Source organism: Lutra lutra, chromosome 2 (genome assembly GCF_902655055.1).
Source record: "Lutra lutra chromosome 2, mLutLut1.2, whole genome shotgun sequence".
Lineage (NCBI taxonomy): Eukaryota > Metazoa > Chordata > Mammalia > Carnivora > Mustelidae > Lutra > Lutra lutra.
In genome coordinates this window covers 162,316,120-162,460,298 of record NC_062279.1, presented here as the reverse complement: position 1 = coordinate 162,460,298, position 144,179 = coordinate 162,316,120, and the positions used below count along the sequence as shown (strand labels likewise).

At 39.1% G+C, this 144,179-nt stretch overlaps 1 protein-coding gene across 4 annotated transcripts; it reads right to left on the bottom strand.

Moving 5' to 3' along the window:
- Positions 1-25,183: 25,183 nt before the first annotated feature.
- RBPJ (recombination signal binding protein for immunoglobulin kappa J region) lies at positions 25,184-133,576 on the bottom strand. Of its 4 annotated transcripts, none has more exons than XM_047719051.1 (12): positions 133,325-133,546; positions 96,025-96,207; positions 69,329-69,367; positions 52,016-52,111; positions 43,827-43,992; positions 39,132-39,306; positions 36,386-36,523; positions 36,119-36,231; positions 31,564-31,704; positions 30,400-30,555; positions 29,719-29,822; positions 25,184-29,565 (listed from the first exon to the last, which is right to left on the bottom strand). In XM_047719051.1, exons 2-12 carry the CDS (start codon positions 96,039-96,041, stop codon positions 29,250-29,252), a joined length of 1,461 nt encoding a protein of 486 aa, XP_047575007.1. In that variant the 5' UTR covers positions 96,042-96,207; positions 133,325-133,546; the 3' UTR covers positions 25,184-29,249. The 4 variants fall into 4 exon arrangements, with proteins under 4 accessions (XP_047575007.1, XP_047575009.1, XP_047575005.1 ...); XM_047719053.1 differs by lacking the exon at positions 133,325-133,546 and adding an exon at positions 97,449-97,465; XM_047719049.1 differs by lacking the exons at positions 96,025-96,207; positions 133,325-133,546 and adding an exon at positions 133,558-133,576.
- Between the last annotated feature and the right edge of the window lie 10,603 nt (positions 133,577-144,179).

Below are 144,179 nucleotides of genomic sequence, written 5' to 3'. Positions count from 1 at the left end.
TGATACCGGTTGAGACTTGATTTAGGACCAAGAATGTGATCTATTCTGGAGAATGTTCCATGTGCACTAGAGAAGAATGTGTATTCTGTTGCTTTGGGATGAAATGTTCTGAATATATCTGTGATGTCCATCTGGTCCAGTGTGTCATTTAAGGCCTTGATTTCCTTGTTGATCTTTTGCTTGGATGATCTGTCCATTTCAGTGAGGGGAGTGTTAAAGTCCCCTACTATTATTGTATTCTTGTCGATGTGTTTCTTTGATTTTGTTATTAATTGGTTTATATAGTTGGCTGCTCCCACGTGAGGGGCATAGATATTTAAAATTGTTAGATCTTCTTGTTGGACAGTTCCTTTGAGTATGATATAGTGTCCTTCCTCATCTCTTATTATAGTCTTTGGCTTAAAATCTAATTGATCTGATATAAGGATTGCCACTCCTGCTTTCTTCTGATGTCCATTAGCATGGTAAATTCTTTTCCACCCCTTCACTTTCAACCTGGAGGTGTCTTCGGGTTTAAGATGAGTTTCTTGTAGGCAACATATAGATGGGTTTTGTTTTTTTATCCATTCTGATACCCTGTGTCTTTTGATTGGGGCATTTAGCCCATTACCATTCAGGGTAAGTATTGAGAGATATGAATTTAGTGCCATTGTATTGCCTGTAAGGTGACTGTTATTGTATATTGTCTCTGTTTCTTCCTGATCTACTACTTTTAGGGTCTCTCTTTGCTTAGAGGACCCCTTTCAATATTTCCTGTAGAGCTGGTTTGGTATTTGCAAATTCTCTCAGTTTTTGTTTGTCCTGGAAGCTTTTAATCTCTCCTTCTATTTTCAATGATAGCCTAGCTGGATATAGTATTCTTGGCTGCATGTTTTTCTCGTTTAGTACTCTGAATATATCATGCCAGCTCTTTCTGGCCTGCCAGGTCTCTGTGGATAAGTCTGCTGCCAATCTAATATTTTTACCATTGTACGTTACAGACTTCTTTTCCCGGGCTGCTTTCAGGATCTTCTCTTTGTCACTAAGACTTGTAAATTTTACTATTAGGTGACGGGGTGTGGACCTATTCTTATTGATTTTGAGGGGGGGTTCTCTGAACCTCCTGGATTTTGATGCTTGTTCCCTTTGCCATATTGGGGAATTTCTCTCCAATAATTCTCTCCAATATACCTTCTGCTCCCCTCTCTGTTTCCTCTTCTTCTGGAATCCCAATTATTCTAATGTTGTTTCATCTTATGGTGTCACTTATCTCTAGAATTCTCCCCTCGTGGTCCAGTAGCTGTTTGTCCTTCTTTTGCTCAGTTTCTTTATTCTCTGTCATTTTGTCTTCTGTATCACTAATTCTTTCTTCTGCCTCATTTATCCTAGCAGTGAGAGCCTCCATTTTTGATTGCACCTCATTAATAGCTTTTTTGATTTCAACTTGGTTAGATTTTAGTTCTTTTATTTCTCCAGAAAGGGCTTTTATATCTCCCGAGAGGGTTGCTTTAATATCTTCCATGCCTTTTTCAAGCCTGGCTAGAACCTTGAGAATCGTCATTCTGAACTCTAGATCTGACATATTACCAATGTCTGTATTGATTAGGTCCCTAGCCTTTGGTACTGCTTCTTGTTCTTTTTTTTGTTGTGAATTTTTCCACCTTGTCATTTTGTCCAGATAAGAGTATATGAAGGAGCAAGTAAAATACTAAAATGTGGCAACAACCCCAGGAAAATATGCTTTAGCCAAATCAGAAGAGATCCCAAATCGTGAGGAGGGAGAAAGGGGATAAAAAGGGATCAGAAAGAAAAAAAAAAAAAAAAGAAACTATTAAAAAAAGAAAGCCGATAAAAAATATAAAAAAGAAAAAAATATATATATATATTAGATAAACTATTTAAAAAACGTTAAAAAAGAAAACGGTAAAAGTTAAAAAAATTTAGCAGAAGAAGAGAAAAAAAATTGAAAAAGAAAAAAAAATTAAATTAACTGCAAGGCTAAAGAATCATGAGGAGAAAGCCCTGAGTTCCGTGCTTTGCTTTCTTCTCCTCTGGAATTCCGCTGCTCTCCTTGGTATTGAACTGCACTCCTTGGTAGGTGAAATTGGTCCTGGCTGGGTTTCCCGTTGATCTTCTGGGGGAGGGGCCTGTTGTAGTGATTCTCAAGCGTCTTTGCCCCAGGCGGAGTTGCACCGCCCTTACCTGGGGCCAGGCTGAGTAATCTGCTTGGGTTTGCTGGGTTTGCTTTCGGGAGCTTTTGTTCCCTGAGCGCTTTCCGTAGAGTTCCGGAAGACGGGAATGAAATTGGCAACCTCCCGGTCTCCGGCCCGGAGGAGCCGAGAGCCCGGGGCCCCACTCCTCGGTGCGCCCTCAGAGAACAGCGCCCAATGACTCCCGGTCACCCTCCCTCCAGCCGTGCTCCGAGCTGACCGAGCCTGAGACCAGTTCAAGGTAACCCCAAGCTGAGAGTCACTCCTCAGCTCTGTCTCTGTAGCCGGCTTCCCCGTTCTAATACCGGTAAGCTCTGCCACACTCAGACACCCCCGATCCTTCTGCAACCCTGCGGGACCTGAGGCCGCGCTGACCCCACCTGGGCTTCACCCCAGTTAAGCCTCTGGAGCGATGTCCCTCAGTGGAACAGGCTTTTAAAAGTCCCGAATTTGTGCTCCATTGCTCCGCCGCTCGCCGGGAGCCGGCCCCTCCCCCCGCGGTCTATCTTCCCATCGCTTTGGATTCACTTCTCCGCCAGTCCTACCTTTCAGATAGTGGTTGATTTTCTGTTTCTAGAATTGCTGTTCTTCTTCTCTTCAATCTCCCGTTGGATTTGTAGGTGTTTGCAATCTTTACATAAGCTATTTAGCTGATCTCCCGCTACCTGAAGTAGTCTCAGCTTGCTACTTCTCCGCCATCTTGACTCCTCCTCTCACCGAGATGATTTTTATACACCGATCTGGTTACTGATTCTTTAGACTGATCAGAGCTGCCATCACCTCCCAGAACCACAGAAAACCCACTCTGGTCCCAGCGTTCCAGCGGCAGGGAGACCCACTGTATGCTGTAGTCCAGGAAAAATTCCCCTTCCTAAAAATAGATATAAAGTCTCCAAGAATTGAGTGTTTTTCCTTAAGAACAGGCATGTTCTGTGTATGTGTGTTTGATTTAAGAGGTATCTCTTGGACAACTTCTCACTAGCAGGGATTCTCAAATTCCTCCTCCCCCTGTCTCCCAATGACCTGCTGGGTAGTCCCCATATAGTTCATTCATTCTACAAATTCATCCAATAAATATTTATGGACCCATAATAGGCCCTGGGAATACAAAGGTGAATGAGAGTGTCTCCTCTCTAGGGTCGCGGCTTCTAGTGGGAGAGAAAGGCAATACACAAGTTCACAAATGGCAGGAGTGGTAAGCACTACACAGAAAAAAACAAAAACAAAAACCAGGGAATGCAGGGGCACCTGGGGGGCTCAGTTGGTTAAGTGTCTGCCTTCGGTTCAGGTCATGATTTCAGGGGTCTGGGATCAAGGCCAGCATCAGACTCCCTGCTCAGTGTGGACTCTGCTTCTCCCTCTCCCTCTGCCCCTCCCCCTGCTCAAGCATGTGTGCATATTCTCTCTCTCTCAAAAACAAAAACAAAAACAAAAACAAAAAAAACCCATCAGGGAATGCAATAAAGAGTGAATGAACTAGGGGGTTGGGGGAGAGAGATTTATTATGTCGGTCATCTTTGAAAGATGCTATTTGAACAGACACCTGAATGAGGTGAGGGAGACAGCCATGCCAAGATCTAGGAAAGCAAACCAGGTAGAAAGAATCGTATGTGCAAAGGCCTAGAGGTGGGAGCCTCTGGGATGTTTGAGGAACCAACAGAACAAATGTCCCATACATAACCTCAAAATATTGTCACAGAACCCCTAAGAAGTAAATACTATTATTATTCCCATTTTACAGATGAAGAAATTGAGGCTCAGAAAGGTTAAGTAAATTACCCAAGGTCATTCAGCTAGCAAATGACACACGAACCCAGGTAGGCTGACTGCGGAGTCCAGGCTCTTAAAAATTTTGAATTATGTGAGAAGAGGCAACTGGCATGTATTATGTGGAAGAACTGTGTGCGTGGTGGGGGCGGGGTGGGGCAGTAGGGGCAAACTAGTCTTTGTGTATAAAGGGTGGATTTTCCTTCCTCTTTTGGAGACTTTGAAGAGGGCATATGAGCTGACAGGAAAGGAAAATGAGGACCTAGAGTGCGCCAATGTGGGTCCCCAGTATGCCGTGTGTTTTCTCTTGTATGACTGTGGGGACTGGCAACCCCCTCTCCACTTAGATCCATGGGTCCTAATTACCTCCTCCCTCTGTAGAGTCTGATGGCTTTGTGCAGCGCCACGGGACATTGTCATGGAGGAATGGAAACCCTGATGTCTCTGCCTCCCATGAGCAGGTGAGAAAGTGGCAGCAGAGTAGTTCTGGGGTTTCAAAGGATGAACAGAGCCCATAGGCTGCATTGAGTTGGCCACAAATGTAAGACAAAGGCTCTTTCCCCAAATGTTCTGAGAGCGGGTCGCCTTGGGGAATTGGGGGAAGCAGACAGCGCTGAGGTCTCACGGTCTCACCTTAGAACTGGGCACCTAGCACAGGTCCTGGCAGGTAGCAGGCACTCAAAAAAGGGATGCTATATGGATGTGCGAAGGACTATTCAGACCTTCTATCCCAAGAGGCAGAACATTTCCGGTTTGAGCCAAAAGATAATTTCTTGCCTTGGTAATGAAACAGCTGCGGACTAAATTGGGCTTCTCACCCAACGGACATGGAGCGTCTATGGTGAACCCAGAACATTCCCTAGGAAAGGTCAGGCTTTCGTTCTCAAGTAAGATGTGGTGGCCGCAGCTTCAGCCCTGACCCAAATCTCGCCAGAGAAAGCCAGAGGCCTGGGAGTCCCTCCGATTGCAAGAGCGCCCATCACTCTCCCAGCCTGGAGCCGGCAGCTGCGGGCCAGGAAATGCGGTGTTTTCATTGGCTGAGATCTGGGTCATGTGCTCCACCCCAGATTCCTAAATGCAGCCAGGTGCTGACCCCCAAGGACCAGCAGAAAGCTGAGGAGATATCGCTTATGAAATCAAGTGGTGATGCAGCCCTGGTAACAGTCTTATGTGTTGGCAGTATCATGAGTCTATGCACCCCCCATCCAAAAAAAGGCAGAACCAGCAATCAGACCCAGGCAATCAGCTACAAAGCCCATGCCCCTAACCACACCTATGTCGATAATATTGCACCTGCTGACCTGCTGACACCTGCGGCTGGGTGGAGCGCCAACACATAACAGGTGTTCACCGTTTGTCTAAGGAATAAATAAATGGTGCAATGGTTTCACCTACATGTGTTTGATAGCCTCGGACTGCAAAGTGACTTGATTTCTGGGAAAATGCTTTATACTATTTTCATATCCTCCTAAGCTGGAGTTTCGTGGCAGGGGCTGACATTTTTTTAATTTTTAGGAGGAAATGAATAAGTGATCCTGATTTTTAAAAAAAATGCCCTCCTCATGCCACCTTAGATTTTATCCACCTTAAATTTGTACCATAAGCAGCACTTCCGGAAACAACTCTTCTGGGTGATCCCGATAACATTTCCTGGCTCTGATCTTCTGGGAAAGCTTTCTTCAGAGACCTTATCCATGCCACTAGCCAAACACTGGGTGAGGGCTGCCAGGTCCCACATTTTGCAGACTCACAGATCCAAGCCAGGCAGAGCTCCACTGAGGGCTCTGGATCCTGAGGGTTGTAGGGACAGAGAAAACCTGGGGTCTGAAGCTGGTCCCCTTCCTGGTCAGGGTTCTGCGAGGCACCAGGTGGGCATGGCCCACGACTGGAATCAGCAGCTCTGCTGGTTGGTACTTTTCCTCTAAGAAAGCACTGTGCTTGAGTCTACTGGAGGACTAGAGGCTACTGGAGAACTCCATACAAGAGATGGCGGAGGTTTGGACAAGGGCCATGACCTTGGAAAAGAATAGTGTGAAGAAACGTTTAAGACACAAGTCTGCAAGACAGCTCTGTGATCAGAGCAGATTCAGAAATGTACTCTCTAGTCCCACCCCTCCCACCAGGGATAATTATAAGACTTCCTAGGCTTGAGAGCCTCAGTCTTCTTGGAGGCCATCCCCACATTCATATCAAATACCCACATCCCACGTTAAATAAACAAGGTTCTGTAGTTAAAAAAAAAAAAAAAGCTTCTGAAAAGATCCTTATAATTTTGCCTTTTGAATTATTTAGCTACATGTTTAATACATTTAATCAGCAAATGGTCAGTTTCTTGGCAATCATCAGGCATACCTCAAAAACCCTAGTGAAGTGAGAAAAATCTAACCATAAATTATTCCCAAATATAATAAAATATCACACTTCATTATATGTTACATGTATTACACATTATATTTTACTACATAAAATACAATATAATAAATAAAAATATTTGAGTGTTATGTTGGATAATTAATTAAGTTAACAATGTAATATTTTGTATCCATTCTGCACCAGGCTCCACTCAGCCCCTGGTTTAATTTGGCTGTTTCTGCAAGAGCCACCAGGGGCGGAAACCACCTGCCAGCCCCTCACCTGGGTCACAGCTCTGCCTTGCGCCTTCCCTGGCTCCCCTTTCCCTAAAGGAATTACAGAGGACCAAGGTGATCATCTTTTTAAAAAGCTCTCACCATACGTAAGGTGCTCAAAAGGGTTAATTAGAATTATGCACCAATGAGTCTTGTTTGGAAATTTTACAAGGGAACCCCTTGACCCCTTGACCAACGGGGGAGGGATAAATGTCATCCTCTCTCTCCCCACTCCAGCAAGGGAAACATTCTCAGTCATGTTGCACTTGGCCTTCGGGATGGTGGGCAACAGGGTGGACCCTGCTTTTCTGCCGCAGTGACCCCTTTATTGTGCTCGTCTACACGGCTCTCCCCCTTCCTCTGCCTACCGTTCCTAGTCTCCCGTGGCTGTTTCTTGGGATCCTTTCACAAAATAAGCTATCTGCTTGCAAGCTATTGTCTCACGCTCTGGTTTTTGAGGGAACCTAGGCTAAGACAACTGGTACCAAAAGTGGTTCTAAAATACAAACCCTACCATGAGATTAGGGGACATTGGTGACAAATGGATTTCCTCAGATCCCCTTCCTCTGGAAGGAGCAGTAATTGTCCTTTCTGGGTTGATGCTAATGCCAGAGAGAAGTTTGCTTTCCCTGAACGCAGCACCACTGCCGGGACCGCCACCCTGCAGGTCAGAGCTTTGGCTGAAGCAACCAATCCACGGCACAGAGCTGTGGCAGTGGGTGCACACCCCTGAGAGCCACTGGTTCTCCCACATACTGTGTCAGCTGGAAGCAGCCACTGTAGAGAACAACAGAAGGAACTACTAATGTTTCAGCTAAGATAGCAACTCAAAGAAGCACCCAGTGGGGTTGTGGTCCCGTCCTTCAGAATGAAATACATGTGCTGAGTATGGCTCGGTCAGTTGAGCGTCTGACTCTTGATTTTAGCTTGGATCATGATTTCAGGTCATGGGATCAAGCCCCACATCAGGCTTTGTGCTCAGCACAGAGTCTGCTTGAGATTCCTTCTCCTTATCTCTCTCCGCACCTCTCCCAGCTCGTGCTTTCTCTCTCTGAATACACAAATAAAATGTTAAGGAAAAAAGAATATCATATGTGCACTGAATCACAGACCAAAATATGATATTCTCTTCCCAAGAGAAAATACTCAGGTCCAGGAAACAAAGAATGGAAGTGGAATTTTTCCCTTTCCCTATCCTTCCTGGGGGGAACCCCCCTTGTAGATTTTGTTTCTTTTTTTTTTTTTTTAAAAAGATTTTATTTATTTATTTGACAGAGAGAAATCACAAGTAGGCAGAGAGGCAGGCAGAGAGAGAGGAGGAAGCAGGCTCCCTGCTGAGCAGAAAGCCCGATGTGGGGCTCGAACCCAGGACCTGGGATCATGACCTGAGCCGAAGGCAGCGGCTTAACCCACTGAGCCACCCAGGCGCCCCTCCCCTTGTAGATTTTGATTCCTGCTCCTCAAATTGGAGGCTTTGCCCAGTACCTGAAAAGTTTCAGTCACTGGTAAATTGAAAGAACCCACATTCACGTCTTTCTGAAAAGATGGTGGATCTAGGGCTGGCAAAACACATAGGGAGGTGAAGAGGGAGAGAGATGAAGGTATCTCCTGGAAGTATCTGAGAGAGTTGTGGGTCATGGGTACCAGCCGTAGAGATGGAGGTCACCAGCCAGAGACCCAGAGGAAGTGGGCACAGGTGTAAAAGGATTCTGCACCCAATTCTACTGTGTGGGATTTCCCCCCCAACAAGTAATCCTGGGATACGAGGTGTGTGTCCTACAATTTAATTCAATCCTGTCCTGGCGATAGCATCAGATTCAACAGATAAAGGCTCAGACCTACAAGACTGAACCCCTGCCTCCTCACTTCAGAAGTCATTTGAGAATCCAGATCCTCACCTGCACTTCTGTGAGCATAGCAGCCACGAAAGAATTCTTGAGACATTGTGTGGTGCAGCTTGGTGAGTTCACTGAAGTAGCAGGGGAGCAGGACCTGTGGGCAGAAGGAAGTGCACTTCTGCATTGTGGAGCTGGTGGTTATATGCTTAGCAAAGCAGAGGGGACATATAGGGAGTAGTAGATCATCAATGTTTTCTTCAAATTTCTACTAGTAGGAGAACCTGGGTGGCTCTGTCGGTTAAGCATCTGCCTTCAGCTCAAGTCATGATCCCAGGGCCCTGGGGTTGAGCCCTGCATCCCTGCATCAGGCTCCCTGCTCAGCAGGGAGTCTACTTCTCCCTCTGCCCCGCCCCCCTCCTCATGCTTTCTGTCTCTTTTCTCTCTCTGAAATAAATAAAATCTTTAAAAAAATTCTACTAGTAAAACTACTTTTGGAAGACTGGTGTTTATCACTCAGTTCAATATTAACTATTGGTGAGATGTAGAGGCCATCATGAGACCCTTAAAGAATGTAGCAACCAGCACGTATTTGATCCTTATCAGAACTATACAGGTCAGCTTTCTGGGCTAAAGGTGAACACTTTTCTGCTTCCATCCCTCATCACTTCTGGCCGACCAACTGGCTATAGATTGGGGGTTCCAATGACCCCCTCCTTGGGTTTGATTAATTTGCTAGAGCAGCTCACAGAACTCAGAGAAACATTTTACCTACTAGATCACCAGCTTATCATACAAGGATATAGATTGCTAACAGCTACATGGAAGAGATACACAGGGCACAGTGTGGGTAAAGGGTATGGAGCTTCCATGCCCACACCCCCCCCACCCTCTCTCTCTCTTTCTCTCTGCTCTCTGAGTGCACCATTCTCCCTAAATCTCCTGGTATTCACCAAGCCAGAAACTCTCTGAACCCCTACTTTGGTATGTTTATGGAATCTTCATTACATAAGACGACTGATTGAATCATGGACCATTGGTGATTGAACTGAACCTCCAGGCCTCCTTCTCTTCCCTGGTGTTTTAAGGCAGGGGTATGGGGGTGAGAGCAGTTGGCTCAACCTGATGGTTCACAGTCCTGCAGTTGGCTCCTTCAGTGCTTTTGAAAAGTCATCTCACCAACATAACAAAAGAAACATTGATCTCTCTTATCATAGGAAATTCCAAGGCTTTTTAGGAACTCTGCACCAGAAATGAGGACAAAAACTAAATACATATTTCTTTCTTTCTTTTTTTCTTTTTTCTTTTTGAAGATTTATTTATTTATCTTGGTGGAGCGGGAGAGAGAGAGAGAGAGAGAGCAAGAGCAGTGGGGAGGGACAGAGGGAGAGAGAGAATCTTAAGCAGACTCCCCAGTGAGTTCAGAACCCTATGCAGGGCTTGATCCCAGGACCCCGAGAATCATGACCCGAGCCGAAACCAAGAGTCAGTTGCTCAGTTGACTGGGCCACCCAGGCACCTCTTCAAGGATTTATTTATTTTAGGAAGAGCCAAATATATATTTCTTATTATAAATCACAATATCACACATAAGCAAAGGCCACACACAAGCCAGGTCCAAAGTCCAGGGCAAAACTGAGGCATAAAGGAACTTGTTGAGAAGCGATCTGAGCCTGAAGATTCCAGTTAAAGACAACCCAGTAGCTTCCAAAAATCCAGGAGGGGAAGGGCACCCAAGTGCTTCTGCCTCACATCCTAATTGTTAGGGTACCTTCCAGATGAGGCCCCTAATGTTTCACCTGGAGGCTGGTGTTTCTAAGGAAGAGAGCATCCTACGGGAGTCCCTGGCCATGACCCACCAGCCCTCTAGCAGCCCTCAGGCGAAGTCCTGTGACAGAGCAGGGACAACAGAGGCCTTCACCACAGGTCTCACTGCCACAAATTTAGACCTCCCACATGACCTTCACCAAAGACTACATGCAATATTTCCAATGAAATTCAATCTTTTTATATGGGTTTCATGAAGAGTTGTGTACCTGTGACCACAATCAACACGTGCACCATTTCCTTTACCCATCCCAAAGTTCCCTGCACCCCCCCTCTGTTCAGTCATCTCCCTTCCCGCTCAGGCCCCAGCAACCACTGCTTTGATGTCTGTCCCCAAAGTTTTGCCTTTTCTAGGTCGTGCGATGGAATCAGTCTGGAGCCTTTTTTGAGTGGCTTCTTTCACTTGGCAAGGGGACTTTGAGATCAATCCAATTATTTCACATAATCAGTAGTTCATTCTTTTTTGTTGCTAAGTAACATGGCATTGTATGATACGTTACCACAAACTTACTTATTGCTTATACATTTATTTACAGGAATTATTCTTTCACAATTCTGGAGACCAGACGTTCAACATCAAGATGTCTCTGAGAGATTCTATTTCTTACCTCCTCCAACTTCCGGTGGCTCTGGTGCTCCCAGGTTGGGACCTGCATAACTCCAATCTCTACCTCGGTCCTCCCATGGCCTTCTTCTCCTCTTCTCTCTCTGTGTGTCACTTATAAGGACAGTTGTCTTTGCGTTTGGGACTCAGTTTGGATAATCCAGGATGATCTCTTCTCAAGGAGCTTAATTTTTTTTCTTCAAATTTTTATTTAAATTCTAGTTAGTTAACATATAGTGTAATATTGGTTTCAGGAGTAGAATTTAGTGATTCATTACTTATAGACAACACCCAGTGCTCATCATAGGTGCGCTCCTTCATACCCATCACCCATCTAGCCCATCCTCCACCTCCCTCCCTCCATCAACCCTCAGTTTGCCCTCTATTGTTTAGATTCTCTTTTTTCCCCTTCCCATATGTTCATCAGTTTTGTTTCTTAAATTCCACATGAGTAAAATCATATGGTATTTGTCTTTCTCTGACTTATTTGCTTAACATGATATACACTAGCTCCATCCACATCATGGCAAATGGCAAGATTTCATTTTTTGGTGGCTGAGTAATATTCCATTGTATATATCTATACTACCTCTTCTTTATCCATTCATCAGTCGGTGGACATTTGGACTCTTTCCATAGTTTGACTATGGTTGATAATGCTGCTATAAACATTGGGGTGTATATACCTCTTCAAATCAGTATTTTTGTATCCTTTGCATAAATACCTAGTGGTGCAATTGCTGGGTCATAGGGTAGCTCTATTTTTAACTTTCTGAGGAACCTCCATACTGTTTTCCAGAGTGGCTGCAGCAGTTTGCGTTCCCACCGACAGTGTGAGAGGGTTCCCCTTTCTCCACATCCTCGCCAGCACCTGTTGTTTCTGTGTTGTTAATTTTAGCCATTCTGACAGGTGTGAGGTGGTATGTCATGATGGTTTTGATCTGTATTTCCCTGATGATGAGTGACGTTGAGCATCTTTTCCTGTGGCTGTTGGCCCTCTGTATGTCTTTTTTGGAGAAATGTCTATTCATGTCTTCTGCCTATTTCTTAACTAGATTACTTGTTTTTTGACCTCGAGTGTAGCAACTTCCTACTAGAGGGGTTGCCGGAGGCAAGGGAAAAAAAGCAAGAATGAGCTATTGGGACTTCATGAAGGTAAAAAGCTCTTGCACAGTGAAGGAAGCAATCAACAAAACTGAGAAGCAGCATACGGAATGGGAGAAGATATTTGCAAAGGACATATCTGATAAAGGGTTAGTATTCAAAATCTATGAAGATCCTTACTTTAATTACATCTGCAAGGACCCTAAAAAAGGTCCCACTCACAGGTTCCAAGGATTAGTACATGGATCTAACTTTGGGGGGGGCGGCTACCATTCAGCCTAGTCCATTTGGATAGACTAGTTTGTTTCTTCTTTCACCACATGATGAACAACTGGGTTGTTTCTAATTGGGGGACATTATATGCAACTTCTCTAAACATCCACGAGTCTTTGCAAAGACCTGTACTTTCATTCCTTTGAGTGTGGGATTAGAGGGTCGTTCTATCACTTTATAACCTATAAGCTGCTTCAAGAAATGGAAATGGCTGGGCGCCTGGGTGGCTCAGTGGGTTAAAGCCTCTGCCTTCAGCTCAGGTCATGACCCTGGGGTCCTGGGATCAAGCCCTGCATCGGGCTCTCTTCTCCGTGGAGAGCCTGCTTCCCCCCCTCTCTCTGCCTGCCTCTCTGTCTACTTGGGATCTCTGTCTGTCTGTCAAATAAATAAAATAAAATCTTCTTTTAAAAAAAATGGAAATGGCCTATCTCTCTCTGTCCACCTCGTGCCCAGAAGTGCCCAGAAGCCCCAGACCCAGCTCTTACCACTCTTCTCTGCCCTGGCTTCAGGCAAGTTCCAGTTTGGTCTTCCTACCCTGTTCCTTGCCCCCAGGCCCCTGTCCTTCCAGAATCAAGGACATTTATAGAAACCAGTTTTTAGAGAGGAGGAGGCTGAGCAAGGCCCCAGGGCCGAGTCTCATTTCCCCTGGCCCGCTTCTTCAGGCACCAGGCACCAGCCCCCAGGCCCAGACGCGGCAGTGTCTCTGTCACTGTGCCTGGCTCAGTACTATGGAGCAGGCTGGGGAAGCCACAGAGAGATGGGTGGGCTGCGGTGCCCTGCTCAGCCAGCCCACCCTGGGACCACAGCCGGGCGCCCCCAGACAGACCTGCCGAGATGCCATTTCATAATCAATTCTTACTAGTAAGGTAATTGCATTATCTCAAAAAATAAATGAACAGTCATTATGGCTAATCTGCTCAGACTCCCCCACCAAAACAGGAACTCAAACAGCCTGGCCTGTGTTTGGTTACACGTGTCCTCCAGTTGGTTCAAAGGAGTCTTCTGTTTAACGTCAACATTTGCTTTTGAAACTTTTTTGTTGTGCAGTTTTTTTCATTATTTGCTCCTGCTTTGTCCTTGCCAGGCGTGAGAACACCCGGATGCTGGGGCCCTAACCTGCTCATTCGGCATCTGTGAGATCCTGCACACCTGTGTGACCCTCAAACGCTGGCTTATCTCGCCCAGACTAGGAGACCCTCAGACTCCCGGAGCCAGTGGGACTGTTTGGCCACATGGCTCGCTGGTGGCCCACCTGTTCTCCCCTGAAGGCAGCCTCCTCCCCTGCAGGTGAGAAAGCTCTCGCTGGGGACCGAGAGCCCAGACACAGTCTCTACCTCCTGCTTGGAACACTGGCTCAGAGGATCTTCAATGTCTCTGTCCTTGACCTGGCTACACTGGAGCCCTAACTCAGCCTGTTGTTGCTCTGCACGGTGTCATTGGAGGCTCCACGTCATCCCTTACCCTCCAGGATTCATTCCTCTCCACTTAAAAAGCCCCCTGTAACCAACTGTGTGTTGAGATACCTCGGTGTTTGCAGGACTTGGAAATCCTAACAGAGGGTCTGTTTCCACGGCAGGGATGGAGAAACCCGCCTCCTTCCCTCCTAGTTGCGCTGTTATACTCCGAGGGCATCCTGAATCTTGTGCAGCCTAATCTACTGTGACTAACGTGGCTTCTGGGAGGCTGAGAACAGGGAGCATTCGCCCTTCTTACTAGAGAATGCAGGTGGCTGTTCAGACGCAGATGACTCTGCCCCGCCCCCCGCCCCGCCCCCACTCCTCCACCTGCTGAGAAATCTCCGGGGATGAAAAGCCCCTCGGCTTCAAGCATAAGGCGGGGTTGCCTTTTCTCTGCCCAGCAGGCTGCCCTCCACCTAAAAGTGTAGATGAGTTTCCACTTGATCCAAATTCAAATGTAGCGTCCCACGAATGGCTGCTTTACCCATTCGACTGCATTTTTACGTTTATCAACAACCTCTGTGGGGCAGATTTCATCACTCATTTCAGAGATGAGAGGGCTGAGGCTTACAGAAGGAAAGTGAGGTGTCGGAGACCGCAAGCTAGGAGAGACACGGAACCTGACCCCAAAAGCCCAAGTCTGTGCCCCAAATGGCCTTTTCTGTGCAGAGAGGCCTTCCCCAGCTCTGACATAACTGACAATATGCTCTCGCACCAGTTAGTCGCTCTGAGCCTCAGTTGCCTCCTCCATGAAATGGGAATAATTGTGGAGCGTTTTAACACAAGCTCAGCGGGGTAGAGCGGTTAGCTCGGTTTGTGGCATATGGGTACTCAGCAAGTAGTACCGACGTCTGTTCCCTGGTAATAGACTTCCAGCTTTTGAAGAGAGTCAGGCCATGGAATCTGCACCTTCGTGACCATCTATGGCAACCCCCCACGTTACAGATGAGGAGACAGAGGCCAGAGCTTTTAGGGGAACTTCCTGTGGCCAGGCGTTGTGTTCCTGAGAGACTGAGACTGACGCACTTATCTCCTGAATTCACATTCATGCTCTTTTTTTTTTTTTAAGACTTTATTTATTTGACAGAGAGAGACACAGCTAGAGAGAGAGCAGGGAGAGTGGAAGAGGGAGAAGCAGGCTTCCTGCTGAACAAGGAGCCTGATGTGGGTCTCCATCCCAGGACCCTGAGATCATGACCTGAGACAAAGGCAGACGCTTAACGCTTAACGACTGAGCCACCCAGGCGCCCCCCCCCCCATGCTCATGCTCTTTCAACTACAGAATGGAGTTCATCAAAGCTGACTTTGGAAGAAAGGAACGCTTATATCTTGGCCTCTGAGCTTCTCAGCTGCATTCCAAGCCCCTCCTTTACCCAACTTCCTTCCCTCCCTCCCTCCCGCCCTCTTTCCCTCCCTTCCTTTATCTTTTGATAACAAATTGCAATTGAGGAAAAAATTACAAAAGAAAGACAGATGTGGGCGGATAGTTCTTGACCCTTGGTTCCCAATGTGGGGTCCCTGGATCAGTATCAGCATCACCTAGAAACCCATTAGAAGTGCAATTTCTTGGGCTCAACCCAAGCCACCTGAATCAGAAACTCTCTTAAAATGAATCTTATGATAAATACTTCAGAGAGATTAAAATATATATATTGTATCCTTCAAATGAAATAAGAACAGGATATTATGAAAAAACAAGAAAGAACTTTAGAAAATGGAAAAAAAAAAAGCGCGGGGTGGGGCGGTGTCGGAGAAGAACCAAATGAGAAAATAGAGAAGGAGGCTAAAAAAAATAGAGGGATCTCTCTGAAAATGGAATAAAAAGACAAAGAAATTTAAAAAAAGAATAAAAGACAAGAAAATTAAAGAATCCATTGGGGTGGTAGGGTTGGGAAGATTGTCTGACTGGTAGGAATTGTGGAAAGAGAGAACAGAGACAATAGAGGGGAATAAAATTTCAAAGAACAAAGCACCAAAGTTCATAAATCCTACCCACTTCCTTTTACTTAATAATGGAAATTTCATTGAAAAAAAACCCCCAAAACCCAAGACACTAAATTGATTTTTTACCATCCCATATTCTTGGCGGCCAAGAATCCCTTCATTCCTACTGTTGATATTCTTGTCTCTGCATTGTGTCTTTTGTCAAGAGGAGTTCCTGTCACCTCTAGAGTAAGTCATTCTTTACCAAGCTTCTGGATTAAAGCTTAAGCCTGGGTTTTCAAGATAGACTGGACACATCACCCAAACTTGTGACTAAGAACAGTCATCTGTTCAGCAAATATTTACTGAGCACCTACTATGGGCTAGGCACTGTGCCAGGGCCTGGGGACACAGCAAGGAACAAAACAAAGCTCCTGGTCTCAACGAATTCTCATGCTGGTTCGCAGGCAGAAATAAACAAGTTGATGAGTAAATACACAAAGTGTCAGGTGGTGATAAGCATGGTGAATTAAAAAGCAAGTCAAGGGTACAGAGAGCAAAGGGAGTAGAAGTACAATTTTGCATAAGGTGTATAAAGATGGTAACCTGCAGGAAGCAAGGGCATAGATCTTGGGGACATCAGAAGAATGTTCCAGATGGTTCTTGATAATTTCACTGTTAAGCATGTTTGCCACATAACTAATTGGCCATAAGGCAATTTTGCCATAAAAGATAAAACCATGAAAAATCAAAGAGGGACATTCATTAAAAAGAACATAATGAAACATGAAAAATGAGTAATAGAGTTAAAAACTTTATTGCAAAACAAAATATTTTAGTATATTTGAAATGTATGTAGATTCATAGCAATGTGCAAACAATGGCTTATAGCTTGTGGATTCTACCTAAGCACTTGTCTTCCAAGTCTTTCATTACTAGTATTACATTTTTTTGGTGATTGATCTCCTTGTTCAGTATTGTCCTTTTTTTTTTTTCGCTAAAATTTCTTCTTTCATTAAGAGAAATATCAGTTGTTAAATACTAGGATGCACTTTGTACTGCATTCTGAAAGCTCTCTACACTGTTTTGTTCTTGGCATATGTCCCAAAGTTCTCTAGGAAATCTGGGTTCAGAACTGTGCCACTGTATAGACAGACCATTATGAGGGCTAAGATTTATATAATATTGAAATGGGAGTGCTGCATCAATGGGGAAATGAGACCAAACTGTCAAACCAAAGAGTCAACGAGTTATTATTTTTTATTAATTTATGGCAAAATTGCCTTATGGCTAATTAGTTATGCAGCAGAGGTGTCCATGGCAAAGATGGTTGTGGCAAAAATAGTGGGTACTCTTTGAGACCTGGAAACCACCAATGCAAAGGCCCTGAGGTGAGAGCATGTTTGGTGAGATCTGGGAAAGACTAAAGAAGTCAGTGTGTCTGGAATATGGTGGGCCAGGGGAGAGGGTAAAAGATGACCACCAACAGTAGCAAGGCCGGTGACCGTCATGAGGAGAACTTTGGATTTTACAATGAGCAAGATGGGAAGTCAATGGACTGCTTTAAGCAGCAGAGGGACACATTTTCAAAGAATTCCTCTTAAGGGGGCCTGGGGTGAGGGGTGGCGCAGGGCAGGCAGAAGGAGCAGTTAGAAAGTGACTGTAATAACCCACGTGACAGCCAATGGTGGCTTGGCTTACAGTGGTGGTGGTAGAGGAGATGAGAGATGGTCAGAGTTTGAATATATTTTGAAGGAGTTGTTGATTAGCTTTACTGATGGACCACATGTGGGATGTGAGAGGAAGAAATGAATCAAGACTGACTTCAAGTTTCCTCCCTAAGCCATTGGAAGAATGGATGCACTGTTTACCCAAAGGGGAAGATGGGCTGGGGAAGGGGGAGAGGTTGGGACTGGGGAAGGGGGGGAAGGAGGGAAGGGGAAAGGGTTAGCCTTCAGAGATCAAGCAAGCAGTTATATGTACAATTCTGGAGGGCAGGCAAAAGTTTGGGTGAGAAAGAGGATGTGGGTGGTCATCTCCCTCTAGACATGGGATGGGGACAGGTCACTGTGGGGAGGGTGTAGTCGGTGAAGAGGAGGGGACAGGACTTTGCACTGGGGCTGTCCCAGGTTTGCAGGCTGGGGAGATGAGAAGGAGCTAGCGACGCAGACCGACAGAATTGCCAGAAAGCTTGGTGTCTTGGAAGCCAAGTAAAAGAGGGTTTCAGAAATGAGAGAATCATCCCCTGTGGCAAGGAAGTCAGGAAAAGGATGCCCAAAGTCTTAAAGCAACACTATAATAAAGCACCTTCCACCTTGCTCAAAAAAGGTGGGTTTGCAAATATTTTTCTTCAACAGCTCAGAAAACAAAGTGCTCATATGTTTTAACGTGCAGGCTTTGGTCTTTTTAAGTATCCACTTTTGCTGCACAGGTTGGAAAGGGAAACATACAAAAGCATGGTATCAGTATGCCCTGGGCTCCAGTGCCTGCGGTCAAGTCTTTCTCTTCCTGTCCATGGAGAGCCAGACTCCAGATCTGTGCCCAAAGCTCTGCTCTTGACACTCAGCCAGGGTTCAAATCACAGGACAGAAAATGTTAGACATCACATTCCAAAGAGACCCCTGGCGTTGTTAACACATATTCAGAGGATGCTAGTGGCGTTGGATGGTAATGTGTGTGTGTCTACCTTTGGGCTAGTGATGGTTCTGGACCTTCCCTCCTGCCCTCTCTCTGCTTACCTTGCATCTACAATCTTCTTTCCTGGAGGGAACTTGGATACCGTCGATGTCATTTAGATCTAAGATCACAGGGAGGGGAAGAAAACATGGCCTTTCGAGAGCCAGGCCACAGAAAAGTGTCTCTGCAGGGCAGTTTGGCTGCTTTGAGTGAAGATGCCACTCGTGAAGGTTTTTGTCATAATTCAGTCTCTCTGAACTTGCAGAATTGCTCATGAGTAAGGGAGCTTTAAAATGAGGGGTTTGGGTGCTTTTTTTCAAACCAACGATACTTTAAATGCAGAAGTTGTTCAATGTTCCTCTTACTTCTGGGTACGCCGACTTCTTAGATGCTACAAGGCTCTGGGGTTTCTGACACATTGTCAGGTCAGCTCCTGTGTATCTCAACCATAAACTGCATGTGAACCTTTCCATTTTTAGACAGGCCACATGGTCGGCCCTATAAGAAGCATCTGCCTAGCCCATTTGCGGTTCGGTATTGAGGCCTTCTCGAGTATAAAGAGAAATTTTAACTCTGCTTAAAAAACAGTAAGGCTTGGAGCACCTGGCTGGCTCAGTAAAGCATGGGACTCTTGATCTTGGAGTTGAGTTCAATTAAAAAAAAAAACACACAAAACAATAGCACTTCTTCTAAAACCATTATTAGTGAGTTCATAGTGACTTGGAAAATACTGATGTTAAACACGATCCCTTTTATGGAGTAAAGATGCACTTTACTCATTCTGTGAATCATTCCCATTTCTGTCTGGAGATAGAGGAGGCCCTCGATACTCAAAGTGGGGTCTCCAGACAGCAACACCAGAGTCACCTGGGAGTCTGTTAGAAATGCAGGATCTCAGGATTACCTGTTACCCTCCCTCGGTGATCCCATCAGGCCATGGCATTAAATACCATCCACCGGGGAGGGCCTCCCAGATGTGTATCTCTAGCACAGACTGCCCCTAGAACTCCAGACCTGAACACCTAACAGCTCACTTGACATTTTAATGTGAGGCCTAATAGTCATCTCAAAATTAACATACCTAAAATTTACTCTGGGCCTCCCCCTCCCCCCACTCCATCTTCCATCTTCCGAATCTTGCAAATGGCATCTCCTTTCTCCTGACTGCACTGCACTCAGTGTAGGGGAGAGGTCACTCCCAAATCAAACCAGTAGGGGTGGGAGGCCAGCTGCTGTTTGGGCTTCCTGGGTCCACCTGCAGAGCTGCCCGAGTCCCCCCAGTCTTCACCTAGTCCTCAGCCCTGGCCTCATCCCTCCAGCTAGGTTGGCTCTCTGCTCAGGAGGGACTCTCTCTCTCTCTGGAAAGTGGGCAGATGGGAATCTGGAGTCACGGCCGGCCTGCTGATGGAAGATCCTCACACCGAACATAACCCACTAAGTACCTCTCGGATACAACAGTAATCTTCACCCACCTACACCCCAGGTCGCTGCTGGGCTGTTGCGATGGTCAGAGTCCATGATCTCTGCCCTCTAGGTGAGTGACGTTTTCAGGCTGAGCCCTTATTAGGAAAATACATGTGCGCATGTAAATAAACAAGCTTCGTACCCACATCTAGCCCCTCTCTGCTATAAGGAAAGCTCCATGTGAGATCTTTCATTTGTTGCATCTGCAACAGCAAAATTAGCGAATTCCACAAAGTTATTAATACTGAGTGAGGGGCAGAGGCCAAGAATACGAACAGGTACTAATGGAGGGTCACTCCATTCTACAAGGAAAGACAGAAGGCTCAGAGAATGTTTTTCCCCTAACAGGCATGGCTGGAGAGTCTACCCATCTGACCCAGGTAACCTGTCATATTTATAGAATACTATGTAACAACCAACTCCCACGCCCCACTAGAACCCCTGGCCCCATGACACTGAAGAACTTGCCCTTGACCCCGCACACCCAGACTCTCCCAGCTCCTTGGCTTCCATTAGTCCGAACCCCAGCACTACTTACCTGTTGAAATCTTGAACGCCTCGCTCTCTGAGGCTCTGTTCAAATGCTACCTTCTCTCTGCTCTTTTGAGATGTCTTAATAGTGCCCCCAAGTCCTTATCTACCCCCAACAATTACCCAGGACGGGTGGGCCTGGGTTTGAATCTCAGCTTTGCCACTTAAAGTTGTGGAACCCTGCAAATGACCCTTGCCTTTCTCTTTCTTAATTTCTTCATCATTAAAATTAAGGTAACAACAGCAAGACCTACCCATCAGGACACCAATTAGAATAAGAGCCTATTCAGGTTAAGTCAAGCGCTGAAGGGAAATGAAATGGTAAGGATAATGGGTTACCTCTAGGAACTGAAGAGCAGGAACTAGTTAAGTCTCAGTGAGGGGTGAATTGGGACTGCTCCCGGTTCTCTTTGGGTGTCTGCTTCACGTTCCCCATAAACCAGTCATTTTGCATGATAGTTCCTATGTCAAAACAAGGCCCCTGTGATCTCCCCTTTGCTTCCTGCACAACCATCTGCAGAAGCCAAGAAGAAGTTCCTTCAGTGGTCCTGAGTCTACCAGTTACCACGGGGGGTAAAAAAAAAACAACAACAACAACAAAAAAACCACCACAGTTCCCAAGAGCCCATCCTGTGGAAGGAGCTTTATAAAAGAAGGCTAAAAGGCCAGAGGAGATGCTTTTCCTAATGTGGCTCACGATCTGAGCATCCTTCTCAAAACTGCCTATTAAATTGGCTCATAGGAATTGGAGGGATAAGAAATGTTCTCATGTAAAGCCAATAGCAGAGAGAATACACTTAATACATTTAATTACGGAATGTATTGTTTGTAGCCCTCTAGAGTGATTGCCTAGCTCTTCCCCCATCCTAGAAACTTCAGTTTCCTTTGGGGTAATTATCTCTTTCCCTACTGATGGTCAGTCCAGGACTCATCACAGGAACCAAAGAGCCTCTAGAGATTTCTCTTAACTGACCTTTCTTGTAAATGCACAGCGAGTGCCTGTGACCTAGCCTCACATGACCAGTTGCTGTTACCTGCAAAACGGCAAAACGGTTGAGACAGGGAGTGCACAGGGGCAATGGCTCCCAGAGTGCAGATCCCTCTGATGAGGCAGGCTCCTTAGCCCACAGGACTTCTAATTCTAAGCATGACTCAGGGGTCCCTTCAATCCTGTGGGCTTCCGCTCTTCTTACAAAACCCCCTTTCCCTAGTTACCAGTCTTAGCTTCTGACTTTAAAAACTATTTTAATTCAAATAACGGCTATCACAGTGAAGGTGTATATTTTTAAATCTTTGAGGTATTCAATGCAAGAGTCACATCTCTGTTTTCTTGGATGAATAAACAACCGGGCTTGAGGACTAAACTCACACTGATGCTGAAAGTCCCAAGCCAAATGGACTCCTGAATCTGACTGAGGACAACCAAAGCAGGTTTCTGCCCTTTGAGGCTAAAGAGAGCCAGGACCACAGCTAAGGGCTTTTCATTTGTGCCCCTCCTAATAACTATGTGTCACTTCCCCCCCACTTACCATGGGACAAAGGAATATTGGAGAGCTGCAGAATCAACCACCCAGACAAGTCACTGACAGAACGGTGTTGATGATTTGAGCACCAATCCCTCAGGTCACGCTATTCATGCCCTGGTCTCAGCGCTGGTCTTCCTCATGCCAACGCAGCAGGTCCAGAAACATGTGAAGTTAGAATTGACTACTAAACCTTTTAGACATGAAGACCCATTATCTTCACCTGGAAGTTGGAAAAGGTTTTGGAGTGTACAAGCTCATTCTCTCTAGGGTCAAGAAATTCAGCACATTATTTACATGTAAGGCTTGGATAGGGGGACTAGCCAAGAGGTCAGCCAGGAGATATTAACATAGTAATAGTAATAACAATAAAACACCTAGCAACTGAATAGCACTTTTGAGTTTATGAAGCACTTTCAACCTAGAACTACGTTTGGATTTTTTTCAACTTCTCTAGGGCTGTTTTTCTCAACTACAAAATCTGAGGATTGAAATAGAGAACAGCTGTTCCCTATAAAGTTCGTTAAGACAGAACTTGTCACGGAACCACTCCCTAGTAACCTGAGTCCCTCGATCCTTTGGTAACTGGGGCTTGGGAAGTCTAGTGTGGAACTTGGGAGCAGGATCCGGGTCGTTCTCTTCATCTCTAAAACAGGTATGCGCTCACAGGGTTGTGGTGAGGATTACATAGCGGCCATCAAACAGTTTACAAGTGGCCAAAGTGACTTCTCCCAGTCTATTCACCATCTTAGCTATTGAGAAACCCCAACCAGGATTTGAGATGCTGTAAACCCAAACACCGTCATCTAGACAGACATCCGGTATGTCATTTAAACTGTAACCCAGGTTTTTAGGATGAACCTGCTATGGGCTGTATCGTGACCCCGCCTCCACCCATCCATTCATGTTGGAAGGCCTAACTCCCAATAACTCCAGCTGGAGAGAGAGCCCTTGGTAGGTAATTAAGATTAAATGAGGTCCTAAGGGTGAGGCCCTAATCAGATAGGACTGTGGCCTTCAGAAGACATAGAGCTCTCTCTCCCCTAGGAGCTACTGTGAGGGTGCTGGATGTAAGCCATTAAGAGTTGTCATCTGAACCTGACCGTGCTGGCACCCTGATCTGACTTCCAGCCTCCAGAATGGGGAGAAAATCAATTCCTGTTGTTTAAACCACTCAATCCTTGGTATTTTCTTACGGCATCCTGAGCAGACTAAGACAAGTCCTTAGTGGAAATTTTCAGAAATGGCCACACCCTGACTGAGCTCAGAGCCTAGACCGTTACTGGCCATTTAAACATTCCCACTTGTCTTAGCAAAGTCTAACTTCTGGCAATATCCAGAACTAGGGATGGACACATTCGTGTTTCTAAGCGAACAGCTGCAAGTCCCATTATCCTTCAGCTCAAGTTCTTCCCCCAAATCACACCATTTGCACCTCTGGAATCTACCAGCAAATTCTCAAGTTCACGAACTCTCTAGGACATTTAGTGATGACAACACCACTCACTGTCCTCGGAGTCACGATTATTTTTCCCCAAAACTTTTCATATCATCTAAATATCCGAATGCCGTATTAAGAACTTAGTTATCATTACTTCGTGTTGTGTGGTGGGAATAACAGAGAAGAGAGGAAGCTTGCAAGGAGAGAAGTTAGTTCTAGGTAAAAGAACAGCTGTCAAGGACCTCTCCGGAGTCCTCTGTGGAAACCACCTACTTACCGCCTCTTTACTCCTTTATATGATGAAGGCAGGGGTGCTTCCAGATGGGAAGTTCGGGATTTAAATAACTACTAGTGACCCTACTCTGTCCAGCACCAGTAGAAACTGTCAAGCAGATAATGGTGCCAGAAATGACTGACCTACACATCTGTATGAGTAAGTAAGGTGGCAGAATTTAAGAGGTGAAAATCAAGGACTACAATCATGCCAGAAAGAACTTGATACAGATCTCAACTTCATACTTACCTTTAAACATTTTTTCATAGGATACCACAGTATAAAGTGCTAAAAAGCAAAACATACTGTAAATTCCAAAAGTTATATCTATGTTTGGTCCGAACAGTTCTGGTAGTCAAAACCTTCTCCCTTTTATGTATTAGAGGATATTTATCTGCCTTTTTAGTGAACAAGATAAGTCATGATTTCTACATAGTGAGTGTAACACCTTTAATTCAACTATTTATTGACTAGCTCTGTGCCAGGCACATAAACGACTCTATCCTGAACACAAAGAACTGTGTGTACGACTGACTGTCCATTCCTCCAGGAATTTGGCCTCACAGTTTAGGCTCTAACCCTTAGGTCAAGATGAGTCACTTCTTTACATACCTCAGCTTCATCCATCTCCCTCATGATTTCCTAGCACTAAACTTTTTTTAGGGTTTCTTCTTAGTCTTTCTAGATTTTTTTTTTTTTTTTTAAAGAAGACTCCCTTCTGTGATCATGTATCACCAGAACCTGATGTAGCTTGCCCTCTGCATCTTTGTAAATGGCAATCACCTAGGGGTTCAGTGACAAGAAGAAAACAGACTTAATGGATCTTTGGTAAAATTGCTTAGAAAGGGCTCACATACTATTTATAGCAAGGAATATACGCTTATTACTCTCTTCTAAATTCTACATCAAGTAATCACTATCAATCTCCACCTTTAAAGCTTCCAACTAAATTGTCTCTTATTTAAAACAATCACTAATTTTAGAGAAAGAGGTCTTTAGTAAAATTCTGGTAATGTATTTTTTTCCTTTGAGAGAAGTCAGATAAAGAACTTGCTATGATATAAAAAACATGTAACATCCCCCTTTTACTTTGTTTCCCTATTAAAGAATGCTCTCTCTGATTAGGAGCCCCCACTAAAAAGCTTAAATCAGGGGCGCCTGGGTGGCTCAGTGGGTTAAGCCTCTGCCTTTGGCTTAGGTCATGATCTCAGGGTCCTGAGATAAATAAATAAAATAAAATAAATAAAATGTTTTTTAAAAAAGCATAAATCATCACTCTATGTTCTTCTATATAGCAAATCAAATAACAACTTTATAGTGGAAAGCAAGCTGTTGCTAAAATAACACTTTTTAATCTTGTTGAGAGCAAGCAAACAGTTGCAAATCCCATTATCCTTCAGCTGATATAGCTTGATACATTCCTGAACTGGGAGATATTCCTCTTGGGCCCCCTTCCTTATTTACAGGAGGAAAAGCCCTGAAACTCTCTCTCAGAAGCCTGACATAGTTAAAAACACTGAAAAGGAAGGTCAGATCGCTATCAGTCTGATATGATACAGATAGCAAGCTAGATTTTTAATACACAAATTGTGATATGTAATTTAATTGTATATGAAGTGTTCTGAAATCAAGAGGTCATACATGCATCAGGCACATTCGACAGAAGACTTTTACAATGGTTTACATTTCCTTTTTATTTATTCCTTGAAACTGCTGTATTGCAGGTTTCTCATGGATGAAATATGGAACTGAGCAGATTCCTTTTTCTACAAAATTATGGTATAAACTTGCTCAATTTTCTATCTTATTGCTAATAAACCTTACAGGCGCACAGTTTGTAAAATAAACCCCTTAAGGACTGAATGCGTAGAGCATGCTGCAAGGTACAAGAAATAAGCTAAAAATGAGCATATAAACCTACATGTGGACCAACACAGTACTGAATGCTGGCAAACATTTATCACAACACAGGGAAAAATTAATAAAAGGAGATACAGTTCAGTCCTGAAAGGGTTAAATAGAAACCCTAATATATTATTGTTTCTAATCATTCATCCCACATTACAGTGCTTGAAAACAAAGTCAAAAGTCTGGCACAGAAAATACACACATTTGTTCAGTACTCATCAGAAAACACAGCTGCTTTTGAAATCAGAAGTAAGTAACTTGGTTAATAATTGAAGAGCATTTTGTTTAAAAAAGGAACCCCTCCCCCCATGGATTATCTGGTTAAACATGACGAAGCTTAGTTCTCAGAAACTGCATTGGGAATATTCTGTGAGGGCACAGATGGTACCAGTTTTGTTAAAAAAAACACACAAAAACTAACCAGTTATGATCGCAAATAAGTCTGTGCAGAAGAGTGATAAATATTTCACTAACATATAAATGGGGATGCCTTTAGTTGCCAGAGTTGAAGAAAAGTCAGCAGCAGGTTAAATATTATCCTAGTGTTCAATTCTGAAATCATCCAAAATCAAAAGGGCATTCTACATTTAAAAGTCTTTAACTTGCCTTCCCAATCTATGTGATCAATTCAATGGAAATAATGAAAACATACCAGATCACAGACTCAGTTTCTAGCATATTTTTAGAAATTGCATAGCTCATGAGAGCAGAAGACACGCTTCTCAAACAGAATTAAAAAACAAAAACAAAACCCCAAAGTCGACAGTTCTCTACTTTAACTGAAGCGTTCACGTTTCTAAGAGAGTCGTTATGTGGAAAAGGACCAGCATCTCTAATAATGCCATTGGAGGAGGGGCTGAGTTCTTCTATAAACAGAGGACAAGGCTCCTATAAATTACACACTGAATGATTCACAAACCCACGAAGATTTTTTTTTAAAGCAGCTGGCAAAAGAACTACTGATAAAAAAGAAGCTACAACAGACGAATCATTTCAGCCTTTAGTTTGTGGTATGCATAATGGCATAAAACAGCAAGGGAAATGCCTGTGTAAGTACATTCTTGGGCTGTTCAAACAAACAAAAAACAAACAGGAAAAGGCTTTACAGTCTAATATTTCAAAATCATCTTATTAAAAGAAACGACGAGCCAAAATAAGGTATAATTAAATAGTAAAAAAGCGAAGTTCATTTTTAATAAAGCCATAAACTTGAAAAATTAATTTGAGCTGCAAAGGTAGGTAAGGAATCGTTTGTTCTTCCAAAATATCTCATCTGTTACCAGTTAATTTAACACAGTTTCATAACTAAATACCAAATCTGGGAAGAGGAGGAAACTTGTGGCCCATTCAAAGGAAAGCGGCACTGAAAATATTTCCACACTCCGAACAAAAAGCACTGTGTAAAGACTACTTCCGTGACACAACATAGAAGAATAAATACTACTCGGAAATAAGCAAGTTTGCAAGGAGAAGCTAGTAAACAGTTAAAACAAAGAAAGATAAGGCCACAATTCTGCCCTTGATCACTGAAACAGATTTAAAGTGTGAGGCAGGGTTAGCTTACAGGAGAAGCTAGTGACTGGAGCAGATCTGAAGAGAAGGCTATAGAGAGAGAATAATGCAGCCTGTGAGTAATTAAAAAGGCTTGCAGTAAGATAAAACCATAATAACTTTGATTTAACCACTAATGTGTTTTACAAATGACTTCCTCCTTGAAAACTGAGGAAAAAGTGATTTAGAGAGGTTAGGAGTCGTTATTTACAATGACATAGTCTGAGCAAAAGAATGAGTGATGAAGACATCTTGCAAAGCTGGGGTGACTTAAAAAAAGCTACTAATGAAATGTTTAAAAAGTCTTCCAATGAAAATGTTCTCAAAATCGCCCAGGACACCAGAAAAGACAATGTTCTGTCTGGAAACACTGCAGGAAGCTAATCTTGCATTCATAAGGTACTTGTGGCTCCTGTTTCATGGGACAGTAAAAGCTTACCACATTCTAGAGGTAGTTTTTAACTCTAAGAAGGATGATTGTATTACTAGACTGTGTCCTATAAGTTACACACATGGTTCCTGTACTAAATGTAGCCCAATGAGTTGGCTGCAATTTCTAAGAAACTGAACAAAGGCATAACCGAAGCGCAGGAATGGAAGCAATGTGAAACTGGTGAGTCGAGCATATGAGGCCAACACACAACCCTGAATGCTACTAAATCTTAACTGAATGGAAAAGAAATGTTTTGAGTAGGAGACATTTGTGGGGACACTCAGTACTGGGAAAGAGAAGACTAAGAAAGGCAAAGAAATATGGAAAGATAAATTACATTTGCAGTTTTATAATCTCACAACTATCTGTTCTAAAGTACTGTCTTCCAAGCTATTTTAGTTGGTCATCTAATAAAAGCATCTTGTTTTAAGGTTACAATGATGTTTTGACCTAAGCTACAAAAAAAAAAAAAAAAAAAAAGAAAGAAAGAAAGAAAAAGTAAACAAACACATGCTTTTGCTGAGATTTTCCTCGTTATACAATAAGGGCACCATCTACCAACTGGTAGCAAATACATCTCATGATATTTCTTTCTTTTTCTTTTCTTTCTTTCTTTTTTTTTTTGTCATATGCCCACAAGGCAGAAAACACCCTGCTGAATGAAATCACTGGGAACATTCCAAGTTCAAAATAAAATGTTTAACTTACACATAATACAAGTTATGTACAAGATCGGGGAATTGGGGAGGGGGGATGGGGGAAGGGACCTGAACAAAACCTGGAACACGGAGATACATTTATGCATGGGAAAATGGGAGAGAACACTTCAAATACCCAACATGTTCTGTGCCATTAATTCCTTAAGGACTAAATGGCCACATTTAATTCCACATAAATGTCAGACCCTCCTGGAATACCACTATAAATACCTTTAATTAAAAAAAAAAAAAAAAAGGAAAACAAGATCATAACTACGGGACAGCGTCTGTGAACAGAGACGAAGTTCATGTACGTTGCATGTATTGCAGGCAAGGCAGAGGCATTTTTTTTTTTTAAAGCTTTTGCACAGACTTCATATAATCTTAAAAAAATATGTGGCCTTTACAAGATCTGACTTGCTGAAATCAAAACAATTTTGACTCATGAAAAGTCATAAGACATCAGCTTTAAAAAAACAAAAAACAAAAAACAACCAAATAAAAAGAAAAAATAAAGAAAAAAAAAGAATAGTTCCAGCCTTAAATTTAAAAAACAAAACAAAAAAACCTGGAAGAATATGGTAATTAGATTAAACAAGTGTGGTCAGGCTTGGAACTTGAATGTACTGAAGAGTGAAAGCTCAAAAGGAGGCGGGAAGGAGAACAACCTATTTGGTAACAAAGGTGTACTAGATACTGTGATATAAAAAAAAAGGTATGGTGAAAATGTACCTTTTGCTAAAGCTTATAGAAGTTCCTTGGTCCGTAAAAACTATGTTAGATTTGTGTCCTCTAGTTTGATTAACTTTTATTCCAGCCACATCTCTATTTCTTGCCCATTTAAACAAAACCAAACAAAACCCAATCAAACAAAAAGAACAGCTTTAAAAAAAAAAAAATCAACTTCCAACAGTTTGCACATTTCCATGTTTTGCTTGTCTGTTTTACTGTGGCTTCTGCGCTTCCAATCAGCACTTGTAGGTAATGGGGTTTTGGAACAGTATCACCTGGTATGAAAAGTTTTCCCAAGAAACCACAAAAGATTGTTCATTTTTTTCCTTTTTCTTTCTCTCTCTCTCTTTTCTTTTTTTGTCAACATCTTGCGGCACTCCAGTCAGTTTAAGTCCTAGCAAAAAGACGGTAGTTAGGACACCACTGTTGCTGCAGAGGATGTGACACTGGTTGAATTTGTGCTGACATTTGTGTAACTTCCCTCGCTGTTTGTGTTTGATTCATTGGGGGGCACTTGGCTTGAATTGGCTCGAAGGATTGCTCCTGCTGCACTGCAGTGTGGCCGTGGCCCTGGTTCTGGTGTGTAGGTAAAGGTAAGGCTGGTGGAATAAATGATTCCATCATTACGGACCAAAGTTACTGGAACCTGGACTGGCTGTCGGACCCATCTCCAACCTTCTCGGAATGCAGAAATGTCTGGGACGACACAGAGCATACTCTCTCCACATCTGAGGGGGGAAACAGAAATCACTTAGAAGCCATGTATGTTTTAGAACTAGAACTTAAAACAGGTTGCTTGCTACATTACAATCAATATCAAGAAAGAGTCTCATGTATCCACGCCCATCAAAAACTCTAGATGATGTAAGAAGTTTAAGTACCTGTACATAGTTTCAGCTTCTACATCCCCAAACCACACTCGTAAATTTGGAGTGAAATTCTGTCCTGTAAGTTCAAGCATTGCTACGTCCCCACCGCCATTCAACTGAAATTCACAGAAAATGAGAACTGTTGAGAAAATTTTTCATTTTTCATTAAAGTACACAGATTAACTTTTCATTTGACTGTGATTTGTGAAAAAAATCAATTAAACTCTTCTTTTTAAATAACATGAGGGGTGTCTGGGTGGCTTAGTCAGTTAAGATTTGCCTTTGGTTCAGGTCATGATCCCAAGGTCCTGGGGTCAGGCCCCATGTCAGGCTCCCTGCTCAGCGGGGAGCCTGCTTCTCCCTCTCCTTCTGCCCCCTCCCCGCCAGCTCGTGCTCCCTGCTCTTTAACAAATAAAATCTTTAAAAATAGATAAATAACAACATGATTAGAAAGACAAAGTGAGCTAATCACATCTCAATGTAACATTCAAGTAGATCTAAACTTAAATTTTCTTGTATAAAAGTGTGTGTGTGTGTGTTTTTTTTTTTTAAATCAACAAACAATGTATTAACATCCCCAAATCACAAGATTTGGAGAAAAATCAAATTTACTATGAAATAAAAATCACACCTAGTCAGAGCTGGGAGCAGTTACAAAAAGCTAAAAGTCAACTTGTGAGTAAGTGGACTTACCTGAAGACTTTCTACAACAGGCACAGGGGTGACTGGGGCAAGGACAGGGCCCATCCCCTCATAAAATGTATACTCTGCCTTATCTGTACTAATGATTGTCCAGGAAGCTCCATCATTTATCATCTCTTTATTTGGTTCTTTTGGGCATGGAGTGGCCTTATGAAGAAAGGATGTTTAGAAATGGATTTTTATATACATCACAGTATAAGACAATTTTAACAAGGTAGCACTCATATACTGGAATTAACAGGGAGAGAGTTCAGTACAAATGTATGAACTTCCCAAACACGGTGCTTTGACAGTCCCTAAATAAACACAGAATATTTAATATGGCAACCTCACATTCAGCAGTTTTTATTAGAATATGAAATATTTCAATGACATATTATATACCTTTCATAATAACCATTTGAGAGTACACCAATATCTGTATAATTTCTTTAATAAAAGATCAGTATTCGTGATGTAAATAGCTACTTAAAACTCAGATCCCTGAGAGAGAGACTAGGAGGCTCTCAACCTTAAAGAGCAGTTAGAAACTCATGCACTTTCAGCAGGGGGGAACCGAGATGTGAACTGGCATCCCCCTACCCCTACCTTGAAACACCCAGACCAGCCCATCTGCTCTGAGCTGAGAAGAACGGCTGCACATGGCCTCCAGATGTTTACAAATGAGTTTCACATGAAAGATTAACTATCCTATGAAATCATCTGCCCATGTCATAGATGTCCTCATAAAAGACTTCTGAGTGAATGTAGTGAAAAAATCAGCTTTCGAAACATCTTGTCATTAGTATCTAGGAAGACCCCAATGTAAATCGGATAATTCTGAACCCTCCCCCAAAACATGCATGTATCTATCTACAATGTCTTCATGCAGTTTCAGGGGATTTACCAACACCCAAAATCTACCTCTGGAAGATCTAAGGAACTTTTCGATTCCCAAACCTAGATGGTCAAGAACACTTTTATAGTTCCGAGTTCTTCCTTGAGGTATAGTGACTGCCATGTCTCAGAATCATGTAGGTTAAGAACCTTTGGACTTGAGATAAATATCTGAAAACAGCTTCATGTACTTGGGCACAATTAACATTAAACAAGTTTTAGTTCTCTATGCTGCTAACCAAAAGATGGCACATTTTTACCAGTAATTTTAAAACATACCTGAAACTGGATTATTCTTTCTTGAGAAAGGCACAAGTACATTCTTTCTGTATCCTTAAGGTAAAATGCACATTTATGGAGTTGTGACACAGGGTCATCTGCATCCAGTAATGCGGTCTGCTTATCAACCTTCCTAATTATCTGTATTTCAATAATTAGAAAAGAAGAGGTCATCACATGTGGAGAAACATTGAGAAGCAATAAGGCGAGGTGTAAAAATACTTTCAGATCACAAGCCTGGGAGAATGTGGAAGCTGTTACCATCTTCCATGAACACCTGAAAAACAGGGCGGGCAGATACTTGTTTTCCAGATCACTGCTTTTCGAACTCTGATGTGCATACAAATCATCTGGTCTTGTTCGAATACCACAGATCTCATAGGGGCCTAACAGCCTGCATTTCTAACAAACTGACAGCTGATGTTAATCCTACTGGCCAATGGACCCTATTTTGTGCAGCAAATTCAGTTGACTTTTCCAATAATATATAATGACATCAAAGGAAAAACTGTCTCTAAAGACCACTGTGAGTATGCTAGTCAGTGCAGTCCACCAGCTAATGTATCTGTTTTAAAAACCTAAAGTATCATTTTCCAGATTAGGAAGTGGGCTCAGAAAAGTCAGGTAACTTGCTCATATCACCTGGCTAGAAGCTGAAGGACCAGAGTGTGATTCCATGGCTGGTTGGCTGGCACAAAAAGCATGTAGATACCTGGAAGAGAATCCTATCAAGTCCGAGATGCCACTTAGTCCACAGAAGGTAATCACTGTTTGATGATTATGAAGATGATCACTCCCCAAAGCATACAAATACGTTATAGAATTATTTCTCATCTAAAATTGAAAGTAAAGAAAATTCTTCCTTGACTACGTGTCCCTCTCCCCCACTCTCCACTCCATTTCTTAGCTCCCCTTTATGGCAACCTCTTCTTCCTCCTCACGGTCTAATCTCCTGAAGTAAACTCCAGCTTTCTGTCTCAAAGTCCCCACAACTGCCCTTGTCGAGGGCCACCAAGAACTTCTGGAGAGATCAATCTGTGGGCATCAGGAGGCATGTCCTCACATTACTAGCTTTCTCATAAGCACTAACAAAAACATCCTCCTTTTGGGGTCCGACCTACTCTAACTGGCCTTCAGAGTGTACCAGAGCCGAGTCCTCGGACCCCTTCTCCTCTCCAACCTCCTTCCATTCTGTACTATTTAGAGGTTGGCAACTCCTAAAGTTGTATCTCCAGCCCTAACTTCTCTCCTACGGCATTCAACTTGTACATTTAACTACTGACTCAACAGTTCCACTTAAGATGTTCAATAGGCAGGGCGCCTCAGTGGCTCAGGGGATTAAGCCTCTGCCTTTGGCTCAGGTCATGATCTCAGGGTCCTGGGATCAAGCCCTACATGGGACTCTCTGCTCAGCACAGAGCCTGCTTCCCCCACTCTCTCTGCCTACTTGGATCTCTCTCTCTGTCAAGTAAATAAATAAAATCTTAAAAAAAAAAGATGTTTAATAGGCTACCTCAATCTTCATCAAAACCTAGATTTTTGTGACACCTGGGTGGCTCATTCAATTAAGTGTCTGCCTTCAGCTCAGGACATGATCTCAGGGTCCTGGGATCAAGTCCCACATTAGGCTCCTTGCTCAGCAGGGAGCCTGCTTCTCCCTCTCTCTCTGCATGCCACTCCCCCTGCTTGTGCTCTCTTCTACCTGACAAATAAATAAATAAAATCTTAAAAAAAAATAAAGTATCAAACCCAACCCCCCCCCAGATTTTAAATTTCCTTCTACGAGTGATCTTCCTCTAACTCACAGCTCAGTAAACAGCACCACCATTCACTCAATCCCAAAACTCTGGAGTCACCCTTGACTCCTTGTTTTCTCCTACACCCAATCTTCCAATCTGTCAACAAATTCTATTAGGTCTCCTCTCACACAAATCTGTCATCTCTCATCACCTCACCACTACAATCCTGGTCTAAGATGCCACCATCAACCATCAACGCTGGCTTGAGTTACAACAGAAGCCCAAGCTCTGTCTCTCTGCTCCCACTGCTACACCCCATGTTCTCTTCACAGAGCAGCCACAATTACCCTTCTAAACATAAACAGCCATCATGCCCTGTTTAATACCCTCCAGTGTCCTCCTACCATATGTAGACAATATCTTAATTCTTGTCGCTCGCTCCCTCCATTCCTCCCCTGGCTTAGGCTACCATGGCTTCTTTATTACTTCTTTATTATTTGTCTCATATTCTCTCCTAAGCTCTTTCTGTGCTCATGCTGTTTGTCTGAAATGTTCTTCACAGTTCGTAGTTCCCAACTTCATTCTGGTCTCTGTTCAAATATCCCCACTGCAAAGATTTCTCTGACCCCTCAAAGCACTCCCAGTCTCTTTTTATCCTGTTTTAGCTTATTTTCTTATCATCTGTTTTAACCTTTAATATGTTAATATGGGTATTTCTTTAGCTGATTTTTGTCCATCTCCCTAACAAAATGTAAGCTCCATGAGGACAGAAAGCCTATCTTGCTCACCAATGTATCTCTAGCATCTAGACAATGTCTGGTACATGGAAGACTCAGGACTATTTGTAGGATGCATGTATGCACACAGGACTGCAATACTTTGCTTCACAGTGAATATCCTTAAAAGGAACTACTCAGTTTTATTAGGATTAAATCACTACATGTGAAAGTACTTAGAATAGTACTATTAGTATCATGCAATATTGTTGGCTTTACTACCTTACATCTCAGTATTCAAACTTTTCTTTAAGCCACAATTGTATAACAGTTCCAATCTTTCTGAAGTTAACATTTTTTTTAAATTTTATTTATTTTTTTGACAGGGAGAGATCACAAGTAGACAGAGAGGCAGGCAGAGAGAGAGAGGGAAGCAGGCTCCCCGCCGAGCAGAGAGCCCGATGCGGGACTCGATCCCAGGACCCCGAGATCATGACCTGAGCTGAAGGCAGCAGTTTAACCCACTGAGCCACCCAGGCGCCCCTGAAGTTAACATTTTTTGTCATTTACATTTTTTAGCTCTGCTGGTTATTAGAATATTTGCCATTCTACTAACACCACACCAATTTCTGAGTTTAAAGGGAGACAGTACACTTTTAGCAATATAACTTCTAACATAGTCTATGAGACTGACTAATCTCAAGCAAAATGTTTCAATTCAATGCCAAAGTCTTCGAGCTACATTTAAATTTGATGAGGTTTGGATTTTAGAGAAATCAATGATTTTTAAATGATGTAAGTCTAGAGCTTCTTCTAAGTCTACTCGTGCTTCCCCATCATTTAAGAGTCAAAATTTGCCTAGATTACTGTTATTTGTATATTCCACTGTTTCTCCACTAGCTAAGAATAAGCACATTGAGAACATGAGACATGTCTGATTCGATTTTATTCCCCAAACGAGTTCTTTGGAAATAGACACTGCTGAATGACCTCTCACCAGTAAAGAAACCAAAGATGTTCACTAGTATTTGGCATCAAAAACTTGCTCTGGGGGCGCCTGGGTGGCTCGGTGGGTTAAAGCCTCTGCCTTCGGCTCAGGTCATGATCCCAGGGTCCTGGGATCGAGCCCCGCGTCAGGCTCTCTGCTCCTCAGGGAGCCTGCTTCCTCCTCTCTCTCTGCCTGCCTCTCTGCCTACTTCTGATCTCTCTCTGTCAAATAAATAAAATCTTAAAAAAAAAAAAAACAAAAAAAAAACTTGCTCTGGTCACTTCTAATTATTGAGAAAAGGTAAGAAATCTGATAACAGGTAGTGCAAACATTATACCTTAAGGTAGGTGTCTGGTGAATTCTACATTCATAAAACATCAGGGATTACCCCAACTGGTGTTCTCTCCTCTATCCTGGCTTTGTAGCTTGTTGGTACAGTATTTACCATATTTCTGAGATAAACTGGATATACAGACCAACACTATGTCCCCCCAACTTGACCCTGAATCAGGGCTACTCATAAATCCCCTCTATCTTAACTAAATTGTACTCTTGCTTTCATTTTACTAAGAAACCCAATTTTTAGTTTTAAAGTCATCTTAGTGAACAAAAAGCCCTAAACACCATGCCTCTCTCAGAGTATGAAATAACAATTTAATTTTCAATAAATTTATATTCTTGTGGGAAAGTAAACTAATAAAAACTATGCTTGTATTTTTTAAAGAAATAAGAATTTCTATGCTTCTAAAACTTGATCCTGTGGTGAGATACAGCAGGTACCAGAGAAAATGATTAGGGTATCTGTATTAGTTAAGGAAAGAAATCATAATGTAATTATTTAGTGCCCTCTATTGAACATGTTCAGATATACAACCAAAAAGGAAAACTCCACTAACATTTAGAGAGAGTGTAACAGAAAGTCATCAAGAATGCAGTCATAAAAACGGCTAACTGCCTTAAATCAATAAAGTGGGATATAAATAAAGAATAGCAGTGATTATTGATAAATGTTCTTAAATTAAAAAGCATGAACCTGAAAAGTATTTTTACATTTGAATGCTGTATCTTTTATTTTTACTACACATATGACTAAAGCAAAAGTAGAGCCATACCAGTCTTGGGAGTGCCATGCCAGTAACGGAGCACACAAGTTTGACTGTTTGTCCGTAGTGGATGTAGCCATCGCGAACTGTGAATTCTTCTCCTTCTGATTCATCATCATCCACTATGGTGGAGTGAATAAAGAGATTAAATTATTACCTTATAGAATTCATTAATCTACTTAGGAAAACAACAAAACTAATACAGCTGTATGTCTTTTTATCAAAGAATTTAAAAATTTCACACTAAAAATATCAAATACACATTTTTGTACTCACAGAGATGAATGTAAAACGCTCCCCACTGCTGAGAACTGGCATGGAAATTACCTCCTTCTACATGCAAGTATCTGGTACTAACTGTCTGGGATCGAAGTCGATTAAACAGAGCCACCTTTGTTCCTGAGGCGATGCATACTGCAAAGAAAAAAGAGCTTCTATTTAGGTGACTGGGGGGAAGGGACCTGTACTTGGCAAGTTATGATTATTCTTCATTATAACTTAATAATTAACAGATTCTACGAATAAATTGATACCCTAAGGAAAAAAAAAAAGTCAAGGTAACTCTCATTAATAATGTCATGCTAAAGATATAAGATATGTCCATAAATAATTTTTAAATGAGAGCTACACAGTATGTTTCACGCAATGCTGTTCAGCAAAGGGAAGTAATTTTTTAAATAATAAATATCCAATAGTAGGAAATTGAGTAAATAAATTATAATGTCATTTACCTACTTGAATAATGTGTACCTCAATGCACCAATAAAGAAAGTATCTCCCTAGAAGACCAGAGAATGGAAAAGCAGACCATAAAATCCTCTGTATACTGCGATCCCATGACCTGAGCCAAAGACAGATGCTTAACCAACTGACCCACCCAGGTTCCCCAAGATTAAGAAATTTTATTTTTTTATAGTTTTTTATAACATATTTGTTTTTATGTGATCATGGTATTGTAATTATATTAAATAAACAAAAGCCCCTCTCTATCAGAGATACATATTTGCAGATGATGTCTGGATTTGGATCAAACTAAAATGAGGCAGAGGAAAGCAGGGTAGGAGATGGGTACAGGTGAAATAAAACTGGCCTGCAGTTAAGATCATTGCTGAAGTCAGATGATAAACACAAGAGGTTTCATGTAATTATGCAACTGTCTAAGATGTTTGAAAATTTCTGTAATATTAAGTAAATGATTATAGTAATAATGACTGAGAAAATGAAATCCAACCAATACATAAAAACCCATTAAGTTCATAGTAAAACAAAATGAAACAAAACAAAAGCAATCAAACCAAACAAAACTCCTAACACCTCACTGGGCACTTTCAAAGAGTACTATCGTTATTCTGTAAATTAGTAAACAAGCATTTATCCTGCCTTTCCTCTGCAGACTATATTTGAAACAAACTGCTAACAAATTAAGAGTAAAAGAATCAGAAAAAGCCCTTCATAAAATACTGGATTGAAGCAGCCATTATCAATGGTTAAGGTTGCTGGGGAACTCTGTAATAGATGGATTAAGCTAACAGCTTAATTTACTATAAATAATCTTAATAGGACAAGAAGTAGGATGATCAGACATCATAGGACTTCTGATTTGAAGGAACCGAACATATAGAGGACCAGCTAATTCTAAAGTCTTTAAATTTAACCATCAGTTTATTGAAAATATGAAAGAGGCACATGTAATCAGCCAGATTCAGAATATGTAAATTCCGAAGGAAAAATGACCCCATTTCTTCAACAAATGACATGGAAGAAAGGTTGGAGGGGGAGAGAATACACTGTCACACATTAAAATGTATCGATCTTATTTGGATCCAAGTTTGAACAGGCCAAATGCTAAGAAAAAAACCCACAAACACGCAACTGTAATAAATCTGCACATGGACTGGCTTTCAGATGGCATTAAAGAACTACTTCAACTTTTTTAGGCATACTAATGTTTAAAAAGAAAGCTATCTGTTAAGAATCACTACTGCAGAAATGGTGGTTGAAACAACAGGATATCTGAGATTTCCATTAAAATATTCCAGCCATCAATGGAAGGAAGAGGCCATGGAAATAATGAAAGAGAACCGGCAAAACCTGTTGAGGCCAGGTGCATGATCACTTGGTGTAAAAGGGAGAAAGTAGTAGCAATTTGAAAGTTTTCGTCATAAAAAGTTAGAACTAAAAAAAGAAAATGGCATGTAAGGGTTGAAATGCAGAATTTAATCAGACAGCATTTGTATTTGGTAGTCTAAAAATCTGCTCATGAGCAGGAGTCTTTGCCAGAGAACCATGTTAAAAGTTTTGTTTCGGTTTGCAGGATGGCCTTCCAAAGCCGATTTGAGAATAGTGTCTCTCAAAGAGGAGCTTCTGACAGTCTTGGTGGATCAATTCTCCATGGAATGAGAAAGAGAACATTTAGCATCACTGGCCCAACACACCCAGTGCCACCATCAATCACTCCCTGCAGTCACTGACAGCAAAAGGAAAAAAACCCCATTTTTCCCTATGTCTCTGTGGAGCAGTGAAGAACCCAGTCTGGTTGGGGACTATTTCCCTAGACCAGGTCTTGTTCACTTCAATTAAATAAAGAAAAAAGAAAAAACAAACAAAGAAACAAAAAGGAAGTCTATAAAGTAGCAAAAATACACGAGTGTGACAGTTTCTGATAAAGCAAGGGCCACAAAAACATTAGTAAAAATGAACTTGCTCTCGGGGCGCCTGGGTGGCTCAGTGGGTTAAGCCGCTGCCTTCGGCTCAGGTCATGATCTCAGGGTCCTGGGATCCCGCATCGGGCTCTCTGCTCAGCAGGGAGCCTGCTTCCCCCTCTCTCTCTCTCTCTCTGCCTGCCTCTCCATCTACTTGTGATCTCTCTGTCAAATAAATAAATAAAATCTTTAAAAAAAAAAAAAATGAACTTGCTCTCAAAAAGTGATTTTTTTAACTAAAAAAAAAAAAAATAGCTGAATCTGTCTTATTAATTTATGATGGGAATTGGTGGCAAAAAAGAAAACTCAAGCATACATACAGTCAGCATTTTTCAATGACTGCTTCTTTTTGGAAGGTTTGGAAATGACTTTTATCCGCTTGCTGAGGAACACACCGATGTCATCGCTGTTGCCGTAGAACATCTTTACAGACAACATGAAGTGCTTTCTCTTGTCTGAGTCAGATATGTACAATGTTTTGGCTGTGCAATAGTTCTGTGAAAAAAAAAGTAAAGCTTCAATAGCACCAAAACCCTGTTGGTTACATACTTACATCTTAGTATGGCCAAGACTAAGTTTTCAATGAATGAATTCAATGAATAACTGATAAAACCAACTTTAACAATCACTGAAAGACGAAGTACAGTCTGTCGTCTTTATCAAGTCTGTCAAATACTAATGTTGTGATCCATTTTACCCTAAGATTGTTTCAAAACACAGTTTTTTCTTATTTTATATAGCTCTATGCCTTTATCACAGAATTACCAATGCTACAGCAGTAAATATTTAAAATAGAATTTTATAGTTAAAATAGTCCATGACTGTATTTCTGCAAAGAAAACATACAAATAAGGCTATCAGAATTCAACAAAATTCTGTAAAAGATTTTAGCACTGGTCCTTATGAAAACAGCACATACAGTATTTTTCTTTATATAGCTGAACACTAGAGCAACCGCTTTTAAGTCTGACGAAATGTTAGACTAACTGGATAATTATAAAATATTTTATGCCAGAAAGGGATAGAAGCATACTTTAAAGAACTTCTTATTAAAAGAAACGGCTGACTTTGCCTGTGGGGTAATTCATATTACAGCATCAAAATAACTGGACTAAGGGAGTACCCGGCTGGCTCAGTCAGAGGAGTGTGCAACTCCTGATCTCAGGGTTGTGAGATTAACATGAGATCAAGCTCCATACTGGGGGCAGTGTTTACTCAACAGACAAAAACAAAAAAAAAAAAACTGGATTGAAAGTTAACAGAGAAAACAAATGCAGCAAATTATGATGCCAGTTTACCAGAAAATAAATTCTGATAACTGAAAAGACAGAATTATATACAGTTATTATATTATATATATTATATACAGAGGTATAGCACTGGCTAAAGACACTCTCGATGCAACCATCTCAAATATATGTGACAATTCTAAAATCTTTCCTACTCCCCTGATCTGTATGAATTAGGCAAGGAATTAAATTACTGATCTCTTTTTCCAGACTGGGTAAACGATGCTCAAAACACAGCTTAAGTATTTAAAATATCTATTATATTTTTTAAAAGATCAATGCTGTACCTTAAAATTAGGCTAAAGAAGTTTCTTTGACAACGTCTACTCTGTGTTTCTTCTAAAAATCAGGAAAAGTGCCACTCATTTATGAAACAGCTAATGTAGTCTAGCTTTTAAATTTTTTAAAAATTGTAATCACAGGGGCGCCTGGGTGGCTCAGTGGAGTTAAGCCTCTGCCTTCAGCTCAGGTCACGATCTCAGGGTCCTGGGATCGAGCCCCGCGTTGGGCTCTCTGCTCGGCAGGGAGCCTGCTTCCCTTCCTCTCTCTGCCTGCCTCTCTGCCTACTTGTGATCTCTCTCTGTCAAATAAATAAATAAAATCTTAAAAAAAAAAAAAAGTAAAATAAAATTGTAATCACGGGCAATTTTAGTAGCAGAACAAAAATAATACCGCAGTTTATTTCATTTCTCAATAGCAAAGTTACACAAGAAAACGTAGTTGCCATGTGAATATTTTACACTCAAATTAAGTTTTCATAAATTCAGAAGTGTGGTAAAAGCTTTGAGAAGCTTCGTTCTGCAGAAAACAAAATTAAGATAAAGTTAGTAAAAAGAAAAATAAAAACAGTACTTCGCACTCATACAGCGCCTTCTACTCAGGGATCTCTAAGTGCTCGGAGATGCTATGGCAGGACCTACAGGTCTGCCATACAATAAAAGGCACTGAAGGTTAGATTAAGCCTGAACTATGGAATTGTTCTGCACCATAAAAGACAAAGTCTAGGAAAATAGATTATCAACATACTAAAGCAGATAGTTATAGGCAGCAAAAATGAAATGTGCATCTAAATGAAGACAATTAAATTCTCATGGGAAAAAGACTTTCATACAAAAGGTTTTATTTTGTTTGGAAAAAGCGAACACACATATAACCCTTTGAAAAAAAAGAAAACGTATCCCTATTTTTTGCAAAAGTGAGCAGTCTGAATCCACAAAAAAAAAATCATACCTGGGATAACTTTATCAGAACAACTATCTTAAAAAAAAAAACTGTAAGACCACTGCCCACAAACTACTCAAATCCCATTAAAAAGGAGGGAAGGGGAGTAACTCCTCAAAAAAAAGTATTACGGCTTTAGGAAAACAAAGCAAAGTTTAAAGTTACATTTGTCATACTAAAAGGCTAGATTAGTTAACAAAATTCTAGAATAGAAAATGGCATAAAATAAACCTTTCTATAAATAATAAACAATTTAACTTAAGAACAACTGTTGAAAGACAAGATCTTCAGACCATAGTAAAAATATTTGCCCTGAAATGAGAAATACCAGATATAATACTACAAAAGTACTATAGAAATGTATGAATTATACAAACAGTGCTAGTAAGAGAGGTGTAGGGGATGTAATTTTTTGAAAGTAAGAAAAACACAAATGGTCTAAGTAGGGTTGAATTCATGTTGTATAGCTTACCTAGTTCCAACTACGTAAGATAAAAATTGAGGAAATGAACATTTAACAAATTTCAAACATGATTAAGTGAAATCTCGGATCCAAAATATTATCAACAGAGTCAAATGTCATGATCATATTTAATGCTACATATACCAGAACTTTACTATAATGAGTATTAAGTACAAATACCCAATAGTGCAAAACAAATATCCCTTCTTTTTGAATAATGACTAACTGAACCATTCAATGAGCAGACTATTGAAAAGAGAAGGGTACTACCTTAAATGAGTTGAGGTGAAGAGAGACAGCAAGAGCAAAGGGCCTCTCTCTGAAGCTCAGTGTCACACTGTTCAGGCCATCTTTGCCTACCTGGGCCCACACCTACGACGTTCATATACCTTTAGGCTCCAAGCATATAGGATGTTCCTTCCACCTGGAATGCCTTCTGCTGACTCACAACAAGTCTTATTTTATATAAAGTAAGTAAGACTTCTCTAATAGCATTTTTCATTAAAACTAATATTCACAGGTAAATGTGGCTTATAGACATTATGCCACCCCATTAGTAGATGCTTTAAATACTAGTTAATATCAGGCTTTCAGGTATTTTTTCATCTTGTGTGAATTTTTAGGGCTTGGAGAAAGAATATAGTGGTGTAAGTTGAAGAAAGATCTACCGAACCATGATGATGGAAAAGGCAAATGGGGTGTGTTTGTTTGGTATTACCCCCCTAAAATGCTGGAAGCTGACTGGTTAAAGCAGGCAATGAAATTCAGTTAACAGTCATATACACTGGTAGCTACAATCCCTGTCTTCTCACTCCCTGCCTAAGTAGTCACTTCATAGCACCATGTATCTAAATGCACAGCCTGGAGACATGTAACTGAGACTTTCTAAAGAACAGGAAAATAGGTGAGACATAGCTAAGGCCTATCGGATCAGCCTACCACTTAAATACATACTTTGCGGCTCAAGGGTCATAACTTAGAAATATTTCTTATGGCTCTATTTTCTTTTTAAAATGAAACCACCTTTATTGTAATGTTTTACTGCAAACCTAATTAAAAAATACCTAAGTGACAAGGCTTACCGGCAAAAATTATAAAGATACAAATGTCATAAAAATATTTGAAGGTGGTTGTTATTAAGGCTTCCTGGTGCGTGTTCTGCTTTATCTGTAAAATGACTAAAACTGAACTGGAGTGTACAAATCTCCTAGCTCCTCACAATGTTACCCACCAGTCCCATCCATACTGCCAACTGCAACACGGCAAACACTAAGATATTCAGTGAAGACTTACTGAATGCGGAAACAGCTTCCTCCATACTGTTTTAAGACATTCATGTGATCGCTGAGAACTATTTTTCAAATTTTAATATCAAGGGAAAACAAAATAATAGTTAAATGCTAAGTCATTAAAAACTATTTCTGAACACTAAAGGTATAGACTGAAACGATTACTTTCTAATTTCATAAAATATAATTAGTAAAACTAATACATAAATTCCATTCCCTAACAAATTAAAGAAAACCCCTAAAAGTTTGAGTCAAGCTTATTGTGGCTGTTCTTGTCTATTGTAGTTTTGCTCTACACAGAAGCTAAGTAAAACATTTATGATCTTTATAAACACAGATAAATACTTCTAAGAATTAATCTCTATCACTTTGCTTCTCGTATAAGACTAAGAGAGAGTAAAATATTATTGAACTATGTATTTTCACTGTTTGTTGAATATCAGGTCTCCTCCCTGTCAGTCACATGACAGGTAAGCCTCCTTAATTTTTTTATTGGCTTCCAATGGAAACCTGATTTATAGCCTGCTAAAACTGCCCCCAAGCTGTGGAAGCTTACTATGGGCTACCTTCAGATGTCCAGAGCTCACGACTAGCCCACAGCTATTTGAGAAGTTTATCTCTGGTGGGTGGTGTTTCAGAAAATCACTACCGAAAGCCATAAAAGAAAAAAAAATCATCACCACGAAAACAAATAAGGAAACTACACACGCTGGTACCATGGTGCCATTTAAGACAAACGTAGTTTTAATTTACCTTTCCTTCCAAGTTCAGCTGCTGCATTTCTTGGTCACTATTTCCTATTCCAATAAATGCACATGGTTGAGACTCTTGTTCAGAACAACCATCCCGTTCCATTTGTTCTTTTTTTTTCTTCCATCCACTGCCCATAAGATACACACAAGGAGGAGGGCAAAAAAACCTGAACCAATGGAGGAAACACACACATATACATACCACACAAATACAAAAACAATGCTATTAGATTTAAGAAAGCATTTCTTTTCTTTGAACATATGAATACGAAATTATACTGAACTGCGTTAAATAATCTCCTAATGAAACATTCTAGTGAAGCCTTCTGTAATGCAAATAGTCATGTACAGAGCGCAGAAATCAAGGCTTTCACAAAGACTACACTTGTTCAGTGCAGGTCTGTCTATACTCAAATTATGCACTCAATTACAACAGATACTTCTTTGAGCAGGGAGCATTCCTTTCATTTTAATGGAGCTCAGAATTCTGAACTATTGGAATTCAGTAAATCCAACAAAGTCTAAAGGGTTGCAGAAGATGATTACACCACGAAAGAATCTGCAATTATTACTTAAGATCTACTTAAAATGACATATTATTAATTGATGGCATTATAGTTATGGCTATTACACTCAACTTCATTTGGTAATTAACCTGGAAAAAAGAATTAGAGCAACATCCGAAGTAGAAACTTCCAAAATAATAATAAAAGTAGAAGAATTAAAAGGAAAATGGACACTGAATTCCTATGTTTTATGTATTTTATACCTGAACACCTGGTGCAAGTGAATGACTGAAAGAACAATGCACTGTGCCCTTTCACCTCACATTACCAACGGATTTGTTTTGCTAGCTGCCCAAAGCCCGCCTTCAAAAATTCTTCCCACCTAGATTAACTTTCTTGTACAGTTGACCCTTGAACACTCTGGGGATCGGGGTGCCAACTCTGTATGCAGTTAAAAAATCCATGTCTAACTTCTGACTCTCCCCAAACTTTACTAATAGCCTACTGTTGACCAGGAAGCCTTGCCGTTAACATAAAGTCAACACATATTTTGAATGTTATATGTATTGTATACTGTATTCTTACAATAAAGCTAGACCAAAGAAAGTATTACTAAGAGAAATCTTAAGAAAAAAATACATTCGGGGCGCCTGGGTGGCTCAGTGGGTTAAGCCGTTGCCTCCGGCTCAGGTCATTATCCCGGGGTCCTGGGATCGAGCCCCGCACTGGGCTCCTTGCTCAGCGAGGAGCCTGCTTCTCTCGCTGCCTCTGCCTGCCTCTGCCTGCCTGCGTGTACTTTCTCTCTCTCTGGCAAATAAATAAAATCTTAAAAAAAAAAAAAATCATTCGTAAGACTATACCATATTAACTATATTAACTGAAAAAAATCTGCATAGAAGTAGAGCCTGAAGATTGAACCTGTGCCATGCAGGAGACAATGGCGATCTCATTTCTAGCAATTAAGAAAAGTCTATTTCAGAGGCTCGGTCAAGCCCCTTCTTTTACAGTTTAGACTACCAATCCAGTCCTTATGGAGAGCATAACTTGCTTTTGCTCAGTTACACACACTGGTTTATGTACACTTTAAAACATTTACACCATGTCTCATCCAGGGGCTCGAAAACTCAAATATATACTCAAATAGTAGCTAAGTAAACTCAAATAGTAGCCAGGTAAGAAATTTAGTGGGTGAACCAGGTGTACAGTAAGTTGGAATATCATGTAATTACTCAAAGAAGTAGGTTCCCTCCTTTCTTCAAACACACAGCCCTCATGGTAATTCCCACTTGCTGTATAGTTATGAATAAAGGAAAATTTTTCTTAATTCTTTTAAGCCCACTCTAAGAAAAAGAGGATCTTAAACGCAATGACAATCAGCCACTGGTGTGTGACTTGGATGATAGATAATAAGGCACAACAGAGACTAGCAAGCCTATGAGTACACACCCTCTCAATCACTTTGCCAAACTACCTGCATGTGGGCCTAGAGTCGCATCCTCCAACTGTTCAACAGATGCTTGAAATCAAATTTTAGATGAGATTCCCAATTTTAAAAATTTAGTGATGAATTTATGCTTTTTAACACTTTGCAGGCCAACAGCACACAGGCTTAAGAAAACAACAACAAAAAATGTGTACACGTGCCTACTTGTGCATATGTGACACATGGACAACACCAGGCTAGATCTGGCCTCAGCCCTTCCTAAAGGTAGTTAGTATCTCCTTCTTGTTTGCTTTCTCCCCTTAGTACCCACTACAATACTGACTGAATCGAATCAAAATTAAATAATATCCACTTTTTGCTCAACTCTAAAGACTACTTTAGGAGCAATTTATATTAATTTATAAGAAGTGAGCTGGGTTTATGTAACATTCATTAATTCACTAAATTATTACATCCCTGGTCTGTATTCCTACTGTTTCAGGCACTGGGAATATAGTAGGGGGAAAAAAAATTCCTGTCTTGATGGAATTCACACTCATAGGCGTGACAATTAAAAAAAACCTAAATGTGTAAAATGGCTTATATATTCTGTTAGCTGGTGATAAACACTGAGGGAAAAAATTAAGCAGATAAGGGGTACTTAAAATGTAGAAGACCTGGGTGGCCATGGAAAGCTTCCTTAAAAAGGTGACCCTGAGTCACAATCTAAAACCACGGGTAGCTGTGTGGGAGCATTTCAGCTGAGACAACAGCAAGTGGAAAAGCTCTAAAGTAGGAAGGACTAAAATGGACCGTGTCTAAACAAACACAGAGCAGTGTGGCTGTAGCTGAGAAGAGAAGATGAAGCCTGGATAATGGGGAAGTAGACCAAGTAGGGCCTGGAGGTCAAGCTGAGTAAGGAGGGAAGCCTTTCAAGTCTTCCCATATTTATCTAAACCAGTAAAAAGGAAGCAGAGCCGCTTTCATGCCTGCATACTCTCACTGTGGCCATGGACACAGAGGTCACAGCCGAGGTAGTGGGCTCAGCTCCAGGTCACTCCAAGTTTGGAGGGATGCCTGGATTAGCCGACTAGTTCAGGAGTTGGCTCAATTCAAGTCTACACCAGGGATCTTTCTGACCTCTAATGCTGGGAGCCACCCAATGCTTACTATGGCACAGACTCAAATACCTAGCTGGCACACTACCGGGAGTTGAGAAGGAATCAATTTAGGAAACTTGTCTCCTATTAGTGTTTTCTATTGAACACGGATATTAAGACTCCTTAGCAAACTGACCAGCTATAAAATTCAAAGAGCGGTGCTTTAGTAAAGTGTACCAGACGTGGAATTCAAATCTCAAGTTATCATAAAAGATAACTTTTAGGGGCACCTGGGTGGCTCAGTGGGTTAAGCCTCTGGCTTTGGTTCAGGTCGTGATCTCAGGATCCTGGGATTGAGCTCAGCATCTGGCTCTCTGCTGAGTGGGGAGCCTGCTTCCCCCTCCCCCTCTGCCTGCCTCTATGCCTGTGATCTCTGTCAAATAAATAAACAAAATCTTAAAAAAAATTGTTTTAAAGGATACTTTTATTTCATATCTGAAAAATATAAAGAGGGCTAAAACTGTACAAGATTGGGTAGTGCTGGTTTTCTCAAGAGTACTGTGATAAAATGGCATAAACAAGGTATAAAATTAGGATGACAAGCTATTTATCACTTAAAACTCGGACCAAGATTCTATATTGTAAGTGCTTTCCAATCATGTAATAAATCAGAAAAAAAGAAGACTCTTCACAAATGCCTCTAAACTAGCCTTGTTTTTTTTAATCAACTCTATAATTCAAAGAAGTCATGATATAAGAAAACAACAAATCCAATACGATCTAAACAGAGACTATTTCTATATAATGTGTTGATGAAATTATATTTTAAACAGCCCAATATTGCCACCCCTTAGGAAACAGCTAATGAGCCAGGTTGGTATTTCTAGACCTCAGTAGTAATATCATCAAATAGAAGATAAGCATAAACACAACAAAAGAAACAGACAAAAGAAAGGAAATTAAAGGGAGTGAGGATTTAAAAAAAAAAAAGCTACCTAAGGGGCGCCTGGGTGGCTCAGTGGGTTAAGTCGCTGCCTTCGGCTCGGGTCATGATCTCAGGATCCTGGGATCGAGCCCCGCATCGGGCTCTCTGCTCAGTGGGGAGCCTGCTTCCTCCCCTCTCTCTCTCTCTGCCTGCCTCTCTGCCTGCTTGTGATCTCTCTCTGTCAGATAAATAAATAAAATCTTAAAAAAAAAAAAAGCTACCTAATTAACAGAAGAAAAATTAAAATACACCTTATAATGCCGTGTGCGATCAATGATTTTTTGAATTTGGACAACTGGTCAATACATACCAAACACACAGTGAAAAGTTTGACTACCAAGTGGCCAGCTCCCAGAGTTTAGCAGCTGCTATAAAAGATTACGCTATGAAACAATGTGCCTTGATTTTCTAGTATTTCCTATGGCTCTTAACTAGCAACTATGACAAACAATGCTGTTCTTCTGCCACTTGGTGGCAGTACGCACACATTTACAATGTTACTCATTTCCTAGTTTAAACAATCAGTCTTTATTTTCAAAGAATGGTTCAAGAACTTTTTCCTCAAACCCTGAGATGAGGTCTGGAAAATACCTTACAGACTCAAAGAAGCCTTTTTAGTCAGCCCAATATACAAAATAGGTTAGGTTAGACAAAATCCAAACATCATTTACATTATCTGACCTTTGCAGAATCATTATCCTTTGATAATTATTCAATCCAAAAGCACCAAAATAGAAACTTTTTTGCACACCAAAGTTACCTCAATTAACACGCATTCTCAGTATGACTTGAGGAGCATCACTTCATTGTCTACACGGTTTTACTGTCGCCTCAACAGTATCTCTACCACCTCCATTACTGCTTAAAGACTTCCGCTGACACAAAGTTGAAGGAACACTAATACGTCAACTGTAGTTTCCCCACCTTTAATGAAAATTTTCTTCTAGACAAAACCATCTTTTTAAAAGTCCATTTTTTAAAACCTAGAATAACCTTCTTTAATGAAAAAGTAAACTAATCACTAACATCAGTGGGATAAAAAAAATAAAGATTCGTTATTAGGCACCAAAGTTAATATCAAGGACAATTTAAAATTTGAGGATCAATTTTCCTGACCTAGTATTTCTAGCATCATTCTCTGGAGTTATTTTATATGCCAAGAAGACTGTGGTCATGTCCCCAGGTTACCTTGTGCTTAATGCCTTAGTAGCTTTTCAGAAAGGCCTGAATCTGGATCAACAAGAAAGGCGGCAGATCTTACTCTTTCCACCATGTACGCCACCCGTGAGTAAAGGGCCAGACTTCATCCAGGAGGCTGGAACCTCATGAGCAGTCCCTTATTGCTAATCCTTTTTAAAAACCAAGTAATTCTAAGAGGTTTCCATCTTTGTATGTAAAATGAATCCATGTCTACTCTGAAATTTTAATAATAAAAAATTTCATTTAATAATTTAATAATACAAACGTATAAAAAATAAAGGAAAATAGTTACTCTGGCCTTTTCATTATTATGTCTTCAGTCTTTGGAAGCTAGAAGCTTAGACTCTTCAAGCTCTCCTTTATCTCCTGTTTTAGACAGGCCAGACCATACCCAAATAAAGAGGAACTGAAAAGGAAGGCAATCACAACGAAGGGTAACCTTTAAATCACCTACTTGAGGAGCCACTACAGCTTTGTACTCACTTCTTTTCTTTTCTTTTTTAAAGATTTTATTTATTTGACAGAGAGAGAGAGAGAGGGAGAACATGTAGGCTGACTGGCAGGCAGATGGAGAGGGAGAAGCAGACTGTCTGCTGAGCAGGGAGCCTGATGTGGAGCTAAATCCCAAGACCCCTAGGATCATGACCTGAGCTGAAGGCATTGGCTTAACCAACTGAGCCACCCAGGTATCCCTCATTTATTTTCAATAGTAAATAACAAGCAGGAACCTTATTTGGACTTAGGAATAACTGTTTAAGTAGTTGTTCTTTTGTGCTTTCCCCACAGGGCCTCAGTTATCCAGTATTAAATGACATAACAACTTCCCAAATTCCCAGAAAAGATCCTTTTGCACTGTACCTGGCACCTAATTTGCTAACCAAAATAAAGAAAAAAAATGAATGAATGAATGAATCCAGTTGTACCAAAATGCACCTTCAAAATCCCAGAGCAAGAACACCATCGCTGCAGTAAACACACATCTACTCCCATTTCCATCAGATGCAGCCCAGGCTCACTCAGCTGATGGTAAAGGAATGACCTAAGGGAAAGTTCACAAACTTTGTGGGTTTTTTTTTTTTAAGATTTTTTTTATTTATTTGAGAGAGAGATCACAAGTAGGTAGAGAAGCAGGCAGAGTGAGAGGGGAAGCAGGCTCCCTGTGGAGCAGAGAGCCTGCTTCGGGGGCTCGATCCCAGGACCCTGAAACCATGACCCGAGCCGAAGACAGAGGCTTAACCCACTGAGCCACCCAGGTGCCCCAAACTTTGTGTTTTCAAGGCATCTTTACCTCCTCCATCTTCAAGCCTTATTCTGTGTGACCAACACTCAGATACACAATGAAAAGCTATGAAAATTTGGGCAATAAAAAGAATATGAAATTTGGAGTTATAGTCCCAGCATTTCTAATCCTGGCTCCATCGACTCCTAAACTAAGAGGAACCTGGGGATATTCAAAGTTTCTGATCTTTAGTTTCCTCAGTAACAGAATGAGGATTGTAACATGCTGACTTTACAAGATTATTCTGAGGATTAAAATTTTAAAATATCTGTAAGGCATTTCCAGTTTGGTCCAAGTCAGGAACTGAATAAAAGGCAAGTGTTTCTTCTTCTGGTTTATTATGAGGTGCAAGGCTGGCCTACTGGACTCATCAAATACTGAGGGTGTTTACTTGTTCTGTTTCTCCAACAATCTGCTCTACACATGTACACACATTCAATTTCATTATTAAAACAATAAAAAAAGAATATCCAGTATCGACTTCATAAAAAAAAGGAGCCACTATCTTGACTTGACTCTGTCCCAAACTGTAGATACCAACTTCTTCCCATATTTAATTCTAAATCAGATGGCTAAGTTTTATTAGTAAATGAAGATAAAATAATCAGAAGTTTAGTGAGCTTCAATAGGAATAAGAACAAACACTTTGGCAGAAGGAGTCCTAAATCTTGCTTGCATTTGCTCATCCTATTTGAGGATAAAGTTATTAATTAAACAGCTTCACCATGCATCTCAGCTTGGATTGAGAGGACTTTAAGAAAGAGACCTCTAAACTTTCTTCTAGCATAGAAATTAACCGCAGTTATATTTCGCTCCTCTTATGCATTATGTTAAGTTTTCCTTTATCTCATAAACTCTAAAATACCAGTCATCTCTTTCAACCCAACACTCAAGCCTGAATTTTCATTCCTTCTCACACTTCAGTTTGGGGCCTTTCTGCACAATCCAAAAAAATCTTTCATCTTCCCCTGCAAGCAGCCTTTGTCCACGAAATAGTTAATGCAGTCTCAAAGAAGTTTCAAAGACAAGAAAATTCCAGCAACCAAATGAAAAAACAAATAGCTAAAGTCCATAATTATATACCCCAAATGCTGAAATTCATAAGATACTGCAGCAAATACTAAATATGAAGATCACTTTGTTATACTTTAATTCTGTGAATCCAACTTCCAGGTTAGTTCTGTAGTGTGTGAGGACAGACTGAGTACCAACTCAGTGTTGCCATTTTTCTTAACCTGAATAAGCACAGGGTCAAGGTGGAGAGCTTTATAATCACTTTATAATCACTCCATGGTTCAATTCAGGTATTTATTTTAGCCTTCTCCTTTTCAAAAGTACTTGGGGGGGGTCACATGTTTATAAAACTACATTTTCCACCAAAAAGAGAGCTATTTTTTGGATGAGCTAATGCACCACAGAAATACTTAAGGGAATATCATGTAGGCCGTCCCCCATCCCGGCAAACTATGGATTATTTCCTTTCATGACATCAGAGATCTAGCCAGATGATCTTTACTAAATATGCCACAGTTCACTATATTTCTCCCCTTCAATAGAGACAAAGCCCCTATTTTTCACTTTGTACTTGGAAACCAACCCAATAAAAGAAACCACCCTTTAACTTGTATATTAATAATCACTTGCAAAATCATGTGATAGCTACAATTAACTACCCATTAGAAAAACAATAATCTTACCTTTTTTCATTTCCATATGACTTCTGTGCAACTTTTGCATGAAGAATAAGTACTGTTTGATCCCCTCGCTCTTTTAAGTAATTTCGCATAGCTTCCCTAAAATAAAATATAAATATTACTATTACAGGGGTAAGATTTAGAATATTACTATGCTCTGTGATGAAAAGAATGATTAAATATATTTTTAAATAAGCAAATATAAAAATGAAAACAAAAAAGCAGAACAAATCCAATAACTAAATTTAAAGAATATTATACAATGGGACCATAAATACTGTTCATTTTCGACTCCATATTTTAACCTTTAAAAGAAGAAACTGTCAAAAAAAAAGAAGAAGAAGAAGAAGAAGAAACTGTTCCTCATTCCTGGAATTTATGATATAACTGAATTAAATCACAATTACAACTTCTAAAGAATAACTAGAATCATTATATACATTGTTTACTTTACTTTCAACTGTCTGTAAAATGACATGCAACACTTTTATATTTAATAATCTAATTCCCACCACCACCAGTGCCATCTCCCCACCTACTAGGATCAGTACTTTGCAATGAATACAAGGCCTGAAAACCTGCTGGCTGTGAGGCAGGGCTGGTAACACTGAGATCCAATAGCTTGAGAATTAATCCCTACTGCTGACAAGGAGCTTAAAAGTCCAGTGAAGACAAGAGCTTGGAAAACAAATTGTAATAAAATACATGACTCAGTCGTAGGAACAAAAAGCACCACTAAGGGAATATTTGTGTCAAGGAGGGGAAGGGTGACAAAGAACTACAGTTAACTCTTGAATGATGTGAAAGGTGGGAGAGCCAGCACCCTGCACAGTCAGAAATGTGCATGTAATTTTTGACTTCCCCCAAACTTAACTATTAAGAGCCTACTGAGGACTAGAAGCCTTCCCAATACCATAATCAATTAGCATATATTTTGTATATGTATTATATACTGGATTCTTATAATACAGTAAGCTAGAGAAAAGAAAATATTATTAAAATCATAAGGAAAATCCTGTACTGTACTCCATTTATCAGAAAAAAAAATCCACATATTAAGTGGAACCATGCAGTTCAAACCCATGTTGTTGGGCAAGGGTTAACTATATACGCTAGGAAAAATTTCTTAAAAGAGTTAAATTCAAAAGGAAGAGGAGCAGACACAGGAAGTGGGAAGAGGAAAGAAGAAGGCATTCCAGTATCTGGGAGTGGTACATATAAAAACACCAGAGACCCTACACATTCCGGTACATGGAGATTTAGGCTGAGGAATAAGGTAGACGCAACAACAAAACAGCAGCCAATATTTCTCGAGTATTTACTTCATGCCAGAACTAAGCATCTGATGTGCACTGCTTCATTTAATCCTCATAAACCAGAAAGGTAAGAAGATTCTTAAAACCACTGTGAATGTCTTGCCCAGTGTGTAGCAGTTCATGGCAGCTGGGAACTGAAACAATTCTTTAAAATTCAAAAGTGTGCCATGCCAGTGAGGAAAGGGGACACAACTGGTAGAGTCCAGGTGTGAAAGGCTTATCAAACCCCTTGAAAATGTGACATTTGTAAACTTACATACTAATTCCAAAAGTTTAAGTTAATTCAAATATCACTCTGTGATAGATGATAATAAAAGTGGTAGCAAGTAATAAAATTTTTAAGAGACCTGGGGTGGGGGAATTAAATGTAAGTAAATAAATAAATAAATAAAATCCTTCTCTTTGAGAATTGGGAAAAGATCATCATTTAATTTTATCCAAACCCCCTTCTAGAAAAACACAGCGCTACAGAATCTGGATTTTCAATCTAGACAAAAAGGCAATGAGAGATCTTTAGGCTTTTAAAACATTCAATTAATTTCCCTTTTAGTGGTGGAATAGAGAAAGGATTAGAAAGCACTGAGACAAAACAAACTTGAAAAAAAGGCTGACACACTGAAAAGGAGGTAATAGAAGATAGTAGGAAGGAAGATGGAAAGACTTGCTAACTGTATCTTTTGTTCTGGGAGAAGTGGGTGTAGATTAAGATTCTGTTTGATAAATGGGAATTCTGAAGTGTCCCTGGCTCTACGTATTCAATAGGGTGTTAGAAATTCCCATCTGTAGTTCCCGAGACAAATCTGGGGAGCAAGAGTGGGGCCTGCTGATATGTAGTTCACACATGAAGCCACCACAGTGAATACAATCTCCCAGAAAGAAAGTACAGCGACAGGAGAGTCAAGAAGAAAATGTATAAAAGGAAACAGTGAAGAACCAGTAAAGGGTAGAAATGCTATGGAAGGGGACAACCTTGAAAGAGGGTAAGAATCAAAAGGTAAGATGCTGCAGAGGTCAAGGTTACTTTATTTTTAGCAAGAAGTCTAACAGATGCCAGCTAACAGGAAGCCTTAATTTGTAAAATGAAAAGTCACCGTAACATCTTAATGGTAAGAAGAGAGCCATAATTATCTGGCAACACCCTCAAAGAAATGGCACAAAGCAGCCAACTATGGACAAGTAAAATGACAGAAGATCAGCATCAAAGGACCAGCCGTGGTGGAATCCATAAATGATGGTGCCAATTCCCACCAGCATCCAAAGCTGGGAATACAGACAGTATATTCTCAAAACTGCTGAGTACTGGATAAGAGGTACAGCCTGGAAAGGATAATGATGATAAAGTATTTGAGGTGTTGTCAGTAACTAATCATAGAGTTCAGCATGGAGAAGAAACCAAGATCAAAGTCAGAAGGCGAGTATCTTGACAAAACTGGAGAAGTCCAGTTCTTGGCATAGAAACTTGAGAAGTTGCTATGTACTTGGAAAGAAAAATTTTAAGTAGCAATTTTAAGTATATTTCACTCCACTATAATCTATTTACATCTATAATCTCTATTATATCATTCAGCAATTACTTGGCATGTTTGTCTTTCCGAACAGAACACAAATTCTCTAAGACACACTATTAGGCATACTTTAGAACTGGGAGAGAAGTTAAACACCCAGAATTCAAACTTAGGTAGTCCAACTCTCAAGGACAAAATTATACTGTCAGATACTTTGCAACAGTTAAAAGCACAGCTTTGCTGTGAAACATACACGCACAAAAGTCTGAGTCTTAAATCTTGCCCTTTACCAAGCCTGACTTTCCTTGCCTGTAAAATAGATGTGTACATATATATTTAAACTAAGTTATTAGCCCAACTAACTTATATCAAGTGTCAGTAAACTCTTCTATTACTACTATTATCCTCTGAGAAGAGGGTAAGGAGTAGGAGGGCAAGGTGTGGCAGCACTTCCACTGAAGTTTGAGAGCAAACTTGAAAAGGGCCTGGAGGTAAAGGATCAGGCATGTCACCTGACCTACAAGGCGCCCTGTCTGTGGACCTGACAGGGAAACCTTACATTTACCCATCTTTCCCCCATTAAAGATTTACAGAGAACCTATATCCCAGCACTGGCCATCATGCTAGCTGCTCATACTGGAAGTAGCTGTGTATAATTACGATTGTTGACAAAAGATTTCAGGATCTCAAGTTGTTTATGTGAGTGAAAGATGGCAGTTCCAGTTTTAATCTTCTCCCTTCATATTTATAATATGAATTCTTGAAAAAGCAACAAGAACCTTCAGATAACCATTAGTAATAGATGTCTTGTGACTAATTTGCCAAATAGCTTCTTTCAGCAAGGAAAAAAAGCCCTCTGCTTCCTTAATAGAATATCAAACCCACTTTTCTGGTAATTAAAGCTTGATCCTTTCATCCAGCATTCTTTTTTTTTTTTTTTTTTAAGATTTTATTTATTTATTTGACAGAGAGAGATCACAAGTAGACAAAGAGGCAGGCAGAGAGGGAGAGAGGGAAGCAGGCTCCCCGCCGAGCAAAGAGCCCGATGCAGGACTCGATCCCAGGACCCTGAGATCATGACCCGAGCCGAAGGCAGCGGCTCAACCCACTGAGCCACCCAGGCACCCTCATCCAGCATTCTCAAGGAGTCATAACAAACAAAGCCGACATATTCCAAAGAAACACAATTAAATAATAAGGCCCAGAGAATGCCAGTCCAGTCCATGTGCCTTTCATCCAAACAGAGTAGGGTTTCACCAACAGGAGGGGATTTCGGTTTCAGCACCGCTGATAACCTGGGCAAAACAATCCTTTGCTACAAGGAGACTCTTCAATGCACCGGGAGGAGTTCAGCAACATTTCTAGCTTCTACCCATCTGAAGCCAGCAGCACCCTTCCTCAAACTATGAAAACCAAAACTGTCTCCAGATACTGGCAAATGTGAGGGGGCTGCAAAGGGGAGGTCACCTGGGTTGAAAACCACTTGTTTAGAGAAAGTCAAAAGTATTCCAATAAAATGGCAAAATCATCCACTGTCTTTTTAAAAAAGAATAAGGGAAATTTTATCATTGGAAAACATAGTCTAGGTATTGTAAGAATCTTACTAATAAAATTACTATTCTGTATTACTGAATTGTTAAAAAAGAATGACAAAGTTAAAACTCATAATTTCTTGGAAGAGTCACTATTCTAATGAGTTTGTATTCTTTGTTAATTTCATTTAATGATTCCTTAGAACACAAAATATTCATTCTGAATAAAAACCAATTAAAAATTATTTGAAGAACACTGGGTAGAACTACTTTTCAGAGTCTGCTTACTCAAAACACAGAAGCTTAATGTTTAGAAAAGCAGGAAATTTTGTTTTTATCACTATCTTTACTAACATGAAATCATGGCAAGTGCCATGCTAGGTTAGTATGTTCAAACTGCTTGTCATTGTATTTGTCCCTTTTTGGCTGTGTTTTCCTTTATAAATTTGAAACTTTTTTTTTTTTTAAATAAAGTTGTATTTTTTGTTTTGTTTTGTTTTTTGTTTTTTTCTTTTTGGACAGAGAGAGAGAGAGATCACAAGTAGGCAGAGAGGCAGGCAGAGAGAGAGGAGGAAGCAGAATCCCTGCTGAGCAGAGAGCACGATGTGGGGCTTGATCCCAGGACCCTGCGATCATGACCTGAACCCAAGGCAGAAACTTAAACCACTGAGCCACCCAGGCGCCCCAAATTTGAAACTTTTTATACTGCAAACAAAATTCATTTTTTAAAAATGTCCTTATGGTGCTAATTCCCATTCTTCTATAAAAGCCCCTTACTCTACACTCATTTACCTCCATGTTTGCGCCAAGGGACTAATATGTAATTTACACTGTGTGTGTCTGTGTGTGCGTGTTGGTGGGATGGACATATGAATTGGGAGCAATCACAGCTACAGCCCCAACTACTCTAGGAGGGAAGTGACCCACAAGGTAGGGAAGTCTAGTCATCTTACCAACAGGCTCAGTCCCCATATTTCTCAAATTAGATATCTGTCACTTCTAAAATCCAAATAATAGAAGTTCCAACATGAACTATCTTATAGAAAAGAAACCCATTTATACAAGAGCCACAAACATTTTAGAGAGCTGAAGAGCACACTTTGGGAAACACTACTATAGACCAAGGTTTAGAAAACCATGCCAGCAGCCTGTTTCCATAATCCCTAGGAACTAAAAATGCCTTTTATATTTTTAAAGGATTGTGAAAAAGAAAAGGAGACTAATGTCATATGGACCTCAGATCCTAAAATACATGCACTACTTGGCTCTTTACAGAAAGCATTTGCTGACCCCTACATAGGCAATAAAAAACAAAAAGATAATTTTAAAAGAAAAGTTGTAAAACAGAATGAATAATGACATTCTGATTTGTTTAACCAATTAAGTATATCACATGGTTGACATTTAATACAATTATTTTAAAAAACTCTTCCTTGAGGGCGCCTGGGTGGCTCAGTGGGTTAAGCCACTGCCTTCGGCTCAGGTCATGATCTCAGGGTCCTGGGATCGAGGCCCGCATCGGGCTCTCTGCTCAGCAGGGAGCCTGCTTCCCTCTCTCTCTCTCTCTCTGCCTGCCTCTCCATCTACTTGTGATCTCTGTCAAATAAATAAATAAAATCTTTAAAAAAAAAAAAACAAAAAAACTCTTCCTTGAAACTGGACTTGGGGATACTTGATAGCCTGGAATCCTCAACTGGACTCTTCTCACCTCTCCTCTGGACTGTGGCCAGCAGGTGACCAGACTCATGCCTCCAGCCCGCAGGCCCCAACCCCCACTCACAGAGCTGCCCCATTTCTGTCAGATTCCCCAGGTAGTCCGTCACGTCATCACAGACACCACTTTTCAAAGCGAGCTCCACAACAGTTACAATTTGCAATGGAGAGTGCTCTACTCAAAGAAGTTTTAGAGCAACTTGTTCACATAAAGTTAAAACCAATTCTTTCACTGCAGGCTATATTCAGTCTTAAATCTTCAAGAGAGGGTACCTGTAATACAGTACTGATCCAACTATCAAACCAGATCAAAATCTCTCGTTTTTCCCTCAAGTGCCAGTTTTGAAAATGACTATCTAGGGATAGGGCTAACAGTCTGTTCTCATAATACTAAGGAAACATTAAGGATGCTACACTAGGTTTCTGTATCTATTGGTGACCAAGGCCAAACAACAGTATAGGTCATGTTCATAGGAGAACGCTGGCAAATCTCATTCCATTCCATCCTGTAATAAAAAGAAAATGAACAACCCATACGTAATTCTATGAAATTCTATGAAAGTTGATACAGAGATAAACTGCTTTAAGTCCTGTCTCACAGCTATGAGACAAATCCTTTCATAAACTCCTGTTGTTTTTATTCCCCCTCCCAAATAGACAAAGCTATTACATTGTAAGGACTGGGTCATCATCACTAATAGAACAATACTTCTGTGTCCTATTATTTTAAAGTGTCTGTTTATTTAAGTTTATTTTGGAAACACTACTTAAGGCTTTTCCCGTGTAGAGAAAAATCAGACTTGAGGATTTGGATAACATGTAACAGTAGGGCGTACTGAAATTCAAAGGTAGGTCATCATCTTAGTTCTCACATATCTAGGCCTGGTTGATCTAAACTTGGCTCCTCAAATCCTAAGGACCACGTGGACCCTTCCTATTCCAGCTCATTTTCTTTTTCCCCCAAGATGCCCTACAAACACATGACTGGCCTAAGTAAAGTTGGATACTAGTTGCAACCACTTTTATATGAATTATTTACCACTTATAAACTAATTATCTGACTCAAAACTATATAGTGCAAAGGTCACACATTACTATCAATGTATATTTAACTTTATGGTTTTATTTTACTATAAGCCTATATCTGTTTCATTTTGACTTAGTTTATATGGTGTTTGCTACTCATGACTGTCTTATGAAAAAGTAAACAGAAAACCCATAACTGGATTAAAACATGAATACTGTATTCTGTAATATAAAATGTAAAGTAACCTCTGATTTCTAGAAAAGAACCAAAGCAGACATTATTCGGAGCTAAGTCAATAAAACAGAATGGATGATTCTCTTGTCACAAACTGAAGAGGATGGATCATAAAGAGTCATAGTAAATAGCAACTTAAGCTATAAGCCAGGGCAGACAAGGAGAATACATTGCTTTAAGAGTTTCTCATTAGGCACTGGTGAACTGCTTCTCAAAACTGCATGCTATGGACAAGAAAGAAGACATTCACAAAGAAGAAAATAGGGTCTCACTGAAAGACAAAAGAATCCCAAAATTAATACACAAATATTTACAAAATATATATAACCTGTGTTGAAGTAAACAACACATTCGGAGGTTAAATCTTAACTGTGCTCTTAAGAAGTTATGCCTTATTCTGAGACAACCCGAAAATAAGCCAAGGAAGAGCCTGGCAACTATGTTTTTCTATAGTTTGACCAGGAGAGTATTGGAGGTATGTATAAGTACAGTGAGAAGAGAGGTATGGTAGTGAGAGCAAGGAGGATTGGGCTTCAGAAAAAAAACCTTATGAAGGAAACCCCAACAGTATATGAATTCAAGCAAATGCATGAGTTAGTGGATACCAATCTGCAGTATCGCAGAGGGGAAGAAAGTTAAGAGCACATGCCTTTGAAGGCTGTCTTTAAGCACATTTAAAATTCCAGCTCTAACCTTCTGATTATTGACAACACGGTAAAGTCTCTTGGTACAATGGCATCTTAAGTTGAATAACATCTATGTTTTCTAAAAGCATGTGTTACAGGGCCACTCCAAGTCATAATGGCAGAGCTCAGACACACTCTCACATAAGGCACGGGTACGCTCACTATAATCTATTCAGCATTCCTGGAGAATGACACCTAGTTGCACTGCAACTAGTATTTTCACTGATGACCCCAGGTTCTAAATGACAAAATGAGAAGCCTCCACAATAAAAGAACAACTGTTTCTATACATCAATATAAGGTCTGGTTATTCTGTTTTGTGTTTGAATCCACAGTTATACCCGTGAGCCTCATGAAGGGGATTATTTAAAAGAGAGTAGGATGCCCTTGTAAGTTAGCACTCAATTGCTTCTATATATGTGTTTCTGAAAGAAAGTCATATTCAGGGGCGCCTGGGTGGCTCAGTGGGTTAAAGCCTCTGCCTTCGGCTCAGGGTCATGATCCCAGGGTCCTAGGATCGAGCCCCGCATCGGGCTCTCTGCTCAGCGGGGAGCCTGCTTCCTCCTCTCTCTCTCTGCCTGTCTCTCTACCTACTTGTGATCTCTGTCAAATGAATAAATAAAAAAATCTTAAAAAAAATGTCATATTCAAAAGAAAAAAAAGTGAACTGATAATAATGCTGAGTAGTACATGGTTAATTATCCTTATCAAAAATTTACATTTTGTGTAGGTAGAACTATGTTCTAAGCACTACCCAAAACACTGTCCTTTAAATAAAAAGATAATTTTTAAATATTGCTTGATGTGAAAGATGAGGGTAAGGACAGAATAGGGGAGTTCTAAAGATTTTTTTTTTAAGGGACCCTCTCTGAATTAGTTCCCTACCTACCCACATCACAATTAAAAGAGATATAAAATTCCTTTAAAAACATTTAAAAATTTTTTTATTTGAGAGAGAGCAGGAGAGAGAAAGAATGAGGCAGGGGAGGGGTAGAGGGAGAGGAAGAAGCAGGCTCCCCACTGAGCATGGAACCTGACTCAGGGCTCCATCCCAGGATCCTGGGACCATGACCTGAGCAGAAGGCAGATGCTTAAACCAACTGAGCCATCCAGGTGCCCCTAAAAACATTTTTAATAGAATAAAGGACACTAAAGTTTACCTAACAGCGAAAACTCTTTAAAGGAAAAATGGGAAAATATGATTAAAGGAACCAGAGGAAACCTATATTTGCTATACTATCAAAAGGGAAAACTTCCGGCTTCATTTTTAACTTTGGGCTTAAAATTAAATTTTTATTACAGAATTAGACATTGATTTTACATTCCAATTTTCTGTTTGATACAAAATGTTTTACTAAATTTGCTTTATATTAGCTTGGATAATAAAGAATAAGGGGGGCCTGGGTGGCTCAGTCAGTTAAACGTCTGATTCTTGATTTCAGCTCAGGTCATGATCTCAGATTGAGCCCTGTGTTGGGCTCTGTGCTGGCCATTCAGCCTGCTTAAGATTCTCCCTCTCCTTGGGGCACCTGGGTGGCTCAGTGGGTTAAAGCCTCTGCCTTCAGTTCAGGTCATGATCCCAGTGTCCTGGGATTGAGCCCCGCATCGGGCTCTCTGCTCAGCGGGGAGCCTGCTTCCCACTCTCTCTCTGCCTGCCACTCTTGTAATCTCTCTCTGTCAAATAAATAAATTAATTAATTAATTTAAAAAAAAGATTCTCCCTCTCCCTGTGCCCTCTGCCCCTCTCTCTCTCCCTTTCTAAAAAAATAAAAATAAAATAATTTTTTAAAAAGATAGTAAAGGATTACAATCTGTAAGTTCATTCTCTCTTCTTAAAAAAGATTTAAAAAGAAAAGCTTAACTGAATTCTCCCCCTAGAAGATACACTAATTCCTTTTAAGGCATTTTTAAAGGACAAAGCTAATAAAATCTTTTACAACTTTACTGAAATTTAATTGAAACAAAAAACGTATTCATTTTCAAGTATATAGTTGGATAAGTTTTGGCATATGGATAAACCATCAACCACAATCCAGATGAAGATAGTCATCATTCCCAAGTTTCTCTTTTGCCTCTTTGTAATCCCACCTCTTACCCCTCCCTGTCCCCAGGAAACCAATGGTCTGGCTTTGCCATTATTATAGATTAGTTTCCATTTCCTAGAATTTTATACAAGTGGAATCATATAGTAAATATCCTTTTTTTTTTTCGGACTTCTTTTGAAAACTGACCATAATTAGAAGATTTATCTATGTTGTTGCATATCCCAACAGTTCATTCCTTTTACTGCTGAACAGAAATCCATTGTAGTATATGCTACAATTTGTTGATCCACTCACTTACTGGTGGATGTTTGGATTATGCCTGTTTGGCTATTGTAACCAACAATATCATAAACATCTGTGTTCAAGTCTTTGTATTCACATTATGTCTTAATTTTTCCTGACTAAATATGTAAAAATGGAATGGCTGGGCCATTCAGTAGGAATATACTTAACTTTTTAAGAAAGTGTCAGGTTATTTTCCAAAGTTGTTGTACTACTTTACATACCCACCACTAGGGTATAAGAGCGTTAGCTGTTCTAACACCTATCTCTTCATGGTCTTTTAAGGTTTTATTTTTTGTTTTTTTTTTTAAAGACTTTATTTAGTTATTTATTTGACAGAGAGGGGGAGAGACTACAAGCAGGGGGAGCAGCAGAAAAAGGGAGAAGCAGGCTCCCACTGAGCAGAGAGCTCGATCCTGGCTCAATCCCAGGACCCTGGGATCATGACCTGAGCCAAAGGCAGACACTTAACCCACTGAGCCAGCCAGGTGCCCTGCCCTTTCATTGTGGTCTTACTCTGCATTTCTTCAGCTGTTATTTGCCATATATATATATACACTGTCTGGAGTATCTGCTCAAATCATCTTCCCATTTAAAAAAGAGGTTATTTCCTTATTATTGACTTTTTGGAGTTCTTTTCATAATCTGGGTACAAATGCTTTATTCTTAATTTGATGAAGTAAAATTTATCCATTTCTTTCTTTCAGAGATAGTGCTTTTGGTGTTATTTCTAAGAAATCTTTGTCTAACCCAACATCACAAAGATATTCTCCTATATTTTCTTCTAAAAGCTGTATAATTTGAAGTTTTATATTTAGGTATAATTTTAGCTAATTTTTATATATGGTTCTAGACACGGATCATAGTTAGTTTCTGTTTGTGTGTATGTAAATGGTAGGGACGTATGGATATCCAATTGTTCCAGAATCCTTTGTTAAAAACCCTTCAACTAAATTGCTTTTGCACCTTCACTGAAGACTATACATCACAAGAACTGCTTCTAGCTACAATCTGTTACAGTGATCTACCTTGGCTATCTTTCTATCAATACCATCCTTGATTACTGTATATAGCTTTCTACTAATTTTTGAAAACAAGTAGTCTAAGTTCTTACTGATCTTTTTCAAGGTTGTTTTGGGTAGTCTGGTTGTTTGCATTTACATATAAATTTTAGAAACAGCTTGTCAACTGCTACAAAAAGTCCACTGGGATTTGGCTGGTATTATGTTGAATCCATAAGAAGTGGGAAGAAGTGACATCTTACCAATATTGAGTATTCTGTTCCCAGAACATTTATTTAGGACTTCAAGTTCTCTCAACAACATTTTAAGGTTTTAAAGTATACAGTTTTTGTATGTCTTATGTCATATTTTCCCATAAAAATTACTTATTTTTGATGCTATTAAATATAGCATTTTTATTAAATTCTAATTTTCCATTGTTCATATTAAAAATACAATTCATTTTTATATGTTGATCTACCTTGGTAAAACTCACCTATTAGTTTTAGCAGCTTTTTAAAATAGATTCCATAGGATTTTCCATATAGATGATCATGATGTCTGCAAATAAAGACAGTTTTACTTCTTTCTTTCCAATCTGGATGCCTTTCTTCTCTTTCCTGGACTTACTGTACTAACTAAAACCTCATTTACAATGTTAAATGGAAGTGGTAAAAAGAGACAACCTTACATTGTTCCTGATCTTGAGGGAAAACATTCAGTCTTTCACAATTAAGTATCGTGTTAAATTTATTTTTTTCACAGGTATACATTTTCAGAATGAGGAAATACTTCTATTCCTACTTTGATGAGAATTTTGATCACGAATGAGTGTTAAAAGTTTTTCCAAACGTCTTGAGATGACCATATGATTTTTCTTTTTGTTCCATTAATATACAGAATTACACTGATTTCCATTTCTAAGATAAAGCCATATTGTCATTTTCATTGTAAATATAAGACTTTTTGCATCTGTGTTCATAAGCAATACTGGTTTATAGTTTTATTTTCTTAAAATGTCTCTGCCCTGCTTTTAACAGGACAACTCTGTCCTCACAGAATGAACTGGAAAGAATATCCTGCTCTCCAATTTCCTGGAAGAGTATATAAAGAACTGGCATGATTTATTTCTCAAATGTCTGGTAGAATTCAAAAGTAAATTCATCTGAGCCTATAGTTTTCTTTGTGGGAAGGTTTGTAATTACAAATTTGATTTCTTTAGTTAATAGAGCTATTTAGGTTATCTGTTTCTTCTTGAGTAAACTTCAGTAGTTTGCTAGTTTCAAGGAATTTGTGCATTTCTTCAAAAGTTGTTGAATTTATCGGCAGAAACTTATTTATAATATTTGTTATCTCCTTTCTAGATTTTTATGTCTAAAAAGGTCTTTATTCTGTCTTGCCTGGGGATAAAATTCTAGGTTGCTGCATTTTTTTCCCCTCTGAGTACTTTAAAGCTCTTGCTTCATTGTCCTTTCCCTAGCAAGGGAGAAATTCCTTTATATGTATCTTTTTTCTCTGTTGTTTTTAACATTTTCTTTATCACTAACTTTAAGCAATTTGATTACAATATGTTCCAGTGTAGTTTTTTCACTTGGGTTTACTGAATTCTCAGAACTATGGTTTTAACAGTTTTCACCAAACTAAGGAAAATTTCAGCTGTTATTTCTTCATCTCTCCTTTTAGTCATACCTCCCCCTTCGATGACTCCAATTACTTGGATGTTAGCCACTTGAACATAAACCACAGCTCACTTACGATGTTATTTTACCCCCAGACCTTTTCTTTATGTTCACTTTGGCTAGTTTCTATTGGTATGTCTTCAAGTTCATTAGTTTTTCTTTCACCAACATGTACCTGTAATAATCCCCACCAAGTGTATTTCATCTTAAATATTTAATTTTCATCTCTAGAAATCTGATTTAGATACCTTTTTAATCTTCCATATCCTCTATTTAACTTGTTCAATCTTTCCTGTAGCTCAGAGATCACAATACAATTTATAAACCAAATCTGATGCACCCCTCTTTGTGACAGAAAACTGTACTCCAGTGTACACACATGTCCAATGGTTTACATGTGGTCTATGGCTGCTTTCTTACAAGAGTTGAGTAGTTACAGCAGAGGCTACATGGACCACAAAAACTAAAATATTTACCATCTTATCATTTAACGAAAAAAACCAGGCAAACTCCTGATGTTAGCATACTGAACATACAGAAGACAAATATAATAACTGCTATAATGTCTTTGATTCCCATCATGTATGTCACTCCTGGCTTGGTTTTAATTGAGTTTTCTCCTCATATAGATATTTTCCTACTTTTTGTATGACTGGTGTATTTTGATTAGATGTCAAGACTCAATAAATCTTACTTCTGAGTATTTGATATTTTTCTATTCTTAGAAATATTATTGAGCTTTATTCTGGTATACATTCAAGTTACTTGGAAAAAATCCGATCCTTTCAATCTTGTTTTTAAGGTTTCTTAGGTAAAATGCTCTGGTGAGCAGCATTTAATGTTGGCCAAATTTTGCACCACTATTGAAGGGAAACTCTTCTGTGTAGTAGTACTCTAGTAGATGCATCATGAAGTGTAATATTTTTCCACTTTAGCTGCTGGGAAAAGGCAGTTTGTAGTATGAGCTTCAGGAATTTTTTCCTCTAACTCTTCAACTTGATTTTTTTTTTTTAAAGATTTTATTTATTTATTATACAGACAGAAATCACAGGTAGGCAGAGGGGCAGGCAGAGAGAGAGAAGCAGGCTCCCTGCTGAGCAGAGAGCCCGATGCCGGGCTTGATCCCAGGACCCTGGGATCACGACCTGGGCGGAAAGCAGAGGTTCTAACCCACACTAAGCCACCCAGGTGCCCCTTCAACTTGATTTTTATTTTCCAGCCTTAGGCAGTTTCCCAACACACGTGTGCTGATCAATACTCAGCTGAAGATGAGAGGGGACCTTCTGCAGATCTCTGGATCTCTTTCCTCTCCAGCTCTCTGCCCTGGGAACTCTAGCCACCTTGAATCCTCCTCCCTATGTAATGTTCTAGAAAGTCTCTAGGTACTAGGCTGGAGCAACCGTGGAGCTCAACTCACTTGTTTCCTGTCTCTCAAGGATCACTGTCCTTTCTTGCCTGCCATCTAGGATTTTGAAAATCGTTGTTTTTTTATTTTGTCCAGGTCTTTAGCAGTTTCAGTTTGGAGAGTAATTCCAGTCCCTGTTGTTCCATCTTAGCCAAAAGCAGATGACTTAAAAGCTTACTAAAATTTTCCAAACAGGGAAAATTACTTAAAAATCATGATAAAGTAGACAGGACCTAATTATATTACTATATATACTTGAAGAAAGGAAAGGACAATCTCCTTATGATATTTATTATCATCACTCTGTTTGCTGTTTTTATAGAGGTGTCCATTAAAAGCAAGTGATTTATTCATCAAAATATATTTTATGGTTAGGAGTCATTCTGGAATCAATCTAATTCTACTAGTAATAAAATAAAAATATCTACTATTAAATTGTAACTATCAAAACATCTGCACATGTGAATTAAGTTAATTCTGCTTAGAATTTCTTCAAGATATATACAAACATGTATTTAACGTCTCTAGAAATTCTTTAAAATTTAAGTAATTTCAGACTTATAGGAAAAGTGGCAAAAATAGTACAAAGAATTCCTAGTCCCCTTTCCTCCATACTCGCTGAACATCAATATTTTACCATATTTATGGGTTTTTTTTTTAAGGTTTTATTTATTTGACAGAGAGAGACACAGTGAGAGAGGAAACACAAGCAGGAGGAGTGAGAGAGGGAGAAGCAGGCTTTCCACTGAGCAGGGAGCCTGATGCGGGGCTCGATCCCAGCACTCTGGCATCATGACCTGAGCTGAAGGCAGACGCTTAAGGACTGGGCCACCCAGGCGCCCCCATATTTATGTTTTTAAGCCATTAAGAACTCATTGTAGACATAAAGCTCTTATACCCAGAATACTTCAGTGTTAATTTCCTAAAATGAAAGACATGCTTTAAATAAGCATAATGCAATGATCACTGATACAAATACTTGTGTATATGGATTTTATTCAAATGTCGCCAACTGTCCCACAATTGTCCTTTATGTAGGGAATGGGAGGCAGTGTTGAGAAACTAATGCTCTCAGAACAAATAAGGATAGCCCCGGTTTTTGTAAATTAAGTTGAGCTGGAATACAATCATACCATTCACTTATGTATTGATTATCTATGGCTGATTTGGGGATATAAAAACTGAGATGAGAAGTCACAACAACCTCAGTATGGACTAAAAAGTCTAATATGTTTATTATTTGGCCCATTATGGAAAATATTTGCTAACTCCAGCTTTAAAAAAAAAAGAAAAATACTTCTTCCTGGTGACCCAGAATTTAATTGAATTTAGTTGTCATGTCTTTTTGGTCTTCATTAATCTGCTAATCCTCAGTCTTTGTTTTTTATGATCTTGGTTAAGTCTGAAGAATAAATGTTATTTATTTTATGGAATATCCCTCATTTGTGCCTGTCTGTGGCATTTTCTTATGCTTAGACTGAGCTTATGCATTTCTCGCTGGAACATCACAAAAGTGACACTGTGTCATCCTCCTCAGGATGCACATGATGTTTACTTGTCCATTACTAGTGATGTTAATTTAGATCACTTCATTAAGGTAGTGTCTGTTAAGTTTCTTCACGGTTATGTTACTATTGTTTACTTTATAATTAATACATACTTTGTGAGGATATGCTCAGAGTCTAAGTGAATATTTGTTTCTCACCAGACTTTAGACCAATAGTTTAAGCATTCACTGATGATTTTTGCCTGAAACAATTATCACTGTAGTGGTTGCCAAAGTATGATTTCCTAGTTCTATCATTCCCTCTACATTTATTAGGTGGAATTCTGCTATAAGAGAAAGAGTTCCTCTCCTCCACTATAGAATCATTACTTTAACTCAATGTAGACTTTTAAACTGTATTTTATTCTATGGGTTATTATCTATTACTATCATTATTTATTTTGAAGACTGAAGTAGCCATGATTTGACTAAAGGGAACTTCTTCAAACTGGTTCCCTTTCTGTGTCCTTTTGGCATGTCCCTATCATTCTTTGTGTGCAACAGCTTTTTAATAATAACGATAATGTGGACATAACCCAGTGGTGATCAATGTAAAATATTAAATAAGGAGTAGTGTGAAGGCAATGAAAAACTATGGAAACACTAAAGATAACAAAGTAGAAGATGTAGAGTAAGTGGAGTTAAAAGGTCCAGAACAATGGTAGAGCATGATGCCAGACTTAAAATAAAGATAAAACAGACAAGCATATGCTTACATTCGCATGCAATTTTCTAGAAAGACAGTAAGAATGCAGGATTAACATTAAATCTAGGATGTAACTGTGCAACTAGGTATTCTACTTTTTATTTTACAACTGCTAATTATTGAAAAATTTAAAAAGCATTTCAAGACTAATACTTTATATCTAACATTTGGAATTAAAATGTATATTGTAAAATTAATTTACATTATTAGAACACAATGTAATATTTATAGTCTCCTTAAAAGTGAGTAAAATCATATTTTCTTTAAAATTCTTTTCTAAAGCATTTATGAAATATCTTTCAGGTGCCACCTATAATCAATAAATTGTGACTGGCTAAATGCAGCTAGACTGGCTAGATATAAGAAGCTATCTTTATATTGTCATCCTTGTTATGTTAACTATATAATCCTCAAGATTAATTCTTGAAAGGTTTCACTTTCCCCTTTGAACTATATCCTATCATCCTCTTTTTAGTGGGGCAAGGGAGGGAGGATGTAGGGAAGGATGGGAATAAGCTTATGATCTAGATACCACTATCTGAATAACTTCTTTTCAAAAAGCACCTAATACGGTTTTTAAGATAACAGAACCTGCTATTTTCATGAAAGGTTTGGGTGAAAAACTAATATAATGCTTACCTAGTGAGTCGTTTAGGTGGAGGCCGCTCACCAAATTTTCTGGAAAAAATAAGAAAAAAAATAAATACATAGGCTGTATGACACAGTCCACAGTAAGCTTTTTAGGCACCATTTGAAATTCCTTTATGAAATTCCTATATTTCAACTCCACTAAAGAACAGCATAAAGGAAAATCCTCTAATAATCATCCATGCCCAGAAAAAAAAATTCCTTTAAAAATGGTTCCTAAACAAAAATGCACCCTAAATAGGTCTTACACACCCACTCTGAGCTTGTAGCATAATGATGATGGTGACAGGTACCTCCTAGAGATACCTTGCAAAAAAACAAACAAAACCCAACAACGACAATAACTAATCAAAAACCCCCAGTCTCACACAACCTGCAATACTCAGAAAAATTCTCAAACCCCAAGAGGTGGTATAGAGCTCAGTTTGTCATTTGCCAGGCACTTTGCTGTACATTCTTTACACCTTACCCTCTTTAATCATTATAGTACAATTTTGTGAAGTACATATGGATTCATTTTAAAAAGATAGAAAGCAACTTGCCCGCAAAGTAAACTAAGTGGCAGGCAGAGTTGAAATTTAAACCAGATGTTGACAAATATTATAGAATTTTGTATGGACCACTGAAGACCCAGAATAGCCAGTCATCTTGAAAAAGAAGAATAAAGCTGGAGGTATCACAATTCCAGATTTCAAGATATAGTACAAAGCTGTAGTAATCAAAACAGTTGGGCACTAACACAAAAACATAATCATAGATCAATGAAACAGAACAGAAAACACAGAAATAAACCCATGCTTACATGGTCAATTAATCTATGACATAGGAAGCAAGAATATACAATGGAGAAAAGAGTATTTTCAAAAAATAGTGTTGGGAACACTGAACTACTTACATGCAAAAGAATGAAACTGGACTACTTTTTAATACTATAGAAAATACACTCAAAATGGATTAAAGATCTAAATGGGAGACCTGAAACCACAAAAATTCTAGACGAGAACATGGGCAGTAACACCTCTGACACTGGCAAAAACATCCTTCTAGGTAAGTCCTCCAAGACAATGAAAGCAAAAGCAAAAATAAACTATTGTGACCACATCAAAATAAAATGCTTGTGCACAGCAAAGGAAACCAACAACAAAACAAAAAAAGCAACATAATAAATGGAAAAAGATATTTGCAAATAATACATCCAATAAAGATTTAATATCCAGGGATGCCTGGATGGCTCAGTTGGTTAAGCATCTACCTTCGGCTCAGATCACGATCCTGGAGTCCTGGGACCAAGCTCTGCATCGTGCTCCCTGATCAGCACTCTGCTTCTCCCTCTGCCCCTCACCCTGATTGTGCTCGTGTATGCTCTCTCCCTCTCTCTCTCAAATAAATAAAAACTCAGAAAAAAATACAGACTTAATATCCAGAATATATAAAGAACTTCTACAACTTGACGTCGAAACAATATGATTAAAAATGGGCAGAGGACCTGAATGGACATTTTTCCAAAGACGACATACAGATGGCCAACAGACACATAAAAAGATGCTTAACATCACTAATCATCAGGGAAATACAAATCAAAACCAAAATGTGCTATCACCTTACAGCTGTCAAAATGGCTAAAATAAAAAATACGAAATATTACAAGGTTGACAAGGACATAGAGAAAAAGGAACACGTATGCATTGCTAGTAGGAATGTAAACCGGTAAAGCCACTGTGGAAAACAGCACAGAGGTTCCTCAAAAATTAAAAACAGAAAATCCTCATGACCCAATAATTCCACTACTGGGTACCTATCCAAAGAAAATGAAAACACTAATTCAAAATGGTATAAGCACCTCTATGTTTACTGTGGCATTACAATAGCCTACCAAGTAACCTAAGTACTGACAGACGAACAGATAAAGAAAATATGGTGTGTACACACACACACACACACACACACACACACACACACAGAGAGAGAGAGAGAGAGAAATATTACACAGACATAAAAAAGGGAGATCTTGCTATTTGAAAAAACATGGATGAACCTAGAGGGTATTATGCTAACTGAAATAAATCAAACAGAGAAAGACAACAACCTTATGATATCCCTCCTATGTGAAGTCTGAAAACAAAACAAATAAATAAACTAAAAAACAGAATTAGACCTAAAGAGAATAAACTGATGCTTGCCAGAGGAAGGGACATGGGGGAGAAAAGGCAAAACAGGTGAAGGGGAGAGGGAGATACAGGCTTCCATTATAGAATAAGTAAGTCACAGCATATGGAATATAGTCAATCAATGATAATATCATAGTGTTGTGTGCTATGAGAGTGTAGTCACACTTCTGAGTACGACATAACAGAGAAGTTGAATCACTATACCATACACCTGAAACTAGTGTAACCCTGTGTCAACTATATGCAAATATAAAAATGTTTAAAAAATCTTAGATGTTGACTACTTAATTAGCTTACACTATATGGCCCTTCAGAAAGAAATATGCTAAGTGGACAAAAAAACATTTCAGCTGGTTGTTAAGAGGGCAAAGAAAAGCTTGAGCAAGGACAAGAAAGCACAACTCAGGCTAGAGTTAGAATACAGCATGAAGGTTAAGAAAAATGCACCAAGATCAGCTTCCAAATCCATGATTTAGTATTTTCTTGCCGTGTGTCTCTGAAATTACTTGACTCTCTAGACCTCAGCTTCCTCATGAGTAAAATGAGCAGAGTGACTGTGTTTACCTTAAAGAGGTGCTGAAGGGATTAAATGTGTTAATATACAGAAAACACACAGAACAATGCCTGGTATACAGTAAGAGCTCAACAAATATTAGAATTATTACTGTATTTTAGTTATAAATCAGTAAGACAAAATAACGAAATAAAGGAATTAAGTAGGATGCTAACAAGGTTACATAAATATAAAGGAAGAAGAAACTAATTCCTGTGTGATGACCTCTGTCCTCTGAAATAGGAAATGAGGTTTTCTGAGAGATGGTGGAACACAATCCTTGAAAAAGGACCAACAGAATTTTGTTTCCTTTTTTAACCAGATTGTAGTTTTATACATGTTAAATGACTTGCTCATAGTCAGCTACACGTAAAGTCTAACTTAAAATTTCTCCACTGTATTTGATGTCCCACAAAATTATTAGCTTTGATGATAAAAGTCTTAGAATCTGATTCTGTTGTGTAATTTAAGGCTATATGACATTTTTTATGAACTCAAAATTTACAAACCGTGTTATCTACGACTATGAATATTTTTGTTAACCTTGAAATACTGAAAAGTGACTTAAGTGAAACAGCATAAAAATATGAGTAAATAATCCAAGTTTTTGTTAGAAGAATTATTTACTAATTCTTTGATTTTACCTTATCGGATATTCAATTTTAAAAACCAAGAAACAAAACACAATGTGTTGGTAGGAACTTCAGCAAGGCCTCTGAATACCACAGGTTTTAAAACACTGAACTACTGGCAAATCTGTGAAATTCAGTTATGGAATTAAAGGCAAAAATCTTCTGAATCTTTTTCCACAGGAGAGACTTTTCTGAGCCTTTGAAACTAATGAAATGTACCATTATAGCGTGCGATTAAAATGTAACTGCCTCACTAGGTTAGAAATAGTTTGCAAAACCCAAGAAGCTTAAGACAGCCTTTAAAACACCATATCTATCTATCTATCTATCTATATATATATATAGGTAGATATATATATATATGTAACAGCACAGCTATATTTTATAAAAAGGAGCAAAGTGAGATGTGGCCCAGAATCTACTCAAGGGGTTAAAATGGTGAAAATTTCACAGAGACATAGTTGACAAATGAAATAAAACTTGTCAATGAAGATCATGACACGGTACTTTTCATACTAACTACTAATATTCCAGTCATCAAGCACCCTTTGAGATCTAACAGGTTTGTTACAGGACTAGTAAGAGATCTACTGCACTCAACTGAAATGTAAATTTTGTTTCTTGGTGCTCTGAAATGCTTTCAAAATTAGATTAACAACTAAATGTTGATTAAAGTATCTGTCTTTGTTTCTTTGCAGAAAATACCTGTTACAGGAAGTCAACAATTACACCACATGCTCCTGAAGTACAACTCCTATCCCACAGAAAACATACAAGAGAACTCAACAGTGAGCATGCCAAGCTTGAACAGCACTTCAAAATTTAGCATCATTCTAAATTCTAAAGCTAGGTGCCATCCTAAAGCTAGGAATCTTATAAATGTTAGTAAGATTAAACTACTTCTTCAATATATAATAAAGCGTCTCCAATAATTGTTGTGTGCCATCCCAGTCCTTTCTTTAATGATGTGAGATCACATTCCTATTTATCTCATTAAAACTAACGGTTACTATAGCTACTACAATGGGGAAAAATAAGAAAAGGGGTTTTCTGAGAAAAGTCATGCAATGCATTTAGTAGGTTCACAATGCAAAATTCTGAAGGCAGCAATTAAACCTAATTCTAATTATTTAATAAAATTCATAGGTCTACATACTTGAAAATGTTAAGTTATAACAAGGTACTATATGGATCCTGCATTTAACAAGACCCATTTTCACTACTAATCTGATATACAACTAATACATAAAACTTCAGGAATTATTTACTGCAAAAAGGTGGTCCATCTTCAAACATGAATGAATTAAATTCATAATGTAGTATTTATATCATGCATTCAAAATACTCATTTTTCAACAGAAATGACTGTAGTCCATTATCAATTTCTCAGAGATTGAATGTAATTTAAACACTAAGTTCTGTCTCTCTCTCTTATATAATAGGGAATGAGATAGGCAGGCACAAATTTTTATCATTATTTGCAATCTATTTGAAAAACAAGGCGTCTACTGACATGATCTGCATTAACAACTGAACCAGACATAAGTTGGACCAACCAAGTTTTAGACCACTCTTACCTAAGATGCTTTTCATATAAGGTTTATGGTGTATTTAACAATAAAAAATAATCTAAATCTTTAAGTACTCAAAGGATGGCTTTAATTTCACAAAATACTGATTTGATTCTTCGTAACAAAGAATCACTGCTATCCCAATTTATCTTTTTGATAGTTTTGTTAGGTTGGTTAGGTTTGATAGTTTTGTTAGGTTGTTGATCGTTTGATAGTAAAAGTTGTCATCTGCATCAAGCTTCTCATATTTTATGTATGCTATATTATGTGAATTGTCATCTTGCTTAAATATAATAATCAATCCTGTTATATATTTAAGGAAAAAAGTTACAACCCTGGCTTTTTTTTTTTTTAAATAAAAAGGAACAAAATTTAGCTTATATACAGTTGATTATACCCTAACCCATGTCTTTTCCTTCTTGTTCTGTTCTGTATACTTTCCCTTCAGACTGGTATTGGCAATTAAAACAGAAAAATTCATGTGCCATTTACCTAACAATGCTCATATAATACTACAGCTCAGGAAAACTGAAGTGACTTAAAGTATGTATGTCATAAATATAATTTTAAAGTAGCAAATTCATTTTGCTTTAACTTCACTAGCTTTTCCTAAGATAACAATGATCTTTTATTTAAAATAAGCAGAGCTGAAGAAAATGTTAATTACTTTATTTTCATATACCTGAAGTATATAAGGATTCTTAAAAGCTATCATCAACCATTAAACATAGTACTTCCTGCTTATAAATAGCACTGCATGCTGTTCCCAGATATCCTCCAATGATTTAGAATTTCCAAATAAGTAAAAAACCTCTATACACATTACACTTAAATTACACACTTCCTTTTTAAGCTCACAGTGGAGATGCAATACTGTTTTCTCCTGTAACACAGATACATTTCCTTCTATATTTACCAGTCTGTTAAAAAAGTGCATGACCACAAACGTACTGAGGACAAATATGATAAAAATTTTATCAGAACTTCACCATCTTAACACCTTTTCTATCTAACAGATGATTCACGTAAGAAAATCGACCCGAAAATCAAAAAGTGGAGGAGAGGATATAAGAAAAATCTTTTTTGAATATAGAACAATTTGGTAATATGTTGCTAAAAAAGCCCCAAGAACCTGATGTTATCTAGTGTTACCTAGTTAACGATATTAGAATATCAGTTTTAAAAACATAGAGCTCTCTGGAAAAGCAAGCACAGTCATGTGGGAAACTCTTCTGCCCTAGGGCTCTGGAACTAAAAGCAATTTCTATTTTTCTCTATTTCGTTTAAACAGAAATTTCTGTTTAAACAGAAATGCTTAAACAGAAATTTCTGCTTAAACAGAAATGAGGATAATGAGATTGAAATAAATTAAGGCAAGAAGCACTGGTGCTGTATTTGCGGAAATAAGCAGAAAGGAGAGCATGAACAATTCAAACTCATAACTAAACCAAACCTTACACAAAATGTGCTATACACAGTGTATTAATTTTATATGGTTCGAAAGTATTAGGATTCCTATGATTTAAGATAGTGAAATAAAATAGTACTTGATTGAGGAAAGATTAGGAAACTTGATTCATATCCTCAAGGACCCACACCTGGGCATTTCACCAGTAGAAGGAAACAAATAGGTATATGATATGAAAAGTAAAGCAGTGTACTAGAAGTTGTTTAGCAATTTAGTCACAAAAAAATAGGAAAGGCTAATTAGAAAAGGCTATATATAACATTCTGTCCTTGTCTCCAGATTCACTGATTCACCTAGCAGGAACCAGGTATCGGTATTTGGTATACAACAGTGAACACGAGACACAAATCTATGCCTTCATGGAACGTGTATGCTATTAGGACAAATGGACAGTGACATACATTCAAAGATGTTCTTCTACATAATTAATAAAAGCAAAATTTTAAAAAACAAATTAAATATTGTATCTACTGAATATGATTGAAGATTACTATCTGACCAATTGAAAATATTTTTTAAATAAATATGTAATTTATCTCTCCTGTAAAAAGCTTATTCATTCTCCATCCATGGCAGAAAAGAGCCTCTTTTTTTTTTTTTAATATTTTATTTATTCATTTAACAGACAGAGATCACAAGTAGGCAGAGAGGCAGGCAGAGAGAGAGGGGGAAGCAGGCTCCCTGCCCAGCAGAGAGCCCGATGTGGGGCTCGATCCCACGACCCTGGGATCATGACCCGAGCCAAAGGCAGAGGGCTTAACCCAACTGAGCCACCCAGGCGCTCCAGAAAAGAGCCTCTTAAGTCACACAACTTTGAATAAGACATGTCCACCTTTGTTGTACTTTGATTTCTAGTTTTGAGCTTGCTATTTCCTTAAGAACCACATTTGATAACAATATTGCTCAAAACCCATCAAGGGGTAACCAGTGGTCCTTGGCTGCTAAAACAAAAGCAATTAAGCACGACATACTCTCCTGGACTGTCACATTTATTAAACACGTTTCTATTAGAACAGATATTCTACAGGGTAGACTTCAAAGACAAGCCATGCTGGTAGCCCCATCAGGTAGAGAAACATGCTCCCTTTCTTAATTCCATGTACTGGGTAAAACATTTGAAAAGCACTGTGTTCTTTAACTTTTATTTTACCTCTTCTTCACAATAAAAGAAAAACTTGAACTGAACTTTGTAACCATCGGGCAGCAGTTTGTGAAAAGCAGCAGGAGGAGCAGAAAGAAAGGAGGGTGACTGAGACCATCATCTCCAGCTATGCATCTGCCATCTTAGGTATCTCCAAGATTGTTGCCACGTTAAGGATGTCTTCCAAAAAATCTATACCGAGAAAGGACCTTCCCAGGTTAAACCTACAATTGCCATAAGTCCTCCTCTCCAGAGGGCATATCTGAGTTGTGAGAACACTAGCATCCATTAATACTGCATATGAAGATCTCATATGGAAGTATCCATCTTAAAATCTATGGCCTCCACAAGAGGGGGCAATCAGACACTGGGCAAACGAATTTCATGTATCAAAAGACTGAATGGAGCAAATTGACCTCAACGGCTTCCTAGCATAATGTAAAAGAAAAGTACAGTATCACTTTTGTGATATTACTGCCAAAAGATGAAGAACCTGAGTCTAAACATGAAGAAACATAGCAAACCTAAAGCGAGGAATAGTCAACAAAATAACTGAACTATATACTTTTAAAAGCATCAAGGTGATAAAAGACAAAAAACTGAGGAATTGACCCAGATTCAAAGAGGCTAAAGATATATAATAACTGAGTACAACATACTATCCAGCATTTACTTCTGCTTTAAAAGACAATATTTAGACTGACAAAATTTGAATAAAAACTAACAGAGTGGAGAACAGGATTATATTGATTTTAATTTCTTGGTTTTGATAACAGTACAGGGGTTATGTAAGAGACTGTCCTTATATTTAGAAACAATCACTGCAGTACTTAGAGGAAAAAGAGTATGTTGTCTACTTCTTACCTTCAAATCATCTAAAGAAAATAAATATGTTGTGTAGATATATAGACGAATAAAAGAAATGTGGTAAAATGTTAATACTTCAGATATCTGGGTGAGTTTCCTTACAGTTTTTTACAATTTTTCTGTATACTAAAATTATATCAGAGTAAAAAGGCCACACTCAGAGAAATACTAATCTCCTGATCAAGTTGCTGGCCTGACCCTGCTTGCCACAGAAACTGGTGGTGACAAACCTATCAAAAAACATTCATGGGAGGTGTCACATAAGAGACTATGGCCAGCTTCCTGGCACCGCTTTTATGTTCTCACGACAATTATGCAAGGTTCGCTTACTGTAGATGTAAAGTTTGATAATGCTAGTGTACAAGTGGAGAAACAGGAAATCTCATGCACTGTTGGGAGTTTAAAATTGTGCAATCATTTTGGAAGACATTTTAACAATGTCTATTATAATTCTAGATGTCAATTACTTTGAATTCCTAGCCATTTGATTCTGGAAATTTATTATATAGGTAGACAAATATGCATACCAAGATACTGAATAAAGCGTTGTCTGTATAAACAAAAAATTTTTAAATTCCATGTGTAAAATCAGGAATAGACTGCTGATTACCTATTACCTCCCAGTCATAGCTATATACATCTAACAAAAAAATGATCCAGTAATGAGCATTCATTTTTCAATGAGGAAATAAGATCTACATTTTCATCCTCTACCCCAAGCGCACATTTAAAACAATACATATACCCTACACACAAAATTATCTGTGATAATGTGATAATACATATACCCTACACACAAAACTATCTGTGATAATGCCACTATTACTATCTGTGATACTGGCAAAAATTCCATTTTGCTCTACAATGCATTATACAATTAAACAGGTGTCTTATTCTTTACTAATTGTTTGATTTAGGTAAATAGCAAATGAAATTGCATCCCCTAGAAATCAACTCAAACCAAGTTAAGAACACAGCCACCTTAAAATAAAAAAAGGAAAAGGCATACAAGTTAAAAATTTACTAAAAAAAAATTGTCTCCGCAAATTTCACTGAGCAGGCTACTTTAGAAAAAATATGCCCACTTCAAATAAAGAAATTCACACCCTGTGGAAAACATATACTTCCACAAAGGGAAATACAATGCAACTTAAAAGAAGTTTAAATAGGTTTCGATCTTAACTATCTGTTTAATTTTTGTTAAGAACTCCTTTAGACACTTTACCTGACCTTATGAACTACCTTTTAAGGCAATGTTGAAGAAGTGAAAGTGTCATCTGATGAGAACACAAAATGTAACGTATACGGGAAAGGTAAACCAAGTGCTGTGGTTCAGGAGCTGGGTTGCTTAAATACAGGAGTTGTATTGGCTTTAATACAAACTAATGGAAGTTACTTAAACTCTATGTCTCCATTCCCTCAATTGAAAACACAGATAAAAGTACTTCCATAGGGGTGCCTGGGTGGCTCAGTAGGTTAATGCCTCTGCCTTCAGCTCAGGTCATGATCTCAGGGTCCTGGGATCGAGTCCCACATCAGGTTCTCTGCTCATTGGGAAGCCTGCTTCCTCCTCTCTCTCTCTGCCTGTCTTTCTGCCTACTTGGATCTCTGTCTGTCAAATAAATAAATAAAATCTTTAAAAAAAAAAAAAAAGTACTTCCATATAGGATTCTTGTAAGAATTTAAAATGTTCATATGTGTATAGCATCTTAAAAGAGTGCCTGGCACTGCACGAACACCCAATAAAACCACTACTTCGTCAAGGCTGGATTACTCAATGATATTTACTCTAATAAATACAGTAAAACTGAAATGGATCCTTCAAGACAAATACCTATGTATACTGGTTTAGAAATAAATGTAAATAGGGGCTCTTGGGTGGCTCAGTCGTTCAGCATCTGCCTTCAGCTCAGGGCATGGTCCTAGGGTCCTGGGATCGAGCCCCACATCAGGCTCCCTGCTCAGCAGGAAGCCTGCTTCTCCCTCTTCCACTCCCCTTGCTTGTGTTCCCTCTCTCTCGCTCTTTCTCTGTCAAATAAATAAATAAAATCTTAAAAAAAGAAAGAAAGAAATGTAAATAACCATCCACCTCATATAACTGATACCCAGAATATAAAAAGAACACTTCTAAATCAACAACAAAAAACCTAATTTAAAAATAGGAAAGGAAGGGTGCCTGGGTGGCTCAGTCGTTAGGCATCTGCCTTCGGCTCAGGTCATGGTCTCAGAGTTCTGGGATCAGGGCCTACATCGGGCTTCCTGCTGGGTGGGAAGCCTGCTTCTCTCTCTCCCACACCCCCCTGCTGTGTTCCCTCTCTCACTGTGTCTCTCTGTTAAATAAAAACTCTTTAAAAAAAAAATAGGAAAGTGAAAAAAAAATGAGAAAAGGACCTGAATAGACATCTGTCCAAGAAGATAAACAAAAGGCTAATAAGCATGAAAAGATGTCCAACATCACTAATCATTAGGAAAATGCAAATCAAAACCATACTGAGATACCATTTTACACCCATTATGATGGCGATCATCAACAATAACAGAAAATACAGTGTTGGAGATGATGCACAGAAACTGGAATCCTGTACATTGCTGACGAGAACATAAAATGGTGCAGCTGCTGCAAAAAACACTATAGTGGTTCCTCCAAAAGTTAAACACTCAATTACTACTTGATCCATCAATTCCAATTCTGGGTATAAACCCAAAAGAAGTCAAAGCAGGGACTCAAACACATACTTGCACACCAGTGCTAAGAGCAGCAATATATACAACAGCCAGAAGGTGGAAACAACACAAATGTTTACACCAATGAATAAAGAGATGAGGCAAATGTGGCATATACACACAATGAAATATTATTTGGCCTTAAAAAAAGGAAATTCTGATACATGCTACCATGTGGATGACCTTGAAAACATTATGTTAAGTTAAATAAGCCAGACACAAAAGGACAAATGTTCTAGGATTCCATTTCTTTAAGGTGCCTAGAGCAATCAAGTTCATAGAAAAGTAGAATGGTGGTTGCCAGGAGCTGGGGTGGAGGCGGGCATGGGTTGGGGGAGAGCTAGTATTTAATGAGTACAAAGTTTCAGTTTGGGATGATGAAAATGCTTTGGAGACAGATGGTGGTAATGGCTGTGCAATAATGTAAATGTACTTACTACAACTGAACTGTACACTTAAAAATAGCTGAAATGGTTAATTTTAGGTTCTCTATATATTTTTTTAAATTATTTTTATTAACATATAATGTATTATTTGCCCCATGGGTGCAGATCTGTGAATCATCAGGCTTACACATTTCACAGCACTAGCCATAGGTTCTATATATTTTACCACACAAAAAAATACATTTAGTTTTGCCTTAAGCTATGGCTTACAGTCAGTCATATAACTGAGAACCTGGGTGGCTCAGTTGGATAAGTGTCTGCTTTCTGCCCAGGTCATGATCCCAGGGTCCTGGGATTGATTGGGCCCCACATCAGACTCCCTGCTCAGTGGGAGTCTGCTTCTCCCTCTCCTCCCACTTGTCTCTCTCGCTTTGTCTCTCTCAAATCAACAAATAAAATCTTAAAAAAAAAAAACATATAATCTCACTTAAAAAACAAAACAAAACACACCTATGGCTTACAGGGGGATAGTGGCTTAGCTTTGAGGGGTCCTATGTTAGTACCAGGTCAAGTGACAGCTGCCTAGTAATTTAAAAACAGACAACGAGGTGCCAAAACAAATGAGGAGTATATGTATATATAAAGAGAAAAAAGTACACATGTGTACACACACACAAATGGTTCCTACTACTATTAAAGCGAAGACACGAAAGAAAGGAGTTTATCTGAAAATCTCTACCTTTCAAGGAAGGGCAGCAAAGAGAACACGCAAGCAACCTATCAGAAACTGTTCAGGACTAAACATCTTTCACAGAAAATCCACAAGTGATCATGGACAACTGGCCTGTATATGAGATGAAGTCACAAAGTTTTCTCCCACACACTTCTCATTTTATTTCTCATCCCCAACTCAAATTTTAAGTAGTGAAGATTTTTTCCCCCTCTCTACAAATTTTCTGTTGCGCATGTTAAATGGCTGTCAGTTCTCTGAAGGCTAGGTGTTCAACTAAAATTTTTTTGCCAGAAGAAATAAATCTGTTATTAATCAGAAAAAGTATTAACTTTTCTCTCATCTCTTAAATATTTTTTCCAACCCTAGTAAGACAAGGGAGGAAGGGAGGGAGGGAAGGAAGGAATGAAGAAGCCAGCCAAAGTAAAAAACATTTTCCCCCTACCTAAAATGAAATTGAGAAGGCCATAAGAGTGGAGCACCTGGGTGGCTCAGTCAGCACTAGACTCTTGATTCTGACTCAGGCTGTGACTGAGCTCTAAGGAGGGCTCCATGCTCAGCACAGAGCCTGCTTGTCCCTCTCCCCCAACCCTGCTCTAGTGTGCTCTCCCTCTAAATGAATGAATGAATGAACAAAAATTGAAGGAGAAGGGGAAAGCCATAGGAGTATACAACCATCCATAACAGGATTTTTTTTTCACCTGTCCTTCACGGGTTCTACTCTTAGAAATACATGCAACATTTAGTGTATAAAATCTGTCTGGAAAGGGCTCTAGTTACCTGTTAACCACTGCCTAGGACAAGTGAACAAGACGCATTTGGCACTGAGATAGGTCACAACCCCAAGAAGTACCCATTGATGATTTCTGTTAGGGAAGCTTAACCCACAGCAAAAAGGACCAAGGAGATTTTTAATAGAAAAGGATATGAGGAAGACAAGTAAGTTACATTTCAGGAGGTTTCTCAGAGTAAGTTCCTGCCTCCAAAGAATTAACAAACTATGGAAAAATGGGTAATTTTCAATTAAAAAAAAAATAACTATTAAGCCAAAAGACCTCGCAATTTTAAAGTTGGACTCTATATGGAGTCTTAACACTCTAAAAATAAAATTTTCCATGTACCTGGTGAGGAATCAAAGGATAAACACAGAGGAGAGAGGCCAAGCATTACACATCACATGGAAAAGGAAACAGGAGAAGAAAAGAATGTTTCCCTGTAAAAGTCAGGTCCAATGGGTCTCTTCCTAATTTAATCCTGACTCTGCCCGTGGAATAGAATAGCCTCAGAAGCAGTACCATGCAATCAGGCAGTACATAAATGTCCGTGTCTCTTCCTTAATAAAAATACACCTGAGAGGGACGCCTGGGTGGCTCAGTGGGTTAAGCCTCTGCCTTCAGCTCAGGTTATGGTCTCAGGGTCCTGGGATCAAGCCCCGCATCAGGCCCTCTGCTCAGCAGGGAGCCTGCTTCCGCCCTCTCTCTCTGCCTGCCTCTCTGCCTACTTGTGATCTCTCTCTCTCTTTCTCTCTGTCAAATGAATAAATAAAATCTTTAAAAAAAAAAAAAAAAGTACACCTGAGAATGTAGCAATACTGCTAAGATGATGGACAAAGTTTCCAATATATGCTTGCTGACTTTTGATTATTATTGCTGATGAAGTTCAAGAGTGGTAAAACGTTATAATCATATGTGTATAAATGTACCCAGGTCATGATCCCAGGGTCCTGGGATGGAGTCCCACACAGGACTCCCTGCTTAGCAAGAAGCCTGCTTCTCCCTCTCCCACTTCCCCTGCTTATGTTCCCTCTCTTGTGTCTCTCTCTGTCAAATAAATATCTTAAAAAATTTTTTTTAAAAATATTATGCCAGTGAGGACTTAAGTCCCAACTAAACTGGTCTTCTTCCCTCACCATCCAAACTGTAGATCAGATATTCCAACAATCTTCTCTCCTGCTTAGTAGGCAAAAAATCAGGATCATCTGTGGTCCTCTATTTGGCGAATCATCTATCACAAGATTATGCCTTTTAAAAAAATCACTAATCATGCAGTGTCATGGAAAAATACTGATTATGTACTAGGATTGGAATGCTCCCATTATTAATTTTAAAATTGGCGTCCTTTGCCTATCTCATTTAAAACTGAAAAGAAGAAGGAGGAAGAGTATAATTGTTTTCCTAGATTCTGCTTCCTTTTTATTTTTATTATTTTTTTAAGATTTTATTTATATGTCAGAGACAGAGTGCACGAGCAGGAGGAGCGACAGGCAGAGGGGAAAGCAGACTCACGGATGAGCAGGGAACCTGATGCAGAACTTGATCCCAGGACCCTGGAATCATGCCCCGAGCTAAAGGCAGACGTTTGACCCATGGAGCCACTCAGGCGTCCCATGGTTCCTTTTTATTTTAACCATTTAATACATATTTAAGTGCTTACTATATGTTAGGCACTGCACTAGACATGCAACACATGGCAACAAATAAGAAACACAGTCCCTAACCATACAGATTACACTGTAATAGCAGCTAGTAGAAGACTGGCACAGGCTAGGAACCGTGCCCCCATATCTCAACTTCATACACCTATCAGTCTCATAAGGTGGGTGCTATTATCATTACACAGATGAAGAAATTAGCTTAGAAACTACCTTGCCCAAGTTTACATAATGGTAAATTTTGTTCAAAATGTACTTGTTTTGAACAAAACATAACATGAACTTTGTTCATGAGTTTCCATATATGCTCTGCATTAAGATAGAATTTAATTATAGTTCAATTCCAGATACCAACATGTGAAGAGAGTGCCTGGGTATGAAGTTTTCTTTAAAAGATTATTTTATTTATTTATTTGAGAGAGAGACAATGAGAGGTGGGAGGAGCGGAGCTGAAGGAGAAGCAGACTCCCTGTTGAGCAGGGAGACTGATGAAAAGGGGCTCAGGAAATCATGACCTGAGCTGAAGGCAGGTGCTTAACTGACTGAGCCATGGAGGTGCCCCTGGAGCATGAATTTTTATGACAGACTCTTAAAGTGCAATAACTGATTCTAAAACTTTCTATGATAAAAGATTTGATTTGCTTCAGTGAGGGGGTCAACAAAAAACCTGAAAGTTCAGAAACCTTCTTTCATTACCCTCCTAATATTTCAGCTACTGACTAAATTTTATAAAGGATAAAATTTTCTTTGAATACTAAAAAGTAAAAAATGCTGTCTAAAGCTATAAATACATAAAATTCGATAAATCTAAAGATAACTACTGTGGCAGTCATACCTGAGCTACTACACACATATGGACAGACATGTGTGCACACCTATGTATGTCATAAATTGGACAATTACTCTTACATTTTCCCTGCACAAGGGCAAATGTTACAATCGCAATGGGAACTATGAGAGTTTCATGATTCTACTATTTACACTATCAATCATAATTCTGCAAAGTACATTTTTTCTGAGTTGAAAAGGACCAAGAATCTACACAGACATCTTCAGCTAACAAAGAGCTTTTACATTCTTTTTTTCTGTTGTTAGAAAATATACAGACACAGTACTAGCCCAACTCCAACAAGCCATGTTTGGCCAATTTCTTAAATAGCCAAATCTCGAACACACAGTCTGGTATTCTCAAGTATTTGAATTCAGCAGTGCATCCGCCTTTTATTTTCCTTTTAAATAACCAATAACCAGACCAGAACATTTATGGATAGGATAGCCATAATAAAGTCTAACGCATAAAAGTAAGGCTCTGACTTGGGTTTATTTTTTTGTTTTTAAATATATCATTTGTTTATTTAAGAGAGCAAGTACACAAGTGTAGGGGAGGGGCAGTGGGACAGATAATCTGAAACAGACTCCTTGGGAGCCCCTGGGGCGGGGGTGGTGATGGATCCCACAACCCTGGAGATCATAACCTGAGCCGAAGTATGCTTAACTGACTGGGCTATCCAGGAGTCCCTATGACTCAGGTTTGTAACTCAGTTAAGCACTTTCAAAGAAACCTGTCCCTAAGGGCAAAATAAGAGATGGCAATTATCATCTTAAAATATGTAAAACAGGAAACCAAATTAAAATGGAGAATTTTAATAAACAAAAATAATAAAAACAAAATTCATATGTTCGGAATAGGGAACAGATTTCCAAAAAATTTTTTTTAAAGATTTACTCATTTGAGAGAAAGAAAAGGAGCATTTGCACACCCACATGTGCATGTGGGAGGACAGAGGGACAGAGAAACCCACGCAAACTCCACATGGAGTGAAGAGCCCCACACAGGGATCTGTCCTACAACTCTGAGATCATGACCTGAGCTAAAACCAAGAGTTGGATACTTAACCAACTGTGCCACCCAAGTGCCCCCCCAAAATGTTTTTTATAACACCATTGCATGAATAAAGAAATGCCTTTCTGCCTGAATGTTAATACCCAAATGATATTTCTTCCACATTTTCACTTTGCCTTCTGTTGTCACATGTATATTAAAATAAACCCGCATTTGTGGTAACGCCGAAACCACCATGAAGAGATGGTCCTAACCACAACTCAAAGCTTAAAGAATGGCTTTCTGCCGAAGTATATCTAAGCCATTACCCTGTCGCACTGCCTTCATCCACCCCTAGGACCAACAACACAGGACAAGTAGCTAGTATCTGCTCCCTCAAGCTTCTCAGGAAGTGTTGGGGGGGGCGCCCACTGGAAAGTAGCACAAAAGACAGGGGTACAGGGTTCTCAACGCTGCAATCTGGCAGCAAACCATTTTACCCTGGGTGGTGCTACAAGCACCTTATTCTCTTCACCATCACCTGAGGAGCCTCTCTGCCCAACGCAGACGAAAAGAAAGGTGCTGCACTGAGAATGGCCGTGAAGTGATTAGCAGTATCAATCACCAGGAACTTGGGGTGGTGAAGCACTAATCCAGGAAGGAGCAAAAGCTCTGGGAGTTAAGGGGTAGCAATGAAGAAAACAGGGATAACACCTTTTATGGATGCAGGCTGACCTCTCACCATCAGGGTCATTCATGCTATGTATTTACTCAGTATTTTGCTGTGCTATGAATTTAAATTAGGCAAACTGCAAAGCTGTTGTTAGGGCTAATTTACTAACTGACTGTCCAGTCAACTGCCTGACATCCAATTGTCTAATGAGAAAATAAGAGGATATGTTTTTCTTCAAACTCCACTGTAACGACTTAATTCTTAACATTCCTTTCACCAACTTCCCTATCTGTTGTGCTCCCAAAAGACATGCAGTTTCTCTTCTCTACAGTTATAAGTATTATTGACCTCTTCTCATTCTTGCCTTCTGTCACAAGCAATTCACTGACTAATGTTACCAACTGTATTTCAAATTATCTTCATTTCCACTCCCTGATTCCATAAGGTTCGATGAAGCTCTCGTTACTACTTAATCCACAGCTTCCTAAACTAGCCTCATATATCAGAAGAGAAAAGTAGATAACAACAAATATATGCTCTCATTTACTTCTCATTAACAACAAGAGAGGCAGGCATTCTTTCAAACTTAGAAAGGAAAACTGAAGCTCAGAAAGTCAGAAGGTAGGACCTTCCCCAACTTCTAATTACATACCAACCATTCTAAGGTCAAGATAATGAGACCCACACTCTGGTCCTTAAACTGTTTATCTTCTTTGCCTTCCCCAAATAAGGACTTCTTTGCCCCCTAGTTCACTGAAGAATTAATGCCTATTTGCTTTTTCCATTCAACAAACAGCCTATCATATGAAAATTTATTTAATGTTTCAGAAAAATCACTTTTTAACCTGTAAACTATTTCCCAGCAAACCAAAACTGTTGAATCTCAAGGATGAGAGAATATGAAACAATGGCATAAGGTTAAATAAACCAGGAAAATCTGAAGTGTTAATAGCTCTAGGGATTAATGGAATACAGAACCTTTAAAGAATTATAACTAAATATCCCTGTAATGGGAAAAAAATGCCAACTTGTTTCCACAATAAATTAAACATGCACAGTGGATTTTTGTTCCAGGCCATAACTTTCATGCTGAATAATCTTTTTTTTTTTTTTTAATAGCAGAAGTGCACATCAGAGAAATATGGTCAAAGTTACAAGCTTGTATTATTCACATTAATGTTGACTCAAGAGTATACAGTATTAACATGAAGTTTTCAAATATAAGCCTAGAGACAGTGCGTGTTCACTAAACCAATAAACCAGAATAGCAAGTCATTTATTAAAAAAAGAGAAAAAAGGCAACAGAAAAAAAAATTATGGAATAGTAGGTCTTAAACTCTAATGTTTAGACTACTTTGAATTAAACAATAATTATGAACAAATCAATCTAAAATAAATTATTTTCTACATTGGAGAAAAAAATTATATATAGTCTCCCAAATAAACGGATATTAAATTTACAAGTTTTACAATGCAGAGATAAAGGAACTATTTTACCCAAGTCAAAAACCTATGATGATGACAACTTTCTCACCTTCATTAAACTACTTTTCCCATGGAAAGTGTCCTGATAAACATTACTGTTACTACTTGCTCAACAGTAGCAATACACAACTTCAAAAAAGTGATAAGTCCAAGTTTCTGACAGATTCTATAAGTGACATCAAGGTCTAAATGGAGGGACACCTGGGTGGCTCAGTCGTTAAGCATCTGTCTTCGGCTCAGGTCATGATCACAGGGTCTGGGATCAAGACCCACATCGGGCTCCCCGCTCAGCGGGAAGCCTGCTTCTCCCTCTCCCACTTCCCCCTGCTTGTGTTCCTTCTCTCGCTGTCTTCTCTCTGTCTCTGGCAAATAAATACAATCTTTGAAGAAAAAAAAAAAAAAGACCTAAATGGAGCTACAAACAATAAAACAATACACCTGAAAAGAAGTCCTCAGAAGTCCGTGTTCCTTCATGTAGTTTTGATGAGTCTAAAACTAACTGAAAGGAAAACTTACACATACCAGGTATATGTCTTCAGCAATTTCACCCAAGCAGTTTTGCACTGTAATATCAATAATCAAACACTAATATAATACCTATTATATATGTCAATATAATGATGCAATTAATACATTTAACAGCCTGGGCTTTTAAAAAACCATGGTGGTTCCTAGGTATGAAGGAAAGTTTAAGACTGAAGTTAGAGTTAGAGCCTTAATTCTAAGTATAAATTTGAACTTCAGAATGAGAACCAAAATTAAAGGGGAGTCATTTAAATTGATTTTTTATTTTTTTCCCTGGTTATCCCTCAGTGCCTTGGTTTGGTTCTAGTATTCAAGAATTAATCATACTAGTCTGGTCATTATACTCAACAAATCTTTTAATCTGAAAGAGGAACACTACTTGTCCTGGGGTCAGCCCTCTTGACTTTTGGACAACTTGCTAGGACCTGTATTTTATATTATTTTCATAACATCCTCATTTCTCACTTGATCTGCCCAGTTTTCGGACTTGAAAGCACTGTTCACATATTATTTTAAGTAAGAGGAACGGAGAACAAATGTTCTTGTTTTTTCAGGCTGCATGTAATGAGGGAGGGAGGAGCTTGTAGGGTAGAAGGGAAGAAAGGAGAGAGAACACCGGAATGCAAGACAGCAGTAAAAAAGAAAAGGATTGCTTGAGGAAGTGCCAGAGCCACCAAGTTAAAGAGAAATAAAAGCGATGGAGTGTCTAGTGGCCATAAAAGGGCAACTGTCCACCTCCTAACAAACTAAATCTGGTCAATCCCAAATATGGAAATGTTTTAGTTCAAATACAGAGCTTTTCTTCTGTGTGATACAAGCACAGATCACAATCATTCTTTCCCTATTTAAAAAAAAAATCTCACACTTGGAGATCTACCATTGTGAGTAAAATCTGTTGAATTATTGTATAAACTATTTCCAACTTTTGTTCCCCTGAAGTCAAGGTCTTTGCAACAAAAAAACAACTCTAGCCCCTTCACAGTTTTTCTAGAGTTTCAGTCTCCACATATATAAAATACAAATGTTAATTTTAACAAACTGGAGAGGTGCAGGTGGCATTTTGTAAGTCCAATACTCATTAAATGTTAGCTATTATCCACTCAAGACTTTCTCGCTTTTTTTTTTTTTTAAAGTAAGCTCCACATCGAAGCGTGGAGCCCAACGTGGGGCGCGAACTCACGACCCTGAGATCGAGACCTGCGCTGAGATAAAAAAATCAGGCATTTAACTGACTGAGACACCCAGGGTCCCAAAGATTTCCTTGGTCTTTAATAGGCAATTTAACTCATAAAAAAGTTCACTGATGACAAAACTGCAGAAGTTACAATCATTTCAAAATGTGATTACTTCCTGATATATCCACTCAGTCTCTCCATTGGTAAACTGCCACGGCAGGACAGACGCATGTCTTAATAACCTACGTTACCAAAAGTTCATTCATTTGACAAATATTTACTAAGTACCTGCTATGACCAGTTAGTGTCTTGGGGCAGAGGATATGGTAGTCAACAAAACAAAGTGTTTAACTGCCGAGGTAGGGAGGGTACGATTGAAAATTGGTTCCCAGCATCTGGAGCAATAGCTTTTACTTCAAAAGTGCCTTCAGTGGGTTTTACCTGTTTCAAGTCACTCCAGTTTGATAACATAGTAACTGTATCTTCCCCATCCCTGCCCCAGGTCACAAGTTCTCACTCACAGATTACTTTTTCCACAAGAATTTCAACCAAAACGGAGTTTTAATAAAGCTAAATTTCATGCATATTGATTAATCTAGCTGCTTAGCTGCCACCATCAGCACTTCTAGCACATTTTTAGTCACCTTTGTCCACCCACTGTTGTAATGAAACACAAAAGCACTCAACCAAAATTAAGTGCTTTGAAAATGCTCTTTGTCCTATCCAACCACCCCAAGAGTTCCCCCCCAGGATTCCTTATAATAAATAATCAAGGAATGGGGGGGGGGTACGCAGTTGTCCCTTCTGATCACTATTTTCTGAAGTAGTACATTTCCAGTCATCATTTTTAAAGACTATATGCTGACATGATAGTTGCTAAAGCAATGCCTGAAGACTTATGGGGGCAACGAAAGCTGTCACTAATGTATCTGCAGTTCACTCACTCTGAACTGTTAGAACCTGGCTACATCACAGATCAGTGCAACTACTCCTCATTTAAGCAACAGTTTTGGCATGTGTGCACACTTTCCGGCTCACCTACAGAATATTCTCCTCATAATCACCTACCAGTTCAATACTACAAGACAGGAACGCCTGGGTGGCTCAGTCTGTTAAGACTCTGACTCTTTATTTCAGCTCAGATCATGGCCCTGGGGTGGCAAAATCAAGCCACATGTCAGGCTCCGTGCTCAGTGCAGAGTCCTTAAGAGTCTCTCCTTCTTGGTGTGGTATACATACACAATGGAATACTATGCAGCCATCAACAGAAACGAAGTCTTGCCATTTGCAACAACATGGATGGAACTAAATAAAGGGTATTATGCTGAGTGAAATAAGTCAATTAGAGAAAGACAATTATATGATTTCTCTAATGTGAGGAATTTGAGAGGCAGGGAAGGGGGTTGCAGGGGGTAGGGAAGGAAAAAATGAAAAAAGATGGGATCAGGAGGGAGACAAAACCATAAGAGACTCTTAATCTCACAAAACAAACTTGAGGGTTGCTGTGGGGTGGAGAGCTAGGAATAGGGTTATGGACACTGGGGAGGGTATGTGCTACGGTGAGTGCTATGAAATGTGTAAGCCTGATGATTCACAGACCTGCACCCCTGGGGCAAATAATACATTATATGTTAATAATAATTTTTTAAAAACCCACCCAACTAAACTGCCCCCAAATTCTGAACACATGTGAATTAATAAACACTGACTGTTGTTTAAAAAAAAAAAGATTATCTCCTTCTCCTTCACCCCCTCCCCCAGCTCCTACATACACTCTCCTCCCCAAAACCTAAATTAAATAAATAAATCATTAAAAAAATATATTACAAGATAAACTGACCTCGTTGTGTTTTTGAAAAGGACGATATTCCTTGATTTTCATAACAATTACTGGTATAGCATATTCCACTCTTCAATTAGGTTCATGCTTGAGATGGGATTCTAAAGTATTATTTTAATAAGATATCCCAGATACCAGACAAATGCAAAAGAGCTTTGTTTTTCAAAGTAATGAAATATAAATTAGCTTGAGAAAGTGCCCAATGCTAATAATGCTACATTTACACAAAAGATTTTTAAAACTTTATTTTCAGAATCAAAAACATCTTTTTAAAATCTCTCGAGCAGCTCATCTTCATTCCCAGAGGGTTTTTAACTTGTTTTTAGTAACCAAAACTACACTGGAAGCATTTGTAATAATTAACATAGTAATTTGTGATATGTTCTTTCTTCTACTCCTAGGTGTGTGGTTGGAGTGCCATCTGTGGCCACTGATCTCCATTCTAGGCCAACTAAACTAGAACGTAGTTTAGTTTCTTTCTAAACTACACTTTAGGAAGAAAAATCTACCAAAACAACAACAACAACAACAACAAAAGTTGCTCTCATTCTCACACATGATGATAACTAAGCTAGAGGGACACAGTTCTGAAGAACAAATGCCACAAAGTAACAACATGATACCTTGTACTCTCAACAGGACAAGCAGCATGAGGTAACAAGTGGTGAGGTCGTAGTAACAGGGCTAAAATAATGTTGAAAAGCCAAGCAATGCTGTTGATAAGCGGAAGAAGAATTGGGAGAGTCTGGGAGAAGGCGACGTCAGGTTGGTGGGCGGGGGAGAGGCTTGGGGAAAACAAAGTAATAGAATACATGGGCTCTTGTTTTCTCCCTTCACCACCAGCAACATATGCCTTTACATACTGGTGCAAAGATAAGCAACCATCATCGGGGTACTTAATCCACTGGTTGGGGGGGTGGTTATTACTTTATCTTCTGTAATTTCAAAACATGATTTCTAAGTTTAGTACATCATACCCAATTTAGAGCAGGAACTATGTATGCTTGACTCAAATTCCAAGAACTTGCAGAGAAAGATGAATTGTGCTTATCATCTTTTGGCCTCCTATTCTGGCAAAGATTTCTTCCATTTTTCAACTCCCAAGTGTAGAATACTAATATACAAATTCCATTGCTATGAAACGATTTACCAGAAATCTTCATTCTCTTATTGTTTTCGAGGAGGACAAAACTGTGTTTTAGACACAATCCTAAAACATACATATGCTGATATTGTCCTACTTTGAAACTTTATTTATTTTAAAATATTCACTAGGAACTCTGTGATTATCTTCAACAAATCTGTAAAACAGATAATCTGCCTGTTATGAAGACACTGCGGTAGGCAAAGGCACTCATCATAAATAAACAAATAAATAAAAGGTCTAACATTTAACTACCCAAAATATTGTCACATATCTGATTTATGCTTAATCTTTTTGCAACATTAAACTTTTTACCTACCTTCTGATTAAAGAAACACCTATTACATGAAAAAGTCTTAAATATAAGGACTAGGAAAATGAATTGGGTGGGTTTTAGTATATATTATCAGATTTGGGGTTTCTTTTAATTGAATGGGTCACTTTCATCAATGTAAAGTAAGAGTAAATTCCTCCTTAACTAGGAAATATTCTAAATTTCTTACCTATGAGCTTTTATAAATATTTACCAGGGCAAGCTGGGGCACCAACAATACAATAAAAAACAAAAACAAGGTCTCACATCTAATTAAATATAGCTTACCGTCAGAGGTAAGACTACTGAGCTAATAATCCTGCTTTAGATATCTGAAGCCTTTTCTGACTGAGGTCAGTTTGGCAACCTCGATTTATAAGACTGATTTTCATCTAGTTTCTCAGCTCATCATTACCAGAACTTGGGTCTCTGCAGTTCAGTACATATACATGCTCCTGGAAATAAAGTTTTATAAAACCATACTGTGGGATATAATCATGACATCTGCTATTCTGTTCTTTTCTGCTTCACTTAATTAGGGGAGAAAGGCAACAACTTATTACACTGACTCCAGAATGGGCTGCTATGGAAGTCTGAAGACACAGATCTTTAGATGATAAACACCAGAATGTATGCCAAGGGGCAGTTTAGTACATCACTCTATTTGATAAAACAGACTTGATTAATGCCACCCAAAAGCTATTATTATGTTCTCCTATTCTCCTCTACTCCTTAGATACTCTCCAGTAATAACCTTCACTTCAAAGCAAGGGGATTGCAGGGTGATCCTTGAAGGTGATAAAGAGCATGGCGTACCAATACAAGCCACAAACTGGAACCTATCCTGGTCACTTCTTAGCAAGGCATAACAAGACAGAACTAACAGTACCTGTGAGGGACATCTGTGACTATGGTAGGCAACTACTAAAACAACCCAATCAACATACACATAAATGGGTATATATTTTGTTTATTTCTGCATTTTAAAAACTTGAAAGTATTTTTAAAATAATCTTTTCTACACTGAGTGCATGCTGATATTTTATTTTCTATTCTAGTATGTATTCCTAATGCTGGTCATAACCCACTGAATCGATTTCTTGACCCACTAATGAGTGGGTTGAAACCTGCAACTTGAAAAACATAGCTTTAGAGACACAAATCAACCCAGCAGGCTAAGAGGACAATAGATAAATTACAGGTCTCTATTGGCCACCTTTCACTGATGAGAAAAAGCCGAAAGAATTGAAAACATCAAATAGTGATTGTTTATTTAGCTCTAGGAAGATCATATGAGAATGTGTAAGACTAAAGAGAAGAAAAATATTTAATAGCACCCTCCTACACCCCTCCACCAAATAAACAAGTTCCTGATCTGATATGTAATAGTCATCACCACTGTTAGTCTAACACTGGCTTCCTGTGTGTATAATTTATTGAGATAGGCAGACATTTATATAGAGATACATACATATTTTATATACACACACATATAAAATGCATTAACATAAATCATATATGTGTATGTTTATGTTATTATATTTTTAATATACAAATTTAAACTTTTTTTCTAGATCATTTTTATACCCTGTTAAAACAATAAAGTTAAGTGTTAGATCTGAAACACAGGTCAGTTGGCCCCCAAGTCTAAGCTCTTAACCACTAAGCTATAAACCCTTCCTAGGAGTTCTCAACCCTAGCTGTGGATCAAGAATCCTGAGTGGAGTTAAAACAAAACAGATGCTCAAATGCTACCCCAAAAAAGGTATTTTGAGTAGAAGTAGCAAATATTATAGAGAATTACATTTCGTAAACAATGTATCGAATATCATCTCTAACCCATTATGTCAGAAAAGATCTTTTTTGGAGAGCAGACACTACTGTGTGCCATCAGACATAAAATACCTGGTTGAAGTGAATAACTACCTTGGTTTATAAACTGCCTACTTTACCTAGAAACTTGATTAGATCACTGTCATTACAGACTGGAATTTAACATAAAGCAGTTTTGTCTTAGGTTTAATAACTAAATTCCATTTAGAATTTAACTGCTGACGTATCAAAAGGATTTTAACATAAGATAGCCTAAGTGATAAAAATTACATACTGCACTAGTGTATGTCTGTTAAATTTATCCATGATTTAAACCATTACCTTCCCAACAAACTTTTCTTTACTATCCTAAAGATAAAAAATTCTGAACTTAATGTAACATTAATAAATTCCGCATTCTTCCTGGGTTCATTCACTTCCACCATCCGTAAGAAAACATTTAGTTGCAAGCACGCAGTATAAAATTAGGAGGTTTCCAAGATTTCAAATAATTAAAAACTGGTTTTGACTACATCAGTCAAATAAAATGTACGAACATAAAAACCTTAACAATTTTTGACAGCTAAGTGGGTAATATGAAACCTAGAATTACCACTATTAGCAACCACAAATAACAGGGGGACTACATATCACAAACACATAAATAATTAATTGCATACATACAATTAGTGAAGCAACAACAATCACTGTTAATAGGGAGCCGTGCATTTTTCTCTCAGGAAAAATTCTTTGGAAAAGACAAAAAGCACAAACTATAAATGGTCCATGTAAGAATTATTTTATTTGGTCGAATTAAGGCTCCAACTAAAGCATTCATCTATTTCCTATTCAGGCCATGAAATGACAGCACTGGAAAGAAACTAGTCTATGATGTAAACCACAAAGCTAATTACAGACCAATACATGAATAATACCTAAACTATTTGGTGAAAGAAATTACAGCCCATTACTATTAAAATCCAGGGAAAATATTTACCCCAGTGTTTTCTATAACTGTCTCTCAAAGAGGGGAGGAAGGGAAGGAGAAATCACTCATCAAGCTTGTGATATATGGGGTTTTTTTTTTAACAAAATAAAAAGTACTATTACCATAAATCTATAATCTAAATATTAAAATCTCTTAAAATATGTGATAACTAAATACAGAATCATGAGCGTTCATTCTATCCATGACCCTGGGGTCACTGGGAGATTTCTAAAGCATACCTTTTAATCCACGCCATGGTACTTCAAGAACATGTTAAGGTAAGTCACAGCTTGGAACACTTCGATGCACCTCAAAACACCTCAGCCAGTGTATCTGTATCATTCTCCTTTCCTTTTGAGATCATAATGGTTCCGAAGAACTACAATGCTTCCATGTGAATGATAGTCTCATAATTTCAATGACTTAAAAACAAAAACAAAAAAATAAGGACTTAAGTGTCGGTGTGTTAACTGCTGCCATGACTAAGAAAATCAAAGAGGCTGCTGCTGCTGCTCTGTCACCCTGTCGTTTTTCATGTGAACCCTCAGATGAACAAGGAGTACGTGCTTCGGAGTGGTCGGAGTGACAGTTTTTGCTTTATGGAGATCCATCAAACCCCCACAAATCCCTTGCCCCAACAGATTCTTCAGTTCTTCTGAAGAAACAAAAATAACCGAAAAGACAGGTCTGAACACTTGGTAGGTGCCTATCGTATTCTGTGTTGGATGAGAGCTGGAAATCACCCACACCCCTGCACAAAAGGGAACTCATTAATAAAATAGCAGGGGGTCCTGCCCAACCTGATGTTAATTATGGAATCATTTTAATTCTACTGAAGTCATTAAACCGAAATTCCATGGAGCTCCGGTTTTTAAAGCTTACTTTTTTTTTTTTAAGATTTTATTTATTTATTCGACACAGAGATCACAAGTAGGCAGAGAGGCAGGCAGAGAGAGAGGAGGAAGTAGGATCCCCGCTGAGCAGAGAGCCCGACATGGGGCTTGATCCCAGGACCCTGGGAACATGACCTGAGCCAAAGGCAGAGGCTTTAACCTACTGAGCCACCCAGGAGCCCCTAAGCTTACTTTTATTAAGAGTATGCACGTATCAATGGACAATAGATGGCTAACAATCAAGTCGTACTGCGGTTCTGTGACTGCCTTGGCAGACTGTCTGTCCCCCTTTCCTCCTCACTCCAACCCACCTTTGTTATATAACAACATTTAAAACATTTGGTTATTGGGGTGCCTGGGTGGCTCAGTGGGTTAAGCCACTGCCTTCGGCTCAGGTCATGATCTCAGGGTCTTGGGATCGAGTCCCACATTGGGCTCTCTGCTCAGCAGGGAGCCTATTTCCCTCTCTCTCTCTCTGCCTGCCTCTCCGTCTACTAGTGATCTCTCTCTGTCAAATAAATAAATAAAAATCTTTAAAATAAAAACAAAACAAAACAAAACAAAAAAAACATTTGGTTATTAAAATGATAGAATAAAAGTTTGTATGTCACATTTTAAATCTAAGAATTCACTCTCCTTCTGCCTCAAGCTTGGCACTCTATAATAGTTACCAGAAGGAATAACTGAAGCTACACAAAGTAAAACTAAATTACCAATACTGTATTGCTATCGATTACCATACAAATTTGTCATAAAGCAATTAAAATTACCTTAGGATGACCGATGAGGAAATTTTTAATATAAGCAAGCCACAAAAAGGGCTTCCAAAGGGGAAAAAAAAAGTTACTGGTAGAGGTCTGTTAAACTCTGGGCCTGTGGAACAGCCTGTGTCACGTTAACAGACAAGAAATGGAAAATGACCAATCTCCCAGCTAGAGCTAAAAGGTATGTTTTAAGGAGAAAGTAGAACCATTTCCTGCTTGAAAAAGTAGATTCAACTGATGAAAACCTTTCATAGTCTGATGTCAGAAAATTACGTATTCTTGAGATTTAGATTTATTGCAGGTTGTGGGGAAAGCAGATTACAAAATGTAGGCCACTCTTCAGAAACCTAATAATAGTGGCAGGATCGCATATAGAAAGAACTCTACTAGAACAGGCAGGAAGAAACTAATGAAGAACAGAATCAAGAGACCTACCAGAGGAGAAGAGTAAATGAAACAAGATGAGATTGGGAGGGAGGCAAACCATAAGTGACTCTTAATCTCACAAAACAAACTGAGGGTTGATGGGGGGAGGGGGGTTGGGAGAGGGGGGGTGGGGTTATGGATATTGGGGAGGGTATGTGCTATGGTGAGTGCTGTGAAGTGTGTAAACCTGGCGATTCGCAGACCTGTACCCCTGGGGATAAAAATATATGTTTATAAAAAATAAAAAAAAATTAAAAAAAAAGAGACCTACCAGGTCCAGTGAAATCATTATAGCCACAGCGATCTTTTTAAACTGATAGTTACCCCCAGACCCTTCCCACTTCAGCTTGAAGCCTTTCACAGGGTCTGTATGCATAACAACTACCTGGAAGGGCACTGTCATTTCTTCCTACATTCTGCTCCTCCAAATAAATGTGTCCTCCACCCAACTATCAGGTTAATGTTCTCAATTACAGCTCTTCTCCCTTGCACATAAAAATTAATGTCAACTATTGGGAAATAAAGCAAGTTATAATAAATACGCTAGATAACAAAGAGAAAAGACTAGATCTGGAGCACTCGCTCATTACACCATTTAATTTTCATAACTTCATTTTATAGAAGAGAAAATGAACTCTGTGGTCAAGTGACTGATCCAAGAAAGATTGCAGTAAAAGAACTAGAACTTAAATCTAGATCTTCCAGACAGAGTATCAGCACTTTTGTACTACAGTATTATTGTAGAATACTGCTGGGGAAAGCGATGGTACTGAGGCTAACACTTATTGACACTATGCCATGAACTGTGCCTAGTGCTTCATGTTATTTCATCCTGATCTACCACTCCTAAGACTGACAGGGTGTTTGCCTCCTTTTACATGGAGGAGATCGAGGCTCAGAGAGATTTAAGTAATCTGCTATGCTAATCTATCTTCCAGGAAGAAATCACATCCAACAGTAGTTTGTTTTTCAACCTGGCCTATAGAACAATAATTTAATTTTACAGAGCATTTCACTCAAAACCTAGTCAATGTGTGTAAATGAATTTGTAAACAAACTGCATACACATTTAGTAAAGCCACTAAGAATTAGGATCACATCTTATCACTAAAGTCCAGAAACTCCATTTGATTCCTACAAATGACATCTAGCATTTTCATGAAGTTATATACTTGAAGATCTTTTAAAGATAACTTGAAAATCACAGCAGATATCAATATAAATTTTAGGTGATCAAACAAAAATGAACATGAAAAGTATTCTCCTTAAGAGGGTACACTGCTGGGGCGCCTGGCTGGCTCAACTGGTAGAGCCTGTGACTCTTGATCTCAGAGTCATGAGTTCAAGCCCCACATTGTGTGTGAAGCCTACTCCAAAAAAAGAGAAAAAAAAAAAGGTCTACGGCCACATTTTTCCAACTGGGCCCTGTCCCTTAAACGGCTACCAGTATAAGCCTCAAGGGAAGAGAAATTTATTAGCTGAGGGAGATGAGGTCATTCAGTCAGGTTATCACTAATTAAAAATACAAAATAAAACAGAACAACGACAACAACAAAAGCTGATGGACAGCTTCCTTCAGTGCTTCAAAACATTATTAAACTAAAAGAGAAACAAAAAGCACTGAAAGAAATCCCCCAAATTAAGAACAGGAAACTCCTAAGCAACTTCAAATTTGAATGGAAACCATGCCTGGAAACCATGTATCCACACTGCATGCCACTATTTGGTAACAAGTTAGATGACTCAAAGTAACCATTTTTAAATTGCTGAAACAAAGTGTTATGGAATTATTACATTTAACAGTCAAACTGTTACGGTAAAAAACCTAAAGGGTCTTTTAAAAAATATCTTCATCAGTAATAGCACTAAGCCTTCTGCAGAACTCATTTTATTAATATGCCAAATAAGGGATTATAATAGGAATGCCCATTAGAAAATCTGATGCCCAACCACATACCTTTTAATTTCAAAATTAATGTGTATTAAAGTCTATGCATCTGTCTCCAAAACATTTCACTTCTTATAAAAGAGACAAATACATTTCCATGCAAATTATTACAGACTCCTTCACTATGCTATGTCCAATAGGGCAGCTGCTGTCTATCGTTCTAAGTTATCTAACTTCCAGAGACCTGGAACACACTAGGCACCAATGATCTAAGTATGTAAAAATGTTATACACCCCATTTTGGATACATGACTGACAACTAAAAAAAGAAAGTTCATGATATGCACTAAAACTAACAGGCACACAAGTATTTGAGTGAATGAAAAAAAAGTATTTAGGAATGGTTTATACATGCTACAATGACAATATTAAGAACAGATTTTGAAGGAAGATGGTTTAACACAGAACACCATTTGTGACGAATGAATTTTGTTTTGTTTGTAACTACTGAATATTTACCATATAACATTTCTGAAGGTAGATCAGCACTACTGCTAAAGCATAAACTTTAGAAAATTAGAAATAAGATACCACTAACTTGAAATTTTTATGCTCTATAAACAGCCTCACATAGTAATCTGAAATGACAATAATGAATGCATTCAACATTACTTACTAAGGAAGGACTAGGAAGTTCTTTCGGACAACCTAAGAACAGTGAGATTATGGCATATCCATACAATGGAAATTATAGTCAATGATATTGAAATCTGGAATGTAGCAATATGCTAATTATATATGGTTACTCAACCATACTTAGTTATTTTCCCACATTAGGTATGTCTGTATATATTTATATATTTAACAAACATAGAATATTGCAAATATATTTATAAATATCTAAGTTCCATGAGATCAGGAACCATTTCAGACATACCTTCAGCACTTACCACAGTGCCTTGAGAGAGGTGTCTTTGCACAGGTGACTATTTAAAGCTTGGTGGTTAGAAAAAAGGGCTCTGAATAAAAGACTGCCTGGTTTTGAACTGAATCCCAGATTCACAACTTAGCTATGCAATTTCAGGCAAGTTAATAATCACTAGGCACCTTAGTTTCTCCTTTTGAAAAACTGGGATAAAAATAACATTCATGTAATGGAAGAAAACAATGAGTTAATACATGTAAAGGCTTTAGAACAGTACCTGGCACATAGTGGTACACCAATGAATGGGAGATGGGGTGGAGAAAGAGAGGCAGTGCGTTCCCAAATACCCAAGTAAATGAATGGATACTGTCTTTAAAATATAGACAGAAATGCTAGAAGCATATACAGATATTAAAAAGTTTTTCAAACTTTGCTTACCATAACCAAAAGTAGATTTTTCGGTAACAATCTGATACACACTCCAATAGATATACTGTATCTTATTCTGTCATAAATTTATTTAAATGCTAGTTATAACCCACTAAATTGATTTCATGATAACTAGCAGGTCACTTTCTAAGCTATGGACTCCTAAGTTCTCCTTTATTTTTGTCCTTCAGCTTCATGTTTCTAAACACAGGGCAAGAATATTTACCTATTAAACCAAGAATCTAAGGTCAGAAAACATTCCAAAAAAGTCTTTGTCACATATTTTTTGTTTTATTCTTCCTAAATTCTACTCTTTACTCTTAAGCCACCAGAAATTTTAACAGAAAAACTTTAAGAGATTAAAAGCGGGTACAGAAATGCGCCAGCTTTAACACATACCTAGGTAGACTTACTCTTGAGAAAATTAAATTTGGGCAAGAGAAGAACACTAAATTAAGAAAGGTATGAAAGAACACGGGTTACTGGTTTTGGTATTTAAGTGGAGAACTACATTCCCACAGGGTCTTTTCCTGATCCAGGTTCTGGTCTCCTCCTACCCATACAAAGACAACATATGTTCTAGTCTACACTGGATCTTAACACAGTTCTCAGAACACACCACAGTGTTTCAGGTCTCTGGACCTCTGCACATACTATTTCTCCTCACCTCCCCCCCACACTGCTAAACTGCAGGAGCAGTGCATGAAATAGACTTTAACATCACATGATAATAGAAGAATAAAGGAAAGAAAAAAAAACGAAATAGGTGAGACTAGAAGTGAAAAAATTTTTAAATATTTTCAGAACTTACAATGTAAGATATGTGAGCCAAGTTGGTATTTTTACATAAATTCTCATATATTATCTATAAAAAAAATGTTTAAAAATACTGCATACTGAATTGATGAAATATAGTCTTTTAAATTAGGTAACATAATTTACGTGATGTGTTCTATGGACGCTTGAATTTTAAACAAGTTTTGTCAACCAAATACTTGGAAACAGTCTTGTTACATAATGACAGAAAATTAACCACCACTATTGTCAAAAGTATGAAAATCACATATTCCAGGGACTTCAACTCTAGATTCTGGCAATGCTAAAAAAGATTATAAATGCTAAAGCTAAACCTAATGATTTTGAGTAATTTTCAAAGAATCTTCCTAAGAATAATGAACTATTCTGATTTCCATCCTGATAGTAAGACCAGGATTCCTTTTCCAATTAGGGACAAGGGGACATCAGAACCTATAACTAAGGCTAAACTCAGGATCAACATGGCTCAATAACTAGACACTTGTGATCTAGCAATTATGAAAGATGGACTATTCAGCTAATTTTACTTTTGAGGAAGCCCCAATTGGGAAAACTCTTCTGAAAATGTATATCCTAATCTTCAGTAACACTGACAAAAACTCCTATAAAAGCAGCTGATAGGCTGCTGCCACTCTTAAAGTAGCAAACACCCAAGGTTCAACCACAATATGCCTCCATATTTTTGGAGAATTCTAGATGGCACAGTATACACAGGTATTATTTAAACATAAATACACACACACATGCGTACACACACATAACTACTCTTTTGTAAATAGATTGGTGTTAGCAAGTTATTACCTGTCCATGAGACCAAAGGTAGGAAGGCGGGGAAAGTGGAGAGAGGGACATGAAAAACCAGTAGTTCAAAAGTGCTGAGTAATACTACTCAGCCATCGAAAGAGAGAGAGAAAGAGAGAAAGAAAAAAAGAAAAAGAAATCTTGCCATTTGCTCCCATACGGAACTAGAGGGTGCTATGCTTTAAGTGAAGTAAGTCAATCAAAGAAAAACAATTATCGGTATCATCTCACTGGTATGTGGAATTTAAGAAACAAAACAAAGGATCATAGGGGAAGAGAGGAAAAAATAAAACAAGATGAAACCAGAGAGGGAGACAAACAGTAAAAGACTCAAGCACAGGAAACAAACTGAGGGTTGCTGGAGGGGTTGGGGTGGAAGGATGGAGTAACTGGGTGATGGACATTAAGGAGGGCACGTGATGTAATGAGCAATGGGTGTGATATAAGACTGATGAATCACTGACCCCTGTCTCTGAAACCAATAATACATTATATGTTAATTAACTGACCTTAAATTAAAAAAAAAAAAGTACTGAGTAAAGGATTTCAGGGAAGGAAAGGTAGTAGTGGTGAAATAAATCAGCTCATAAACACTACTACACATTTATGCAAAACAAGCAAATTAATAGAAGCTTCTTTATAGTCCAAAACTAAGAACTGCTAAAGAGACTGAATCAAATTTATCTCTACTTTCTTTGTACTTTTTAGGAGAGTTTCTATTATTTCTCCTCCAGCTTAGTTGCTTAGGTCTCTTTTTGTTTAAAATAAAATGTAAATTTTGGTGACTTAAAAGAGTTTGTCATCATGAGTGATACAAGAACGTGCTGATCAAATTTTGGACTTGGGAGTCAGGAATCACAGGTTAGAAACTTAGTGAGCATGTAACTTCTCACCAGTCACAATCTCTCTGTGGCTAATACCAGCACAAAACTGCAGTAACAATGCTTATATGTGAAATCATCAAAAATACTGTCCACCTAAGGATGCATAAACATTTACTAACTTTGGAAGCACAATTTGGTAATCAGTTACAATGTCTGCTAATGCCACAATTCTAGAATCAAAATAAAACACTTTCCTAGGAATGTTGCAATTAAAATGTTCAAGAAGTACTTATGATTTGTTTAAAAAAAATTTCACACTTAATGTTTATTCCAATTATGTGGGTGATGATCCAGTCTGTGGCTCTAACTCATGTCTTCAAGCATTCTCCCCCTTCCAGACAAATTCATTAGCTTAACAAATATCTGAACAACTACAATGTGGAAGACCTTTTGTAAGCACTAAGGACATTTCAGTGCACAGATCAGACCAAAATCTTTGGCAGAGTTAACACAGTAATTAAGAATTTCATATGGTGGTAAAAGCTATGAAGAGAAATGGAGAAGAAAAAAGGACATGGAAGACAGGAGATGGGGTGCAATTTTTGAAATGCCCTCACTGAGGTAATATTTGAGCCAAGATACGCAGGAAGGGATGAAAGGAAGATTCCATACAAAGGAAATAAACAGCAAATCCAAGGATCCTGAAGCAGGAGAACAGCGTGGCTAGAACACAGAAACTGTAGGAGGATACTAAATGAGATGTTACAGGGAGGGGAGGTGCACGCACATGTTCTTGGGGACACCACTGAGCATAAAGGCCTTTAGCTTTTTATTCTAAATTTTGACTTGAGCAAGACCAACATCTGAGCCAAGAAAGCTTAGCGGGAGTCTAGCTGGTGAGCAGAGAAAGATGGTAAGGCAGAAAGGAAGAAGCAGCAGAGATCAATTAGGCAGCCACTGTGACTATGGAGGTAGAGAGGACAGAGCCTTATACCACAGTGAAAGCAGTGGACATGTCACATGTGATGAAAACTATGGGCATATTTTAAAGACAAAATGATGACATCTCACACTGGATGGTGGAGTTGGAGGGGGAAAAGGAAGAGACAACAGTGACTCCAAGGTTTCTTCCAGGCTCAGCAACCCAAAGGATGGAGTTACTTACAGAGATGGAGAAGGCTTCAGATTTAAGGAGGAGGTTTCAGTAATTTGGTTTGGACATAATAAACTGGATATGCTCAAATATTCTAACAGAGTTTACTGCAGTTTATCAGATCTTTCTGCCAAGGCTAGTGAGATGTGATCAGCCAAGTTAGTCTATTTAGTTCTTTCCTGCCATTGGATATTTAAAAAAAAAAAAAAACTGAGGAGGTGAAAGTTTTATTTATTAAACATGCGTTCTGATCATCTTAGTATTTTAATTACACATCCTGTATCATCTGTACTTGTCAGTATTAAATAAAACATAATGTGATAAGAATATTTAAGAAAATTTCTAATTACAGGGATGCCTGGGTGGCTCAGTGGGTTAACCCTCTGCCTTCGGCTCAGGTCATGATCTCAGGGTCCTGGGATCAAGCCCCGCATCGGGCTCTCTGCTCAGCAGAAAGCCTGCTTCCCCCACCACTCTCTCTCTGCCTACCTCTCCGCTTACTTGTGATTTCTGTCAAATAAATAAATAAATCTTAAAATAAAAAAAGAAAGAAAATCTCTAATTACAGAAACTAATTTAAGAGAGATAATCCATATTCAAACACTGTAGAGGTAAAACAAAGCAATTTCAGGTAAGAACAGCAAATTATTATCTGATGCTCTCTACCCACTAAAATACCTCTCAGTCTCAAACCAGTAGATTAGAAAAAATAAACTTAACAGACAACATTCACAGATTGCTTCCCATATGCTAAGCATCTCACTTAAATTACCAACTACCTTCTATTAGCTTATCTTTTACAATGAGGCTGAAAGAAATTAAGAAATCTAAAAAGCTATCTCATAACTTTAGCTATCCTAGAAAGAACTAGTTTAAGTCTCCAGAGACTCCTTTTAATATGCTGTTTTAATTTTCCATTACCATCTTCATCTATATTTTGTATTCTCTGCGTGCTTTTCAATTTTCCAGTGCCAAATGTTATCAAAGTTGGATATGCAGCAGTATGTGTAGGTATATCTTTTAGTAAGAAAGAAACATCAAGGGGCGACTGGGTGGCTCAGTCGGTTAAGTGTCTGCCTCCGGCTCATGATCTCAGGGTCCTGGGATGGAGCCCCACATCAGGCTACCTGCTCAGTGGCGAGTCTACTTCTCCCTCTGACCATCCCCCCTCTCATACTCTCTCTCTCTCACTCTCTTTCAAGTAAACAGATCTTTAAAAAAAGAAAAGAAAGGAACATCATGGAAAAGCATGTATTAGTGAGTTCCAAAACAACACATTTTCCTGAAATGGAATTGTGTTGAACTGTATTAACAGAAGTCACAATTCAGAAGATGGTCCCAAAATTACAACTCTGCCAGAGAGTAATGGACTGCAGAGAATAAGGAAAGTGAGTATGTATTTTCAAGAGAGTAATGAATAAAAAGAGAAAGGACTCTTCCCCTTGTATACTTATTCTCACTTCCTTGTTCTCATTGTAAGTTCAATTAGAAAATCATTTCGACAAAGGAATCAAGATACTGAAGACAGGTAATACCTTCTGGAGGCAACTCATTCAATCCTAGTTTATAAAACCTGTATCACTTAGGTTAGTTCATCAGGTGCAGGGCTATCTTATTTCATTCACCTAATAATTCAAATTTTTTTCAAAAACTGATTCCTCAGTCAACCAGACTAGAACATTTATTACAACACCTTCTGTTTGGGGCACTTTAAAGTGTACAAAATTGGGGCACCTGGGTGCGCAGTCGGTTGGGCATCTGCCTTCAGCTCAGGTCATGATCCCAGCATCCTGGTATCAAGCTCCACATCAGGATCCTTGCTCAGCGGGGAGCCTGCTTCTCCCTCTCCCACTCCCCCTGCTTGTGTTCCCTCTCTCGCTCTATCTCTGTCAAATAAATAAATAAAATCCTTAAAAAAAAATAAAGTGTACAAAATTGTGTACAATTGCTTAAGCCTCAAAATATTCCAATCATTATATTAAAAACCCTGGGTCTTCCAAATCCTGTTTATGCTATACCTTTGACCATTATGGTATCTACCCACTGGTAGGATAAGCATTTTAGGTCTTATTTCCAATAGTCATGATATGTATGAGTTGTACAAAGTAAGATCGTTTGTACTCATCTTTGTGGCAACAAACACCATTTCCTAACAGTGGACCTATACAAGAGTACAGTGGTTTGTACAGTTTTATCAAACTCAATTTTATTGTAATCACACTCTAGTAACAAAACAAAAAAAGGCCTACCCCCCTCCATTAAAACCCCCAACAAAAGGGCACCTAGGTGGCTCAGTCATTACATGTCTGCCTTCAGCTCATGACCCCAGGGTCCTGGGATCGAGCCCTGCCATTGGGCTCCCTGCTTGTCTGGTAGTCTGCTTTCCACCTCCCAACCCCCCTGCTCATGTTCCTGCTCTCTCTCTCTCGCTGTCAAATAAATAAATAAAATCTTTAAAAAAAAAAAAAAATCAAAAACAACCCGTGTCCACTGGCAAATGGATGGATTTTTTAAAAACTGTATGTATATATACAACGGAATACGAAATGGAATACTATTCTGCCTTAAAAAGAAATTCTGACACACGCTATATAAAATGGATGAAACTTGAAGACATTATGCTAAGTGACATAAGCCTGTCACAGGACAACAAATATTCCACAACTCGACTTATTATGAGGTACCTAAAGTCAAATTCATAGAGACAGAAAAGCAGAATTGTGGCTTCCAATTTACTTATCGAGGCTCAGGGTAGGGAGAAATGGAGACTCATTGTTTAATGGGTTCAGAGCTTCAAATTAGGAATATGGAAGAAGTTCTGGAGATGGGATGGATCATAGGTAATTGTTATACAACAATGTGAATGTACTTAGTAACACTGAACCGTACAATTAAAGATGGCTAAAATTTAATATTTCAAGTGATGTATATTTTACCGCAATAAAAAAAGTGAACACACCTTATAGAACTCTATCAGTGGACAGTAACTTATTTTATTCATATGTTGTTGTTTTTTTTCTAAAGATTTTATTTATTTGACAGAGAGAGAGATCAGAAGTAGGCAGAGAGGCAGTCAGAGAGAGAGGGAAGCAGACTCCCGGCTGAGCAGAGAGCCCAATGCAGGGCTCAATCCCAGGACCTTGAGACCATGATCTGAGCTGAAGGCAGAGACTTAACCCACTGAGCCACCCAGGTGCCCCTCATGGTTGTTTTTTTTTTTTTTTAAGATTTTCTTTATTTATTTGACAGACAGAGATCACAAGTAGGCAGAGAGGCAGGCAGAGAGAGAGGAGGAAGCAGGCTCCCCGCTGAGCAGAGAGCCTGATGTGGGGCTTGATTCCAGGACCCTGAGATCATGACTTGAGCCAAAGGCAGAGGCTTAACCCACTGAGCCACCCCGGTGCCCCATATCTTATTCCTTATGTTTTGTTTTGTTTTTAAGATTTTATTTATTTATTTGACAGAGAGATCACAAGTAGGCAGAGAGGCAGGCAGAGAGAGGAGGAAGCAGGCTCCCCAGCGAGCAGAGAGCCCGATGCAGGGCTCAATCCCAGGACTCGGAGATCATGACTTGAGCCAGAGGCAGAGGCTTTAATCCACTGAGCCACCCAGGTGCCCCTATTCCTTATGTTTTAATAAAAATTTCCCTTACATTTTTCCCAAACCTATTTCTCATTCTATTTATTATCTTCACAAAAAGCACACCTGTGCACTCAAAGAGCCATAACATTCAATCTTTTACCTTCTCATCTTAAGCCACCAAGACTTACAAACTGATTTTAAATCTGTATACCTTTAAATCTGTATACCTGTATAGCTTAAATCTGATACCTTTCTCTCATTTCTAATGCCAAGGCCTTCATTAGAGCAGATGATCATTTTAACAGCCTCATAGCCAATCTCCCTATCCTCAAAAACCTAGGCTTCACAGCTACTGCTCTTGAAATACAGCTCACATGTAAAATCATCGGGGGTGGTGGGGGGAGGAGTGGTGCCTGGGTGGCTCAGCTGGTTAAGCTCAAGTCATGATCTCATCCCAGGGCAGGCTCCATACTCTACAGGGCATCTGCTTGGGATCCTCTCCCTCTTCCCAACTCATGCTCACCTGCATGTGCACACAAGGGTATGGTCTCTCTTTTTCTAAACTATATCAATCTTTAAAAAAGAAAAAAAAACCTTTTGAAAGGCTTCCAGTGTCTATTCAAGTTTAAACTTCTGAACAACACATTAAAAAGCACTTCTGTTATTTGGTCCAACCTACCTTTCTAGACGCATCTTCCACAAGCCCCTTATTTCCTATATGCTACATCAGATTCTTTACTCCCTCTTTCCTCACAATATCTACTAGGCCCTCCTGCCTCTTTGCTTTTACTCATGCTTCCTCATCTGTACAGAATCCCCTTGGTTTCCATTCCTATTGAAATCTATTCATCAACTCTCACATACTGCCATATATATAGCATATATATGTATATATATGTGTGTGTGTGTGTGTGTGTGTGTGTGTGTAAGTAATAGAAACTTTTGGAGAACAACTTGGCAGCATCTATCAAAACTATAAATGAATATATCCCTGCAATTCCACTTCTAAGTACGTCCTACAAAAATATTCATGCAAATGTGGCACACAAAGATATTTACTACACTGTTGTTCCTAAAGAAGAAACATATCTAGTTGTACACCAAATGGGAACTGGCTCAAGAAACTGTTACATATGGGACGCCTGGGTGGCTCAGTCGGTTAAGCATCTGCCTTCGGATCAGGTGGTGATCCCGGGGTCCTGGGATTGAGTCCCACATCAGGCTTCTGGGTCAGCAGGGAGCTACTTCTCCCTCTGCCTTCTGCTCCCCCTGCTTGTGTGCTCCCTCTCTCTTCCTCTCTCTCTCTTTCTCACTCTCGCTCTATCTCTGGTAAATAAATAAAATCTTCAAAAATAAAATAAATAGTTATATTATGAACAGAGAATAATACACTGATTTAAGAAAAGAGCAAACTAATCCTAAATATATGCCAAGAAAGAACTCGAGTTACCATTAAATTTTTTTTTTTAAGATTTTATTTATTTATTTGACAGAGAGAAATCACAAGCAGGCAGAGAGGCAGGCAGAGAGAGAGGAGGAAGCAGGCTCCCCGCTGAGCAGAAAGCCCGATGCGGGGCTTGAACCCAGGACCTGGGATCATGACCTGAGCCGAAGGCAGCGGCTTAACCCACTGAGCCACCCAGGCGCCCCGCGAGTTACCATTAAATTTTAAAAATAAACATAACATATAAAACATGAACACAATATGAGCCCATCTTCCCTGAAGAAAACCCAAACTATATGTATGTACTGTAAACATGTAAGTACACAGAAAATTGTTTGGAAGAATATACCCCAAGTTTTTTACAGTGGTTACCTCTGGGGAAGGGACTTTTAAACTACTTAATAATGCTAGAAGAGGGGCGCCTGGGTGGCTTAGTGGGTTGGGCCTCTGCCTTCGGCTCAGGTCATGATCTCGGGGTCCTGGGATCGAGCCCCGTATCGGGTTCCTTGCTCAGTGAGGAACCTGCTTCTCTCTCTGCTTCTGCCTGCCTCTCTGCCTGCTTGTGATCTCTGTGTCTCTCTCTCTGTCTCTCTGTCAAATAAATAAATAAAATCTTAAAAATAATAATAATAATAATGATAGAAGAATATATTCTTGTTTTAACTGTGTAACATGTCAGTAGGTCACAAACAAGCAGGAAGAGCCTACACAGACAGATGAGAACAGACTCACTCCTGATCTATTTGGCCTGATCTAGTTCCTACTCTATTTAGCCAATGATATGGAACTTAATGGAATGGCAGTGGCTATATAGAGCAAAAGCACATGAAGCCTATCTTGGCACAGACTTACCTTGGCACTCACAGCTGTGAGTCACACACTCGGGTGCAGTTCTAGCAGAAAACTGCCATATTCTCACTAGGCCACTACTCTGGCTTACCTTTCAACTGACTTTGTTTTCTTCCATTTAAAGGAATGTTTACAAACACTGGCACTCGTAGCTTGTGAATAAACTCATCAGTTTCCAACAAGAACCACATCTTGAATGGGAGGGGTGGAGGACAGAGTCAGTATTTAGGTATTCCTGAACAAAATCTCCTGCATCCAGATTTCCAGAACTCGTCTTCCTCCAGCAATATTTAAAAAGTTTAAAAATAAGAAGAGGAAGAGAAAAAATCCTTGAAGTATTGCCGAAACCCTTAGTGTGAATGAATCATTTCTTCTCCCATACTGCAAGGCTCCTCGTGAAATGTCTCTTATTTAGAGAACCCACTGTGTTCTCTTTACATTATAGTTATGAGCACTAACAGATTACCTACTGAAGGCATAAACTACTGAGGACTAAACTTTCTTAACTGATCTTTTATAAACCTTAAGGTGTTCAAAATTCTTTTTTTTTTTTTTTAAAGATTTTATTTATTTATTTGACAGACAGAGATCATGAGTAGGCAGAGAAAAAGGGGGGGAAGCAGGCTCCGATACGGGGCTCGATCCCAGGACCCTGGAATCATGACCTGAGTAGAAGGCAGAGGCTTTAACCCATCGAGCCACCCAGGCGCCCCAAGGTCTTGCCTGTAGCAGGTTTTCAAGAAACGACTCTTGAATTCCATTTGTTGAAAATATTCCAGTATATGATACTAGATAGTTCACAGGGTATTTTTAACTTCAGAAATAAAAATGTCAATAGGCAACATCAATTAAAAAAAACTCAATAATAAGTTTTAAATGGAGTTCCATTTCAATTTATTTGGCAAAATGAAAGCTTTGAGTTGGAAGAGAATATAATTCTCAAAAACCACAACATGTCATGGACAAAAGTATGAAGTATAAAACTTTCCATGGCATTTAAAATAGAAAAAAGTCCATTTCTATTGTAATCTAAGGAAAAAAACCGGTTTGTGTCCTCTTGACATATAAGAGCCTAAATATCATCACAGCTTCTGCATATTCTGATTACTTGATCAGTTTCCTATATAAATCTTTGCCAAAAAGTGAAAATACAAATCTCATTTACCACATTTTATGTATGCTTTCCTTGTGACTACATTTGGTGGTAAAAACACAATCCTGTCTTCTCATATTTTATATTAAATAAAATTGATAGATGTAAAAATTATTGAAATTGTTAAAACTTGCTGAAAATATTCCTTGGTAGTGGTATATGTTAATGTCATGCTCTGAAGAACATTATGAATTACAAGAGCTAACATTTATTAAACTTCGTGTGTAAAAAAGATTGTCTAGTATTATCTCATTTACTTACTACCAACTCTGTGGGTAGGTATAATAATTCCATTTTATAAATACAGAAATTAAGGCCTAAAGAAGTCAAGTTAACTTGTAGAAAGGAACATACAAATAAATGGCAGAGCCAGCAAAGCCTGGTCTGATTCCAAAACCAATACTCACCTGCCAGTCATCTTACACAATTTTATAAATCCAACTAAAACAAAAAATAAACTCTGCTCTACAATGTAGGTTTCTCTGCCGTGAATTACTTCTTAGGTGACTAGAAATAGGCGAATGAGGCTGGTGTGAAAGGAAGTCATGTTGGCATATAACACAATTTTTCAAAGCATGTTAATGTTTTGAGGCAACTGGAACAAGCTCTTTCACAATTATAGATAAAACCTTAGCAACAAATGAATATTTTAAGGAAAAAAACCTGAAAATCTACAAAAGCACTTTTCTTTCTTATAGTAGTGGTTGATTTAATGGCTTCAGGAATCGTTCCTCTTTCAGCTAAGTTCTAAACATTTGGCAAAGCTGCCTGTGCAGATGAGGAAGCTGCCAAAAAAAAAAAAAAAAAAAAAATCCCCCTATATTCCAACAATGTCTTAATGAAGAAAGCTACATATCTCAGATTAGATTTTTTTCTTTTAATAAAAATAGGCTCTTACAGGCAGTGTTCTTACAGAACCTACAACTAGGAGGAGGCTGGAGCTCAAGGTTTAAGACTCCAAAAATCGATGGTAATACAAGGTACACAAAAGCTACTTTTGTTTTTTATTAGAATTGCTATTGGTTTGGGTTAGTATTCAAGAGAAGAGTTCCATGGATTTTCAGTAGTCTGCCCCCATCCCGTATGCCCTAATATAAGCTTTATTACTTTCATGGAAGGATTTTGCAGGATTCAAGGTTTTTCAAGATATATATGGCACCGTGGCAGAAGCTCCTGCATGCATGAGACAAAACAATTCCTATGAACCTTCTGCATATATGGACTTAATAAAATGCCATGGATTAGGGGGGTTTTTTGTTTGTTTAGTTTTATTTTTTAAATACTGTCAGGTAAACTCCAATCCTACAGACAAAACAATGAAATGTGTATTAAAACTGCTACCATTAGGATGAAAATGCGGAAGTAGATATTAATGTTACTTTGATTTTAAAACAATTTAAATGACTTTTTGTTGATCTTTAAACAAAGATCAACAATATCATAAACAATAACTTATTGTGATCCCAGACAAAGCAGACACGCAAGAAACACACACACACACACACACACCCCACACACACCCCAAAGAGGCTCTTAGCATACTTCCCTTCTTAACTAGAGAAGCAGACACTGCAAAGGGACTGTACTGAGTAATCTACTGCATAAACTAAGGCAGTAAGTTCTACCCAACATACATATAATTCCAAATATAAAAACATACTATCATAAGGGAAAGCTCATAGCAAAAGACAAGACATAGTTTTGTATAGAAAACAGGGCATCTAACGATATTTTGATAGACACAGATGCCTTGAATTAATTCTCAAAATATAAAGCATTCTCAAAAAAAAAAAAATTTGTTTCAAGTGATGCTTAGAGACCTAAGTATGTGGTTAAATGCGTTCTGGTACCAATTCCAACATGGGGAGGGGGTTTCCTACCCAACAAGCAATTTTCTGGACACAAGCAGGATGTCCTCAGTTCAGCTCAATTCTGACACTAACCAGAGACAATTTCCCCAGGTAAACAGTTCTGTCCTAAAAGAGTGTCCACCACCCCCATTTCAGATGGTAGTTGCAAGTCAAGGTTTTACCTGTGCTTCTGACAGACCAACTAGACTGGAGGCTCCAATGACCTTCTTCTTGGGTTTAAATGATTTGCAAGTGCAGCTCACAGAACTGAGGGAAACATTTTACTTACTAGATTTCCTGTTTATTATAAAAGGATATAACTAAGGAACCGCCCAAAAGAAGAGATGCAGAGGGCAAGGTATGGGGAAGAGGCAAAGAGCTTCCATGCCCTCTCCAGGCACAACACTCTCCCAAGTGAAACCTCCCAAGTAAACACCTCACCTGCAAGTGTTCACCACCTGGAAGCTCTCTGACCCATGTCCTTCTGGGTTTTACTGGAGGCTTCATTACACAGTCAATGATTTATTAAAGCACTGGCCTTTGGCAATTGGTACAACCTACAGAGGTGGTGAAGAGCATAGGAGGACTGAAAGTTCCAACCCTCTAATCACAGGGTTGGCTCCCCTGACAACCAGCCCCCATCCTAAGGTGCTCTCTGAAATTCATCTCATTAACACAAGAAAGAAACCCTTATCACTCTCACTGCCTAGAAAATACCAAGGGTTTTAGCAGCTGTGAGCAGTGCTCGGAGGGCAAAGATCAAAAATATGTATGAAAAAGACTGTGCGGTCATCAGACTGACCAAATACATACTTCTTATAAATCACAATATCACAGTAGTCAAATATTTATGTCTTAATTTCTCACTGATCTAAATATTAGGGATTCATACTGCCCTACTTCCCTATTTCTATCTGAAATCTTAGTATTTATGTTTCTCATATATCAGAGATTACATATTAATCTGTATAATAGTACTATATTTATTGTTTAAATCAACAGCATTGGAGGAAAAGTTATATACTTTAATAAAGCAAAAATTTTTCAAGTAATTACTTAGGTAATCCACAATGAATGTGTAAAACATGTTAACTTCTGGGAACATTTCTTTCCTTTACAACTACAACTACATTTGGATGAGGCAAATAAATTTGTTCATCTTCTTTAACTGTCAATTTAGAGTAAAACAGTTATTCAAAATCATGTTTCTTACCAAGAGTTGGCCTGCCTACACTTTTTTTAATCTGTCCCGATGCAAATCCAGAAGCCACACAAGCAAGTTACTACTTTGCATATATCCTCATCTCCTACTCTCATCTGATGTGGAGAACAGATATTAAGTATGAGATTGTCCCAAATTTGATTACTTTCCCTGTGAAGACAAGCAGCTTCCTGTAGTATGCTATCTAGAAGTTATTTCTGTAAAATTAAAAACACTTAAGGTAAACAATGGCTTGTTGGCTAAGAAAAATCATCTGATTTCTACAGAATTAAAATGAACTTGAATCTAGCCTTTTGAATGACTCTATCACAAAAAATTAGCCAAGATTTTGTAAAGTAATGAAGTATATTACATATACTTTTCCAATTTATATAGCAAATTGATGTTTAAATACAGTGGTGCCACTAAAAAAATGCCTTGTGAAGATAAGGGATCTTTCATTCTAATAAAGTGTCTTTAAAACCTTACTTCATTTTATCACAGTATTTTTTAACATTTCAAACTTCCATATACATTTTGATGTGTCCATTATTAAAGTACAACAGTTCAGTATAATTACACAACTGTGTAAATACACAACATATACCGGGGTACATGTTAACTTTCTACAGGCACAGGGGAGCAATCAGAAGTCTAAAGACTGTGACATAGTACACAGTCTGCTGCATGTGTCACACATAACTCTCGCAGAGCATGGATAAAGATCCCAAGGACACTCAACCTTCTCTGGCTTCACAGAAATTAACTAGATCCACCATTTCCGTGAATCAGAGACACCAAGCAAAAAATATGGAGGAATCAAGCATAAACACCATCCCTTCAGGAGAAAAACAATAAAGAATCTCAATCTTAAAATGGGATAGTCAATGTGAAGAGACTGAAGTTAACAGAATCAAATTCATTAATGTCCTCACAGTCACAGCATTACTGAATTGTGCATCTGCCTCCCCAACAAAACCCTTTTTAAAAAGCACCCAAACAGTTTCAATGTAAGTTTCATCCCCTTCCCTCCCTTTGTTCCTTCCAAATCAGCATCTAAACAAGTCAAGCCTATTCCACCTTTAAAAGCACCATCACAACACATTGCAGCTCCCAACACTCCACTGAAATTGTTCTTACTAAGGCCTTTCAAGTCCTGTATCTGTTGAATACTTGGATTTATAGCATTTGCCCTCTTTCCAGCATCTGATGCAATTGACTAGTTTTCTCGCCTTCTAAAAGTACTCTTCATTTTTGTGACACTATATTGTCTAGGTTTTGTCCCACATCTTTCAGTATTAGTTTTTTTTCCACTGGTTTCCACACCTCTACCCATTCCTTAAATTTTAGTGCTCACCAGCAGTCTGTCCCTGCTTAACTCCAACTCTCCCAGAGAGGTTTTGCCCACTCCCGAGGTTTTAATTACCATCTAAAAGTTTTCAGGTAGGTCTCTCCAACCTTGACCTCTCTCCTGAGCTCCAGGAACCACACACCTAACACATATATGCAACTGGCCACCAGGTATCTTCATCTATCTCTTGCAAGGACCTCAAACTCAACACACTCAAAACCAGAAAGGTCTCCCCCCAATACTAACTCCTCCACTATGCCATTTATCTCAGTGCCATCTCATCTCAACAAATGGCAGTACCAACCTGCCCATGACAACATGTGTAAAGCACGAGAATTTTTATCCTTCTTGACAAATTGTTGATAGAATCAAAGCTGAGATGGATCTACCATAACTCTTACATCTTGCCCTGACCAGTTATATTAAAAGTAAAGCCCCACCCTATCTTTCCAAAAGGCAATGTCTTCACTTATCTCCAAAGTATCACTGTTTTTTTTTTTCAGATGTCACTAAGAAATGACTTCAAAAAACAAACATATCTTGCTATTGACTAAATACAGTCTACAAATGTAAAGTTCTTAGAACCACATTGACTGTGGTGTTGAAATTTCAGGAGCTTTAACTATACATGTGAATCTCTAATACATGTGTGCACGTGTTTTTAAATTTCCAACAGAAAGAGAACAGAAGGAGAAAGATAATCCTATTAGTAAAATCTCCACAAAAGCTTCCCATTAGAGTTGAAAAACGATGGGATTTTATAATTTAAGCCCCTGCATCACTGTATTCTCTGAAAATCTTCCTCATACACAATGGAAACCTATCCTTAAGCCTAACAAAAACTCTCAATGCCTCAAAGCACTGGATGGGCTGGTCATCTGACCAGACAGAAATGAAAATAGCACACTGATGTCAGAGCTCATGAAAGTCAAAAAGTGGAAGAGGTAGCTAAGGAATCCCTGAAAGGACAGATGAAGCATTAGTAGCCACTACTGATTTCTCTAACACAAACAGATTATCTTCCCCAGGAGCGTGGGAACTATACACACTTTCAACTTTTTACAAGTTCTCGAATTGACTAAGTCATTTTATCATCTGCATCATATTCTACTACCAGGTGTGATCTTTCAAAAGGTGTGATTAGGAAATCATCCAACATAAACATGAACCTCAGTAGGCAGTGTTAAGGACCAGTGCTAGGAAAGCCATCTGTTCGATGAAAATAATATTTCTACTTCCCTAGTGATTACAGCTATCCGTAACAACTGTGAAATCCCAAGAGAAGAAATTTTAACTGCCTCAAAACTAATTATTCATATAAACTGGCCAAGAAATTAAATATTACATAAAGGGCTCTCTAACCCTTAATATTTCATGGCTAATTATTCCACTGGTGGTCTACATCTGCGCTCCTAAAATTTGACGATGAATCAGAGTTAACTCACAGAGAACGCTTACATCTAAAAGTGACTACAGATAATAACTACAATTCACAAAAATTGTTATTTTTTTTAAGATTTTTATATATTTATTCAACAGAGATCACAGGTAGGCAGAGAGGCAGGCAGAGAGAGAGGGGGAAGCAGGCTCCCCGCTGAGCAGAGAGCCCTGATGCGGGACTCAATCCCAGAATCCTGAGATCATGCCCTGAGCTGAAGGCAGAGGCTTAACCCACTGAGCCCTTCAGGTGCCCCGAAAAATTGTTATTTTTAATGTACATAAAATCCTCCTGAAAACATGCCCCATACAATAAAAGAACAGATGGTACTGTCAAAGTTTAAACATTATTACTAGAAGGAATGACACTAAAATTAATAAAAAAGTTTAATTTTAACAACATACTTTTGAATATCTTCAATACTCAACAATTTATGATCAGGAAGCATGTTAACTACTGCCTTTAAAAGTAAAGTGAATCTATTTTGATCATTTAAATATATAAATAGGTCAGAGATTTGCAAATATATATTCTAAGACATTCAGAAATACTGGCCATAATCCCACATATTACTGCGGTGGGGTTTTTTTGGTCTCTTGGATCCTCATTTGTTCCAAATGTCACTTTTCCACTCTTCCTTTTTTAAAAAAATAAACACTTTCTAGAATTCTTTTGAGAAATTTATCTTCTAGGTATCTTCATAGAAAATACCACAACCCCTTTACTTCTTGTAGCTCAACTCTTAGATGTAGCATTTAATATCTTGGAGTAAAACTACTTTTAATAACTTAAGAGTTAACTATTTCAACCTGTTCAGTAACATATTAAAACCGTAAGCTTTTGAAATAAAAATGGGTATATGCACTGTGCCTATAACTACTGATACGTATGAGCTAATCATACCAAATAGAAAATACTTAAGTCCCAAACAACCCAACACTTAAGGGTTTTAAACCGTAGACACAGGTAAAGATCATTCGCAAGAGCTATTATACAAAGTAGTTGTGAGTAAAAATATCTGATGACAGAAACCATGTCATAAAATATCTTAAAACTACAATTTACCTTTACATATATCTGAATAACATGTTTAAAGAAACAGTCTATCAAAGTAGTTAAGCAAAATATTCTAAATTCCTTCAGTCTTAATAGCAGTAGCAGAAATGACTGCTCCAGAGATTACCAGAACAGAAACACTCTCTCAGTTTGTACTATCCTAACTCACCCCACTCAGAACACATTTACCCTTAGGGATTCACAAATAACAAACACACAATTCATTTCAACCACGGCTACAATTTGTAAGCAGCCTTTCATTGCTCCATAAAGGCTCATCATTGTAGATGCTAATCAGTTTTTAAGCCACATCCACAGCTGCTGTCTTAGAAAAACAACATTTGCAGCAAAAACTTTAAAATTACATTTATAAAACAGTTTGACATAAAACAAAATTAAAAGTACTCCAGTATAATACAAAGAATGAATGTATCTAGAGTACCAAAAGTATGAGACTCAAGTCACTCTTAAGAATAATACTTTTCATCTTTATAGTACAAGCATTATTTTATTTTCTAAGTTCTCTGACACATACAGTATCATATGTAACTTAAAGCCTAGATCAAAGAGATATTTATCATGCACGCCAAAAAAAAAAATGAAGTAGAGATATCACCAAATTTCTTAATGAACAGAATCTGTTTCATGACCTCCAGTCTGTGTTCTTTCTACAAACTTTCTGCCAAAATCATAAACCGAAATGCAGAGACAAAAATCCCACATAAACGTGTCCAAAAAATAAAGTCTACTTTAAAAAAAATCCCACATAAACCAATTCCCTGCTCAACTTCACACTTCTGTCTCAGATCTTTACTCTGGCTAGACCAAGGGAAGGGGATCTTCTGGTTAGAGAGCACAATCAATCATGTAGACAGAGGACAAAAAAGATGAATTTGGGGAAAGGGGGTGTGGAGAGGAGGAATGCCCAGTAGCATTATCACATACTAGATTACACAATCATTAAAAGATGCTCATCAGGGGCGCCTGGGTGGCTCAGTGGGTTAAGCCGCTGCCTTCGGCTCAGGTCATGATCTCAGGGTCCTGGGATAGAGCCCCGAATCGGGCTCTCTGCTCAGCAGGGAGCCTGCTTCCTCCTCTCTCTGCCTGCTTGTGATCTCTCTCTGTCAAATAAATAAATAAAATCTTTAAAAAAAAAAAAAAAAAAGATGCTCATCACAATGAAACTGGAAACCAGAGACATGAGTCTGAATTCCAACTCCCCCACCAACTAGCAAGTCCATTTGGTTAAATTTCTATAAAACAGATTAATACTACCTTCCACACCAGACAGTGGCAAAGGCTAAATATAACAACAGATCTCAAGGCTACTGAACCACATTCAGGTAACAGATTATATTCAAAACACATTAGATAAATCTGTACTAATACTGGGGGCCCATAAGACTTTATAACATACAGGAATATAAGCAGGATTTCAAATCCAGGAGAAAAGAGCATTCAAAAAGTGACACTGCTAAAACACTTCATTGGTTCATTCACTCATTCCACGAAAACTGAGCATCATCTATTTGTACAAGCACTCTATTTTAGTAGGGCAGAGATAGACAAAATCAAAAGACAAAGAATACATATCATGAGAAATTGATACATGTAAGAGAGAAAAATAAAACAGGAAAGAGTACAGAATGTGTGATAAAAAGCAGGAAAAATGTGGTAGAATGAGAAAGTACTAGAAAGGAGACCAAGAAAAAGGTACCAGCAAGGTGGCTACCGAGGACAGTTGTATCCTACAAGACAAATTAAAAGTATCTGAGCAAGAAGGCAGTGATCCAAGATATCAAATGCTGATCAAGTCAGGTAACAGATGAAAAAAACTCACCACTACATTCACCCATACTTTAACATGGTAAGTTAAGGGGAGGAGGGGTTTTTTGGTTTTGTTCTTTAAGATTTTATTCATTCATTTCACGGAGACAGAGCAAGCACAATGGGGGGCAGGGGGGTGAGGGGCAACAGGCAGAAAAGGGAGAAGCTCCCAGTTGAGCAGTGAGCCCTATAAGGGGCTCGAACCCAGAGACCTGAGCCGCAGGCAGACGCTTAACAAGAGGAGCAGTTTTGTTGTGGAATGGTGGAGATAAAGGCCTGGCTTAAGTAGGTTTAGGGAGAATGGAGAGTGGAGACAGAAAGAACTCTGCATAGGAAGTTTATTGCAAAGGGCAAAGGAGAAAAAGAAAACTAAAAGGGGAATGCGGAATCCAGAGAAATAAGAGCATGTTTATATACTGTCAAGGATACTTCAAGAGAAAGGTAATAACTGAGACGAGAGACAGGGAAGGCAGCTGGCTACCCCAATGTTCTAGAGTAGCTGAGAAGGGATGGGATCCAGTGCAGGAGCAGGGAGGAGTTCTCAACCATGATTTACAAACTTCAACAGGCATCAAAATCACCTGGACGGCTTGCTAAATAAAACAGACTGCCAGACTATTCCTCCAGGGCTTCAGAGACAGGAGGTCTGGGGTGGAGTGAAAGAATGTGCATTTTAAAAAGTTTGCCCACTGCTGCCCTCCAAGGATCTCATTTTAAGAAGCACAACTCGATACAACAGAAGACAGAAAAAACTGAGTATATGAAAACAATACATTTGGTTATACACTTAGAAAAAATAAGGTCAGAGCCTCATCACATAACACACAGGAAAAAAAAAAAAACAAAAAACCAACAAACCAACCAACCAAAACCTCCCAGAAGGGTTAAAGGGATAAATAATTTTTTAAATTGTAAAAGAACATTTATAAGAAAAGCAAAAGAATGCTTTCATAATTTCAGGTGTGAGGAAGACAAAACATAAAGCCAAAGGCAAAACTAGAAATTTGACTACATTAAAATTTTAAACTCAAGACAATAATAAAACTGAATGACAAATGAAACAGCAGGAGAAAATACTTCATATAAGTTGACAAAAAGTGGGGTGGCTCCGTGGCTTAAAGCCTCTGCCTTCGGCTCAGGTCATGATCCCGGGATCCTGGGATGGAGCCCGGCATTGGGCTCTCTGCTCAGCAGGGAGCCTGCTTCTCTCTCTCTCTCTCTCTCTCTCTCTGCCTGCCTCTCTGCCTACTTTTGATCTCTGTCAAATAAGTAAATAAAATCTTAAAAAAAATAAGTTGACAAAAAGTATCACCTGGAAAATAAAGTTATTACACAAAAGAAGAAAAAGACACTTCATTGAAAAAATATGGTTATAAATACATCATCAAATCTAACTCTGAATGCATTTCTAGAATATTTATTTTTCAAATAATCAAATAGTAAACCTAATACTTCATCTAAAGTAATAATCTAATATAATAAACTTTATTAGAATTCTCTCTGGCACTGCTTGCCACCTAGGAAAGAGCTTGGAAGCTTTCAGGTGGTTTTCATTTAGGTAGAGACAAAAGCTCTTATCAGTACAGGCAGGGCAATGAATGGCAGAGGCAGAAGTAAAGCTTCATGAACTTGAGTTAAATTACTAAATACCAGACCCTCAGACTTCTTAACTATAAAATGAAGATACTATCTCTCTCAATGTAGTTGAGGACTCAGTAGATACTCAACAAAATGTCAATTCCCTAAAACCCCTTTATATGTTTACTAAACTACTGACATTTAATAGAATGTCAGCATTTCCACTTAAAAAAAAAAAAAAAGTTGAAGACTATACTCCCAATTGTTCACAGTAGTTAATTTCCTGGTGGAAGACTACAGCAGCTGACTTTTCATAATATATTCAAATAACTTTTGAATTTCTTGTATACATTTTTCCAACAGAAAACATAATCCAAGTATTTACGGATGACATTAATTAACCCTTAAGAAAAAGTCCCACATCAACAATCACTTGACTGAATTAGAAAAACAAGCTAAAAATGAGATGAAAAAATAAATCAACTGCACATCTAAGCTACCACGTTAATTTAAATTCTAATACAATTTAAGATATTTAATTTACCAACTGACAACTTTCAGGAGTTACATCCTTGGAAACCAGGTTTAAGTAAATGGTATGTTCCTAAATCCTATACGTAAAAGATTTCCCCTATATCGTGGAGTAGGCCAGGATAAAAAATGGCTTGTTTACTAATAATTGGGAAATAATCTTTGAAAGCTACAGCTACCAAGTTTGTTTTTTTAACATCACAGTAGTTAAGTGGCAACTCCCACTAATTCAGTACTATCCATTTAATCAAATGACAACACTCATTATAAACTGTAAGTAAATTACTAAAACTAACACTACTATCTTTGGAATGCTGAAATGGATTTAATTCACTTCCCTGACGTTTGGTTAAACACAGATAATAGATACAACACATTTAATGAATTCCACAGTCAGGGAATAATACTGTCCTGACATATACGTTAGAAAAACCCCTGTATAAAAATCACCAGGTTCATAAATGGTACATCTTCTAGTGTAAAATTTCAAGTTATAGCCTCCTTCCTTATATGACGGTCTTTAATCTAAATCTCTTTTTCTGTCCATCCATTTTCTCTACCAGAGGCTCTGGAAACAACAAGCTGCAATTTAGTACAAGTGGCAGAACTAAGATGCTAGCGAGGCAAGAGGCAGACACTGGGGTGAGCCAGGTAAGCCATAACCCACACAGTTCTAGAGTAGGGACAACTAAAGAGAGTGGGTGACAAGTGGGCACTGAGAACAAATGTGTTCTAAAACAGAACACTGGTCAGTCAAAACTATAAGACAGAGAACATAAGCAGCATCAAGCACAGGAAAACAGCCAAGGAGGAAAGAAAAGGCAAGCTCAGAGCTGATGGTTTATTAACACTGGCAGCAGCCCTCAAACCAAGCTTGGGACTGAGAGATTTGTATTCTTGGTGTTAAGTCCACACTCACAGGAAAAACAAAGACAAAGCAAAGAGCATGTAACATTAAAAAGCAGAGGAGTGGTATATAGAAAAAAGACCAGCACAAGTCTCTCCCTAAAAAACAAACCAGAACTAGACTCAGCTCAATTACTGAATGGGTCTCAGCCATTAGCCAACTGGAAATTACTCAGTCTATCTGTGCCTTCGTTTAAATAAGTAGTTACTTTAGGGGTGTCTGGGTGGCTCAGTCCGTTAAGCCTGCCTTCAGCTCATGTCATGATCCCAGGGTCCTGGGATCGAGCTTCTTCCTCTCCCTCTGCCTCTCCCCCTGCTTGCACGCTCACTCACTCTCTCTCCCTCTCTGTGTCAAATAAACAAATAACATCTTAAAAAAAAAATTAGTTACTTTAGAACACATGATTAGTGAGGTCTTTTCCAGCTCTGAAGTTTCTTGAATCTAATGGATTTAACAATCTCTAACATTTGTCACACTGGATATAATTACATACTATGGTATGTTATACGGAGAATACACTATACCAAAACATAAGTAACACAGAATCACAGTCTAGTATCTCTACAAACTTCATCATCATCTTTCAGTAAATCCAGTAAGAAACAACTTCCTACAGTCTTCTCCTTTAACCATAAAAATCATCGCCTAAAATCTAACCACCAAGGCTTCACTGTCTATACGTTTGGAGATGGAGAATTTGGTCACTTGCGCAATTTCACTGAGCTTCCTTTCAGCTTCTTTCTACAGGACATGTTATGGCATTATGCTTTTCTATTTTTCAATACTTTGAGTTTTCTATTTAATGTATGTTTCATATTCCACTTCAAAAAGTATGGCCCAGGAATGGCTGAAAGCTAACCATAATCCAGGCGGTCAGTTTCTCCATGGGTTCCTAGAAGAACTAATCAACGCTGAACGTCAGATTTATCACTCAGAGTAAGTGCCACCTAGTGGCAAGTTTATATATTAAATCCATTCAAGTCCTATTCATCTAGCAAGTAACGTTTTCGGCTAACAATTGCGACATAATTATGCAAGGTAAGTAAAATACTGATCCTGTCCTTACAGAGCTGGCTGACAAATCAGATTTAGAAGGGGAGAAACACTCAATACAGATATATTTATATAACTGCAGAAAGATGTTAAATGTTACAAAAGTATGTAAAAATGTTACAGAAATATGCAAATTAAGTATTCAGCATTTGTTCAAAAGCTAAAGGAAACAAAACACTGTTATGTAGGTTTTCTTGTACCTGCTCACCTCACTCAGACTTTCCCATTTCTAATCACTTCACCCAGCTTTATTATTTGGTTTTCCCCCACCCTGCCTTCCTTCCACCCTTCCCTGCTCCCCCATCTTATCTTTTAAATTCTACTCCAGATAAGGGGAAGAGAAGAACCTGTTTATTGAGCAACTACTACTCCTAGAACAGAGCTAGGCATATTACAATCTCATATCTCATATAACCTTCACACCAATACCACGAAGTATTGTTTTCTCCAATTTTTCAGACAAGGGCAAACCAGATTAAGTGAAACGCTTGTAGCCACAGATTGTCTACAGAGTACTGATTCCAAAGCTCCCAATACCATCCTGTCTCAAAAAGCTGTTCTGTTCTTTCCATTCCTAGGCCTGCTACTATGAAGATCAGATCTTGGGTACATTTCTCCTATGGTCTCCATCCACCCCAATCTATATGACACTGATTACACCCCACCTCACCTCTGACAATGTTCAATGAATGCCCTCTTACCCCAAACCCTGATTGACATCCAAGCCCTTAACTTTGCATTCAAGGTCCTCCAAGAAGGCCCAAATGCTTTTCCAGTTTTATTTCCTAACACCCCTACAGACTCTCACCTTTTCTAAGAACTCTCCTCCAATTAAAATAATCATTCACACCTGTGTTCCCACCAACATTATACATGTTACAGCACCTAGAATCTTTGTTATATCTATGCACTTTCCACTAAATCATGAGCTTTACCAGACAACTTCTTGGCCACCTTTATAAAACTGCTAACATAGCAGTCACACCTATTATGTGTTCAGCAATTGTTTATTTAAAACATATTTAAGCAGTTATACTAAAGCACGGTTATAGGCATTTCCCTTAACCCCTCCCTTCATGATTGGGAACCTCAATGTTTCTGCTTCCTCCAGTTGGTATTTGGGATCAGGAGCTCTGTACAGAACTATATAATTTTCTGAATGAAAAATTTTCTCATACTCAAACCAAAAATTAAATGATTGGAAAACGCATGCTAGGAACTGAAGAGACAATACAAAGCTCAGTGGTTGCAGGGGTTAGGGGTGGGAAGGGGATGAGTGGGCAGAACACAAGATTTTTAGGGCAATGAAACTACTCTGTAAAATACTACGCTGGTGGATACATTCACATTTGTCCAAACCCAAAGGACAAAGTCTAATGTAGACTATGACTCAGATAATAATGTGCAAGTTTATCAATTATGACAAATCGGCCACTCTGCTGAGACGTTGATAATGAAGGAGGCTATGTCTTTACAGGGGCAGGAAGAACATGGGGAATCTCTGTACCTTCCCCTGGATATTGCTGTAAACCTAAAACTGCTCCAAAAAATAAAGTCTATTAAAAACAAAACAAAAGGGCGCCTGGGTGGCTCAGTGGGTTAAGCCGCTGCCTTCGGCTCAGGTCATGATCTCAGGGTCCTGGGATCGAGCCCCGAATCGGGCTCTCTGCTCGGCAGGGAGCCTGCTTCCCTCTCTCTCTCTCTCTCTCTGCCTGCCTCTCTGCCTACTTGTGATCTCTCTCTGTCAAATAAATAAATAAAATCTTAAAAAAAAAACAACAACAAAAAATGGGGTGCCTGGGTGGCTCAGTCAGTTGAGAATCCTACTCTTGGTTTCAGCTCAGGTCATGATCTTGGGGTCATGAGATCCAGCCCCATGTGGCTGGTTTCCTGCTGAGTGGGAAATCTGCTGGAGATTCTAACCCTTTCTGGGTCCCTCTGCCCCTCCCCCTGATGCATGCACTCTCTCTCTCTCTCTCAAACAATTATTTTTTGAAAAATGGTATGTTAGGGTGCCTGGGTGGCTCAAGTCCACCTTTGGCTCAAGTCATGATCCTGGGGTCCTGGGATCGAGTTCCACATCGGGTTCCCCCTGTTCTGCAGGGAGCCTGCTTCTCCCTTTTTCCCTCTGCCTGCTGCTCCTCCTGCCGGTGTGCCCGCGCTCTCTCTGTCAAATAAATAAATAAAATCTTTGAAATAATAATAATAATAATAATAAAAGGTATGTTAGCAAAATAAGGCAAGATCTTAGTGGGTCTGCAGTTTTCCAATAAGGGAACAAATACCCTTCTTCCAATTATGCAAACCAGCCAAAAGCTAGTATATTCTGTCTGGAGAAAAACTAGTTTCAAAATAGATTTTTCATAATAAAAAAGAAAAAACCCTACAACATTGGTTCTGATCTTTATAAGACAACTAATACTGCAGTTATAGAACACAATCTTTACCACACTAATAAAAAATAACAGAGTTTCATAAAGTGATAAACATTTTTCCTGGTTATATAAACTTTTTATAATTCTATCATCTAATTAACAATGCGCAGAAAAAAACATTAGCTCTAAGGCCAAGTTAAAACTACTGAATATAGAAAAGGAAGTGTGGGAGGAGAGTTAAAAATAGTCAACTTGATTATCTAGTATATTTCAGCTCACATCCAACAGGTGCAGCATTTTCATCCCAAGGTTTTTGTAACTCAGGATACCTAAGCAGCAGTGGTTTCTGTACTGTTTTTGTAAACTTAAAATAGTGCAAATATTTCTAAGTCTGCCATGAACATGACCAATCTGAAACCTACACAAATATTTATGCAGATAGGTAATTACTATCAATTATACAACTCAAGTCAGAGTGCCTCTAACACTGGCTTTTCCTCAGAAGTATGTTCAGGAAACATATTATCCTTTTCATACTACTAGGATATCATTTCATTCCCTGAAGCAGAAGTAGGCCTAATGAGGCGTAAGTGACACCATGATGTTGTGCTAGGCCTAAGGAGCATCCAGAACTGTGGGCAGGGTGTATGAAGGATGGTTAGCAGTCAGGCATTCAACATTTCTACATTATTACAGTTGTCTAAGCAGAGAAGACAGCAGTAACAAGTAGACCCCAAAAGTTGGGGGTGACTCAATGACAACATCCATGGTCGAACAGTAATTTACCAAATATGTCTGCTCAAAATGCCAAGGCACATATTTCAAGGGCTGCGGTCCTCTGCACTAAATACACTGCTGCCTTCCTAAAACATGACCCACAAACCACAAAATAAAAAGTCCAACCTGAACCCTGCCTGTGAAAGGTTAGCAGGAGAAACGATTTGTTACAATGAAAATATTTGTATACAGTTCTTTAGTATTTACAAATCACTTAAATATATGTTTTACTTGACTTTTATAACTTAACATATTTTTACTTTATTTGATAGTCATATGCCTGTCAGATAAATACAACAAAATTATCATTCCCTATTCTTATAGAGGCAGAAACTCAAGCTTGGAGAAACTGTAACCTGTCCACAATTCCTGAGGCCTCCTGAAGATTATCATGATTATCAGGTTATTATCTGGTTCTATGGCATGCACCCCCTCCCCAAAAGAAGCAGTCCACAGAGTCTTAAGTTTTAATGCATCTAAGAATAAATTAAAACATGTAAAAATAATGAAACCCTTTTAGAAATACTGGTCAACTATACAAAAAAACAAAATGTGAAATTTAAGCTTATCAGTTTTGTACAAACAATATAGTATAATCCAAAGGAACTCCTGGCTAAGATTGCACTATTATGTTCTCAGAGGCTATGAGAATGCCTGTAGCTGAAAATATCAATTCTTTTGGGTACCTCAGCGATTAAATTTCCTGGAGAATCAATACATCCCCTATGCACATCAAAATCTGACTACAGGCACCAGGTTGCACCAAGCTTTCGAAGTATTCTTGAGTCATTTGTTCAAAAAAACTTTTTACGGAGTCCCTATCATGTATTGGACACTCTTTTGAGTATAAGAACATATAAATGATCATTTAAAATAAAAAAGTATCTGCCACCAGGAAACTAACGAACAGCCTCTGAACGTGACAGACAATAACAACTCAGTATGACACTTCCAAGAGAATTTTCCTGAGTCCTTTAAGAACACACTACAGGGGTACTGAATCCAGGCTGGTAGATCCCGTTAGAATATCCCCAGACCTAAGTCTTGAATAATAACCCACTAATACCAGCACTTTTCATGTACTGGAAGGCATTAAACTGCTAAACCCACCCAGGGAACTACAGATTCTTAAATATAGCCAGAGCACTGAATATTAGAGGAAAGAAAGGCATACAGTTCAGCTAGAGAAAAAGTAAATGAAATAGTTACAGAGAACCATATATGCCTAACTAGCTAACATTATTTGAGCATCTGCTATGTGTTCAGGTATCCTACTAAATGTTTTCTCACAGTCAATCCTCACCAAAACCCACTGAACTAAGAGTAATTATCTTGCAATTGATGGAAAAAAGCAAAGAGAAGTCAGATCACTTGTCAGTGTTAAGAGGTTTTAAATGGCAGGGACAGAACTGGAACCCAGTCCGGATTAAATGCTAAATATGAGCTCATACTCTCTACTCCACTGCCTCTTTAATGAAGGCTGCTAGGGGGAGCCATTGAAAGGTTTTTAAACTAAGAAGTAAAGTGATCAGATTTGCTCTTTAGACTGTGGAATCTGGATAAAGGAGGTGAGTCTACAAACAGAAAAAGGAAGCTACCAATGTTTATACTAACTCATATGAGAAATAATGAGAACATGAATTGTGGCAGTAGGGATGAATGACACTGATACAAGAGATTTTCAGGAGGGAAAATTTTCAGTTCTCAGTGTCTAAATATGAAGCGTTAGTGTAAGGAATCCAGAAACTTCGCTTGGGAAACTTAGCTGGGATGTTGTACCATCTACCAAGAACAGAAGCAACAGGTTTTGTTTGTTAAGTGAGTATCTTAGGAGCATCTCCTAAATGTAAAACACTTTCCTAGATCAAGGGCCAACCCTGAAATCATGGCCTTGGCTGTTAGAAAATATTCTTTAGAGCAAGTAACAAAGCATTAAAAACTATAAGGGATACTGAAATAGTCATTACTATTTACAGATTTGGCCTAGAGGCTAATGAAAACATTTTGTGCCACCATTTTTAAAACATACTACCCATATGCATAAAATAAAAACTTAAAAAAAATCACCGGGCACCTGGGTGACTCAGTGGATTAAAGCCTCTGCCTTCAGCTCAGGTCATGATCTCAGGGTCCTGGGATCGAGCCCCACATTGGGCTCTCTGCTCGGCAGGGAGCCTGCTTCCCTTCCTCTCTCTCTCTGCCTGCCTCTCTGCCTACTTGTGATCTCTCTCTGTCAAATAAATAAATAAAATCTTAAAAAAAAAAAAAAACACCATATGCAGAAAACAGATCAAAAGAGGGAAAGCATCCCATAATTTTACAATGTGTTATTACATATGAGTCTGACAGATTTTCAATTTCTTATACAACAAATACACCACCCTGTAATTTGTTTTACTAATCCCTCTCCCTCTAAGCTTATAGGGGAAAAAATGTACTGGTTTTATTACCCAAACTATAATACATATTTTTATTTTTTTCATCCCACTATCACCACTGTAACTTGCCAAGAACTTCGTTTATAACCTCCTACTTGACTTCCTATAAAATATGACCTACTTCACATCAGCTTATTTCAGTAACAATTCCTAGACCTTAACCACACCTTTCATCCAAGGATGCTCTCTGCAAATCCTGAGGCATAGCAATCCATCCTGTGCAGATGTGGCAAGTTATTACAATTCCCATTTTACTACATAGTTAGGAAATTGGCCCAGGGGAAGTAGAGTAACTTGGAAATAATCATAAAGCCAGATGCCAAGAATAACAACTTTTAGTCAATCCATGAGAAAATACTGCCCCTAGTTGAAATAACATGAAATTTAGTATTAGGAGGAAGCAAAAAAATGTTTTAAAGCCACATCATAAGTTTTTAAACTTTATTTTTTAAAATGACCCAATCCTAGAATTAAGATTAGTAAAAACTTTCAAACACACCATTTTTTCCCTAATACCTTATCCATCCAGAGTGCCAAAGATTATTTAATGTACAGCTGGCAAGAGTGGCTTTCTCCCAAACCATTTTTTATCTTACCCTTTTAAGGACAGAAATCTGTTGTTATCGGACAAGAGGTTACTTTTTAATAACCTAATTTAAATAATCCAATACATAGAAGCATGTATTAGAACAGATCTGAAAATACTACAAGTAAGCATCTTCTTTTTTTCCTGAGAACACCATGCAGACCCATTTGCAATATACCTGGACAATAAATTTAAAGCTTTAATAGCCGCTAATGAGAACGAAAGTGTCCCAACCACAACTGACCCGGTATGTTCTAAATATGCTGCTGTTTGATATAATTTAGTAAAAGCGTTGTTTCATATGATCACAAAATAAAGGTCTTAATTCAATTTAGAAACAAAAAACCCACACAACTCAGTTTGTAAAAGTTGCTTTTATGATTTTTGTGTGATCATTCCTATATGTACAAGTCAGAACAAAATACATTCCATTACACTATATTTACATTTTTGTTCAGAGTCAGAAGAAGTGTAGTCAAGATTTTACCTTCAAAAGAATGATTATGCACAAAGAAATAGTACAGGAGACAAATGATTACAGGTAAAATCCACTCATGGAACCCAGACTGCAAATTTTCACAAAACCCTCACGTATCAATTAGGAAACAAGATTTTCCATTAAATAAAATTCAAACTACTAATTCCAATCGCAGCCTTCAAAAAAAAAAAATGTTTAACAACATTCCTCACACTAAATCTTGTACATCCTCTACTAGCAGCACTTTATGTGGGACTTTAGTTTATAAAGGAAATGACACTCCACATGATTTTGTTAACACAACTTCTAAAATGAGTGATCAACTAGTAAGGGGGGGGACCAATTTTTGAACAATATATTCAATCCAGTAATCCTGGTAAATTGAATACTTCTTAACCCCCAGTACCAGAATACTCAGGCTATTTAAATACACCACACCACCCTTCCCCCACGCACACAACTCCCAGTTTTTACATTACCATAACAATAAGCACTGTGAACAATTTAAAGCTCCTTTAACATTAGAAGTGACTTCACCTTACTTAAGACTACTACTTAAATGTCTTTTAATTGCATTTGATTAATGCATTCCACAAAGATTCTAGAAGCAGTATTCATCAACCAGAAACTGCACTCTTAAGCGTGTTCCTCATTTCAACTCCAAAGACGGGACAGAAGGATTGTCACGTTCTACAGAGCAAAAGCAGATAATTATAAACTAATGATGAAGAAAAAGTAAAACATTTATATCAAACTCCCAAAAAGGATGCCTCCCTTTTCCTTAGGGAGCAGAAGTTAATGGTAAAATAACTAACTTTAGACTTATAGTCTAGAAAATGCTGAAATTTTCCGCACAAATATTCAGAAGTTTTTAACATCAAAATTGACGCTACTACTATTCACGTACCTAATGAATAGCTAACGTGGATATCTGAAACGAGTCTCACACACCAACACAAAACAAAAACAAAAACAAACCTCGCACCTCTTTTAACCTTCCTACAACACCCAGAAGCAAATCTACGACAGCTGCCCTTGGCCTAGGCCATCAGAAACGGCCTAAGGGCAAAGGGGGCGGGGGTAGAAGAGCAATAACCAAAAGACTAGATCTTTTTCCAGGGCTACTGTTTCCAAGCAAAACAACCATGCGCCCAAAGAGATCGCGAAGAAAACTAGAGACATTGTAATCCCGAGAGAAAGGTGTGTGTGCGTGTACACATAATCCCGAGAGAAAAGGGTACGGAACGCCGAGGAGGAAACTATCTCCACGCCTCTTTAAGACCCACAAAAACAACAACAAACCGTAGGGTCTGTCTGCGCGCAGAAGCACCAGATGGAGTCCCTGAGGCTGAGACAGTTCAGCCGACATACTCCGTGGGTAGTGGATAAATCAACCGATGATGGGAGGGGAAGGGGGTGCCAAGTGAAAAAGCCACTGAATGGGGGAGACAAAGACTCCAGGAGTGATCAAGTACCAAATCGAAAGGTGAGAGGAAAACACGTGAGAAAAATAATGGAAGAAAAATTAAAAGACAGAAATCTGGTGCCTGGGCTGTGGCAGGTCACTGAGCTACCGAATAGCAAAGGGCACAACAAAGGGGCACGGGAGGAAGGACAGCTAAGGGGAGGAGATGGAAAAGCGATGCGGGGCGCGCCGGGTCGGACAAAGCGCCCAAGGCGGTGAAACAAAGGGCCGGGGGTAGAGAGTCGCGGGGGGCAGCGGGGAAGACAAAGCGCCCGGGGCCGGGGACACCGGCCCGGCGAGGAGGCGACGACCGCCCGGAGGAACAAAGCTGCGCGGGGCCGGAATACGGGCCCGCGGACGGAGACGCTAGAGGCGGGCGGAGGTGCAAGAAGCGCGCGCCCCGCACGGCGCCCGCGGGCCCCGCGCGCCCGGCCGCACTCACGCCCGCACCCGCCGGCGTCGCTGCCGCCGCCGCCCGCCCTCACGCGCCGGAGCCCGAGCCACGGCGGCGCAGAGCGAGCACCGCACGGCCACACGCCGCCGCCGCGCTCGACGCACGCGACGCCGCCCCCGCGGCCCCGGACGCCAAGCGCGCCGCTGCCCCGAACACGCCGCCCGCCACGGGCTGCGAGACGCCCGCAACTTTCCCGATTCCCAGCGCTCCGATTCCCCCAGACTTACCCTGTCACAACAGGCGCCATCTTCCACAAACTCTCGCCAAAACTCCAACCCTCGCGAGATTCCCCCTGACGCCTTCCCTGGTCCCTCTCCCCCGCCCCTTCCCTTTTTCCTCACTCCTCGATTCCACCCAGCCCCCGCGCTTCTTTTCCCCTCGCAGCCGCCGCGAAGAGCCAGACGCCTCGCGCCGCCCGCGGACTAAGGGATCCTGCTCGCTGCCTTCCCTGGAAACCTACCCAAGCGATGGAGCATGCGCAGGCGGCTCCTCCGCGGGCGAGCCCTCAGTGTGGTCCATGGGGAGTGCTCCGGTTATCCGGGTTTTGGAACGCGCCCTGAGGGACGTACGTGGAGACTGAGGAAAACCGGAGGGGATTACAACGGGGACGGGGAATGGAGGGGTCAGGAGGCGGGGCCGAGGGGAAGGGAGGAGGGGTCCTGGGAAAATCTGCCGCGTTTCACAGGCCTAGATGAAACACCTCCTCAAATGGGTGTTTTCCAAGTGGCTTCCCGCTCACTCTGGTTCCCAGCCCTTTTCATTCATTCAGACGTTCATTGGACACCTCCCTTATGCTAATATCGGCTTTAGATGCCGGAGCTACAGAGATGCCTGGAGTTCGGCGACTGACAAACCTAGAACTGTCTTCGCTCTATTCGAACCCCCATGCTTGCGCACAGACAAGATGACAACGTGGGCTGACCTGTCAGAGCTCTGTAATTGGAAAACTTTTGCAGTTGAGCTCTGTGGACTTAGATTTCTTCTCCTTGAGTGTGAAGTGAGGTCAAGCCAAGGCCTCTGGCAAAGACACCCCTAATGTCCACTTCGTATATGCATGCCAGAGCGCCGCGTAGTTTTCTATAGAGGTGAAATCTGCATTGGAATTGGGCCCGCACCCGCACTCAAACCACGGGTGCCCCTGGGGCAGAGAGCTGCCTGCTGTGTGAGCCTCCTCAGCACCTCACCGCCGTCCCCAGCCGTGTGTGAACGCAGGTGGAATGGGGACAGACACTGCCCGGGTCCTTCCGTGGGCCTGACATAGTCGAGGACGCTGGTCGCTGCCGGAAACACACTTCAGGCAACCTAAGCCTGGAAACCCCGGAGCCAACTTGTCCGTCTGGGCATTTAATAGAAAGGAGAAGGGCCCGAATCCTGACCCCTCCTCCCTACCTGCCACATCCCTTTCTCCACCCTTGCCACCCCAGCTAGCCTTGCCCTTTCAATTCCTAGAGATTCCCAGATCGAGCACTGCCTCCAGTAGGGAGCCCCAAAACCCGGAGAACTGGAATTCTCTGCCGGAGACCTGCTGAAGGCGCCGCAGGATTGGCGCGGCACACGCGAGCGACACTGCGCATGTGCCCAATGCGGGCAGCCCAGTCAGTCTCACGCTACACCTCCTTCCCACCGCCTTCCACTACTCAACTCAGACACAACACGGGCCGTGGGAAATTTCCTAAACCTCGCGAGAACGCTCCCACTGTTGCCTATGCTTTCGCCCCCAAATCTCGCGGAGTCCAGGCGGGACAGGTGTTTGTCTAGTGCAGCTCCCGGCGCTGTTCGTGCCGCGCGTGCCCGGGCGGCTGGGGGCGGGCGGCGGGCGGCCGGCGGGGTGGGAAGGGAGGGACTCGCCGCGGAGGCGGGGCGGGTGGGCGCGTGGCGGGGAGCTCTAGGCGGAGGGCCGCTGGAAGGGGGCACGACGTCTTGCACACACACGCCGCGTGACACTTTGTGGGAGAAAAATGGGTGGCGGGATGGGCGGGCTGTAAAAAAAGAAGGGGAAGCCAGGAGATGAGAAACTCCTCTTGGTGCAGATGGTTAAGAGGTCAGACTGTAGGGCAGGTGGAGCCCCAGGGCGAGCCCCCGGGGAGGTTTCCTGTCGCCTTCCTCGAGCCTGGTACTTTCCTAAAATGTGTTTGATGCCGCGCCCCGGCCTCCGGGAGCTGACGGCCCCCAGTGTCGGGTTTGAGTCATGCCTCTGAGTCACCTAGTCTGGCCACCACTTTAACTTGGTTTGAAACAAGTTCGGATTTCCTTAGCTACTCTCTCTCTTCTAGCATTTGGTTTTCTTTCTGATCTACCCGCTGGCATCGCGAGTGGAATAGATCAAAAATACAGCTCTCTGCGCTCATGCATTGTAACCCCGTATAGATTCAGCCCCCCCTTCAAGGGCACAGTTTAAAAATTTATTTCCCCTAATCTCTTCCTAGCCTTTTGAAATAATTCCTATATATGAGTTTCTGTTCTTGTGTTTTGTTTTCCTTTGCTCCCGCTAATAAGAGTTAAAATACTGGCTTTTTTTTCCCTTCACTTTCTATGTGTTTGCTGAAATATTCATTCCATTTTAGGTATTGTTTCATCAGATGCTTTAAGCTACGACTGTTTTAAGTGTATCCTTCTTTTGAATTATTTATTTGTCCAGTGAATTCCTGGTTACAGTCTTCAATCAGGCACATTTCAGATTGCCCTGGTGTGGTTTCTTTACCAGCCCAGCCTGGCATTTCCTAGGAGCTGGGGGCTTGGTAATATCACAGACCCACAAATGTGGAATTGAATTGAATTTTGATTTCTGGAGGACAGTGAGTCCTCTAATAGAAGCTCATGTTCTACTGGATATGAAGCAGACAGGAAATCAGGTTTTCGAGTCGTTTTCAACGTTTTTAGTTATGTGTGTTGATGTGTGTGTGTGTGCGTTTTCCTATCCCTTTGATTAAATATTTCACAGAGAAAAAAAGATGTAAGGACATTTAATACAATAGCTCACTGCAAATCTGCTTTGGAACGGGATAGCTCAGGAGGACAATGCCCATGGGCAGTATTCCTTAGAGTCTTCATCCCAAGAAGACGTGTCAGTCATAGTCTAGTCTAGGCCATTAATTTAACTTGGAACCCTGGCCATCTGAGAACCCCAGCCACAGAAAGCCATGGTAATCACAAACCAAATCGCAACTCATCTTCACCCTAAAACATGGTCTGCCTGCATTCTTTCTTTCCCCCATCCAGTAAATGACAACTCCATCCTCTACTTCTTTAAGCCAAGAACCTTGGAGTCATTCTTGCTTCCTTTTCCTCTCACTTCCAATGTCCAATCTAACCAAATGGTGCCAGCCGTTCCTTCAAAACAGACCCATAGTCCAAATATTTCCACACCTCCATGGCTACCAGCCGAGGGTGACCCATCTCCTTTCTCACCTCGTTTACAGAAAGTCTCCTAACTGGTTTTCCCTTCTTCCATTCTTGCCCTCCCTCAGTCTTTTCTCAGTAGAGCATTCAGAACAACCCTCTAGAACTTTCCATGGTTTTCCTATTTCACTGTAAGGACCTATACCATCTGACCTGCTACTCAAATCCCCTGACCTCCCTGACCTCACTTCTTCCTCTTCCACTTGCTCACTAAGCTCTAAACAGCAGTCTAACTTGCTGTTCTAGGACATACCAGACATACTACCAGCTTATTTTGTTCTTTCCTTCAGATACCTTCCTCAGTTTTTCACTGCTTTCAGATACTTGCTTAAATGTCACCTCAATGAGGCCTTACCTAACCACCCTCCACGAAAGTGGCTCCTCATACTCCCCATTCCCTCATTCTCTCTTTTTCCCAAGGCATTTATAAATTAACATACCATGTGTCATACTTGTGTATTGTGTTTACCTTCTGCCTCCTCCCATTATAATGTAATCTTAAATGGCAACAGGGACTTTTGTCTGTTTTATTCATTGTTTAACCCTAAGCCACTAAAAGAATGCCTCATGAATGGTAGGTGCTCAGTAAGTATTTGTAGAATGAACAGGATGTCTTCCACTCTATAGCAGGAGAGAAATGATTCTGGAGACTGGCAAAGCCTTCTAGGGTTCAAAACAGCACTGGGGTTAGACCCACAATGAATGCTGCAGTGCCAACCTGCCTGGAGAGAAGAGATCCCTTAGAGCAATCATCTGTGTTGACTTTCTGCAAAAAAAAATTCTTGTTCCTGGGTTAGACCATTAGATGAATCTACACTTACTTAAAGGGTTTCCTTTATTCATTTTAGAACCTCAGGAAATAAAATACTATTGGCAAGGGGTGCCTGGGTGGCTCCCCTTAAGCATCTGCCTTTAGTTCAGGTCATGACCCCAGGGTTCTGGGGTCAAGTCCTGCATCGGGCTCCCTGCTCAGCAGGGGAGTTTGCTTCTCTCTCTCCTTCCCTCCCCGCTCCTGCTTTCTGCTCTCTCTCTCTCTCTCAAATAAATAAAATCTTTAAAAAAGGAAATATTATTGGCAAGATACCAATAAACAGGTATTCACATATGTTCTATTGGGAGTGAAAATGGGCATAATCTTTATGAAACCATTTTTCCAAAATTCGTCACTACCTGTTAATCCTACAATTCCATTTCTAGAAATCTTTCCTACAAATAGACTAGCACATGTATAAAATTACCTATACATTGCAGCATTACTGATGGTAGAGAATACTGGTAACAACTTACATGTCAATCAAGAGGTGTCTTATTTAAAAAAACAATCGTACCTGAAACAAATATAAACTTGTATGTTTACTGGAATTTTTTTTTAAAGATTTTATTTATTTATTTGACAGAGAAAGACAAAGCAAGAGAGGAAACACACACAGGGGGAGTGGGAGAGGGAGAGGCAGGCTTCCCACTGAGCAGGGATCCTGATGGGGAGCTCTATCCTGGGACCCGGGGATCATGACCTGAGTCGAAGGCAGAGGCTTAACAACTGAGCCACACAGGTGCCCCTACACTGGCATTAAAATTAAAAATTTAATTTAAAAATCATGATATATTCTCAAGATTGAATAGTATGTATCCATTAATAAACTGAGGCTGCTTTTTATGTACTTATGTGGAAAGATTACAAAGTTTAAAAAGCAAGGTACAAAATAGCATCAGACAAATGCATACTTATTTGCCTCTATGTATCTAAAATGGCTCTGGAAGAAACCATAAACTAGAAACTGTAAGGGACTCAGTGGTGGGAGGGTGTAGTGAGAAGGTAACTTCTCTCCGAATCAGCAATCTTGGATACTTCGAATTTTGTACCTAGTGCATGTATTGCCTATTCAAAAATATAAAACATTAAAAAGGGAAAATGGAAGAAAAGGATTAAGTGTGCAAGAAGAAAAACATTGACCAAATGAAATTATTTCCTTGGTCCTATTTGCTAGAAAATTATTTTCTAACAGAAATGATGGACTTGACCTACCATCTCAGTAGAATTAACTGCAGAACAGTCAGTACTTCATTCCAATCATTGGGTAACACTGAACTTATAAGCAAGTCCAGACAGCAAGTTTAGAGTCCCTACCACTTCATGTCAGGCATGATCTTTAGTGGTTTAAGAAGCTAGATAATGCAGAAACCTCAGGGGACTCCCTGGCTAACAGTCACAGACCAGTTGCAGTGTAATTCTAGGATAGATCTATGAGTTTAAGGGCATTCCAGTACAATGGAAGGAGCACCTAACTCTTGACTGATGGATGCTAGGAAACCTTACAGAGCAGACTGTTGAACTGATTCTTAGTAGAGGGGGCCTTGAGAGGACCATCAGAGAAGAAAGAAGCATGAGAAGCACAGGAAACAACATGTTCAGGCTCTGAGGTATGAAAGAGTATCTTGTACTCAGGGGAACTCCAGGTGGGGGGTTGGTGCATGTAGAAGCAGGGGGTAGGCATCCTAAGTGGGGTCACAAGAAGAATCTGGAGACAGGTCCTCAAAACTTGGCATCAGAATCCCGAGTCCCCCTCCCTAAGATACTAAATGAGTAAATCTGGGCTGAAGCCTGGGAACAGGCATTTCTGGCAGGCTGTAGCAGGCTGATCAGGGATTCTGAAGCAAACTGTCCATGAGCCAAACTTGGAGAATCTTTGTCATAGGGGTTACACATATCTTTCTTCAAGAGTTTAAACGGAGTAACAGCATATAGTTGTTTTTATTTTTAAACAATAAGCAAGATACTAAATACTAAAAGGAATGAATTTCAGAGCCCCTGAGTGTATGTCCAGTGGGCATGTGAAGGAGTTAGTGGCAGTAGATAAGCACATTCATGAAGGGAGCATGCTTTGCTGGCCTGGCTGAAACCGCTTCAGTGATACATTTCAACATTGCTCTTATTCGAATATTAAGTTACCCCATCTTCTATTAAAGAGACACAGTAAAACATTGAATATTTTCTGGGCAGCCTCATAATGAAAAACATGGGCTCTGGCACCATGATGCATGGGCTCTGACTCTAAGACCTCAGACAAGTTACTGCCTATTGTTAATGCACAAGTTTCCTCTCCTACAAAATGGAGATAATAGCCCCTGATTCACAGGATTTTCATGGGGATTCAAGATGTTTATTATGTCATGAGGATTCAAAGTGTTGAGATCTAAATCACACAGAATACCTATCACATAATTGCTGTGGTAGTGTTAGTTTTTATCATTATTATTTTTATTTAATAAATCCGTAAGTTGCATTCATCTAATAAAGGTATTATACATGCTTTTGAAGAATTGTCAACACTTCAAAAATCAGTATTTAAGTTGCTGAATATAGTGATGATTTTATCCAGGTTGGCATTAATCCATTTCTTTATCCTATCCCACTCAGAAATAGCAGGATCACTATTATTTTTATTCAATGTTAAGAGGTGCACATGTCCCAAAAGGTTGGGAAACCTGCTATATTTGGCCAATGAGAGCTTCTTGGGCTGTAAATCAGGGTTTGGTGTGATTGGATCATGAGGTAGCTGTACGCCTAAGAAAGGCTGACTGACAACTCATATTAAAAATTAGTAACTTGGGGCTGCTGGGTAGCTCAGTCATTGGGTGTCTGCCTTTGGCTCAGGTCACAATCCTAGAGTCCTGGGATGGAGCCCCACATCAGGCTCCCTGCTTGGGAAGCCTGCTTCTCCCTACTCCCCCTGCTTGTGTTCCCTCTCTTGCTGTCTCTCTCTCTCTCTCTCTCTGTGTCAAATAAATAAATAAAATCTTAAAAAAAAAATGAAAGAAAGAAAGAAATTAGGAACTTATAGGGTGCCTGGGTGGTTCAGTTGGTTAAGTGTCTGTCTTCAGCTCAGGTCATGATCCCAGGGTCCTGGGATTGTGTTCCCCCTCTCCTACTCTCCCCCACTTGTGTTCTCTCTCTCTCCCTCTCTCTTTCTGTATGAAATAAATAAATAAATCTTTTTAAAAAATCAGGAACTTTTTCATAGAAAGAAAATACCATATGATTTCATTCATATATGGAATTTAAGAAATAAGACAGATGAACATGGGGGAAGGGAAGGAAAAATAAGATGAAAACAGAGAGAGAAAGACAAACCATAAGAGACTCTTAACTATAGGAAACAAACTGAAGGTTGCTGGAGGGAAGGTCGGTGAGGGGATGGCATAATTGGGTGATGGGCATTAAAGAGGGCACTTGATATTATGAACACTGGGTATTATATGCAACTGATGAATCTCTAAATTCTACCCCTGAAACTAATAATACAGTATGTGTTAACTAAATTGATATTAAATAAAAAATAAGAAAAAAAGAAATTAAGAACTTTTACCCCAGAGAAATTTTTTTCTTTTTTTCTTATTTGTTTATTTGAAAGAGAGAGCATGATCAGAGAAGGAGGGAAAAACTGACTATAGACTCCATGCTGAGCAGGGAGCCTGATGTGGAACTCAATCCCAGAACCCTGGGACCATGACCTAATACAGACCTAATACCCCCGGCACCCTACTCCAGAAAAATTTCTTAACTTGTGGTTTTCATTCATCTTTATAAGCGTGAATTCCCCCCTTCTTTAATAACAGTCTCCCCACTGTTTTCTACTACATGTTAATCAAGGTTAATAAAGTGTGCAGGGGATTGAAAGAATGTCAAGGATTCCATCAGACTATGTAATTCTAGAAGGAAAATAAGAATTAAAAGAAATGAAGAGGAAAAAAAAGAAAGAGAACACTGAAAATGAGTCATGGAGTGGGCTTCAGGAGAACTTGAGGAACAAAAATAAATATTCACTCTTTTTTCCAGTTGTGTTTGATTTTCACAGGATTCTTAGGCCCTGGGAATTTGATTTTCTTTCTTTCTTCCTTCCTTCCTTTCTCTCTCTTTCTTTCTCTCCCTTTCTTTCTTTCTTTCTTTCTTTCTTTCTTTCTTTCTTTCTTTCTTTTTCTTTCTTTTTGCAGGCCCAAAGCTTTACATACTTTCTAACATGTGCAGCAGTTCAAGAAGGTAAAGTAAGAAAAAGAACAGGCCATTCACTCTAGTGATGTGGAACGTGAATGGAATCAAATGCACTTTTGGTGTGTACAAATCTAATATTTTGTCAAAAATTTTCATAGTAATGTAGCTGGAAGAAAATCCTTCCATTTGTGATTGATATGCCTTGTTCTTTTCAGGATATAAACAGGATAAAGCCAGTTTTATAAAAAATGACAAAATGACAACACTGTACAAAATAAGACAATGCCGCATGAATCAGAAAATACCAGTTATTTGCTTACAAGGGAATATATATAAATTTTGATTTCCTGAACTTTTCCCTTTGTCATATACCCTATACTGCAGTGGTTTTCGGTTCTGTGTTGAGCACCCATAGTTAAAAAGACAGCTGGGATATGAAGGAAAGAGCACGGGACCAAGTCTACCATGGACAGTAGGCACTCTGTCAATGTTACCTCTTTAGGAAATTCGGTCACCCATACTGTTGCTCAGTTTAGTTTTCTTTTGTTTTTTTTTTTGTTTGTTTTTGTTTTTTCTGTTAGATGGACTAGTACTACCTCCCTTAGGGATTTGCTGCACAGATCAAACCAGATAATTATATGGGTGATTAAATGGAAAGAATTGTTTCTCAGTAAGTTCATTGTATTTATTTTTGATTGGCACATTTATTTGTAAAAATTTGACTATGGTTATATAGGAAATCAAGAGAACAGAAAAAGATCCCTAAGTTTTTCTTCTCTGGCCTGTGTTACCATTAACCTTGGGCACAGATGGGCCTTATCAGTTTTTCAAAGAAAGCTTACCAGAAAGGTTTTACTCTTTGCATCTGTGTTACTTTGTGTCACAGATAGTGTAATGATAAGCATCAGCTGGTAGATATGACCTTTGTGGCTAGCACCCTTGTCCAAAATAGACTAAGATCAACTTTGGAGCCGTCTATTTGAGCACTGGCAAATAGTGAGAGATATCAACTCCTATCTTGCGAAAAACCTAGCTGTGTCAGAGACAGCTGATTAACTACGAATACCCTGGAACATCATAATCAAAGGTGTACATTGTCCCTTATAATAATTACCATTATATCAGGATGTCCATATTTTTTATTTTAAATATTTTAAAAATCGTAATTATGTCAACATGTAAGAATAAAAAAAAAAAAGATCTTGTGAAATTACTGCGGGAAAAAGCCATCTAAGATACTTTTTAATTTTTAGGCGATTAATAAATGTTGAGTGGGGCGCCTGGGTGGCTCAGTGGGTTAAGCCGCTGCCTTCGGCTCAGGTCATGATCTCAGGGTCCTGGGATCGAGCCCCGCATCGGGCTCTCTGCTCAGCAGGGAGCCTGCTTCCTCCTCTCTCTCTGCCTGCCTCTCTGCCTGCTTGTGATCTCTGTCTGTCAAATAAATAAATAAAATCTTAAAAAAAAAATGTTGAGTATGGGCTTAATTTATGTGAGAGGTATGTTTGAAAAGTTTCATCTCAATCTCATAATGATGTATTTAATTTGTAAAGGGCATTTAGAGAAACTCTGTATTTAAAGGTATCTTTAAAGACTTCATGTAGGGACATCTGTCTAGCTCAGTCAGTAGAGTGTGTAACGCTTGACCTTGGGGCTATGAGTTTGAGCCCCATGTTGGGTATAGAGTCTACTTAAAAACAAACAAATAAATAAATAAATGTCAACATGTGTTTTTAAGAAACTAAATAAAAATTTTAAAAAATAAAGACTCCATGTTATGATTATAACTGGTATTATTGTGTATGTAGTTTTTGTTACTTAAATGATTATTTAACTAAATTCTATCATGATTAACATCCTGTGAAAGTTAAAATAAGTTAAGTTATATTAAGGTATTATGAATATCCCACTAGTGGAAAAAACATTTCTCAAGATCTTAACTACAAATTGCCTCCCATCTAAGTACTTTGGAAAGATTTGGAAATTTATGCATGCTGCTTCTTCTTTTTTTTTCTCTCCCAGCTTTCCAAACACTTGGCTTAAATTCTACCCTCAGAGTTACTTTTGACTTCAGTGAGAGTTATAAACTATCGTCTGGGAGAAGCATTTGGCTCCCACTTTTCAAGTCTAAGGTTCTCCAGAAATGTTCTTATGAAATGCGAGTCTGATTTTCACCACACAGTTTTACCTACATAGCCTCATATTTTCCTTCACCAGCAAACACTAAGTATTTTATTTTTAACTTAGCAAAGCTATATCTGTATTTGCATGGTACTTTCCAAGTTTCCGAAATAGGCAACAAATCAAAGAATCTAGGCAAAAAAAGGACTTAAGAACTGAAAGATAACTTCTGAAAAACAGATTACGTACAGAAGCATTTAGTTTTATGCAATAGAGGGCTTTTGAAAAGTTGTATGCCAATGTAACATGCAGGCAAACAGCTTTCTATTTAAAGGGATACTATGATATGCATTTTATGAATAGACGGAAAATAAAATTGAATCTACCCTGTCCCAAGCCTTCTCACAAATATCATCTCAATCAGTCCTCAGGAGAAAGAGGAGGGAGGGGATTTTATTCCTGGTGTTTTGTTTGTCGTTTGTCTGTTTGTTTCTTTTAAGGTGGGGGCAGAGAGAGAGAAAGAGAGAGAGAGAGAAGCGGCAGAGGGACAGGAAGAGAGATAATCACAAACAGGC

What these genes read in the sequence shown, in the direction of transcription:
- RBPJ (XM_047719050.1), bottom strand. Translation starts at nt 133,344, where the DNA reads ATGGCGCCTGTTGTGACAGG. An exon ending in ATGGCGCCTGTTGTGACAGG is followed by an intron (nt 69,368 to 133,324) that starts GTAAGTCTGGGG and finishes TATTTTTTCCAG; the next exon opens with AAAATTTGGTGAGCGGCCTC. An exon ending in AGCGTTTTACATTCATCTCT is followed by an intron (nt 36,232 to 36,385) that starts GTGAGTACAAAA and finishes ACTCCACCATAG; the next exon opens with TGGATGATGATGAATCAGAA.